Genomic DNA, 144179 nt, shown 5'->3' on the forward strand with positions numbered 1-144179 from the left:
TACGTTTATGGATTAAACGTACAGGTAACTTGACTAAGTAACTGAAGTATCAACGAGCTACCAGGCCGATGAGCTGGAATAGCTGTGTGATCAAACGACGCATGAAGTTCATGGGATCTTTATATTATTATTATCCGGAAAGCGGTCACTGTGAGTGGCAATTTACTTTTGCGTATTATTATAAAAGTTATTTTCTTATATTATGAGTATTGATATTAAATATCTCGTGTCTATACGATTTGCTCGTATAAGCTGTTTTGTTTGATAGATTTGATTATATGAATGTTGTTGTATTCGTTGTTTTGGAGATAAGTGTCTAATGTGCGGTCCGAAGAGACCAACTACCTATTGGGTGTCAATAGGCTACATGATCATTGGTGAGTCAGTCTAGAGTACTTGACTTTATGATTAAGAATTAATATATGTCTATGCATAACATATTATGAATTTGATACGAGAGTGAACTCGGCTACGGTGTAGTCTGGAAGTCCCCGTATCTAGTGGGCTGGGCCCACCAGTGGCTGGGCCACCAGTGAGTTGGACTCACACTTTATGATTTCGATACGAGTGAGAACTCGGCTACGGTGTAGTCTGGAAGTCCCCGTATCTAGTGAGTTGGACTCACACTTTTGAAATTAATAATGTTTGTTTATATCATAAAATTATATATGTATTAAGCGTGTGACGCTATATTTTGATAATACTATAAGTAACTTGCAAACTCACTCAGTATTTTCCCAAATACTGACCCCTCACTCTGATGTTTGCAGGTAGACAGAGTCGGATCAGACAAACCAGCTCCACTGTTCCGGAAGTCATTGGACTTGCACAAGTATGAGTTCTTAGAGCTGCAGTAGTCAGTAGTTGTTAGTATTAGATAGACGCTTTAACTTCAAATGATATTTTATATTGTAGACTCTGATATAATACTTTAATATCTATAAGTGTATTATTTAAAAAGAGTTCTTCCGAAAATGTTTTAATATATATATCATATATTATACTTTTAATTGCGAAAAATTATTAGTGGTTTTAGGCTTGCTACGGGTTTCGGAGCTACCACTCCCATTCCCTAGCGCCGGTCTCGGCTCAATAATTTGGGTCGTGACATGTGTGCTTTAGCCCGGGCTGAAATAATTATATATCCATATTATGTAATAATGAGCGAAGTCAGAACTCTGGCTCAGTGGGTGAAGCGTGCATTTCTTATGAAGAAGTTATAGGCTAAGTTGGGGTTTCAGTTCCGTCTAGATTAGGAAAAACAATTGAATTTCTTCCCCTGATCTGCTGTGTGTGGCATACGGGTGTTAGGTTAAGTTGGTTTGAGTGTGAACTTCTCGGGTTGTGTTATTGACTCTGATGATGTTGACACCATTGACGCCGGTGGTATTAGAGGCGTTTAAACCTTGCAGAGGTGTTTTTTTCCAGATTTTTTGGATCCATTGATTGCTTATTCTTTTGGTTTAATCCGTACAAAGTCATTCTTTCAATGAATCTGTATTGAGTTCAAAAGGCTCCTTCAATCTTTAAAGTTTTCAAGATTTTCCACATACGGAGCCAATTGATGAAGTCTGTCTTCTGGATCTTGATTAAACCTGCAAAATAGGGTAGATTTTCATCGTACGGTTGTCGAGTCAAATCTGCTCTGTTTTTTTCATTGCAGGTTGTCCGATTAACTCTCTAATGCTAAAGTCAGTAGTGAGATTTGAGAGAGTATTGAGTATTAAATATAATTACGTGTTTAGGCAATAACTCAAACTCAAACTCCTTATATAGTAGTAGTGAGGAAATATCTTGTAGAGTTTGAATAACAAGTGATTCCTATCAAGTATGTGTGTGATTGAAATGAAAATGATTCCTTATTCAAAAGAGAGTCCAATTTAGTAGTGTCTTTCTAAATGAGCTTATCTTTTCAAATAGAAGTATGCCTCCGAATAGGAAAGTAATTCCATACATCTGATCCTCTAAATATTATTCCATTTCCATGTAATCAGGTGTTTGGCCAGGCGTTTTAAACTCGATTCCGAATCTTTATCGGGTACTTTGAGATTCGGTCTTGCTGGGGATTCAAGCTAATACTCCTTCAGCCTTTAGGCACAACGAGGTCTCATGGATTCAGATTTATTGTTATTGGATTTTCGCCTTAGACGAATCCTAGAATTCACTCAAAATAGTAAATCCTATACGACTCGGTTCCATTATACTTATGCTGGAATACGGTTTTCAACCGGCAATTAAATTTTTATTTTCTAAATTAGCCGTAAACACTGGAATTACTAATATTCAAATCCGAAATTTCAGTACCGAAATGCCTTCACCATAGGGTTAGTCTCTATTAATAAAAATTTAGTAGGATAAATTTATTAGTCTATATAGACACAATGACATATACTAATCAGTGTTTTAAAAATCGGATTGGACCGGGGTCGAACCGAGATCCGACCGATGGTCTAATCTTAAATAGCAAAAAACCGGATTTTTTAATTGAACTGGGTTGGACCGGATCAAACCGAATTAAACTGATAAAAAATTCGTTGTTGAACCGGTGAACCAGAGGTTAAATCAGTAAAAAATTGGTAAACCCAATTTTTTTTATATTTTTTAAAAATTTATTAAACTGGGTGAATCGATCATTCAACTGGTTGAACTGGAAACAGACGGTCTCACCGGTTTGGCCATCGGTTCGATTTTTAAAATACTGACACTAATAAAAATATGGGAAATCTGATTTGCAAAGCCTTTGCGTGATGCCCAAGAGAAGATAGCTATCCCTGCGCTCACCCCCACGCACCAAATTCCCCACTCAAACTTCCTTTCTTTTTCATTCTTGTGACTATGGTATAAAATAATTATTTTTATTATTTAATGATGAATACGATCGTAGACTATATAGCTACTCTCACTTACTTAAGACTTGACCTAAATTTTATATTAATCTAAAATTATACTGATCGCCATTTAACAAAATTCGAATTCCAATGGACTTGAAACTTAAATTTCATGACAATAAAATTGATTTCATCTTTATAATTCCATCTATTGTCCTATAAATGAGACAAATAATTCAAAAACTATATAATTATTTTTAGCAGTGTAAAGTAAATCAAAAACATATTTTAAGCACCATTTATACCATATTTTCTTTTTGATTATACTTCAATTAGATTTGAGAAAAAAACTTTTATTTAAAAAATTAAACTAAAACTAGAACAAATGCTGAAACAATTGAAAGATTTACATAAATAAAAACACATTAAAAAATATACAAAACTTTAAGATTAAAGAAATTTTATACAAAAAAAAAGAAACAAAAAACAAGAATAAATATGAGTATACCAATGAAGAGACTACAACCGAAATCACAGCTAAAAATTCAAAATTTAGTTTAATTTTAGAGAGAATTTTTTTAGAGAGTATTTAATAGATCGTCTTTAGAATAAATTTTATATTTTGAAAAAAATAAGAATCTATATTTTTCAATTGGCATTTAGAAAGAATTAAAAAGATATTATTTTTGAAATGTGATTTTCTAAATCTCTAACCCTTTTTAATTCACAAAAAAAAAATCAAGATTATTATTTTTACTAACACGAATGAAAATGTATAGACAAATTTCTATAATTAATGCTTTAAAATAGATAAATACAACAGTTTAACTCCATGATACAACGATAAATTGCAAATTAATTTAAATAATTAATAATCTTTCCGTTAATTACACGACTACAAAATTTATAATAACACGTGACAAAATCGTCCTATAATAATCGGCCGAAAAAACTCCACTTTAATTTACACTCCGTAGTTTGACTAATCAAACCATTCCAAAGAGGAAGGGTAAACTTGGAATTTCTTAGTCAAGCTTGCCACCTTTGCCCCGAAAAACGAGTAGTAGTACAGCCACATAGTAACAAAGGATATTGAAATTACCAAACGCTCACCAAACTTCCCAATAATTACGAGACAAAAGACACGTCGATCATATAACGTCGACCAAGAAATCGTCGAGGTCAACGAAATCCTCGCCGCCAAACTGTCTTCCCGACACCGTGAAATCAGTTAGATTCAACGGCAAGTCAAGATCTTCTAACCCAAAACTGTAACCGAAACCGAATCCTAAACCATCAAACGGCGTTAACTCATCATAACGGAGAACAGACGTCGGAGAAGACGAGAAGGCGCGTGATGGCGAGTCACAAGACTCGGATGAATTATTACTACACGTTCTTTGAACGTCAGGAACTTTAACGGAGTTAGAGAAGTTGGTAACAGCGTTAACACCTTTTAATTTAACAGCAGCACGATCGTAAACAGTAGCAGCTTCTTCAGCAGTGTCAAAGGTGCCGAGCCAAACACGTTTTCCTACGGTCGGGTCACGAATCTCCGCTGCCCAACGTCCCCATGGTCTCTGACGGACACCCCGGAACTTTTTCCGGTCAGATTCCGGTGATCTTGGTCTTCTCTTGCGAGACACGTCTTTATCCTTAGAAGAAGTAGTTGTTAAAGTGATTTGGCTTACATGTTTCTTTACTGATCTGTTTCTTTTCTTTGGTTTCTCATCATCAGAGGAATCAGTAGCATAAGGGTCGCTGAACATGATTCGAACTACTCTGGATCTTGAAAAAGAACGAGTGGCTGGTTGTGAAGACATGGAAATGGATTTTAAGGTTTCTTGAACTTGGGAGAAGACTGTGTTAGGTTAAAAACAAGTGACAAAATTATATATAAAGAAAGAAAGAAAGAAAAAGGAGGAGACAAATAGACAAAAGAGGGGGAATTAATCAGCTTTAATAGAAGCAAAGTGTTAAGATTTTGGCGGGAAAGAAACAGAATTTTGTGTCAGGTGAGAAATAAAATGAAGGATCCAGGAAATGAGGGGAAGAGTGACAGTAGAGAGTGTATTTATAGAGAGATAAGTATATAATTCTTGGAAGTTTCAAAAAAAAAAAGTATATAATTCTTGGATTTTTTTCATCACTAGAAAAAGAATTTTTTTTTTTTATCACTTGTGAAAGAAATTAAATATATGATCTTATACATAAATTTGTTCATTCTATATAATTCTTGGTTTTTCATTTGGCAATCTAAAAAGTTGAGTTGAGTGGAGAAGGACTATAGCTGCTAAAAATGCTAAGTCACCCAAATCTTTGTTCCAACCACACACAAATGATTTTAAAAACATTTATTTAGGTTGCTTTCATAAACTTAATCATTAATATAATTTTAAATAAATTTTATGAAATTTAATTGCATACTACATTATTGAAAATTAACTACAATAAAAAAGCTTGGTGTAAAGACATTGAATGAAAGATTGTAAAATAAAATGTAATATTTAATTAATATAAATTAGATACTTTTTATATTTTAAATATAATATAGTGTTTGTTAATATTTATAAGAATTATTGATAACGGGACCAGTAATAAGGCAGTAAAACAGCCTCGTCAACAGGAAGTCTCACCCGGTCAAGCGAATACCGAGACAGGATACCCAATAACCTTTGTGACCGACCTAAAGAAAAAGAATAAAAGCTCGACCACCTCGGGACGAGATACCACGGTCACTATCAAGACGGAACACGGTATCAAGTCTCCTACCGAGCTAACGTCCTCCCTAACTAACTCTGAACAAAATCTGACGCATAGACGGTTCCGTGTACTGCAAATCTTACTCGATAAGCGAGATTCAACGTAAGCAAGCCACGTCAGATAACTGATTCTGTGGGGACCAAGAAGGAGCAATAATCCACTGCGGGACACACGTGCCAGGTGAAACTATATAAACCACCTTATGACTAACCCTAAAAGGTATCTTTTTCTCACTCTACACTCTTTTTTCTTCTTTTCTCTTCTTTCTTCTTCTTCAAGTAAATACTGACTTGATCGTCGGAGCGAATTACCGGTGACCTCCACCGGTTCTTCGTCTGACCTTCTGTGTTCTTCTTCTTTCAGGTTCATCTGACCGGTCCAGGCGTTGGTGATTTATCACTTGGCGCCGTCTGTGGGAAACGTTTAATATCCCATTTTCTCTTCTTTTGTCTGAGTTTGTGACATTGTTGCGCGATTCTGATTGAAAAACAATGGCTAATGACCCTGGCATTGAGAGGATAGACCCTCTGGAGACGGTCGCGGATACTACTCCGGTTGGGGGAAGTTCTGCCAGTGGTCGTACTTCCGTGATCACTGGTTTAACACCTCCGGCCAACACTCAGATGGGAGGGTCCAGGGCCTCTGGCAGCGGAGCTGGTTTTATGCCCGCGTATGGGATGGAGAACTATCCTAGGGTGAGCCCATTCACCTCCGATACTGGTCATACCACTCTATCCACCCCAGGGACCACCGTTCCACAGAGCTTCCTCCACAACACGTTACCTCCCACTCAACTCAGTTTTCCGGTAGACACTACACCGGTGCCAATCGGAACGGGAACGGTTTCTGGGCAAGATATACCCTCGGCGGTCTTACAAGCTCAAGAATATCTGGAATACATGGCTCGCCAGTTGCATCAGGCCCAGCAAATGCATCTTGCTGTCATGGCCCAGTATTACCCAGGATACAACGCCGCTACGACTCCAACCCCAGTGCATCCAAGCACAACACGGGTGACCGGAGGTCGGGGTATACCTGCTGAAGGTGCTACAGTTCTGGGAGCAGAAGGCCAGAACGCTCCTATTCCTCCAAGGGAGGGATTGCACGGAGAGGACCTACCACCGGATAGACCGCGTAATACAACCGGCTTGGGAAGAGAAGTGCCAGATCCGGTGGTGGAACCTCTGCAGGCTGCTAGGGCAGGAGTCCCGCCAGCCAGGAAGGAAGTAGCTGAAAGTGTACATAGCTCGGGCAACGACCACCCGGACAGGAAATCGATAGGTGCTGAAGTCACACGACTGGTCCAGGCTGAACTAGCCAAACAGAAGGGGAACAAAGCTATGTCGAGACCGGTTACCTTACTTGGCATAGGAAGCCCCCTCAGCCGAGCTATCCTCGACGAGCCATTCCCAGATAAGTTTAAATACCCCACTATAAAGCAGTATAATGGAAAAACTGATCCAATGACACATCTAAATTGTTTTCAGGTATCAATGAGTGTTCAGAACGTTTCTGATGCCTCCATCTGTAAGATCTTCCCGACCACCTTGGTTGATGCTGCGCAGAATTGGTATCAAAGTCTGGCGGATGGATCCATTGAAAGTTTCCAAGCTTTGGCTCTAGCTTTTAAAACGCACTTTGCTCCGAGCATACAGAGGAAGAAAAAGTCCTCCGACTTAAAGAAATGTTTTCAGAAACCGGGAGAAAGTCTGAAGGATTACATATCTCGTTTCAACTCGGAAGCGGTCCAAGTGGAAAATCTCATTGATGATACAACCATTGACGCCATGAAGGATAACACCACTATGGGATCGTTCCGGGACAGTCTTATAACTAACCCAGTGGAGACATACACTGAGCTTATGGATCGAGCATGGAATTATATGAATCTGGATGAGGAGCGACAGAGGCAGGCACCCAGCTCGGTACCAAATACCCAGAAGCACAACTCCCCAGGGGGGGGGGAGAAGCCAGGAGCGTTTTCGATCTAATTATGAACCAGGGGGAAGAGGGAGACCCCAGTTCCAGGGTGGCCCCGGCCGAAACAGTGGAGAAACTACAAACTTCAGACCGAGCTACAATATCGGAGGAGGTGAAGATAGTTACATCGACAACAGAGGGCAGGAGAGGCATTTTGTGCCGTTAAATACTCCCCGAGATCAGATCCTGATGTGGATAAAAGCTAATAATGAGTATATTTATTACCCACCCCGGATGACGAGAGAGGGAGATAAAATAAAGTGGTGTGATTTCCATGAGGGGCACGGGCATGAGACCAAAGATTGCGGTAATTTGAGAAGAGAGCTGGATCGAATGGTGTGCAGAGGAAGGTTGAAGGGTTTCGTAACCAATCCCCCGCAACAGCCACCGACGAGCCGACCTAACCCAGTCCGAAATGAGCCTAGTACATCTCGGGAGCCTGATCCCCAGGCCAAGAGGTCTCAAATAACCGGAGTGATTAATACGCTAGCAGGAGGAACTGTAAGCTCAGAGAGACGTTGGAAGAAAAAACAGAAAACGGTGATGTCGGTCATGGAGGGACCCCGGTGGCCCGAGGTATCGTTTTCTCTAGAGGATGGCAAGGGAGTAGAGTTCCCTCATGAGGATGCTCTGGTTATTTCGGCGGTTATCCAACTAAAATGGGTAAGACGACTTCTAGTAGACGATGGGAGTTCGGTGAATCTGCTAACTTTGGCAGCGTATTTACAATTGGGAGGCACCCGATCAGAGCTTAAACCTGTCAGTACACCTCTCCTCGGTTTAGGAGGAACACCTGTAAGCCCGGAAGGAATGATTGAGCTAGACTTAATACTCGGTGTCGAAATCCCACAAAAGGAGGGACGAGCTGGAATTTTGGCGGAACCAACAAGGCAGGTAAAAACTCTTTTTATGATTGTCGATATGCCACTAGCTTATAATGGTATACTGGGTAGACCTATGTTGTATAGTACAGGTGCTGCTACTTGTATTAGATATGTGATGATGAAAGTGCCGACTGAGAAGGGAGTAATCGCCATACGAGGCGACCAGAGGGTATCTAGAGAATGCTACATGACCACAATTCAGCCCGCCGTAGAATCAATGAATATCGAGACCCCAGAACTCACTTTGAAAGAAAAGAAGGGTCAAAAGCCACCCGAGCCTTTGGAAGCAGTCCAACTCCCCAATAGTGACATGACTGTACAAATGGGCATAAATTGGCCATCAGAGGGCCGAGCAGCTGTCATACAACAGATATGGGAATTTGCATCCGAGTTCTCTAATAAGCCGGAGGAGATCGGGGGGGGGGGGGGGGTAGATCCTCAAGTCATAACTCATAAGCTGAAAGTTGATCCCAATTGTAAGCCGGTGAAGCAAAAGAAGAGGGTTTTCTCTCTCGAAAAACAAATAGCGATCAAAGAAGAAGTCGACAAGCTGCTCAAAGCAAGTTTCATCAGAAAGGTTCACCACTCGGAGTGGCTCGCTAACGCGGTATTGATCAAAAAAGCAAATGGAAAATGGAGGCTTTGTATAGATTATACCGATCTTAACAATGCTTGCCCGAAGGACAGTTTCCCTCTACCAAGCATTGACCAGCTGGTAGATGCGACCTGCGGCTTTGCGGTTTTTGCGTTTTTAGATGCCTCCCAGGGTTACCATCAGGTGCCAATGGATGAAGAAGATGAGGAGAAAACATCTTTTGTCACAGACATGGGAACATTTTGTTACCAGAAAATGCCTTTTGGATTGAAAAATGCTGGAGCAACTTACCAGAGGTTAATGAATTACGTGTTCGATGACCAGTTGGGTCGGAATGTGGAGGTATACGTAGACGACATAGTAGTGAAATCCAGAAGCATTGAAGGCCACGCAAAAGACCTCGCAGAAACTTTTGCTAAGCTAAGGAAATACAACATAAAGCTCAACCCGGATAAATGTGTATTTGCTGTGAGATCGGGGAAGTTCTTGGGGCATGTAGTGTCCGAGAAAGGGATAGAAGCCAACCCGGTGAAAATCGAAGCAATCAAAGAGATGAAAGCACCTCGAACGGTGAAGGAAGTGCAGAAGTTAAATGGGTGTGTGACTGCACTCGGGCGTTTTATGAGCTGCTCGGCAAAACGGTGTTTACCATTTTTCAAAACATTGAAAAATACGAAGAACTTCCAATGGAATGACGAATGCGAAAAGGCGTTTGAAGAACTAAAAGTTTATCTTTGCACTCCGCCAGTACTTGGAAAGCCAGAACCAGGAGAGATCCTGTACTTATACCTTGCAGTGGCAGAAGAGACGGTAGCGGCAGTCCTGGTCAAAGAAGAGTTGGGTCTCCAAACACCAATATACTATACTAGCAAGGTCTTGAAGGGACCCGAGGTACGATATGCAAAAATCGAGAAGTTTGCTTTGGCGCTCAGATCGGCAGCATTAAAGCTAAGGAGGTATTTCGAGGCACACGTAATAGTAGTACGAACCAACCAGCCATTGAAGAAAGCATTACACCGACCAGAAACCTCCGGCAGAATGGCTTCGTGGTCGGTTCAGATGAGTGGCTTTGACATCCGGTATGAAGCTAGGCCAGCCCTGAAAGCACAAGTTCTGGCAGATTTTGTGGCTGAAACAACTACTCACGATCAACCGGCAGAAATAGACACAGAATAGATAAGTTGGATCCTAGAGGTGGATGGGGCATCCAATTTAGAAGGAGCGGGAGCCGGTATAGTCTTAAAAGGACCTATGGGCGCTGAATTGAGGAGCTCAGTGAAATTCAGTTTCAAAGCGTCCAACAATGCGGCGGAATACGAGGCACTCTTGGCCGGACTCCGGTTGGCCAACATAGTCAAAGCAGAGCAAGTACTAATTAAGAGTGACTCACAGTTAGTGGTAAAGCAAATTTTAGGAACTTTCGAAGCAAAAGATCCTGAAATGAGGAGGTACGTGGATAGAGCAAAGTATTTTCTTGACCGAATATCCGATCGTGGGGGAAAATGGGAGTTTGAGCAAGTACCCCGGTCTCAGAATGAAGAGGCTGATCGGTTGGCTAAGTCAGCTGCCCGAGGAGAGAGGCTAGCTGGGGTGCATTTTTCCACACTCGCCCAATCGAGTATAGATTACCCCGAGACAATTTTCCTTACCCAACCGTTGGACGAATGGATGACTGGCATTGCTCGGTATCTAACAGAAGGGAGTCTCCCAGAGGATAAGAGGGCGGCCTACAAGATCCTATGTCAAGCACCGCACTATGCCTTTTTAGAAGGGACCCTCTACAGAAAATCTTTCCTCCGACCTTGGTCTCGATGTTTAACTGCCGAAGAAGGAGAATATGTCTTGAAAGAAGTACACGAGGGCATATGCGGTTCCCATATCGCACCACGGTCACTAGTCAAAAAGGTAGTCCTGCAAGGATATTACTGGCCATTGATGCTTAAGCAAGCTGAAGATCTGGTGAAAAAATGTGAAAGATGTCAACAACACCAGAATTTAAGGCACACCCCGGCCACCGAGCAATCACCGATCATCATTCCTTGGCCTTTCTCCACCTGGGGAATTGATATCCTGGGTCCTTTCCCGCCAGCGACTCGGAAGAGGAAATTCCTCATCGTGGCAATTGACCATTTTACTAAGTGGGTCGAGGCAGAAGCAGTAAGCGACATTACATCTGCTCGGGTTAGAGAGTTCTTTTGGAAAGAAATAGTCTGTCGATTTGGGCTCCCACGAGTTCTGATAGCTGACAATGGGAAGCAGTTCGACTGCAAGAAGTTCAAGGCTTTCTGTGCCAAGTCAGAAATCGATCTCCGGTTCACTTCAGTGACACACCCACAAAGCAATGGTATGACCGAAGTAACAAATCCGACCATTTTAAAAGGACTGAAGACAAGGCTAGACGCCAGGAAGAAGAAATGGGTGGAGGAGCTGCAGAACGTACTATGGGCTTACCGAACAACACCACGAGAGGGAACCGGTGAAACTCCTTTCTCTCTAACATACGGATGCGAAGCCATGGTGCCAGTAGAGCTCGGTATGCCTACTTTAAGAGTTCAGTTTTTCAATGAAGCAACAAATGAGGAAGAACAAAGGCTGAGCCTGGATTTACTCCAAGAAAGAAGGGAGAAGGCCTCTGCTTATATAGAAGCATATAAACAAAGAATGGCGAGATACCATAACAACAGAGTCAAGCCCCAGGTTTTTCAGTTGGGCGACCTTGTGCGTAGAAGAGCTGATATCGGAAAAGGAAACGCTGGGGTAGGCAAATTAGAAGCAAATTGGGAAGGGCCATACCGAGTTGTTCGGGTCGGCAAAGGGGGAGCATATCACTTGGCCTCTATGTCTGGTAAGACTATACCACGAACATGGAACTCGCAAGTGCTAAGGAAATACTACCAGTAGCAGGAAGTTAGAAGCAGTTTTTTGGGCGCTCTATGTTTACCTTTATTTAAGCATTTTTCGTTGTTGTAAGTTGAGGTTCAGGGGTTTTTTCACTTATGTTTGGGTTAGGCTTTTGTAAAACTCAAACATAAGTTTTTCCCCTTATATATAAAAAGAAAAGTTTAAAAGACGTGTGTACTAAGAAAGGCCTCGGCCGTCCTAAGAAAGGCCTCGGCCGTCCTAAGAAAGGCCTCGGCCGTCCTAAGAAAGGCCTCGGCCGTCCTAAGAAAGGCCTCGGCCGTCCTAAGAAAGGCCTCGGCCGTCCAAAGAAAGGCCTCGGCCGTCCTAAGAAAGGCCTCGGCCGTCCTACGACAGCACATCTAGAAAGCAGATTTTTTAACCATTTTCAGAACTACCTTTTTCAATTTTATTTAGGTGACCAAGCAATAAGTGAAAAACACACAAGATACTATATACCGAGATAAACTATTAAAAGGAGGAAACACTTTTTTTTCCCCTTTTTACAAAAGCTACTTAGGAGAAGCAACACTTAGACAAAACATGATTTCAGAAAAATGATAGCTCGGTAAAAAGGAAACTCATATTAAAAAAAAAAAAAAAAAAAAACATCAAAACATGGGGAATACAAGAAAGTAAGAATGCTAAAAATACACATTCACAAAAACAATTGTACCGGGATATCAATCCCATTTAGGTTCCCAACTTAGGATAAAAACAAAACATTCCAAACTTGCAAAAAGAAAAAAAAAAAAAACTTTTACATATTATCCTCGGGAGTTACAATATAGTCTTCCTCGTCTTCTTCCGGGGGGAGAGTGGGAACCATGGCAATAAGCTCGGTCACCTCCAACTCAAACGGCGCCAAATCCACCCCCTCTCCACCAAGCCCTCGAGCGGCATCAGCTACTTTCTTCTCCGCAGCCCGGAGGATCTGACGAAGATCATCATATAACTTCTCTTCTTTCTCCACCAACTTAGCACGCCACTCCTCATCACGACTCGCCAGCTGGGCTTTCAAAGTATCATCGTTCAGCTTCACTTGGCTCTGAAGATGCTGCAAATCCTTCTTCTGCTGATCAACGACAACGGAATTCCGTTTCGTCAGATCAGCCAGCTGGACCTCAAAGTTCTCCTTTGCAGCATCTCGGTCGCGAGATATGGTCGTCACCTCAGCAGTTAAGCTCTTCACTTCATCAGCCCGGGATGCCAATTCTTTTTCCAGCTCCTCAGCCCGGATAGCTCGTTCTTTCGCCAAATCTTTCTCTAGCTCCAGCTCCTTTCTCGCTTCCGAGAGACGATCTTTTTCTATCTGCAATTGGCCACAAACTGCCTCCCAATCATCATATAGCTTCCCATACGACTCGGATGCCAAGTTACCCATCTGAGCAGCCTAAAATAAAAATAAAACAATAAACTCATGTATAAAAGAAAGGCAAAAAAAAAAAAAAAAAAAGAGCAAAAATACCTTCAAACCAAAAGAGGAGATCATAGCACCATATTGCCTAGGAGAAACCTGCTGGTACTGAGCTCGATCATCCGGGAACATTGTAACCCGGGCCACCTCAGAGGCAACCGGAAGAGTATCTAGAGTCATCGGGAGATGATTTTTCATACAGCATAAAGACATCCAGTCAAAAAACTTTGAAGGGGTGATAACTGGCATCCCGGAAGAGCTAGATGTCTCACCACCAGCACAGTCCCTCTTACGCTTACCCGTCTGACCGGTAGCAACCGTAGTCAAATCCAACTCGATCACCTCTAACATCTTTCTAATCGGAGCTTGGAGGGGCTGGTTCGCCTCGTCAGAATGGGATACTCGATCAGGCAAGTTGCGCTGCTCGGGAGGAACAAAATCCCGACCCTGGGGATCGTCATTAGAAACGAAAACCGGGCTACGTAAAGCCCCGGTTGCCGGTGGCACGTCCTCCACAGCGACGCCCCCCTGAGGCATTGAGCCGCGACCCGGAAGGGTCACGTTATCACCTCTCGCATCTGCTCTCCCCACAACCGAAGCTCCGACTTTCTTTTTCCTCGGCAGTCTCTTTTTCAACTTAGCTGGATCAATTTCCACTGCAAAACATCAAAATACCATCTCGGTCAAAATACGAATACAAAATAAAAATAGATAAAACATAAAAAAAAACAACAAAAAAAAAAAAAACAAAACAAAACAAAATTAAAATACCGTTAGCAGCAACGGTTTTTCCATCTTTAGCCCAAAATTTAAAGGGAATTTTTGGGAAGAGGTGGTTAGCATGTGGAATCCCCTTAGCCAAGTTAGATTGGTGAAGGACATCTATGCTAGCATATTCCAAATCTCCCGGGGTAAAGAAAGACTTATCTAACGCCTGCGGCTTATTAACCCATAGTTTGCAAGACTCAAAATTTCTCTGATCCGACCTCCTAATTCGGAAAAAATCTTCCCGCCAGTCCTTTAAAGAGTCCTGCATCCCCAGCACCACTTTCTCTATAAAACCGCTCCGAGCCGGGCGAAACCGGAAGTGAGCAAAGTGCTGATTATCCACCAGGGTCATGCTGTAGAGACATGCAAACAGCCGAATGCTCGGCACGATACTATGGGCTTTGCAACGAACCAAGAAGCAAGTAAAGTGCCTCAGTGCATTAGGGTGCAACTGAGCAAGCGGTACCCGGTACGTCTGACTCAGCTGCTCGTACAAAGGGTCTAACGGGAAACGGATTCCCGATTGCAGGTGTTCGGTGAACAGGGTGATGGTGTCGGAGGCCGTCGTCACATTAGCTAATTCTCCCTCAGGCACTAAAGACAAGGTATACGGCTCTTCTATACCGAACAAACCTTTGATCTTGGCCAGATAAGTTTCGGTGCACCTAGAAGGAACTAACGTCTCCTCCTCCTCCTTTTTCTTACCAACCTTGGCACCCTCAACCTCCCGGGCTGGTTGAGAGGTCCCCGCTACGGTCTCCACAGGACCCACCATAGGTTCCCCTAGTCCCGGCCCAGTTCTCGATTTCCTATTTCGGACTAAAACCACAGAGTCCTCCGGATCAGTAGAAGCCGCGTCGCGATCACCACCTCTCCGAAGGCGCTTCAGAGGTCTATCCACTCTCTCAAGAGAGGAGTTGAGATCTAGATCCTCAGATTCACTTGAGCAGTTATCAGTATACCCTTGGCCTTCACGTTCATCGTGTTCGTCCGACATACCTAAAGGAGGTAAGGACCTAAAATAAAAACGACCACCGAGATGTCACTAACAGATCCTAGAAAGAAATTTTCGTCTTAAGAAGATCAAAAACGAAAAAGAAAAAGAAAAACTGAGTTCTCCCTAAAATGACGAACACGAAGAACACGAAGAACGCGAAGCATTCCAAAACCCAGATTTCCCAAAACCAATAAGCAAAACGGTTACACAAACCTAAAAAACTTAAGTCTCACCCTACAAAACCACTACGAAGCAAACAAATAAACTAAACACACTAAACAGACTGCCACATTTACAACAATACCGAAAACAATTAAACATGCCATAAAAAAGAAAAAAGGAAAGAAAAAGAGGAAAGAAGAAGAAACTTACTTGTGATAAGAAGCTGCAAATCCTCAAAAAATAATATAGCCCAACAGACACGATCACCGTTAATAAAGAAACACAAACACAGGGGAAGCAATTGAAAACAAGAAGAAACAGATGCGCCGAAAAGGTGAAGAATTCTGAAAAAGAATTAAATGTTTCTCAAAGGATCAATATAAGGAGGAAAGTCGAAGAGATGTGGCAGTTAGAAGGCAAATTAAACACAGATATAGAAGGTAACTGAAAAAGGAGGGAAACCGAAGAGTTTTATGCCAAAACATAGAATTTCAAAAATAAGTAAAAACAGGTGGCAGCCATCTAAACAAGGGTTTACATCGGGATACGCTAAATCAAACACGTCCACAACAGCTGTCAAAACAGAACAAACAGAACCAGAAAAGTACAGGCGAGACAACGTGCCGACTGACACATGGTAGGAGAACACGTTACCGGACAAGGAGAGGCCTCATCATTAGAAAAATCTGGAACCAACCCGGCAAACGAAACCTCCAGATCTCGGGCATAAATACCCGACATACTAAAGGGGGGGGGACTAGTGATAACGGGACCAGTAATAAGGCAGTAAAACAGCCTCGTCAACAGGAAGTCTCACCCGGTCAAGCGAATACCGAGACAGGATACCCAATAACCTTTGTGACCGACCTAAAGAAAAAGAATAAAAGCTCGACCACCTCGGGACGAGATACCACGGTCACTATCAAGACGGAACACGGTATCAAGTCTCCTACCGAGCTAACGTCCTCCCTAACTAACTCTGAACAAAATCTGACGCATAGACGGTTCCGTGTACTGCAAATCTTACTCGATAAGCGAGATTCAACGTAAGCAAGCCACGTCAGATAACTGATTCTGTGGGGACCAAGAAGGAGCAATAATCCACTGCGGGACACACGTGCCAGGTGAAACTATATAAACCACCTTATGACTAACCCTAAAAGGTATCTTTTTCTCACTCTACACTCTTTTTTCTTCTTTTCTCTTCTTTCTTCTTCTTCAAGTAAATACTGACTTGATCGTCGGAGCGAATTACCGGTGACCTCCACCGGTTCTTCGTCTGACCTTCTGTGTTCTTCTTCTTTCAGGTTCATCTGACCGGTCCAGGCGTTGGTGATTTATCAATTATGTTCAAAATATTTCAATAGATAAAATGGGGTAATAGTTACCCATGGCACATAACTTTTAGGTTTACGATTACTAAATCTTATGATATTTAAAAACAATCACTAAATTTTCTGATTTTTGTGGCGGCGCTCGCTAAACCTTCCAAGTCCGATTTTTGTGGCGGCGCTCGCTAAACCTTCCAAGTCCAAAAATCGCCATTTTTTGTAAAATGATGACCTGACAACAATATTTAAATGTCAGATCCAATAAAAATATATCCCAATATTAGGTGTCAGCTGACACCTCATCACAAACCAAAAAAAATTCAAAATACCCCAAAATTTAATTAGAAAATTAGAAAAACTCAACCCAATCAAACCAAATTCAACCCAATTAAATTTAATTAAACCACTTCATCCCTAACTACCGCCCACCGTTTTCTGGCCATCACTCTCCAGCCACCACCACCCTCCCGCTGCCGCCTCCACGGTTGGAATCTTTTCCGGCTGGCCATCTTCTTCTCCAAGAACAGACCCAGGTGGTCTGTTCTTGAATGAAGAACAGACCCAGGTGGTCTGGTGGTGGGCGGCGGCGGCTGGAGAGCGGTGGCCGGAAAACGGTGGGCGGTGGTTAGGGGTGAAGTGGTTTGCTTAGGTTTAATTGGATTAGATTTGGTTTGGTCGGGTTAGCTTTTTCTAATTTTTTAACTGAATTTTGGGGTATCTTGGGTATTTTTTTGGTTTGTGATGAGGTGTCAGCTGACACTTGACATTGGGACAAATTTTTGTTTGGTCTGATATTTAAAAATTACCGCCACGTATTTAAAAAAAATCGGCAATTTTTGGGCTCAGGGGGTTTAGTGAGCGCCGCCATAAATATCAAGGGGTTTAATAATTATTTTTAAATATTAGGGTGTTTAGTGATCACAGATCCAAAAATCAAGAACTATGAGTGATTATTAGCCGATAAACTGAGAATTTGAATTTAAGCGCTTTCAAAACTAGAGAGGGTTTTATAGGCCGGGCTTAATTCCATAAAAAACCCCCAACTTGTACTTTTTCTTCGTTTATACCCTGAACTTGTAAAAACACCATTTGTACCCAATTTTGAGTTTTTATGTTTCATCCCTACCCAAAAGCATTAAATTGTACTCTTTTTATTTGGAAAAGAGTTTAAAACGTACTTTTTTCTATTTTAAAAAATACAAATAAATCCTTAAACTTAAAAATTAATCAAATACATCCAAATAATTAATTAATTTCTTTAATTTTATAAAATAATAAAGAAATTAAAAAAAATTAAAAAAATTCGGAAATACTTTTGAAAAAAATTAAAAAAAATTATTATTATTTTTAATTTTTTGAAGAAGATGGTATTTTTGTACTATTAATAACATTAATATCTAATTTGTATATAAGTTAAAAATGAAGGATTATTTTAAATTTCTTTTCAAATAAAAAGAGTGCAATTTAATGCTTTTGGGTAGAGATGAAACATAAAAACTCAAAATTGGGTACAAATGGTATTTTTATAAAATCAGGATATAAACAAAAAAAAATGCTAGGTGAGAATTTTTTAAGGAATTAAGCCTATAGGTCTCACTTTTCTGTCTAATGTTTGTTTTTCTAAAAACTATTTTAATCTTCTTTTACACTAAAAACTCTCTTAACCTAGAATTTGGTTGTTTCAGGGAGGGGGCCTGATAGTCGGGACATTACCTCTTATCCCCTTAAATTTTACTTAAATTACTTTTTTGAATTTTTTTAATAAAATTTCTCTGTATTTACAATTGTTTCGGTGTATTGTATGCTTTATTTTGTGGAAGTATGTGTGGTTTTGTGGTTCAATAAACATTTTATTTTTGCATCAATTCGAATTTTTATATTGCTGATTTATACTAAAAATGATATTTTAGTAATATTTAGCTCTAACATTTGTGTAACTTTAAAAAAAAAACAATTGGTCTTAGTTAAGTTTTTATACATGTTATAGCATAGACGTATTGTATTTTTTCTTTTTCAGAGATATAGAAAATAGAACTATATTTCTACTATATGGTGTATATCTAAGTATACAACTATTTACAAATTTTATACGTCATTCCACGCCGCTTATGTTGTATGCATCGCAAATAGTTCTATTATCATTCATAACTTTTTTTTTTATAAATTTCACATTTTCTATAATTTTTCTCATCTTTATTCATAATTTTTTTAAAAAATTGTCTTTCATGGAATTCGAAGCCAAAACCTATAGAGTTTTAAATCTTCTTTTTAACCAATTGAGCTAGAAGTTCATTGGTATAGACATCTTGTTAGATCATTAATTTATTATTATAACTGCTGTTGTCTTTTTGAGTTAATATAAACATATTTGGTTTTTGTTTTAAAAGACCTTATGGATGCAAAAAGCCAAAGACTTTGTTCATTGCTGTATAGATATAATTGTTAGGTACAGATCATCTGCAAAGAAATTTCCATATGATGTTGATTTTTTCTTTGGTTCTCCTCCTATTCCACTTACAACCTTTTTCCATTTGGACAAATGATCAAACCACGTCCTGTACTGGGTTAATAAACCTAATAGATCAAATTTATATCATTTTCAACAGTTAAACCCATTACATGATATTTTCTTGTACAAACCAGTCTAATCTCTTACATTTCAAAAGTAGCAAATGATTTTTTTTTTCCTGACTTAAGAGGCAATTTTTCTCTTCAACTTATAAGTAATGGCAATTAACACATAAATTAACTTTGTGGACAAATTAGTTACGGACTTGTTGATTATGGGCAATTAATCCCATTTTGATAATTTGCCCCTCAACTTATAAGCTAATTGTTCCCTAAATTGGTAATTTGCCCCCTCAACTTGTAAGCTAATTGTTCCCTAAATTGGTAATTTATCCCCCTCAATTTGTAAACTAATTTGTCCAAATGGAAATAATTATTATCAAATTCGTGACTAATTTGCCCGCAAAATTAATTTTTTTGTTAATTACCCTTTACTTACAAGTTAAGAGGGCAAATTGTCACTTAAGTTATTTTTTTAAGAATTAAATAAATATATTTACACAGCCTAAAAACAAGTTTAATGGACTAATTCGGATTTTAGGCCTAAAAATATGTAATAGGACGAACCGCCCCGTCGATATCTTTGCTCATAGAAGAAAAAAGGATTGATTATTTGTATTTAATTTATTGTTTAACCAATGGAGGCCGGTTCAAGTGGTAAGCGGCTTGATATCGCTTTAGTAAGGTATCGGGTTCGAGTCTTGTGAATGTAGAAAATCTCCACTGGTAGACTCATCCGCCATGCCAGATGCGTGACGCAGATCATATCCGAATTAGTCAGGACGAAACTTTAAAAACCGGATGACTAATAAAAAAAATTATTGTTTAGCCAGTATGGATTGGTCAAAATTTGGAATCTAAATGATGCCAAAACAAATAACGAGAACCGTCTAGACAAAGAACCTATTTTTGAACCCATAATTAACTAGAAAAATACTTTGCCAAAGTAACCTACACTTGAAGAGACAATGTTAATGAAAGAGTTATGGTGGACACGACAAGTTGAAGCTACTGGATGAGCTTGAAAAGCATGAAGTATACATCAGGCTAACACAACGACCATCTTGCATGAAGCAGTGTCCATATTGGTCGAAAAAGTTGCATCATTTTCTAAAGGGTTACAAGGTTCTCAACTTTACATTATTCCCAAGGGAGAGCGTAACTAGTCAATTGTTGAATATATGTGGCTAGGTTCTCAGCACAATGTAGTGAGAGATGAGCCCGTGATTTTGAAAGATTAGGCTTTTTGTGAGCTTTCTGATCAAGATAGTTTTGAATACATGGTAGTCGAAATTAGGTCTAACTTTATTAGGCCATGGAAAGAGCAAGAGATGAAGTTTCATTGGAAAATTTTATCGCGCCTCCCTTATCTTACACTGGCTAATCTTGTTAGGATATTAAAACTTTTTAACTAAACAGTCGGAAAGTACATAGCTCGATTCATGAATCTAGGGACTCGATGTATGACACTAATCTTTAAATTTGGTTGTGTTCTCATAGTTGTTGTGAAAGGAATGAGTTTTGTAATGATAGAACAAGGGTACAAATTCAGGGACCTTATTGATTTTACTTTGCTCAAGAAAGAAAACGTAAAGGCGAGCAGCCTCCGTTAGTACTTATTACTATGATCATCTAAACGTTATAAATGTAAAGAATGATGGTGAAGACGACTACTCAGATGAGGAAGTGTATCCAATCTAAACTCATAGCGTTACTTTTTTCAAATTTCAAACTCAAAATATGGGGTTATTAGCAAAAATGATACTAAACCTTTGGGTCTTGTATTAAAATAGTACCAAACCTTTAATTTGTATTTTTTTGGTATCCAACTTTCTATGATTTGTTTCAGATTGATTTTTCTTACAAATTCCGGCCAATTTTAATGGCGTGGCAACCAAAGCAATATTTTTATTATTTTAAAATTCATCCAGTTTTTGTCTTGATGATTTCAATATTTTTAAATGATATACAATCTTAATGTATATGGCATCAGATGTGACAAAAATAAATAAAAAATTGAAAGTTTTGATTTTTTGTGAATTTTTTTTCAAAAGTTTGGTTTTTTTTTTTCATTTGGTCTAAATAAATAAATACTAATTCAAAGATTTTCCACAAATGTTTATTAGCTTTTGTAAAAATGACATGACGTTACGGTTGCATGAGATAAACACTCCGCATAAACATATAAATATCTCGCTGCACACTACATCCAAAATAAAAATATGAAGCAATATATTAATAAAATACAAATAAATTCTCAAGCCAAATGAGAAAAAGGTTGTGGTGGTATTTTTTTTATTTTAAAAGAATGTAATGTGAAATATATTTATCATTTGAGTTAACACATCTGGTTCCGCAGTGGTATTTGAATCATATATAATGAATCACAAAATGGATACGAGCTCTAAAGCACCTGTACACAATAGAAAATAAAGGTCATAAGGAACTCCAGTGAGTGTCACTGAGAGTTCACTCTTATGCTCAAGTAAGATTTTAGTGAGGGAAGAAGAAGAAGAAGAGAATGAAGAAGTTGTGTTATGAAAAAAAAAAGCAATTTCTTTTAGGGTTCGCACATAAGATTGTTTTTATAGTGGAACCCGTGCAAATCTTTTGTTGCGTTGTCCTCTTTTCCTTATGAGCTTTTTGAGCTTTCATCAACTGGTGTGTATTTATATTCAAGATTTCTTCTATTTCTCCCATAGTGGCCAAGTAGCACTGGCGAGATACTTTCTGGTTACCTTTGATAGTGATAACCCCCTTGTCTGTTGGTATTTACACCATCAAGTAACAAATGCAAGTCGCCGCATATGTACTATAAAACATAAGTCTACCAAGCATGCCATTATAGGCCAAAGGCATATCAACTATCATGAATAGAGATTTTACCTTCTATGTTGGCTCCGCCAAAATTCTCTCTTGGCCATCTTTCTAGGTATCTGGACCCCAACTCCATATCTAGCTTGACCATGCCCTCCGGAAAAACGGGTGCTCCTCCCAAACCGAGCCAAGGAACATTGACTGGTTTCAACTCAGCTTTCGTGTCACGACCCGATCCTCGGCGTCGAGACCGGCGCTAGGGAATGAGAGTGGTTGCTCCGAAACCTGTAGCAAGCCTTAAAAATACATTAAAAATCACTTAAAAAATTTCGCGGAATTCAAATCATTTTCGAATATTTTAAAATCGCAGTTTAAAACGTTCTATTAAAAATTACTATTTAAAACATGCACATAATTTTCTCTTTAATTATTGCATTTTAGCTTCAAAACCATTTCATTATGGTTTATCATGCATCTCATTATGCATACCACCTTACTATGGTAATAACTGCATTTCACTATGCAGGCCATTTCATTATGGACTTAACCGCATTTCATTATGCAGACCATTTCATTATGGATTTAACTGCATTTCATTATGCAGATGCGTTCGTCGCATTTTATACTCGTGCAGTCGCTCGGACTTCGCACAGCATTCACATATTATATAATATCAGAGTTTAAGCGTTATAAAATATAAAGCATAAATAAGTCCAACGACTACTAAGGTATCACCGTTCATTATTCTAGCTACTGCAACTCTAGACTCATAAAGGAAAGTCATTCTCACTTTATTCAAGTCAGGGATTTCCGGAACAAGAAATTGGAAATCCACACGTCAAACTACTCGCCTGTAAAAATTATAAATTCAACGGGGTCAGTTATAAAAAAACTGAGTGAATGCGTACAACATGTACTAATAAACATTAATATGAAAGCAATGCATTCCAGATTACCGATTCATATGAAACCCTAAACCATGATTCATGTTTTTATATGCTTTCAAAAACAGGAAACATAAATATTCCACATCATTTCACCACATTACGGGTTAACCTTTTCATGGCCGTATTTATTCATTTCTTTTTGTACTCTAGCCCGTCAAATCTGATCATTCATCTTTTACGTATGTGAAGGTCTTTAGACTCTTTCACCATACAACAGATTTCGGCAGTACATATATACCGTCACCATTTCACTTTTTTAAAAGGTTCAACTTCTCAGATCTCGGTTTCTCTTTACTGCCTTTGGTCGTCTATATTCCGTTGCCTCTGAAGATCTGTTCACACAGAGTCTAGGCCGTCGCCTGACTTTCCAGGCCGTCGCCAGGATTCACACAGCACATTCACATGCAACCCATTCTAAATGCAATACCGGTGATCACACAGCACTATTGCCGCCCAATAGTAAGCATGTTTCAATGAATCTAAATCGGTTTCAAAACTATGTATAATAGTTCATGCGATTTAAATTCAAAATAAAATAAAGCATTTGTAAATCATGTAAAGCAGTTCACAATATTTTTAATACTAGTATTTAGCAGTATAAGTTGTAAACACACTCACAGTACTCGCTTATTCCAAATATAAAAATATTACCCGTCGAAATATTAAAACCTTCGCTCGCCGGTTTCCGCGACAAAACTCGCTGGATCTAATTTAGAGATTAAACATTAATAAATGTATTAACTCTAAATTCTAGGATAAACTCTAGACCGACTCAACCAAATAAACCACATAATCACAAACCAAATTTGATTCCGACTATCTCTTTCCGCGTCATCGTATTTCTATACGATACACCACATAGTTTATTTATTTCAATAAATAAACATACAATTATAATTCCATTATAATTCTAACACACATTCAATTCACATAATTTTATAAAAATTCATTTTTAGAAAATCTCAACAAACATATCACAATTCAAAAATATCCAAAAATATTTTTGACCCGGGGCTCGGCCCCCCTTATTTTTTGCCAAAATCATTTCGGCACTAACTGCTGCCAACTGAGTTTAGGACTGAGCCAACATGCTCTATCCCCTCTACTCACATTCCGGTTACCGTATTCCGGTGGTTTTGGCCAGAAAACTCAAAAACGCTAAAAACGCTTAAGAATCCATTTTAAGCCATTTTAACACCGAAATTCACCAAAATCAATTTTAAATACATTTTTAATTTTCATCTTGTAAAAACAACAGCCCATAATTTTTAAAATAATATTTTCCATTATTTTAACCATTAAAACCGAAATAACAATTAATAATCAAAACCAATTATTAATCCATCATAACACTTCACAAAAATCATTTAAACTCCACAAATAATTATCAAACATATTTCATAAATTTTTCATAAATAATTTCTGCCCAGAAATTAAAAATGACATAAATACCCTTTTTCAACAATTTTAACCGAATAAACAATTATCAAAATTAAACCCGATTATTAAACCGCTAAAAATTCACCATTAACATTTAATTAACATCAAACACAAATATAACTCATCCATAAATAAAATTATTTCCAGAAATTAAGAATCCATTTATTTATTCTTTTTAAGCGATTTTTAAGCTTTAAAACTATTAAAAATCGAAACCCAACTAATTAAATTAACACCCGAAATGTTTAACATTTTTAATCCACAAAAATCACTCTTTAAAGAACATTATAACCTCATCATATAGATCAGCCCAGAAATTAAAATAAATAATTTAATTTTACGTAAAAATTTATTTAAAACCGAAACCCACATAAACAACAATTAAAACCAATTAATTAACCATCACAACACCATTTTTAACCCTCCTAAGCATGTTTCTAGAACTCAACTAACATCAGCAACTAAAAGTAAAGATTTGAGATTGAGATTTCACCTTGATTCAACATGCAATTAGAGATTATCAATCTCCACGATATTCCCGTCAATTTTCGTTAACAAATTTTTGAGAGAAAATGAAAGTATAAATTTTTGTGTTTTGATCTTGAATGGTTCGGCACCCACACTCAAATGAAGAAGATGATTAAAGACTTGGGCATCAAGCTTGTCTTAAGAAAATATCTAGATACTTATTTAATGTTCAATTATTTACAAGTTTGCCATTATGGCATTCTTGTAAATAATTCGAACTCTAGGGGCAAAATAATTTCAACTTTCTCAAATATTCAAAAACATTAAAACATAACATATGGGCTGGATTAAAATATTTTTGGGCCCTTAAAAATATTTAAAATAATTATTTTGACGGTTTTTAGTGAAAAATTGAAAAATTCACTTTTAACACGTAAAATTGCCAAAAATCAAATTTAAGGCAAAACACATACCAAATCACATTTTCAACCATATAAATTCATCACGTGAATTTATTCACAATTTTCGAGGTCCTAATTAAATAAAATTGGACACACACGAAAATCAACACCAATAATTTTACGGGGCATTACATTTCGACCCTCTGACCTCTAAGAAAATAGAATAATTCAACAAGTTAACCTAACTGCCATCATCTACTAACAATCTTTTCACCCACTTGGTCTGCACAATAGCCGATATGACTAAGGCATCCTCATGAGAGAAATCAATGCCCCTAGAATCTTCCGGACTGAAAAGTTATGTTTGGCCATGGCGCTCCTGCCAAAACCGACATAACCAACTTTTGTTTCTTCCTTCTCCTCCTATTTAACTCTGATTTCGGGGTGCCTCCTGAGATAGTATTGATTACTCCTGAGACTTATGTTTTCTGGGCTGGTAGGGCATTGTCTAGACTACCGCCGGGTTCCGATCTTACCGAGTTATGCTTGGAATCTCTTCCACTTGGAGTATTCCCTAATGCTACAAAATGTTTCAACCTTCCTTAGCATACTAACTTATCAATCTCGCTTCTCAAACGCCCACATTCTTTAGTCTCATGACCATGGTCATCGTGAAATTCGCAAAACTTAGACCGATCTCCTTCTTTTTAACAACCTCGGAGGATAACAAATCTCCTCGTTACGTTGTTTTTTATCCATAATAATATTTGCTCCCTCGTGGCGTTGAGCGGAACATATTGTCTAGCCACGCCTCCTCGGTCCACATAGCCTTCAGTACCTCCCCCGGTACTGAAACTCGGTTTAACCCCGTACCCGAACTTGATTAATAATCGATATTGTAGCTTGGTTTGGCTCCTCAATATCCCGAGGAGTCATTCATCGGCCTATAATGATCCTGGTTTCTGCAAGACCCTGGTGAGTTATGTTGTTTATTAATAGTTGGAGCACTAGGCATATTGGCCTTCCTCTGCCTCTCTTCGTCGAGGTTGATATAATTCCAAACTCGGGTCATCAACTCTATGTCAGTGTAAACTGGATTAGTGATCAGACTATCTAGGAATGATTGCATAGTCGTGTTATCCTTCATAGCATCGATGAAAGTATCATCATTCAGATCCTCTAGCATGATTGCTTCTCCGTTAAATCGGGCTATAAAGGCTTTCAAACTCCCCCTGCTTCGGAAAACACTTTTTCAAATTGCTAGATCTCTTCTTCCTCTGAATGCTCGGTGCAAAATGAGTTTTGAAAACTATTGCGAGTTGTTGAAAACTGTTTATACCACTTTTGAGCGGAATCCTTCAAGGTGGCTGGGAAAACTTTGCACACTATTGCACCCGAGACACTCTGCACGCCCATGGAAACCTAAAAATGAGTCAGATGTGTCATTTGGTCAGCTTTACCATTATACAAATCTATAGGTGGATATTTGAACTTATCTGGAAAGGGCTCATCCCAAATAGCTTCAGATAAAGGACCGTCAATCCTGCATGGTCCATACGGCCTAGAGGCCCCGTTGTTCCCCTTCAACCTATCAAGCTTTTCCCTGACTTGTCGGGTAATGCCCTCTGTAATACCCCGTATTTTATAAGATACGTGTAAGCTTTTATTAGCCGGGAATACGTAAATTAAATTTAAGCGCAAATTTAATTTATAAGTATTCCTAAAAATATATTGTAATAATAGAAGTTTAAAATTTAAATCAGGGATTTAAATTTTAATAAAAGAATATGAACGGGACTAATCGAATAAGAAATACGACTGGAGTCGTAAGATAAACATATATTGGTAATTAATATATCAATATACCACTCTAATTGAAGAGTTTAATATTTCGGATAAAACCCCGAAATTAAAATGTCGAAACTCAGAAGTCTCGACGTGTTATTAATGAATATAAGTTAAAATAAATATATATATATATATATATATATATTAATAAAAAAATAATAATAAGGATGAGCGGTGAGAAGTGGAGGCCAAGTTTGAAAAAGGGCAATTTAAATCCTTAAACTTTTACTTCAATTAGTTTTTAATTATTAACTAATTAAGTATAATTCGTTAGTCCAAATTAAAATAAAATAATTTATAAGTCCCGAGCGAATAATTTTGGTATCATTATTCGCGAAATAATTTGACGAAGCTATCGTCAAAGTTTCATAGAATTTGGACGTAGAAAGTTTAATTAAGTGGGACTGATTTGGACCTAATAAATCTTCAGAGATTTATTAAGAATAAAATATAAGTCGGATAAGAATAAAAATTATATTTTTATTCTTGTTATATTTTATTTGATTTTTGGGTTAATTTTCACGAAATTCGAAAGTCGTATCCGTTTGAGGTACGGACGACTAGTTTAGAAGTTGGTTTAAAGTGCATGATTGAGCTAGTACCAAACAGCACTTTATCCATTTCCTATATATATGACCATTTGGTTTTAAAATCAGAGGCAGAGCTTCATTCTTTCAAATTGAAAGAATAGGTTGAGCTGCTTCCTCTGAAGCAGTGGCGGAAAATTAGGGTTCCGTCCGATTCTCGTCCGTTTCTCGATTCTAACTCCGTTTCTTCGACGATTACTCAAGTAATCGAGCTGTCCAGCAGTCAGACCAGGACTCCAGGGAGTCTGTCACACATACGGCGGGGCTAAGTAGTAACTTAGCAGTACTGTGAGTTTACGTGTTTACTTTTGAATATCATTATTCAACTGTTTTAAATCCATAAATCGCAGTAGTATAAACTAACCAAGAAAGGTCCATTGGAACGAGCTACCTATTGGGCAGCAATAGGGTTGCGTGATCACCAACACCGATTTCTAGATATACTTCTGTCGAGGTATAGAGGTATGTCTGTCGTGTAAGTCATTGGGAAAGTAGATGCCCTGACTTCACGGGTAAACCCTGAGACGACAGTAATACAGTTACGGTCGCGGGTAAAACCGCGATGGCAGTTTCATGATTACGGTCCAGGTACCAGAGATACAGAATTGGACGGCAGTGACTCGGGTCACGGTCTTTATTCTGTTGTCTATAAGCTCGTGATAAGAGTGTGTCTATAAGGAAAATTGTGGACTAGGGTTTCATATGGATCAACGTATTGGTAATATTTTTTATATATAACTGTTTTATATATATTATGCGATTTTGGTATTTACCTGTAAACTGTTTACTCACTCAGAAATATTTATATTTCTGACCCCGTTGTTGTTATCCCATTTTTCAGGAAACGAGCTTTGTGGTCAGTCGAGCTTCCACATCTCTTCTTCAGGAAAGCTCTTCTTTGGTAATGTACATAGGATTTTGTACTCTTAGTATGCTGCAATAGTATAAGTGTAATGTGCCAGCAGCCGTGCCACTAGTCCTTTGTTTAGTTACTCTGATAGGATCTAGTGCACGCGTGTATACCTTCTGGGTGGCTGCTTAGTGGCATATTGTATCTAGTTACCGAGTCGGCCTCGTGGGTTTTTGTGAGGGTCAAAAACAGTATGTTTTATATTCGCCGGCTATGTGTAACCGGTCCGCTGTGTATTTTAATATGTTTAATACCACCGTTGCGAGACGCAAAGGTGTCCGCATTATTTTATTAAACAAATTAACGGTGGCGTGTGGTCTGGAACAGGGATGCCTATGTGTTAAGGCAAGCGAAAGATAAGTCCCTGGTTTCCAGTAATCACCACGCCAGGTTTTCAGAAGGAAGCGAGGGTTGAGATAACGAGGTTATCCAACCAGTACTTCTAAAACCAGATTTTGCCTAGATGTGTGTTTTCAGAAATGTGTTTGGTTAAAAGAGAAAAGTTTTAACGGTATTTTCTGAAAACGGATCGTACGCGAGGTGCGATCTTTTAATAATATTTGCGAAAAATTTCTAGAGGTTCTAGGCTTGCTACGGGTTTCGGAACAACCATTCCCATTCCCTAGCGCCGGTCGTGACTTGGATTAGGGTGGAATTCGGGTCGTGACAAAGTTGGTATCAGAGCAACGTTTTATGTACTCGACTATCCGAAGTACTGTTGCTGATACTATTAAGTGAGTTGTGTTAAGAATTAAGGGAATCTTAGTAGACTATTGCAGCAATATAGGATTCGAGTCATGTCTTGATCAGTTTTCAGTTGTTGAAAACATTCAGCTATAAGTAGCAACCAGTACACTTGTGTAGTCTGTATATGTGATGTTTGATCAGGAACATATGAGATGTTCTTGTGTTTATAACACGTTGTTAATGAGGGAACATGTGAGATGTTCCTGTGTTCGAGACGCACTATTAGAGTAGTACGCAATGGTCAGATCAATTGATCAATATTTAAAGAAGTTGATTTTGTTCGAATACAGAACAAGGCGAGGATTCTAGAAGAATCATTTGTTCGAGAAAATGGTTAGATTTTCTCTGAACTATATGTGTGATTGCTATGTGTTTTATTTTATATGTGTTTATAAGGTGTTATCTGTTATATGAAAATGTATTTTTCTATAACTGTTATATCGGCTACTTGCGTTATGGCTACATGTGATTCGGCATGTTTGGGCCTAGTCGAGCTCAGCTACATGTTGCGCCTGATCCACATGGTTGTCGATCAGCAGTTGTGCCTAGAGGCTGAGGATTTTGCTTCAGTTGATGAGATGAATACGGACGATGATGTTATCGAATTAGAGAATCTAGAGAGATCAATGGGAGACATAGATGTTATTGACGACAGTATTGATTCAGTGTCCGAATCTACTGTTATATCAGCCTATATAGGGTTTAGGCTGGGGAGGATTTAGAAAAGATAAACCATCTAAGGATAGTTCAACAAAGGATGAGTTATTTCCCAAGTCAAAGGTGGGAGAATGTGTATGCTAATGAGGAGCAAGAGGAACAAAGTTTGAATAGATTGAAACGCTATGTGAGAATGTTCATGAGGAAAGTAAAGGAAAACTTATACGCCGATGCGGACGAGGAAAAAGGTCTGATGATTCGAGAGGCACTACCGCCTCAACAATCATCCTCAGGTATCAGTTAGATATGTGTCTTACGTTTAAGTAAGTACATTTATGTGTTTTAGTATGAGATACTAAAACTAGAAAACATAATGTAAAGAGATAAAGCATATCCTTAAACAAAACACACATACTAATGAACAATAACTGTTAATAAACAGCATAATGATGAATAATAACATAAAAGGTAAATGTTGAATACAGAACAATAAATCCTAATGTGAGGATTAGGAAAACCTTGAAATGGCACAGAGAAGTAGTTTGAAAGAAACTTATTAAAGTTTTGTTTTACAGTTGAACATATAATTGTGCTCAGATGCATTAAAGGTGCATGTTGCAAAAATCACTATAGAAGAAGCATACCTGAATTTTATATATATCATATATATACATAAAATGATTTTGATTAGGGCATGCATCATATATATTGATATATCAGTATATCAATAAAAAGTGAATTGAAATAGCAACTCCTTGGGGATGAGAGATGTCATCACCCTGAAGCACAATTGTATGAAAAAGTTTTGAACCGTGAATTTGAGAATTCACAATTTGTTTGAAAAGTGAGATTTAAAAAGGCCTGCAGGCAGGACAAATTATAATTGTCTCAGATGAGATAAATTATATTTGTCTACCAAATTGATTTGAAATTGTTGAGCGTCAGTGTACGCGAGACAAAACTGTATTTGTTCAAACGAAAACTCTGTGATAGTGACAAGGTAGATGAAAAAAAAAAAAGGGGATAAAGAATAACAGTTTTTGTTATAAAGACAAATAAGAAAGACCTAGATTCTAATGTTTCATTCCGAGACATTAGAGATTAATGAAAGTACAGGAAGAGTAGAGTGAGTGAGAATCTATATTCTTACTCAGGTGTAGACTGGCATAAGTCTAGTGATGAACTTTTATAGTAAATAAAAGTTCGAGGGTAGACAATAGAAGATTGTCACGATTAAGATAAGAGAGTAGGATCTAATTAAACACAACTCGATTAGTTTGACTTCAAGTAACTATATGTGAACAAAGTCATACGCATGTGTTTAATTAAAAAGGATATGAGATTGTTCTTACAGACAGAGCAGATGTCAGTAAAGGACATGTCTCTTGAATCCATACGAGTGGTTAGATAAAACTAAAAATTCATAAGTCTGAGAAGAGTAAACCTCAGCACTTAAACAATAAACCACAACGAAAAGTCTAAAAGAAAGATAGTAAAGGAAGTGTGAGTATTCTCAGAACCGAGTAGATATACTACTAGTTCTGACATGAATAAAGAGGACCAATGAATCTGTTAACGACTAATGAAGTTGTTAAGTCATGCTGACAGAGATTCATTAATGACAATGATTAACAAATCATCAAACGAATAAATAATATACTTAAAAAGTATATCAAACCTTAAACCAACACTAGATAAAGATGTTATCAAGGTGCAAATGAGATGGAGATAATGAATTGACGGAGCTAGTTTCAACTATTGTCTGGAAACTGACGGGGTACAGTAAAACTCTAATAACTTATGATCGAACCGTTAGATCGGTTTGATATTGGGATATGACAATCCCAAGACGGTTATCTAAGTTTTAACCGTTGCGATCATCGAACGGAGAGGTAAACAATGCTCGATGATGAAGATATTGTCGTGGAACTTGCACGAAATTTTGGCGGTAAGCCAAAAGTGCAAGTGACAATGATGAGAAGTGTAAACTTTAATTAACTTGGAATTATCAACATAAGCTCCATATATGTATGTAAATGAATTTGAAAAATGTGATGAGACAGTAATTTCAAAAGATGAAAATGCCGAGAACCGAGCCTTGTGACTGTGAAGTCTAGGCTGGCTGGTGACGGAATATACATGTGATGTACATGTATTTTGAATGTCGGGCCAAAAATACGTAAAGTATGGCCGACTAAAAGTGGAAAATGTTTAATGAACATTTTGTTTTCAAAGTGAAATGTTTTGAAAACGGAGCTGAAGTTGATAATTAGTTAATTAAATATGATAGTAACAGCTATAGTACAGTTATGACAACTGTTAGCTGTGAACAAGGAAGCTAGAGGTATGTGGAAAAGAGGTTAATAAGTCTAGTTAACCTTGGAAATACCGGGAACTAGTGATAGGAGTATAGTTTTACGGTGACGATGAAGTAAGTTGGACGGTGTTTCATGGTGAGATAATTAGGTTATAACCTACACCTACACCTAGATGACCACATCATTAGTGTGAGAGTAACCCAGTATTCAATCTGTAACAGGAAGTTATTATAGATTGATAAGGAGTTAAGAGAACATTCTATGCAAGACATAGAATCATAAGAGAGATAAAGGATATTCTATACAAGATATAGAATCATAAGGAATGTGAAAGACGAGTAGTCTGTTTAAAGAACAAGAGTTCAGACAGAGAAAGAGGGTAAGGTTAGAGATTAAAATACTTAACCAACATTACCCTAAAACGAGTAAAAGATAGGAACAATTTATAATAAGATTAAAAATCTTAATTATAAAAGGTACAATAAAATGTACAACCAATAATAAATAATGAACTAGAAAGTTCAAAAGAGTAAAGAGAAAGTGAATTCTAAGGTGATATCATAAGACTTAATAATAAGTTGATATCCCAGAAGTGAGTTCAAAGTTTGTACTGTCTGTAAAGAAGTACAACGAAAAGGAAAAGTAATAAGATGTATTAAAAATACAAGTTTGGCTAGTAGCCAACTTCAAGGACGATTTCGGAAACCGAAAAGAGGTCGGATTAAGTTCGACTCTTCACAGAAGTTGTAGATTGGATGTCAAAATATGGGAATTTGAAATAATATTTAGAAAAGACTGGTTTAAATGCTTGGTTCATTGGCTTCAATAACAGCCATGACATCAGTTTTGCAGTCTTTCAAAATTAGCTCAAAGAGACAACTTTGAGGTCAATTTCCGATACCTTCGAGAAAGAATCTCAACTCGAAGTCTAAACGGAAGTTGTAGAACTCATTTCCGAATATAAGAATACCAAATTTATTTGGTAAACGGACGCTTCATGATAAGCGATCCGGTAGCCAAAGTAGGCCCAAAAAAAAAGAAGTAACATAAGGGAATAATTCGAGGTTAATAAATACCAAGATTTCTGAAAACAGAAGTCAAAGTGATAGGTTGAGAACCTAAAAATGAAAATATAGAGAGGTAAGATAATTGTGATTGAGAGATATAAGATGCAGTTAGAGGAGAACTGCAAGATGCTAATATAAGCATTTATATACTAGTAAGGGAAAGTATACGGTCTAAAAGGACCAGTAAAGCAGAAGTAGAAAAAAATTGATAGACGAAATGTAGTAAGTTGACAATAGTGCACAGCTGTGCAATTGTGTCACAGACAACAGCAATAATGTTTATGCTGTAGAAAGCATAGAACAAGGAAATAGAAAAAGTATTGTTGTCTGTATAAACAAAAGAAAAAGTGCATGTAAATTCGAGGACGAATTTATATAAGGGGGAGAGAATGTAATACCCCGTATTTTATAAGATACGTGTAAGCTTTTATTAGCCGGGAATACGTAAATTAAATTTAAGCGCAAATTTAATTTATAAGTATTCCTAAAAATATATTGTAATAATAGAAGTTTAAAATTTAAATCAGGGATTTAAATTTTAATAAAAGAATATGAACGGGACTAATCGAATAAGAAATACGACTGGAGTCGTAAGATAAACATATATTGGTAATTAATATATCAATATACCACTCTAATTGAAGAGTTTAATATTTCGGATAAAACCCCGAAATTAAAATGTCGAAACTCAGAAGTCTCGACGTGTTATTAATGAATATAAGTTAAAATAAATATATATATATATATATATATATATATATATTAATAAAAAAATAATAATAAGGATGAGCGGTGAGAAGTGGAGGCCAAGTTTGAAAAAGGGCAATTTAAATCCTTAAACTTTTACTTCAATTAGTTTTTAATTATTAACTAATTAAGTATAATTCGTTAGTCCAAATTAAAATAAAATAATTTATAAGTCCCGAGCGAATAATTTTGGTATCATTATTCGCGAAATAATTTGACGAAGCTATCGTCAAAGTTTCATAGAATTTGGACGTAGAAAGTTTAATTAAGTGGGACTGATTTGGACCTAATAAATCTTCAGAGATTTATTAAGAATAAAATATAAGTCGGATAAGAATAAAAATTATATTTTTATTCTTGTTATATTTTATTTGATTTTTGGGTTAATTTTCACGAAATTCGAAAGTCGTATCCGTTTGAGGTACGGACGACTAGTTTAGAAGTTGGTTTAAAGTGCATGATTGAGCTAGTACCAAACAGCACTTTATCCATTTCCTATATATATGACCATTTGGTTTTAAAATCAGAGGCAGAGCTTCATTCTTTCAAATTGAAAGAATAGGTTGAGCTGCTTCCTCTGAAGCAGTGGCGGAAAATTAGGGTTCCGTCCGATTCTCGTCCGTTTCTCGATTCTAACTCCGTTTCTTCGACGATTACTCAAGTAATCGAGCTGTCCAGCAGTCAGACCAGGACTCCAGGGAGTCTGTCACACATACGGCGGGGCTAAGTAGTAACTTAGCAGTACTGTGAGTTTACGTGTTTACTTTTGAATATCATTATTCAACTGTTTTAAATCCATAAATCGCAGTAGTATAAACTAACCAAGAAAGGTCCATTGGAACGAGCTACCTATTGGGCAGCAATAGGGTTGCGTGATCACCAACACCGATTTCTAGATATACTTCTGTCGAGGTATAGAGGTATGTCTGTCGTGTAAGTCATTGGGAAAGTAGATGCCCTGACTTCACGGGTAAACCCTGAGACGACAGTAATACAGTTACGGTCGCGGGTAAAACCGCGATGGCAGTTTCATGATTACGGTCCAGGTACCAGAGATACAGAATTGGACGGCAGTGACTCGGGTCACGGTCTTTATTCTGTTGTCTATAAGCTCGTGATAAGAGTGTGTCTATAAGGAAAATTGTGGACTAGGGTTTCATATGGATCAACGTATTGGTAATATTTTTTATATATAACTGTTTTATATATATTATGCGATTTTGGTATTTACCTGTAAACTGTTTACTCACTCAGAAATATTTATATTTCTGACCCCGTTGTTGTTATCCCATTTTTCAGGAAACGAGCTTTGTGGTCAGTCGAGCTTCCACATCTCTTCTTCAGGAAAGCTCTTCTTTGGTAATGTACATAGGATTTTGTACTCTTAGTATGCTGCAATAGTATAAGTGTAATGTGCCAGCAGCCGTGCCACTAGTCCTTTGTTTAGTTACTCTGATAGGATCTAGTGCACGCGTGTATACCTTCTGGGTGGCTGCTTAGTGGCATATTGTATCTAGTTACCGAGTCGGCCTCGTGGGTTTTTGTGAGGGTCAAAAACAGTATGTTTTATATTCGCCGGCTATGTGTAACCGGTCCGCTGTGTATTTTAATATGTTTAATACCACCGTTGCGAGACGCAAAGGTGTCCGCATTATTTTATTAAACATATTAACGGTGGCGTGTGGTCTGGAACAGGGATGCCTATGTGTTAAGGCAAGCGAAAGATAAGTCCCTGGTTTCCAGTAATCACCACGCCAGGTTTTCAGAAGGAAGCGAGGGTTGAGATAACGAGGTTATCCAACCAGTACTTCTAAAACCAGATTTTGCCTAGATGTGTGTTTTCAGAAATGTGTTTGGTTAAAAGAGAAAAGTTTTAACGGTATTTTCTGAAAACGGATCGTACGCGAGGTGCGATCTTTTAATAATATTTGCGAAAAATTTCTAGAGGTTCTAGGCTTGCTACGGGTTTCGGAACAACCATTCCCATTCCCTAGCGCCGGTCGTGACTTGGATTAGGGTGGAATTCGGGTCGTGACACCCTCGTTCAGAGTTTTCTTCCATTTAGAATCCACTCCCGAGCTATGCACACTCTCTACAGACTTCGTGGTCGTGGTCCTAGGTGACACTTCATCTCTTTGCCCCGCAGCTAGTTGATATACTACCGCATCTGGAAAATCCTTAGTTGGATCGGTCACATTATCTCCTTGATTCACAGGCCAAGCTACTCCATCTCTAAAGGGGAGTGGATCTATTTTCACCTCCCTCCTTCTGAACATCCCATTGACTAGATGTATGCCTTGTCCCCTGATTAGCCGGTGGAGCGAAACCGGGCTACGACGAAGTACGAGCTGCTGGGTAATATAGAGCAATCAAAACTTTTTGAACTTGCTGAGCGGACTACATTTGTCTCATCAATTAGTCCATGTATTCCTGAAACTGCAAAACCTCTGGGGGAACAACTATTGAATGTGTGGAACCCGGGATATTGATTACTGTGACGGAATCAATCGAAAAAAACGAGATTTGCAGGTGGTAACGTTTTATGCAAGAAACGTTGTGGGGTGATCAGGGTTTGAGGGGTATGCAACAAAGTAGAGTGAATTTCAAGGCAACCAGAAAAAGGCCCGAGGTAACTATACATGCCATAGAGAGGTATGCACAGACGGGTACTTCCTGTAGCAAAAGTGCTACGCACATGGGTATTTAAAGGCGGTGTAATACCAGATCCCCCGAGCAGCCTAGTGGTCAAGTGCTCACTGCCAGCTACTCCGTCCACGCCGGTGGTCCTAACATCGGAACTTATCACTTCTATCCTTTCAATCACACTATCTTCCTCCATCTGGGAAAACATTGAACACCTTCCTTGGAAACAAAATGAACAGATTCCAAACAATAAAATAGTAACAGAATGAGAAAAGAAGTTTCTCACAGACGAATCACAAAACAGATCCTGGTTTCTAATAGAAAACAGAGGTCAGAAGGAACTCGGTGGGGGTCACCGGGAGTTCGCTTTGAAGTTCAAGTAAGATTTTAGTGAGGGAAGAAGAAAAAGAAAAGAATTAAGAAGTTGTGTTATGAAAAAAGAAAGAGTAACTACCTGTAGGGTTTGTATGTAAGGTTTTTTTGTAGTGGAACCCGTGCAAACCTTTGGTTGTGTTATCCTCTTTTCCTTCTTTTAATCCCCATTCTATGTTATGCTTACATGGCATGCTCTTCCACATTTAGCGCGATCTGTTAGGTGCGCCTAGCGTATGGAATATTTTTCTGTACTTGACGAAGAATCCTCTATGGTCCTCAAAAATCAGTTAGACGTGAGTGCAATTCGGGATGCAGATCCGAGCTGTAATAGGTGGTTCCTTCAATTACTTTTTTTACGAACGGTACGAGGTATGACCTTGTGGCGCTAGTTTATCGAGATGCGATTTCGATCAACATAGCTCCGGAGACTCCTACTCAACCGATCTATTTATCAAATAATGGTCCAAGGTATGACTTTGTTCTTGGCAACTCGGTACCCCCCTAGCTGCTAGGTTAGTAAATTGTTAGACTTAACAATACTTATTTTTGGTGAGGTTTTTTCATCCCTTTACGGTGTTATCATTATGTTATCATTCTGAATAAAATTTTCTTTTCTCTAACTAGAAAATTATTGTCTAACGGTGGTGAAAATACTCTCTGCTCTCTATATTTTTGTCCTTCCTTTCTAAAATCTCAAATAATTTATTTTCAACCACTAAACTGTTCAAAATGTCTAACCGGTGGAGGGGAAGTGGCCGACCCCTAGTTCCACCTTGTGAACATGTGTAATTATGATGACTCAAATAGTCAGATCAAAACAATCCTTACTATTAAAATTTTCAAATCGAATTTAATTTCTTATTCAAATCGAATTAAAAGTGAATCAAGGGATACCCAAACACATGAACAAGTGTAATAATGAGCGATTCCAAATGGTCACAATCAAAACAAAGTCAGATTTAATTCACCCCTTGAAGAATATTATAACCCAAGAAAGCAAAGGACATGCATGCATTGTTTGTAAACAAATACACATCAAATAGAAAAAATACACATCAAATAGCTATATAAATCAAAGAAATCCCATTGACTCATAGTGTTAGTTAGGTATTGGCTTAGAAAAGAAGCAAAGGCATGACAATGAAGTTTAGCTATGGACGGACTCTAAATATAGCATATATGTTCGACAATTATTTATAATATAAATTCAAATTTTTAATTAATATCATTAACATATAATTTGATCTACTTTTATAAAATTATATTACAATATCACTTTATTATTTTTATTTATAAAAAAATCTGACTCAAAAATTAGAATAAAATTTAGTCTTTAATAAGATTATAATTTTTTAAGAACATAGGATTTATAGTGAATTTAAAATTAGAAGAATGTTACATATAGACTCTTGGCGAGAATGTCAAAACGAATTGACTTTTTATATCTATGTCGATTTAGCACTATGTTGATACAAGTAGAGTTAACATGACCTTTAATTAGTCGTACTAAAATCTTAGCTCTGGAACGACACAAGTTTAAGGGGGTGTGGGTTCGAACCCTCTCATGGACAAAAGAAGACGAAGATGAAGATATTGAAGAATATTTGGAGGAAGGTTCGAAGCGTCAGAAGCAAGCGGCTGCGGCATCGTCCGCCATGTTTGGCGAGCTCAGAATAGCGATGTATTCAACGTAAACGATGTGGATGGCGTGAATGGCATTTAAATTTGTAAATAGTAGAATATCTATAGTTTGTTTGTAATAGTGTAGTTCTATCTCTGTTAAAAAAAATACAGATAACACAACTAATATGACAAGGCTAACACAATTCGTCTAACTTGTGAAAATATTTATAACATATAAAATATGTTTGTAACTCTAAATTAATCAATATATACAAATTTTAATTTTTTTATTAATATATTTACTTAATTTTATATAACAATTTATTCTTATATTTTAGGGTTAATGTTATAAAAATTCACCAATTTTACACGCTTTTTCAATTTAATCACGTTTTTTAAAAATTTATCAAAAAGATACACCAACTTTTTTTTTTCAAATTCATACACGATGTTGACGTGTCATTCATTCATTGGTTAAAAATGACCTTCATCTCAGCAAATTACGCCAATGAATGAGTGTCATCTCAGCACCGTGTATGAATTTGGAAAAAATAAAAGTTGGTGTATTTTTATGACAAAATTTAAAAGGTATGATTAAATTGAGAAAACATGTAAAGTTTATGATTTTTTATGACATTTTCCCTATATTTTATAATACAAAAATAAATTATTAAAAAGTTATAACCTTGATATTTTTATTATTATTTTAAATACTATAGTTTATAAATGAATTAGGTGCGTTTGTAAGTCAACCCGTGATATGGTCTATTTATTTTATGTTATAAACGGGATGACATATTTTTGATACAAACTTGTTAAAACTCAATTCAAATTCAGTTATTTTATGTGTGTGACAAATTGGATTACAGTGTCATAATTCATTTTGACAGCTCTAACTGTCGGAAAATCAGAAATAGACTAGAGATTGAGCCCAAGGTGAAACAAAATCATAATTCCGCCACTCTACAGAATGTAAGCAATCGTTATATAACTACTCAATAAAAGAGCAGATCGATCATATATTAATTGAGAGAGTGAGATTAGCAATCAATCACTAGAGTGGTTGCTTAATAAGTAGAGAAAATTAGGGGAAACACTCTATTTTTCAAAATAATAGTAACTTTTACATTAACATGCATGGAAAATATAGAGAAAATACCTCATCTTTTTGACACTTTTTTTCTTTAATATCTTTTTTTATTACAATAGTACTATTTATTTCTTATTTTTTTACTCTAAATATTTTATTTTTACTTTAACATGTTTAGATTTCTTTTCTTCTTCCCTCTCTCTCTCTCTCTCTCTCTCTCTCTCTCTCTCTCTCTCTCATCTCCATTTTTTTTTCTTCAACGATCCGTCGCCGTTCCTTCAGCGGTCCGCCTTTTTTCCGTCTTCGCTCCACCTTCGATTTATCATTCTTCCATATTTAATTTTGGCAATTTTTTCTTAACTCGTGGTGATTATTACGACTTATTTTAATTCTCAGATATAAAAAAATTGTTTTTGAATTTTTTTCAATTTAAGATCTAAAAATCTGCATTAAAAACGATTTTATGATAAAAAAAATAATTTTATGATGAAAAATAATTTTCTGCAAAAAACAGCGCCTGATTATCATATCGGTATCAATATGACGTTATCATATTAGTATCATAACATTGCAGAGAAAAACGATTTTCTGTCAAGAAAAGTACTTGACTATCTTTTCGGTATCATTAACGTTAGCATGTCTGTATGATAATTATTGATGGAGTCTGCCTTCTGAACCGGTGAGTGAACCTGCAAAACAGGGTAGAAGTTAATCGGACGGTGGTTGTCCGATTAACTCTCCGATGCTAAAGTCAGTCTAGAGCTTTGAGCAGCGTTTTGAGTATATGAATGTAATTGTGATTCTAGGCATACCTCGTGCTCCTTTTATAGTAGTCGAATATACCTAGTAGAGTTGTATTAGGCAAGTGAATAGATCTCCGAGTTCTGACGCTGATTTGGCGATGGCGTCGGCTTCGGTGTTTTCCTCTCTCGGGATTTGAATGATTTCCCATTGTCCTCCTTGTGTTTCCAGCTGTTGAAGCTGTGTTTTGACTTGACTCAGGTATTCGATCATCCCTGTTTCTTTGGCTTGATATTCTCCCTTGACCTGATTTACCACCAGCTGGGAGTCGCTATAGATCTTTAGGATTTCCGTTCTTATTTCTAATGCGAGGCCGAGGCCTGCGATTAGGGCTTCATACTCAGCTACATTGTTGCTGGCGGCGAATTGGATGTTTACTCCATATTCGATCTTGATTTTTTCGGGTCCTTTGAGGATGGCTCCTGCTCCAGCTCCTTTTTCATTCGATGCTCCATCTACGTGGAGTTCCCATACCAAGGCTGGTTTGGGTTGGCCAGTCTCGGTTGGAGTTATTTCTGCTACGAAGTCCGCCAAAGCTTGTGCTTTCAGAGTCGGGCGAGGTTCGTATCTTATGTCGTGTTCGCTGAGTTGGATGGACCAGTGGACTAATCTTCCAGAGGTTTCTGGTCGTTGGATCGCCTTTCGCAATGGTTGATTTGTTCTTACCACAACGTTGTGACTTTGGAAGTAGTATCTCAACTTTTTAGCTGTGGTCAATACGGCAAGTGCCATTTTTTCGATCTCGGGGTATCGTGTCTCCGCGCCCTTCAGGACTCGACTAATGTAGTAAATTGGCTTCATCTCGTTATCTTCTTCCCTTACCAGCACTGTCCCGATGGTCTCGTGCGTGGTGCTGATGTATAGGTATAGTGTCTCCCCTTTCAGCGGTCTGCTTAGCAATGGAGGGGTGACGAGGAACTTCTTTATTTCTTCAAAGGCGTTCTCGCAGTCTTCATTCCATTCAAATTTTTGTGTTCCTTTGAGGGCTTTGAAGAAAGGCAAGCATCTTTTTGCTGAGCAAGACATGAATCTACCGAGTGCTGTGATTCGCCCGTTGAGTTTTTGAACTTCATTTATGCTTCTTGGTGCCTTCATGTCCATAATTGCTTTGATCTTCTCGGGGTTCGCCTCTATTCCTCTTTGAGATATCATGAATCCCAGGAATTTCCCGCCTTGTACGCCGAACGTGCATTTGTCGGGGTTCAGCTTCATTCCAAACTTATTCAGTATGTTGAATGTTTCTTCAAGATCTTTTGCATGGGTTTCTTCCTTCTCGCTCTTGATGATTAGGTCGTCTACATACACCTGGACTCGCTTTCCTATCTCGTCTTTGAACATGAAATTCATAAGTCTTTGGTATGTTGCTCCAGCATTTTTCAAGCCGAAAGGCATTGCCGTGTAGCAGTAAGTTCCTCCCTCCGTGATGAATGAAGTTTTTTCCTGGTCTTGCTCCTTCATCTGGATTTGGTGGTAGCCTTGAGCTGCGTCGGCTAGGCTATACATCGCGTGTCCAGCAGTAGAGTCCACGAGTTGATCGATATCTGGTAGAGGGTAGCTATCTTTAGGACACGCTTTGTTTAGGTCGGTGTAATCCACACACATTCTGTTTTTCCCGTTGGCTTTCTTTACGATAACTACGTTAGCTACCCATTCGGGGTAGTGGACTTCTCGTATGAATCCTGCTTTCTCCAGTTTTTCTACTTCTTCAGCGATTATTTTCTGTTTTTCTTCCGAGAACTTTCTTTTCTTTTGCTTCACTGGGTTCGCCGCTTCTGTTACATTTAGATCATGAGTAATGACTTGGGGGTCTATTCCGACTATTTCCGAGGCGTTTGCAGCGAAGGTTTTGACGTTGTTTTTCAGCATGGCCGTGATTTCGCTTTCGATCTTTGGGTTCATGTTTGCGCCGAGATTTACTCTTTTCTCCTTGTCGAGTTGGAGTTTCTTTGTTTCGCCTTCGGGTGCTGTTTCTTTTTCTTCGATGTCGTGATTAAGGATTTCTTCTATTGCCATTGCTTCGCCTGATTCTTTTATTGCTTGTTCGTAGCACTTTTTCGCCTCGGCTCGGTTTCCTTGTATCGTGATAATTCCTTGCTTCGTCGGTATCTTCATGGTTAGCGCCTTTATGCTCGTCACGGCGGCTGAGTCGTGGAGGAAAGGTCTCCCCAGTATCGCGTTGTACGGCAGGTCGATTTCTACGACGCTAAACCGTGTAGGTAATTCCTCGCTTTTCCTTGTCCTTCCTAGCTTGACATCGAGTGTAATTGTTCCGTTGGGCTTAATTGGTAAGCCCCCAAATCCTACCACAGGCGTGGCATTTCGTTTTAGTTCCGCTAGGTCTCCTCCTAGGCTTTCGTAGGCCTTTTTTGTTATTAGGTTTATTGCGCTTCCTTCATCGATCAGGATTCTCTCAACGTTCCAGTGTTCGATGATCATGGCCACTACCAGAGCTTCGTTGTGCTCTTCAGCTATTCTCCCGAAGTCCTCTCCGTCAAAAGTCACTGGAGGAGGAGTTGAGAGTTCTGTTGCTTTTCGTTTTCTCTGTGTCGTTTGATCCTTCAGGTTTACTCTTTCAGAAGTCATCTTCTTCAATGAGATTTGTTTTTGAGTTCAGAAAAGCTCCTTCTTTTGAAGTTTAGTTAAGCTTTTCCCACAGACGGTGCCAATTGATGGAGTCTGCCTTCTGAACCGGTGAGTGAACCTGCAAAACAGGGTAGAAGTTAATCGGACGGTGGTTGTCCGATTAACTCTCCGATGCTAAAGTCAGTCTAGAGCTTTGAGCAGCGTTTTGAGTATATGAATGTAATTGTGATTCTAGGCATACCTCGTGCTCCTTTTATAGTAGTCGAATATACCTAGTAGAGTTGTATTAGGCAAGTGAATCCTACTTTGTAGGGATTCGGCCGTATCGTAGAGATTCTCCTGATTTGTCGGGATCTACCTTAATCTGATAAGAGTCCTATTTAGGAACGTCTTCCTAAATAGTCTTATCTTCCTAAAGTAGAGCCTATCCTTCCATATGTAGTGTTTGTGTCCAAATAGGACAAGATTTCCATATTTAGTCGTTTACCCGAATCCCGGACCTGACGCGCTCTTGGCGGATCATGTGGGATTCGGTCTTTATTAGCGTGTTACCGAATCTTAGAGATTCGGCATCTCCTTCATACCTTTTCGGTCTTCAGGGGGAGTCCGGCGTCACCTGAGAGTGGATCTCCTGCAACTCGGCTCCATTACACTTATAGTAGGATTCGGTATCCATCAATTATCATACTAATATCATAGCATTATACGATTATGATTATAGTGTATAGAGTGATACAGTTATGATAATAGATAAATAACGTTATGATAACACTATGATAAATTTGATGATAATAATATGATAACGTTATAATAAAATGTTATGATATAGTGATGATAAATTTATCATTAACAGTATCATAAAATATTATCATAACATTTCACGACGTACTTTACTATAACAGTATATTATCATAATATTATTATAACGTTTATAAAAACATGTTATGATAATAGTATGATAATGATTAAAAATAATAGTATGATAAATTACGAAAAATAATTTTTACAAAAAAATTATGATGCCGAATGATAATGTCACTGACTGTTATATAATAACAGAGAAAAATTATAATTATTTTAAGGTCTAATCACTTAAAAGCCCTCCACCTTTAAACTTTTTTCAATTGCACCCTAACGTTGAAAAACTCTCTCAAAACCCTCCCACCTTTAAATTTCATTCCAATTGCACCCTGACGTAGGAAAATTCTCTCAAATTCCCCCCACGTTTAGATTTTTTTTCAATTGTACCATAAATTAAAAAAATTTATAGTTTTGATTTTAAAAAGTTATTGGATATAATTTTAGGAAGAATGATTTTTTACATTATTAATAATATTGGTGTTTAATTAGAATATAGATTAAAAATGAAAATTTTTTTTAATTTTTTTTTTTCATGTGAAAAGATGTCAATTTAATACTTTGGGGTACAATTGAAAAGGAATCTAAAGGTGGAGGGGTTCTGAGAGGATTTTCCAACGTCAGGGTACAATTGAATAAAAGTTTAAAGGTGGGGGGCTTTTGAGTGATTAAATCTTATTTTAATACTCAGAGTAAAAATTTAAATCTAAAAAAAATATGAAATATTTTTTGTAATTTTTTTTTTATTGAGATAAAAAATGTAAATATGTAAATCTCCCTAAAAAGTAAGGGATGAGAGTTAAATAACAGCTTTCATCTATACTTCTATACTATATATAAAAGCACAGATGGGGGGGGGGGGGGGGGACAGGCAAAATTACTGAATAACCCTTTTAAATTTATTGTTAAATAAATATTTTATGGTCATTAACTAATTAGTGACTTAATTAATCACTAAAGATGATATTATAATTAAAATTTAATTCTAATTACACAAAAAAAATAGCTAAAACATCTCCAAATTAGTAGGCTAGAAGTTGAGGTGTAGGCGGAGCTTAAGAAATTTAAGTCCCATGTTATTGTAATCTGCATGTGCTTCAAAAACTTGAGGAGAAACGGAAAACCAATTTACTATATCTATTTTGTGTTTAGTTGGTATTCTAATTGGTGGGGGATTATCAATTGTAGGTATTTAATTTGAGATGTAGCTTTTCATCAAATAAAAAAGATGAGATTTAGCTTGTGATAGGAAAAAAAAAAGAACTACAACGTTGGTCAATATACTATATTATTTAAATTCTATTTTATCATTTTTATAGACGCATAATTATAAAATTTAGTTAATTGTTTACAGATAACCAACCATTCATGTTTTAGATTTTAACTGAGTAAAAGAGGTTTTTTTGACAAATACCGAAAAATGATAAAATATTCTCAAAAATACTACCTCAAAGTTTGTTTTTAAAAATATAATTTGTACTTTCTTTTTGCAAAAATGACTTTTGTTATTTTTAAAAATATTTTTTTTAATCTCAGAAATACGATTTTGGTTAACCAGCTGTATACTAACAGGTTACCAACGGTATACTATAAAATAATTTATATTTAATATACACAATTCAAGTTTACTAAAAAATTATTAACGATGTACTAGAAAATAATTAACTATAAGTTTATCAGCGTTTTACTCACGGTTCACTAATGGTATTCTAAAAACAATTTTTTATAAAGTATAGTTTGTTTAAAATACACAATTCAAATTTACCAACGGTTACCCCAACGTCTACTAACAGTGTACTAAAAATCAAGTTATTGGTGTACCATTAGTAGACCAACGGTTAACTAGAAAAAAAAAATTCAACAATAGTTTACTAACGATTTTGTTAATGATATATTTAAAATAAAGTTATTACAAGTTAACCAACGGTTTATCCAATATTAACCATAGATTACCCTACACCCAAAACATTACATACATCAAGAGATATTATTATAAACATTTCTACAAACACCAAGAGTGCAGGCTGTGCAACACCAAAAAATCACATCTGCTCATTTCTAATTTTCAAAATCAATGTTATACAAACAGCCCCACAAACGGTCCCATTATTGGTTAGCCATTAGTAAACTATTGGTTAACCAACAACAAAACCTGATCATAAAATTACAAATAAAAAACTACTGTTGATCTAATTTCCGATTTTGATTTGTTCATCATGGCGGCAGCAGGTTTTCCATCTCCGATCGTTTCTCCTTCAAGACTCACGGTAGCTTGAAAATTTTCTGAACCATTGGTTAGCTAACTCTTAGCTGTTATAAACCCAAATGGCATCGCACATAAGCTCTTAAGCTAGTGTTTGCGCTAAAATTTAAAATATGGCCCGAAGGCCATAAAGCCCATAAGCTACGTGGAGAAATTAATTCTAAGAGATTTGACGTGGAGAAATTAATTCTAAGAGATTTGACGTGGAGAATTTAATTTCAAGATTTGACTTTTCCAAGAGATTTCTAAGAGATTTGACTTTTCCAAGAGATTTCTAAGAGATTTGACTTTTCCAAGATATTTCCAAGAGATTCGACTGTAAAACTTAATTTCCAAGAGATTCGACTGTAAAAGTTAATTTCCAAGAGATTCGACTGTAAAAGTTAATTTCCAAGAGATTCGACTACAGAAGTTAAATTCCAAGAGATTTGACGGTCGGAAGTTAATTCCAAGAGATTTCACTGTCAGAAGTTAATTACAAGAGATTTGATTCCAAGAGATTTCTCAAAGGTTTTGTTTCTGACTTGGAGGAAAAGAGAATTTCAGAATCAAAAGGCCGGAAGCCCGTTAGAAGAAGAAGCCCAGAAGCTCAATTGGCCAAGGTCCAGGAAGTCACATGCTTTTTGTAAAGCGATGTTTCAGGAGCAGTTTGTAGAAGTGGGAAGCGTTGTGAAGACGTGGGCAGTTAAAGAGGCAGTTATCACCAGGCAGTTTCTACAGACGCTATAAAAGGGAGAAGAAGATGACGATTTGAAGCCCCAGCCAAATTCAACAAAAACTCAATACTCTCAGGAGATTATCACAACCAAAAGCTTTTATTTTATGAAATCATTTGTAAACACTTTACAGCTTTCGCAATTTCAATCTTTTGTTTTTAACATTATTTCAGCAGTAGTTTCATTTACAGTGTTGAATTCTAAATTTTAATTGCAGAAGTTTGTTCTTATTTTTAAAGTTCTTCAAGAGTTTTTCTTTACGAACCGTTTAGATTTTTTACGTCCTTTGAAAATCAGTCACAATCGCTTGGTCAATTTTTAATTTTCAATTTGAGGTCCAACCTCTGGCACGCCCGCACACACTTCAAAGGCACCAACCGTTTTCTTAAAAAACAGGGAAACAATTTGGCACGCCCAGTGGGACTATCAAAAGATGGCTCCAAGGACTCGCAGTATTTTAGGGAAAGATGTATCCGACTCTCAGGAGGAGGAAAGCGCGCCTGCAACAGCAGGGCCAGGAGGAAAAGTTCACACAGTGGTTGAACAGTTTGAGAAGTCACTTGCGCCTCCAAATAATGAAAATCAAGAGGCGCCACAAAATGTCATTCCTGTAGTAGGACCTGTTACTGCAGAAGAAAAAGGAAAGGAGAAAATGGTTGAGGATTCTCCTGAAAGCATCATGGCTCACATGATGGATTATTTCAAAAGAATGGAAGTAAGACAGGAGAAATTTGAAGAAGAATCTAGGAAACAAGCCAGGAGAATTGATGAGTACTCCACAGAAAGCAAGGCACAATACAAGATCATGATTGATACTGTGGAAAAAATGCAGAAGAGTTGGGCTCAGAAGGAGGATTCTGAAAAGAAGAGTTTAAAACAAGTCGAAGGGGGGCATGTATCTGGAAATCATGTTCAGGAGGTAGCAGAATCAAGTAAGGCATCTCAACCTTTTCCTATTGTTAACCTTTTTTCTGAGGAAAGGTACGTTCCTCCTCATCGTAAAAATGAGGTGATAGGCACCCCTCTCAAGGGAGCTTGCCATCAAGGAACGAAACCACAATATTTCGGGCATACTAATGTTAATACACAACCTAATGTGTATGATGAAGGTTTTAACCATATGGGAAATAACTGTGGTGGAATCCCAAGAGGAAATGCTACTCCAGTGCCTGTGTTTCAACCTCCTGTGATTCAAAACCAGGTGGATATTGATGCTGTGAGAGAAATGGTTCAAGAACTCTATGGCCCCGGCTTAAGGCAAGTGGGAAGGCCAGAGTTTCACAAGCCATACCCTGAAGCAATTGACAGAGATAACCCATATCCCAGAGGTTATAGAGTTCCTGACTTTTCTTTGTTCTCAGGAGATGAAGGCCAATCAACTTTGGAACATGTGGCAAGGTTTACCATACAATGCGGAGAGTTAGCAAATGTTTTTAATTTTGCAAATCTTAAACTGAGATTATTTCCTAATTCACTGACTGGAGCGGCATTCACTTGGTATGCCACCCTTCCTAGAAATTCCATTTTTGCTTGGCAGGAGATGGAAAGGCAGTTTCACACTCAATTCTTCCGGGCAGAACCTGAGATCTCAATTGCTGAAATTTCAAGAATAACTCAGAGGGCCGGAGAACCTGCAGATTTGTTCATATCTAGGTTTAAGAAGCTGAGGAGTCGCTGCAAAGTGTACTTGCCGGAGACTGAGTTTGTGAAGCTGGCACAGAGGGGTCTGGACATAGAGTTGAGAAAGAAGTTCCAAGGGATGGAGTTTCGTGATTTTTTCGAACTTGCTGCAAAAGTCACAGAATATGAAGATCTCTTGAGAGAGGAGAACCACAGGAGGAAAACTTCCATGGGTACATATTTCCAGGAGATGAGCCATGATATTGCTGTAGCAGATTTGAACTCCTCAGGATCTTGCATCTGCCCAATGTTAGTGAAAAAAGTACCTGACACGTGGAAAAAGCCACATGCCTCAAGTGCACAGCCGCAATATACGTTTGATGTTTCAAAGACTGGAGAGATTTTTGATTTTCTGGTGAAAGAAAAATTCATCTCTTTCCCAGAAGCTTACAAGGCACCTTCAAAGGAGGAACTCAAAGGGAAAGAATACTGTAAGTATCACGATTCATGGAATCATGCTACTAATGTTTGTTGGAGTTTCAGGAATGTCGTCCAGGACAGGATTAACAAGGGAATTTTGAAGTTTCCTGAAAAGAAAGAGGCAATGTTGATTGATGATGATCCATTTCCACCTGTGGTGTCTGTAAATGCTACTTCTTTTGATCTTAGGAAACTCCTAGATCTTAAGAGGAGAATCAAAGAGATGGAGAATGCTATAGAAGAAAAGGAGAGGAATCTTGCAGTTCAAAGGAGATGGATTCCAAAAGTTCAGCCTAGAATACAGAAGAACAGGTTTGAACATGTGAAATTCCAGGAGCGGATGAAAAGAGAAGTCATAAATGCAAGAGATCAGTGGTCCACCAACAGAGGAGATGCAAGAAACCAGTGGTCCACCAACAGAGGAGATATAAGAAACCAATGGTCCTCCAACAAGAAACATGCTCCTCCTTATGTATATCAGAGAGGGGAAAGGAATCTGAACTTTCAAAGAATTCAGCCGCGTTTTGTACGCCCACGTACCGTTCCTACAAGTTTTCAATGGCACAGGGTGGAACACAAGAAGTTTCCTCAAAGGCTCACTAGAACACAAAAAAGAAGATTCCAAAGACAAAGAGCATCAGAAAGAAGAGGAACACCCGTGGTCTCGAGTTTACCTACAAAGAAGAAGTTTGGACGTAAAGCCCTGGAGGATGCAGAAGTTGATGAAGACTTAGATGATCTCTTGACACCTTCTAGTCCAGAAACCAACAAGAATAAAGAGTTATTTGTAGGTGAAATTCCTATTCCTCTTAACTGTGGTACTTCATCACTAACTCTGCCCTTTATCTTTCTGTCTAAGAACGAAGCAGGAGAGGAAGATTTGATTGATGTCAAACGATCTGTGGGGGCAAACAAAGAAGAAGATAATTGCCAGGATACTGGATTAACTATTCAGGTTAATGGTCCATATTTACCTAAGAAGGTGATTTTGGAGAAGCCGTCTCCTCAAATGTCAAAGCATATCAAACCTTTGTATGTAAAGGTTCACATGGAGGGTAAGCCAATCCAAAGGGTTTTGGTGGACAATGGGTCGGCTGTGAACATTTTACCGGCACGGATGCTCAGATCCGTTGGAAGAACAGAAGAAGATCTTATAGAAACAGAAGTTATGGTTACTGGGTTTACAGGAGAAAGTACGAGAACTTTGGGTGTTCTACCCATGGAGACTCGTGTTGGTAACAAATCTTCCCTTACCGCTTTCTTTGTTGTCCATACGTCTGCTCTTTATAATGCTTTATTAGGGAGAGACTGGATTCATGCGAATTCATGTGTACCGTCATCCCTCCATCAATTTCTAATTTTGTGGAATGAAGATGATGTAGAGATTGTATGGGCAGATAGCCAACCATTTGGAGCCAATGCAGATGTTGTTGATGCACGCTTTTATGATAGTGAATTTGGCCCAATTAAATTTGCTGGAAAGAAAAAGAATGGCGATCCCTAATATGCTTATATGGGAAGTGAAGACATGGTTGTCACTAAGAAAGTTTCACAGGCGATCTTTGTTCCTAACACCATCATGCCTTATTACTGGCCGATGGAACCAATCATAGAAGAATTTGATGATTAAGTACAGTACAGAAGAATTGGCAGCAGCTGCAGCAGCCATATGGAAAGGGTATGTGCAGCAAATGGTGGATAGGGTGGGATTTGAAAATATAATTGAAGTAAATGAAGGAGAATTACTGTATGAAAAAGAACCTGAAGATGATGGTGAAGAAATTCAGCTAGAGGATTTGGAGACAGCGCACCCAGCTTCAGACGATGTGAAAATGGAGGTGCAAGATCCCCTGGAAGAGGTAAATTTAGGTTCCATTGAAAATCCCAGAATAACTTTCATTAGTAGTTTGTTGAGTAAAGATTTGAAAGAACAGGTGAAAGAAGTTCTGTTGGAATTTAAAGATTGTTTCGCATGGAGTTATGAGGAGATGCCTGGCTTGAGTAGAGATCTGGTGGAACATCGCCTACCGATCAAACCTGAATTCAAGCCGCATCGTCAACCACCCAGGAGAATGTCAAAAGAGGTGGAGCTAAAAGTCAAAGAAGAAATTGAAAAGTTGACTAAGGCCAATTTTATCAGAACAGTGAGATATACTGATTGGCTGGCAAATGTAGTACCTGTGGTAAAGAAAAATGGTAAGCTTAGAATTTGCATTGATTTTCGAAATTTAAATGCTGCTACACCTAAAGATATGTATGTTATGCCTATAGCCGATTGTTTAATTGATGCAACGGCTGATCATGAATTGTTATCATTTATGGATGGATATTCTGGGTATAACCAAATTTTTATCGCAGAGAATGATACCTGGAAGACAGCATTTAGATGTCCAGGTGCAATTGGAACCTTTGAGTGGGTGGTCATGCCCTTCGGCTTGAAAAATGCCGGAGCTACCTACCAAAGAGCAATGAATGCCATCTTTCATGATATGATTGGCAGGAACTTGGAGGTATACATTGATGATATCGTTGTGAAATCTAAAAGAGCTAAAGATCATGTGGCTCATTTGAGAAATGCTTTTCAAAGGATGAGAACACATAATTTAAAGCTAAATCCTCTCAAATGTGCTTTTGGAGTGCAGGCTGGAAACTTTTTAGGATTTTTGGTTCACCAACGTGGAGTGGAGATTGATAAAAATAAAACCAAAGCAATCCTAGAAGTTCAGCCGCCTCGTAATAAAAAGGAATTACAGAGGTTCCTTGGTCAGGTAAATTATTTAAGAAGATTTATTTCTAATTTAGCTGGAAAGACCAAAGAATTTTCTAACCTTTTGAGATTAAAAAATGCTACTGAGTTTATATGGGAAAAACAACATGAACAAGCTTTTGAAAAAATTAAAGAATATCTGTCAAAACCTCCTGTGTTAATGCCTCCTAAGGAAGGTATTCCTTTGAAATTATATATTTCAGCCGCTACAGAATCTATTGGTTGTTTACTGGCACAAAACAATCAATCAGGTCATGAGCAGGCTGTTTACTATTTAAGTAGGTCTCTAGTACCTACAGAGGTTAGATATTCTCCCATAGAAAAACTTTGTCTAGCATTATATTTCTCTTGTGTAAAATTGAGGCATTATCTAGTACGGTCAAGAGTTTACATAATTTCTCAGACGGATATTGTAAAATACATGTTGAATAAGCCAGTGTTAAGTGGTAGGATAGGTAAGTGGTTGCTTGCTTTATGTGAATTTACACTAATCTATTGCCCTCAGAAATCTATGAAGGGACAGGCACTGGCAGATTTTATAGCCGATCATCCCACAAGTGAAACTTTGCGAGAAGGAGACCTAGAGGTTTACGCAGTGGAAGAAAGTGTATGGGAATTCAAGTTTGATGGTTCATCAACGGAAAGATCGGCTGGAGCAGGAATCATTATCACATCTCCTACAGGCGCCAAGACGGCTTTATCCTTTAAGCTGGACTTTGAGTGTACCAACAACCAGGCGGAATACGAGGCTCTTGTGATTGGTTTGGAGATTCTACAAACGCTTAGAGCCAAAAATGTGATCATAATGGGTGATTCTCAACTTGTTTTGAAGCAATTATCAGGGGAGTATAATTGCAATAGTTTATCTCTAGCACCTTACTATACTGCCTCAATTCAGTTGCTTAATTGCTTTGATGAGGTATCTTTTGTGCATGTTCCCAGGGAATCTAACTGGGAAGCTGATGAACTAGCTCAAATTGCTTCTGGTCTAAGAATGTCAGGAGAATTAACCCACAAGTTTTTAGCGGTTGAGAAAAGACGTCATCCATCAATTCAAGAAAGAGGAATCCAAATAGAGATTTTTGATATTGGAGTCACCACGGCAGTTGATTGGCGTTATGACATCAGAAGATATTTGGAGAATCCTGGAATGAGAATGCCGCACAGGGTGAGAGTGCAGGCCACCAATTATGTCTTGATGGAAGATGAGCTATACAGAAAAGGGTTTGACGGCGTCTTGCTAAGATGTCTTTCTCACCCAGAATCTCTTGAAGTGATGAGGCAGGTCCATGAAGGAGTATGTGGAGCGCACCAAGCTGGAACTAAGATGAGGTGGCTGGTCAGGAGATATGGTTATTTCTGGCCATCAATCCTGAAAGATTGTATCAAGTATGCCAAAGGATGTCGACAATGCCAGAAGTATAATAACATCCAAAGAGTTCCAGCGGATGATTTACATTCCCTCGTCAAACCTTGGCCATTCAGAGGTTGGGCCATTGATCTCATAGGAAAGATTTATCCTACTTCTTCCAAAGGGCATAGTTTCATTGTGTTAGCCACAGATTTTTTCACAAAATGGGTGGTGGCTAAACCTTTGAAAAATACTGGTCAAGAGGATATAATTAAATTCATTAAGGAAGAAATTATTCACCAGTTTGGGATTCCTCAGTCAATTACCTCTGACCAAGGTACTATGTTCACAGGGCAAGAGATGAAAGATTTTGCAGAAGATTATGGTATCATGCTGTTAAAATCCACGCCACATTATGCACAAGCCAATGGACAAGCAGAAGCATCAAATCAAGTGATAATTAAGATCTTGGAGAAAATGTTAGCAGATAATCCAAGAAGCTGGCATAAAGTTTTGTCAGAGAGTTTGTGGGCCTATAGAAGTTCTAAAAGAGAAGCTACTAGAGTAAGCCCTTTTGCCTTGGTATATGGCCATGATGCGGTATTACCTATGGAAATCGTCATTCCTTCGTTAAGAGTGGCTGAGCAAAATGGTTTGACATCTGATGAATATTCTGTGGCTATGTTGATGGAGTTGGAAGCAGTGGATGAAGAGAGGTTACAGGCTCTCAATAGAATGATTGTGCAAAAGAAGAAAATTGCAAGAGCCTATAACAAAAGGGTAAAAAAGAAGAGTTTCATTGAAGGAGAGTTAGTGTGGAAGCTGATCTTGCCACCTGGAAGCAAAGACAGAGAGTTTGGAAAGTGGTCGCCCAATTGGGAAGGACCATTTAAAATACATCGTGTTTTGGATGGTAATGCTTATTGGTTGGCAAGTTTGTCAGGAGAACCCCACAAGAGATTTATAAACGGGAAATATTTGCAAAAGTATTTCCCAACTATATGGGAAAGGGGAAGGAATGAGTAATTCAGCCAAATGAATGGCTCACTTGTGTTTTCTGTTTAGTGTTTTTTCTTTTCCTGTATTGTTTTGTAAATATCGTATTGTACTGTAAGCAGTGATTTCCCTAATGAACAGTTGGCCAGTTGGCTACTTTCTACTTTTCTAAGTAACATCTCCTGAAAGTTTTCTTAACTGCTGTTTGGCTACTTAGGCTAAAGTTCAAAAGAAATTCAAACACAACAAAACGGCCACATAATGCAAATGCATGGCTGTAAGTGACACATGTGCATTGTTCGTGAAACAAGCCCTGATATGGACATCACATCACTACACAAGTATATGGCAAAAGCCATCTTCATATCAGGGATATAAACACATAGTGTAATGCAAATGCATGGCTGTACCTGTAAGTGAATCTTGGTGTGGAACACACAAACAAACAAATGGCGGCAAAACCATCTTCACACCAAGACATTTGAAGTTTATAAAGTACCTGTATGGCGTCTCTGTAATGCAATGCATGCACAAGTGAAAATATGTAAAAGTGTACGTGTCACAACAGACAAATACTGGCCAAAGGCCGTGTATGAAAATTGTTCTCATCTAAAAAGAAAAGTCAGGAGAAATCTTGTTGGTTTAGCAGAAGTCATAATGTCTAAAATAAAGCTATCCTAAAAACAGTTCATAATAATAAAAAAAATCTTCAAGGAACTGTTGATAGGGAGGCAGAGAGTGAATCGGAGAGAAAATGCTGCAGCTTACTCCACTTGGAAAGGCAATCTATTTTGTCCTGGCGAGCCTTGGCACAATTCTTGACCCAGGCGGCCATATCATGCCTTTTCTCTCGAATGATAACATGCAAAGGTTGGAACTGAGAAACAATCTCCTGATACTTAGTAGTCAGAGGCTTGCATGCCTCTAAGAGATCCAGTTGCTTGGTTTTCAAAACTTCAATGGCATCCTCCAGTTTTTGAATTTCCTCTTCAAAGGCTTCACCCTTAGCTTCAATATCCCGAATCTGCTGGGCCACTTCTCGCTTATTGGATCCCAAAGACAAATACAAAGCATTGTTTGCCTTAGAGGAATCTAACTTTGGAAGGTCACTGCATTCAACCTCCACACTAGACCTCCACATATTCAGCGACTCCAGAATCTCAGTCTCTACCTCAGAAGTGATGATGGAATCTGGAACACGACGTAAGATGCTGAAAGAGGAAACCAGATCTTCCTTCTGAGAATCCGTGATGGCAGAAATGTGTTGGCCCATAACTCGCTTGACCACAGAAAGGGCATTATGGACATCAGCTGGAGAAGGAACCGAGGAAGTATTAACCTCTGGGGCAACCATTTCGTCCAAGAAGCTCAAATCCACTAAGTCTTCGTCTTCATTCAAGATCGAAGAGAGCTTCTTGATTTGTGACATGGTTTCCTGAAAAGTTGGAGTGAAAATGGGTCAGTTCAATAGAAATGGAAAATAATATTGATTCTTGATTGAAAGCCACGCGCTTACCTCAGATTCACTAGAAGATGTAGTGGCACCTGAAGAAGTGGAAACGGCACCTGAGGAGATCGGAGCTGATGAATTGATATTTTGTTGTTCTTCAATTGTTTCAACAACTCTATTGTCTTCAGCATCAACTCCTGTGTCAACACCATTGACATCTTCTTCTTCATTATCAGATGCAGCATGAGAAGATGGAGAATGTGGTGTGTCTTCATCGTCTAAGATCACAGTGTCAGGGTCAAGCATAGGACCACCAGATTTCCTAACTGGTTTCACCACTCTCCCAGAACGCCTAAGCCGTTTCGTCTGTGAAGAAGATGCACCAGAAGATTTGGCAGATTCACCAGAAGATTCTCTAGAGGATTTGGCGGAATCTGATGAATCATTTCTCCTTCTTTTGGCCTTTTCCTTAGGAGTGCCAGAGGAGGTAGACTTCTTAGGAGTTTTGGCGGCTGCAAAGATAAAAATCAGACATGGAAGCAAATGATGAAGTGCAGAATTGAGATTATTACCTGCACGCATGGACTGGATCAATTGGAACCACTCTGTCCACCAAGAAGCGAAGTCATGAGAAGTGGACAAATTCTCCACTAAAGGACAGCGATAGTGAACATGCAAATTCGAGAGTTTCTCCACAACACTGCTAGTCCACTCAGTCAGAGTAGCATAAAGAGCCAAGAAAGGATGAATCTGGCCAGGACCAATCCCAAATTGTCTACTCCAGAGACTGCTCATATATACTTTCCACACAAGATGCTGGCTAGAAGAACGAGTGGAAAAAGCCTGGGATCCACCCACAAACAATACTCTAGAAGTGGTGAAAGCACAAAGAAGCTTTCTCTTAACCAAGAGAAGGGCACTGGGGTAACCAGAAAAGATAGCCATCCAGAGAGGCATATGAAAAGGGAGATCAAAAACAGAGAAAGCAGATGCCTCTCTAGTGGTTAAAGCTCCCAAAAAGTCAAAAACTGCACCTTCCTCTAAACAACACTTAGCCTCCAGAAGATCCATAATGGAAATACGAAGAGGACCTGGTACTTTGCCCCTAACCTCAGGGAAGTAAGAGAAGATCCACAGTTGTAGCAACCACATATGACCTCCCAACCTGGCTAAGGGCTTGTTGGTAACACACTGTTGGAGAGCCTGATAAAAAGCACCCAGAAATACAAACCCTAGAGCCACAAAAGTCCCAGTGGCCAACTTACTCGCCAACCTCAGAGATTCCTTGGTGGGAGCACCAGAAGGGGTACACAGAATAAACTTACAGATGAGAACCCATAGAAATTCTGTATGTTCCTCCAAAGAAGGGGTCTCCATTCCTCTGCACCACTTCTCAATGCATGCCTTGTAGCTGTGATAGTCTGGACAAGAGAACAGTTGTTTTTGGTCTACCTCAAATAAACAGGGAGCATCGAAACCAATAACTGGAAGTCCAGTAAGCATAAATACATCCTTCAGAGTAACAGACATGGGACCACAAGGGAAAAGGAAAGAATTGGCAGAAGGACTCCAGTATCGAAGAAACGACCTACACATACCAGCATGGAAGTCAAAAGATTGTTCACTCATTTTTATCAATTGAAGTAACCCAAGCCTTTCCCAATCTTTTTCAAAATAAAGTCGCAAGCGGGCTATCCACAATGTCCATCCGGTCGTTAGCCGCGGCCATGACTTGTTCCCAAGTAAAGAGTCTGTAGTGTCTTTAGCTTCAAAATCCAGTAGTAATGAGTCCGTCTTCTGAAGTGGGAATGGAGGATCTTCTGGAACATTTTTGTTGCCAATCCCTCGTATAATAAGGCCGTTCTTGGAAGTAGGTACCAAGGAAGTATCCCTGTAGTAGTGTTTGGTCAAAACCAACATAAACTTATGATGCAGAATTCAAGAAGATTTAGTGCACAGACTTACTTGAAGAGGATGTAAGGAGGGAAAGGTGCAAGAAGAGAGGGATCTAGAATCTGTGAGTAAAAATTCTGAAAGAAACAAATTTTGGTCAGACTCCAAATATAACTTCCAAAAGAAAAGGGTCACAGGATATACCTTCTCAATATTTTGTTTTCCATTGGTCAGTGCGGCAAGTAGAGGAGAAATTGGAATGGCTACAGCCCGAGATCCTGTAAGTACAAAGTTTAATATCTAGAATGTAAAATATGCAAATATCCAAAATTGGCTAATTTGAGCAAGTAGTTGGTTGTTATTAGTCTCTAAATGTTAGCCAATTACATACCCATTTTGAGTTGTAAAATAGTTGAAAAAGAACTGAATAAACTTGTGCAAGCTAGATAATGAGTTTAGGCCTAACGGCCTTAGATTACATTTAGCATGTCTATCCAAAGGTTTTGTGATGTATACAGGCTAAAAATTCTAGCCGAACTCACAAAATGAAAAAAGAAAATTTGCACAACATTCAAATATCTTAAACTATTTACAAAGACATGCATATTTAAACATTCCAACCAACCAATTCACAAAACAAACATAATAAGTAAAATTGAAATTTACTTACCTACACCTATGGAAGGAGTGAAATTGGTTTTCATGGTAAAAGAGGTAAAAGCTGGTTTATTTGCCGCAAACTCAGAAAAATTGGTGTTGTTGGAAGCAAGAGAACCTGTTGAATTGATGGCAAACACTTTAGCAAACTACAAATGAGACATAATATTTCTCAAAGACATTGAAGTTTAGTTTTACCTGAAGACTGAAACAGGTCTTTGTGCAAAAGTTTATTTGCTAGAGGAGCACAGGGCAACTCTGTAGAAATCGCAGAATTCGGAATAGAAGCCGAATTGAGTCCAAAAGGAGTAGCTACTTGTATCAGACAAAAAGAGACAATGGACTTGTCAGGTGCCAGAGGAGATTTTTAAAATCGATACACTATATCAAAACCTATGGCATTATTGGTAAGGAATTTAGAAAATAAATCCTAATTTCTAAATTACAACCAATAAACAAAATTTAAAATCACCTCAACAAAATTTTATTTTATTTTTCCTTTATGAAACAAAATTAATTAGTTAAACAGAAAATTAGTTAATTTATATAAAAAAAAAAAAGAAGGGAAAAGAAAACCCACCTGCAGAAGGATGGCTGCTGGCCGGATTGAGCTGCTGTTGCGAAGGGGCAGCACCGCTGCTGCTGGCCGGATTGAGCTGCTGTTGGGAAGGGGCAGCACCGCTGCTGCTGGCCGGATTGAGCTGCTGTTGGGAAGGGGCAGCACCGCTGCTGCTGGCCGGATTGAGCTGCTGCAGAAAAGGAACAGCGCCACTGCTGCTGGCCACCACGCCGAGCTGCTGCTGGAAAAGAAGATCGCCGCTGCTGGCTACTGGATGGAGCTGCTGGCGGAGATGGACGACGCCGCCGCTGCTGGCCACCGGATTAAACTGCTGCTGCTGGAAAGGAAGGTCGCGGCTGCTGGCCACCGAGTCGAGCTGCTGGCGGAGAGGGATGACGCTGCCGTTGCCTGATTTCACCGCCACTGAAACGCCTGGGATTGGAGCTGAACACGCACCTGCTGCCGTGGGAGAGGGGGAGCTGCCGACTGCCGTGATTGTCTTGGCGGTGGTTGTTTCCTTTCCTTCTCCAATTATTGACATCTTTTGGGGTTTAGTATTTTTTAGATTGGGAGAAAAATTGATTTGAGCTTTGGAATTAGGGTTTTGCTCTAATTTTTTTGGGGAAGAATCTTGTTCAACTTCTGAAATTTCTCCACCTTTTGCTTTTTGTGAATTTAATTCCATTGTTTCTAATGGATTTTCACACCTCCAAAAAGCTTTATCAATTTCAGAAAATAAAACCTTAGGCCTAACCATATGAAATCTAAAAAATTTCAAATTTAGCTACAAGGATATATATATATAAATGGCTTTATTTCTAAAAAGCCAATTATATAGGGGGCATTGTTTGCGCTAAAATTTAAAATATGGCCCGAAGGCCATAAAGCCCATAAGCTACGTGGAGAAATTAATTCTAAGAGATTTGACGTGGAGAAATTAATTCTAAGAGATTTGACGTGGAGGATTTAATTTCAAGATTTGACTTTTCCAAGAGATTTCTAAGAGATTTGACTTTTCCAAGAGATTTCTAAGAGATTTGACTTTTCCAAGATATTTCCAAGAGATTCGACTGTAAAAGTTAATTTCCAAGAGATTCGACTGTAAAAGTTAATTTCCAAGAGATTCGACTGTAAAAGTTAATTTCCAAGAGATTCGACTACAGAAGTTAAATTCCAAGAGATTTGACGGTCGGAAGTTAATTCCAAGAGATTTCACTGTCAGAAGTTAATTACAAGAGATTTGATTCCAAGAGATTTCTCAAAGGTTTTGTTTCTGACTTGGAGGAAAAGAGAATTTCAGAATCAAAAGGCCGGAAGCCCGTTAGAAGAAGAAGCCCAGAAGCTCAATTGGCCAAGGTCCAGGAAGTCACATGCTTTTTGTAAAGCGATGTTTCAGGAGCAGTTTGTAGAAGTGGGAAGCGTTGTGAAGACGTGGGCAGTTAAAGAGGCAGTTATCACCAGGCAGTTTCTACAGACGCTATAAAAGGGAGAAGAAGATGACGATTTGAAGCCCCAGCCAAATTCAACAAAAACTCAATACTCTCAGGAGATTATCACAACCAAAAGCTTTTATTTTATGAAATCATTTGTAAACACTTTACAGCTTTCGCAATTTCAATCTTTTGTTTTTAACATTATTTCAGCAGTAGTTTCATTTACAGTGTTGAATTCTAAATTTTAATTGCAGAAGTTTGTTCTTATTTTTAAAGTTCTTCAAGAGTTTTTCTTTACGAACCGTTTAGATTTTTTACGTCCTTTGAAAATCAGTCACAATCGCTTGGTCAATTTTTAATTTTCAATTTGAGGTCCAACCTCTGGCACGCCCGCACACACTTCAAAGGCACCAACCGTTTTCTTAAAAAACAGGGAAACAGCTAGTAACACAGTTGCAGATACAGGTAACAACCTGATGACAAATAACATGTAATTATAATTATGAGATCTGAATTAAAATAAAATAAAAAATCTAGTAATTAGCAACACCACAAATTAATTGATCAATAATAAGAGATTGCAGCAAACTATATTACTCCAACACAAAATCTAGATCTAAAAAATGAATATCATCAAATCATTGAAAACTGAATTGAGAGCTTATATAAAGAAGGAAGCGGTAATAACGAGACCGATCGTAAGCATAGAGACAGCTAGGGTTGGATACGTATTCACTGGAACTGCACTCGTGATCGGTATTGAAGCCTGAAAAATACATAATTCAACTAACTAATCAATTGTATGAACAAATTAAAAATTGAATAATAATTAAATACAGTAAAATTAAAGGAATTTCTAATTGGACTCCTCCTCTTCCCTCTCACCAGATAATAATGGCGTTAGTGACGGTGGTGGCATTAATGCTTCTCCCTCTCTGCCACCTCCGATGTTTTTGACTCCTCCTCCTCCACCGCCAATTGGTCCAATTATAGTCGGAGCACCACCGCTATCGTATGGAGGAGCGGTTCGTCGCTGTCGTCTAAAGCGGCCATTGTTGAAGCGGTTCGTCGCTGTCGTCTGGAGCGGCCATTGTTGGAGCGGTTCGGCGTTTGCTCCTGCCTTCAGTTGCCATTTTATTTGATAAGAAATAGAATTAGGGATAAGAAATAGCAGAGATTGTATTTATCAAGAATCAAAAGAATAAAACTGGAAAAAAAGAAGTGCAAATGGTATTTGTCAAGAATGAAACTTATGATCGTATAAATGGGATTAAATTTGCTAACTACTGTGTTTTGTCTAAATAAGTCATTGTTTACAGATAACCAACCATTCATGTTTTAGATTTTAATTGAGAGAGTTATTAAACAAATTTTCTATGGTACAAAAACTTATATGTTTCCACAATCTCTCAACTTATATGTTTCCACAAGTTGAGATATTGAGATATATTTAGAAAAGTTGCCAGCAACACCATACTAGCCCTAGGGATATCATAATTTTGGTACGAGTGAACTACAAAAATTAAATTGTCCAAATTCTTTTTGGTTAATTTAAAATAAACAAACAATGCTAAGGGATACAAAATTTTGATAATTTTTCTAACCAAAAAGTAATCAGTTAATATTTAGGATAAAAAGAAAGATGAATAGATATCAATATATACATATAATTGTTAAAGATATATTATAATTAGAACCTTTAGATATGTAATTTATTTATTTAATTTTAAACATGGATTTTAATCAGAAGAACAAAAATACAACAAAATAAAAATGTTAGAGGTTTAATTATAAGAAAATTATATATAATTTAACTTTAAGAGAAATTCTAACTAATTTTACCATTATTTATATTTTAAGATATGTTAATATAATTATAACAAACTAAAATTTGACTTGAGTGAAACAAACAAAACTAACTAATTTTTTTTAATAATCTATTATTTTATTTACGTTGCTTCATGTTTTTATTTACATTGCTCCATATTTTTGCTAAGAACATATGTCTATTCACGTGAAATGGTTACATCGTCTACAAGTTATAACACTAGATTCGATGGAGTGTATGTTGTTGGCACTTAATCAATTTTTTTTAAATAAATAATTATTATTTTATAATTAAGTTCAAAAAGTTTAATACACTTTAAATATTAGTAGAATAAAATTAATAATATATTTTGATTTCTAATAAAAATTACAATTAACTTCATATTGATTATAAATAAATAAATTTAATATAACAAGTCACGTTACGAGCCACGTGCGTAGCACGTAATGCGAAACTAGTCCATTAAATGTTTCAATAATTTCAACTTGTCATAATATAACAAACAGTGAATATTCAGAAAAACGTTTTGCCAATGTTTAAAGCAAGATTTGACAAAAAAATGTTTAAAGCAAGATTTCTAATCAATTATTTTGGTTTTTTTTTTGCCAAATCAATTATTTTGGTGAAAAGACAAGAAATTGTTCCCAATAATTTTTATTCTACATTGAAACCTGGGCCACTAAATTTGCATGATTAAACAACATAATCATGCAATTCAATAGACTCTATTTTGGATCAACTGAATTGACTAAAACCATTTGGATCGATCGAATTAATTAATTAATTTAATCAATTCGATTTTAATCAATGAAAATACAAAAACAAAATCGAAACTTATTTATAACTAAGTGCTTGAAATTAGTCAAAAACCAAAACTGATAAATAAAATTAATCAAACTGAACCAAAATATGTTAGTTTGATAGGTTATTTCAGTTTAACAAACTAAAACTTTTATGTTTCTCAAAACTGAACTGATTTTATGGAAATTGAAATATTTCTAACCAAAATGACCATCAATTCAATTAGTTTTCCAATTCGATTCAATTGTGCACACCCCTAGTTATGGTCGAGAGTTCTAATCATGGCATCGACACAAATCCTTCTGAATCTATAACATGCGATCAACAGCATAATAACGGAAATATAGCGAAAGGAGCGAAAAGAAAAGAGAAGGTAGAGCAATTCAGTTGACAACAATCAAGGGAACATTATATTACAGTTTGATATATCTCAGTAAGTTCCAAATTTACAGACAAATAAGATCGGATTTAGTCTGCAATAACAAGAGCAAAAAGGTAAAGGCCAATTTTGAATACTTGCATTATTTACCTAACATATATGAGGCAGCAATATCTTTCAATTTTGGTGAAAGAAACGTTTCTAATTAACCCATGCCATACTTCTGTGTCCAGCTTCGAGCAGTGGTCTCATATTTGGCCCTGTCGCTCTTGTACATATGAGCTATTTCAGGCACAAGAGGATCATCCGGGTTTGGATCAGTCAACAGAGAGCATATAGACAAGAGAACCTGCTCAATATAAACACATCAAGTTTGATTTGTCAATACAGCAGAGTTGTATGATATGTTTACAAGATAGAAAAAAAATTGTCAATATTTAACCATCATCAAAAGATCTTCCTCTCGTATAAGGTAAAATCAATTTAATTTCACAAATACCATAATTAAATTAATTTTCAAATAAACATGAACAAAAAATGTAAATATCCCCTAATGTTTATGTCGTGAAATAAGTTCATTTTGAATTTTGTTATCACAAATACACCCTCAAAGCTTTAAAAAACTTCAATCATACCCCTCCTGAAAAACGGAACGTTAAACACCGTTTCACAAGAGGGGATAATTGAGCCATTTCTAAACTTTGACGGTGTAATTAAGATAAGATTTAGAGGAGCTTACTTGTTTTCAGATGTAAACATTAAGGTTAAGAGCATATTTGCATCTTTTCCCATAAGTACAAGAATTAAGAAGTTTACGAAGACCATAAACTGAAGTACTTGCATGCAAGCAAGAGTGGGCCCTTGCAAAATTCATTTTCAAGGCATCAATTGATCTTTTAATACATAATAACTGTATGGGTTTTAGGCACCATATGGTGGATTCAAGTAATGCGTCACTGATGAGTTGAAGTAAAGAAAGGTGAACGTTTGAATACTTTCAGAACTAGCAGTATTAGTTTTAGAATATCCTAACATATCAATAACAAACCCAAAAGTTTCAAAAGCAAAGCCATGAAACTGAGTCGATAGTTACAGGATAGGCCGACCTAAACAATAGAAACTCTGCTCATCATCCATGAACCCGCGTTAATAATGATTGATGCATTTTGGTATGTATAAATTTATAATGATTCAATGAACCTTGCTAGAACCATATGAAGTACATTTGTCATTCAATCAGTTGATTCATTGTAGTAAAATTCAAATATTGCAACCATAAGCACTTCTCCTTTATAACTACCATCTCAAAGTAACAACAGAGAGTTGAATATCATATATTGCCAATTTAATATAATAATTTATAAAGTAAATCGCAAACCAATTTCAGTGTGTAGTGCTCATATATGGAACACTGAAGAAAACTACTTCCCACATAAGTAAGAGCATCTCTAATAAGAATTTCAGGACCTGGGCATTATTACTGCATGACCCCCCATCTCTATACCCATCTACCTAGAGAATACACCTTAAAAACAAGATAAAATCACGTGTTCTAACTTCAAACTAAAATCCTGAATAATTGTTCAGAGTTATTTAGAGAATTATCATCCAATATATAGTTATTAAATGCATAAGGCGACCCGAGGCGACTTGGGGTCCTATAGCCTGAGGCGCGAGGCGATGCATAGCCTTTTGGACAAAAAGGTGACGGCCGACTGCAAATATATATATATATATATATATATATAATTAAAAACCCTATGTATTTAAAAAAGTTCAAATATAATTTAAAAACTTAAATGTACCATAATCAAATAATTCAATTCTAAATTAAAAAACTACTAATCATCAATCAATACTGTTGTTAAATGTTATTTTTATAGACTTAAATTAGGTTAAAACATAATTAGTGGCTGCTGGCAGCAGCCTTTTAAAAGTTTAAGATAAGTAAAACCAAAATTTATTAGGTCAAAATATGAAAAGGCTGCTGCCAGCAGCCTTTGAATAAATTTAACAAAGTAAAACCTAAACTAATTAGGTTAGAATATAAAAAGTTGGCTGGCCGCAGCTATATTAAAAGACTTAAGCTTGTAATGAAACTCTAGAAGACCCCACACAACTAAAACACTATTGAATTTAAAAAAGAATAGAAATAAGGCCAAAAGTCGCGCCTCTGTGACGTCACCTGCCTTTTCAGGTGTTGAGGCGGCTAGGCCATCGCCCGAGTCGCCTCACGCCTAAGGAGCGCCTTGCATACTTGCCTAAACCATAGACGGATTTCAATTCAATTTCAGTTTCCAGATAGAAATTCTGGACTCAAATGCTTACGGCAAAGCAAACTAGTGCAGACTCTGTTCATGTTTTTTTTAAAGAGATAGATATCAGTGAATCAGATGTTCGATTATTAGGATTTTAATTCAGCCGTAACAACAGACGGCAGAGGTCGTGGTCGAACCTGCAACCTCCGGATATGCAGTAGTGAGAGCCTAGGCATCCAGGCTAAGCCTAAGGAGCGCCAGTTCATGGACTTTTGCCAGTTCATGGATTTTGGTATTCATAGTTTTGAGTTTGATATCAATGAGGGTCTGATAAATGCTTCTGTTAAGAAAAGTACTATGATGAAATTTGTTTGAAAGAAAATCAAGCGTGTAGCTCGCAAATTTTCCAACTGCAAGCGCAACTGCTTGACAAACAACGCTTGGACATCGAAAGAGAAAAGAAACAAAGACCACAGTGAAATCAAACCTTGGAGAGAGTTAGTGCAGGGCTCCACTGTTCCTTGAGAATATCCAGACAAATGCTTCCATTGCTATTAATATTTGGGTGAAAGACTTTTGTCCTAAAAGCAACCTGAAATTTTATGCAATCAAGCCATGTCAAATATATATCCAAATTTTATACGAAAAAAGATAAGATACACATATACAAAGCCTAAATTGTTTTTCAAGAATAGATTCTAAACTTCTAATGATAGATTTTCAAAGTTTCAGAAGCTTTTCTGATAATACAAACAAAACGCCAAACATAGTACTGGACTAGTTTCTCTACAATAGAGCACAAAGTAAATCAAAAAAGGGAATATAATGTGCATACAAGACTGTCAAAACATAATTGACACAAGAAAATAATCATCCGACAATGCGAACATGTAAATCATTCAATTAAAGCTAACAAACAAACTCATACATAGAGAAACTTATCAATAATAGGCAGACCCAGTAAGTTCATGGAAATGAACCCAACTGGGTATTGGAGTAATTGACATAATATAGCACCAACCTAGTAAATTAACGCAATTAATCAACGAAGCGAGCTAGACAAGAATCAATAGTATTATTATACCTTGGGTGGCTTAAAGGGATAATCAGGAGGAAAATGAATGGAAACTAAAAAGACACCGCCTGCATAAGGGCTATCAGAAGGACCCATAATTGTCGCTTGCCAATGGAACATATCCTCACCAACAGGACCTGTTGATTACAAATTTTATTAGTTTTTTTTTTCAAGAATTGAGCACTCAAAAACTGAAAGAAAAGAGAAATACCAGCACTGCAAGAAGTAGGAGGATCTCTCTGCAAATCTTTGAGCTCCTTCAGGATGCGCTTTGATGCCATTTCTGAATAATTTCACAGAAGATTAATTTGTTGGGACGAAGCAAGAGACGGAAGAAGGAGAAAAAGGTGAAGTGCTGCTTTTAGAATTTTCTATTTTGTATTTGATTTAGCGTTGGATTGACGTCCTGCTTTTTTACTTTTGGTTAAAGGTATAAACACACCCTTTAAAATTTTCAGCAAGAGTATATAATTTTTTTCAGTTATTATTTTCCTATTTGGACCTCGATGTTTTTCAATGTTGCAAAAAATAATTTAATTTTTTTTTGAAAAGAACGCTTAGCCTCTTTTAATTTATTTCTTGAAAAAATTAGGATAAATATTTTATTTTTAAAAATAGTTTGATTTCCTACCTCAATAAAAAAAAGATAAAAAATACCTCACTTTTTATTGTTTTTTTTTTAAATTATTTTCCAAATATCTGTTTTTGACAAAGTATTTACACTACTTTAATCCATCTTTTCCTTATTTACACTACCTAATAAGCTAACTTATTTACTAAAAATATTCACTATATAAAGAAGTCTTATCTAATTTTAAGTTAAACTTTCACATAGCCACTCTTTTTTCTCTATCTTCTCTTTTATCTCTTTCAAAATTCTCTTTTTTTTTCTTCTGCTTCTTTTTCGTTTGATTTTCAGTTTATCTCCTTCGCTTACTTTTTCGTTCGTCTTTTCAGTTTGATTTTCCGTTCGCGCTTCCATTCGTCTACTTCTGATAAATTTCTCGTCGTTTCCGATTATTTTTTCATTCGTCTTTTCCGTTCGCGCTAGTCCGTTCGTCTCTTCCATTCACCTTATGGATTTCTCGACTTGTTTTTAGATTTGTGTAATTTTTTAGATTTTTTATAATAATTTAAATATTTTGTAAATAAATTATTGTACATCTATAATTTTTGTTTATAAAATTGTTCTATTGTTCATATAATTATTTATTTTGTCTTTCTCTTATTCATAGATTTTTTTATTGCTACTGATTTTGTAAAAAACAAATTAATTTATGGGGCATTTGTAGTAATTGTATAATATCTTTACGTTTTAGTGTATTTTTGGTGTATTTATAGTGTACTTCTGCCGTTTTTTAGTATATCTATGGTATATTTACAGTGTTTATTGTGCATTTGCAGTGTTTATGGTGTATTTGCAGTGTTTCATGGTATAGACCACAAAAAACACTACAAAATGTCATAAATACACTATTAATACACTATACACACACACACACACACACTATATATATATATATATATATATATATATATATATATATATATATATATATATATATATATATATATAGGTCTAATGTCTTAAAAAAATCCCGACCTTTGAGCCCTTTTTCAATCATACCCTGACGTTGAAAATTTATCAATTTTATCCTATTTTGCATTTTTGTGTTTCAATTGTACCCTGAAAAATTAAATTAACGTCTTTTGCGTTTGAAAATTTGTTTAAAACATTCTTCATGTCTCGCATATATTAATTGTATATTTTTAAAATTTATTTAAATTTAGTTAAATTAATTAAGAATTTAAATTAGTGTTAATTTGATTATGGTTTTTAGTTAGTTTTTAAAAATAAAGGACTTATTTGTACTTTTTTGAATAAAAAAGAATTTAATTTCATGTTTAGACTTAATTAATTGAATGATTTCATCATTTAAGTAAAAAAATTAACAAAAATTAAAATATTGGGGTACAATTGAAAACGGAAAATTTAAAAGTGGGTAAAACTGACAAATTTTCAACGTCGGGGTGGAATTGAAAAAAAGTTTAAAAATGAGGGGTTTTTGAGTGATTAGGCTATATATATATACACTAATCTTACACTATAAAAACACTATATATACACTATTGTTGCACTATAAAAAAATCCAGAAAAAAAACTATAAAAAAATTAAATTATTAAAAAATGAAAAATAAGATTGTGTAATCGGTGAGTTCGGTCAACCGAGTCGAAAACCGAAATTGGAAACCGAAAAAGGTATTTGTGAAATAAAAAAAACAAAGATATTTCATAAATTGAAAAAGTCAGAAAAAAAAATCAAAACTTGACAGGTAAAAATATAAATAAGTTATCAAAACATGTATTTCAGGAATTACTATTTTTTTTACTCTGACACATTTTTATATTATAATTATACTAACCTCTATTATTATTTTACTCTAATCATATTTTTTTTTACTCTCAAATGACAACTGTCAATTTTTTTCTCTTTATTCTCTCACTCTCTCTCTCACTTTTTCTTCTTTTTGTTCTTCTTCTTATCTGTTTGGCTTTTTGCCGCCATTTTTTTCTTTTTCTTATTTCTTCTTCTTTTTCATTTCTTCTCTTCTTCTTCGTCGTTCCTTCACCGGTTACCGTCGCTGCCATCATTCAACCGTCGCTCCGTCGTTCTTTTCAGATTTGATTTTAGTGATTTTTTTATTCGTGGTGATTAATACGATTTATGTTAACTTTCATATCTAAATAAATTACTCTTTGATTTTTTCAATTTCAGATCTAAAAATCTGCATGAAAAACCATTATACGATGAAAAAAATAATTTTCTACATAAAAAAAAAATTTCTACAGAAAAAGAAGTATTTGATTATCATATGAGTATCACTGCATTATCATAACACTGCAAAAAAATAGTTTTTTTTTTTATAAAAAAACAACTCTGATTATCATATGGGTATCACTATTTTATCATGTTGTTATCATAACGATGCAGAAAAAATAAATTATGCATAAAAACGTATTAGATTATCATATTTTTACCATAACAAATGTCGTTATGATAACATTATCATATGATTCGGAGATTATAATGTCATGATAATATCTATGATAATGATATGATAAAATAGTGTCTGATTATCATGTCAGTATCAATATTTGCAGTATGATAACTAAATGATAATGAAGTATGATAAGATAATGATAATTGTATGATAACCTGCGTAAAAAATAAATTATATAATGATTATAACCAGATGATAACGGAGTAAAATCATAAATATTTTAATACCCAAAGTAAAAACATAAATCTGAAAAAAATATGAGATATTTTCTGTAACTTTTCCGTGTTGAGATATAAAGTACAAATATTTTTATTTTTGGAATAAATACCTAAATTTTTCTTATTTCTTTGCCACTTATCACATCACATTTTTAGTTATTTATATGGTTTCTTTGAGCGTGTGAATTTATTTGCACTATTTAAAGGCATTGAAGGTCCAAATGGCGGAAAATAAATTTAGGTGTTTTATAAGTTATATGTTTAGTTTATTTATATGTTTTTAAAGGTTGAAAGATTGTTTTTTCTTTTACCTTATATCTTTACTTTTGTATTTAGGTGTTTTATTAGTTATTTTATATTTTAAGCAATTTTATTTTATTTTATAATTTTTAAAAAAATTTAAATTTTATTATGTGACATTTTATAATAATTAATCAATTTTTTAAAATAATTATTTTAGTATTATTTATATTTAATATCAAAAATTATATGAAAAAAGTAAAATATAAAGAGATAATTTTATTTATCATAAATATAGTTTTTAATCAATTTTTAAAATAAAACATACCATCAACTATAAGTACTGAAGAAACTTGGTATTTTTTCTACTTTTGAACTTTGACTCTTATTATTTTAAAAAATACAACTTAAATCATGGATTTTAACATAATTTATAATATAAATTATAAAATATGGCGAAATTAATCATCAATATTTATGTTTGAGTTAAAATTACCTACCATTCCAGAATTTTTGGCCTTTTATCACGATCGTCTAACTTTCAAATGTGGCTTGTAAATCTCTTGAACTTCGATTTTAGAAGCCAGTAAATCCCTTCGTTCCATCTTTTTACTCACACCATTAACATTTGTTGATGTGGGAGTTAAAAAAAAAGAAGACAAGCTCTACATCATCTACATCATCTAATACATCTATCTATACTATATATAAAAGTACGGATGGGGGGGGGGGACAGGCAAATTTACGAAATAACCCTTTTTTATTTATATTAAATAATGGTTTTATTGTTATTAACAAATTAATTATTTAATTAATTGCTAAACAATTATTATAATTAGAATTTTAGTTAAAATAAAATTGTATTATAACTAAGGAGTTGAGTATAGAAAAAATAGCTAAGCTAATTTTTTTTAAATTATTAGAAATATCAATCTTTTGATTTGACTACACTAGCAACGCAATTAATATTGTCCAAATTTTTGTTAGTTATGTGTAAAACTATAAAGAAAATTAATTTGATTTTTTAAATTTTATTTTAAAATAATAATACATGAATTGACGAGTCACGTTACGAGACACGTGCGTAACACACAACGCGAGACAAGTCTAAATAAAAATATAATTAAAGAGATAGTAGAATAGCAAATAGCAATGTTAGAGTCCTATGTATAATAAACATACAAGGCTGTAGATTTTAATTGGGGGTATTTTAACTGTTTATTGAATAAGGATTGTCCTATCTAAAAGTTAGCTAATTTAAACTACTTTAAATTCAATTAAAATACTTTTCTATTTTATAGATTTGTCTCACGACTTCATTATTCTCAAACTATCTCCAATTTCTCCCTTTCTTTCCCTAATTCCATGGTATTTCAATAAGGTATTTTATTACCATTTTAAACTCATTTTACTAAACTACAACTATTAGTATAATATACATTGTTAATCCAATAAAAATTTCTAGCTTATTTAACATTAGAGTTAGACACCTGAGATCAGTGGTGCTCGAAATAACAAATATAATGCACTCTTACAAAAATATTTTAAAAAAATTTTGGTGATATTTTAATGATATAAGGAAACTACAAAATCTAAATTTATGCATATTAGATTATTCTATTTATTTCCTTTAAAAACTCTAATTAATTTAATATTAATTATAAATAAAATAAATAGTTATAATTATAACGAATTTACTTCATATAAATTGACAAGTCACGTTACGAGCCACGTGCGTAGCATGTAATGCAAAACTAGTCATTAATAAATAGTCTAAAAATCCAAAACACGCAAAATGCCCCTCATCCAAAAAAAACTAAAACTAATAGCCTACAATAGCTGCCACCCCTAACCCCCAGCCATAGCCATCCTCCTCCACTCCATCCATCTCCGCCAGAACTCTGAGTTTGTCTTTCTCAGAGTTGCAATACTCTAAAATTGAGGTATTTTAAATATAAGCGGTGTTTTTATTGTAAAAGATTAAAATGAGAAAAATAAGAAATTGAGCGGAAAATATAATAAAAGAGGATCCGAGTAGGTCGACATTCAAATTTTAATAACAAAATTTCAATAATAATATTTCATAAGAGAAATGAAATTTAATTTAAAAAGAAGTAATTTGAAAAATTGGCTAAAGGTACACTTTAGTTCAAAATTGGTAAATGAGTGTTTAATTCCCGGAAAATAGAAATTAAATAGACAATTGACGGGAATTAGTATTCATAAAAATAATACCGATAAAATGGTAACAGATAATTATCAAAATGAAATTTGGACGAAAAAAATTGGAAAAAGTGCAATTTAGCTCAAATTGTAATTTGAGCGTTTTTTGCCAAAATTGCCAAAATAAATCATCAGAAATGGAATTGTGAGAGTGAAAAAAAAATACCAAATTTATCGGACTTAAATTATTTAGCGTTCGACAGACTAAATTGGACGAAAGAATAGTTAGGAATTAAAGCGTGAGGAGGTGGCAACCTTAAGGATCAAAGAGGAATTTTGTCATAAATATAAAAGGATTTTTATTTGAGTTTTAAACCCAGAAATTCATTTGATCTCAGCTCCTAAAATTTGTAACCCTCCTCTCATCAAGAACACCACATGCAAAACTCTTCAATCAAGCATAACTTTCTTGTTTTTGATCCGTTTTGAACGATTCTTATGGCCACGGAACGAGGAGGACGAGATCTACACATTTTAATAATGAAATTTAAATTATACATATTTAAAATGATTAAATACATTATCGATTTTAAATAAAACCGCCGATGCTTAAAAGCTAAAGTGGATATTTAATAAAATATCAAACTTAAAAGAAATTGATTGAGATGAATTAAGTTGAACTAAAGTAATAGCTTAGGTATATGGTTATCAGTTATACGTTTATTAAATTTAAACGTATTCGAATTTTGATTGTGAAATAGGTATCGGCGAGCTACTGATTGACGGTTTTGGCTAAGGGGTTCGACCAAGACAAGAAAATCGTTAAAGATTGGATAGCTTGGCATGAGTACATTTTACTCATTTATATTATTGGATACGTGAAATGTTTGAATTAGATGTGATTGTATTGATGTGTTTGTATATATGAAAAACGTTTTAAAAAGCGATGCTTGTTTTGATAATATGTTTAAGTCAGTTGGCACTCTTTCATTTGGAAGGAATTCCTTCCTCCTTCAAGATCATTGACGTGCTGGAGAGTCATTCATGATAAGTTGCCAACTGATGACAATTTGAAAAAGAAGGGATTGAATTTTCCATCTCGTTGTCATTTTTGCACTGCACCGGAGGAGACATCCAACCACTTGTTCTTGACCTGCAATTTTACTGTTCAAATTTGGCAGGCGATTGCTGAGATCTTTGGCAGAAGTTTGCCCATAACTAGTTCAGTGGTCGACCTGTTTGTTGATTCCATGGCCGCAGACTTCAGTTCCCAAGTCAAAACTCTTTGGAATGCTGCAATCGTAAGCAGCATATGGGTGATCTGGAGAACTCATAATGCCGTTACTTTTGATGATGAGTTGCCTAATATTCATGTGGTTCTTCGGCAGATTTGGAATTTAATTAAAGAGACAAGTTTCTTCCTCATAGGTACCATGTCTAACTCTTTGAATGATCTCCGTATTTTGAATATTTTTCATATTAAAGGAATTCCTAGAAGAGCTCCTAGATTAATTTCAGTTTGCTGGTTTCCTCCACCAATGGATTGGATAAAAGTTAATACCGACAGATCCGCTCTTGGTTCTCCGGGAGCTGCCGGAGGAGGGGGTATTTTCAGAACTTCAAGGGGTTTTCCGAGGGGTTGTTTTGCGTTCAGTATTGGTGTTTCATTTGCTTGCATGGCTGAGCTTATGGCAGCGATGAAGGCAATTAAGTTGGCTTGGAACAAGGGATGGCACCAACTTTGGTTAGAATGTGACTCTTCTTATGTGGTTAAGTTGTTAACTTCAAAATCGAACCTTGTCCCCTGGTCGGTTAAAAAGAAATGGTTGCAATGTCTACAATACATCTCTCAAATGAATTTTCGGGTTTCTCACTTGTTCAGAGAAGGAAATATGGCAGCAGAAAGCTTAGCAAAGCATGGAGTTTCAGCGAGCTCGTTCCTTTGGTGGGATTCAGCTCCTGCTTTTTGTAATTCAGTCATCTCTAGCGATTTTAGTAGGATGACTTCTTATCGTTTTTGTTAGCTGTTTCAGCTTTGTATTTTAGAACTAGTTGTATTTCTTTTCTATTTTATTTGATTCTTTAGTTTCAGAAGCATGATGCTTTCGCTAAGTGTCCAACCCAAATTTATGAGTCGCGACCGGCGCTAGGGAATGGGAGTGGTAGCTCCGAAACCCGTAGCAAGCCTAAAATCCTGTGTAAATTTTTCGCAAATCAAATCATTTTTCATATATCAAAATACATGTGACCCCATTTTACAAAAATATCAGAGTTAAAATGCGCTAGACAAATACATAGAAAAAAAAACATCTAGACTACTGCGGACCGCTAGAATGAAAACCTTCTTTCACTTCTTGTGCAAATGACTTTCGAGAATTAAAACTTCGGAAGCTTGAGTTTCCAAATAATATCATGCTATCCCTGAAAAATGAGAGGAGCAACGGGGTCAGTATAAAACTGAGTGAGTTCACCAAATCACACGCAATATCACATAAAGGGTTAAAACCGTTGAAAACCCCCTTTGTATATAGAAAATACTCTTTTGAAATCATATTGCATACCTTGTTTCCTTTCCTTCATATCTCTTTGTTTATTTCATAAACTTATAGTTTATACGTATTTGACATCTTCGATTTCTTATTATGGTTTTGATATTTTTCTTCTCTCGTTTTGTTTCATTAGTTTTCGACCGAATCTTAAATCTTAGTTTATATCATCATGATTCTAAGTCGAACTAAATCATTGGCAAGTCTCTTGTGACTTGATCCTTATGGTTGGGTCCCGAGATAGTTCAACCGAGTTACCCATAACCATATGGTACAGTCCCGAGATAATTCAACCGAGTTACTTGTACCATTTCTCAATCCCAAACAATCGATAGGAGTCCCGAGATAATTCAACCGAGTTACTCCTTAGACACGGGTCCCGAGATAGTTCAACCGAGTTACCTTCGTGTCTGCATTCGGACTCTGCACCCTGCAGGTCTTTTGAACTTAACTGTCGATTCATATAATTCCTATTGTCACTCAATAGGAGTGTTTGTTCCGTATTACTTCGCGATCTTGTTTCGTACAATTTCTCGATGTATATTTACTTTTTATTTCGTATGAGTCCCGAGGACTATTATCGAGAATGGATGAGATACAGGTCCCGTGATAGTTCTATCGAGTTCAACCTCGTATCTCGATTTCTTATTATTGGATATACCATAGTACATTTTCTTATTACATAAGTTAGTCGTTTTGATATTTCATCTTTGGTTTTCTTGATCCTTTATGGACCATGACATGCACAAAACAATCTACAACATACATTTATAACACACGCACATATGGGTATTTGTTATGATAAATAGTACGTATAGGAACGTACTAAGTTTCTTTATAAATATTTGCATAATAGTACATATAGGAATGTACTATATTCTTTTTATTTATATTTGGTTCGATTCACATTTTATTACTTTACCCATCCCCGATGTTTAAACATATATACTCTTTTCATTTACTTGTATTATTATTAAAATAGCGCAATACAATAAAACATCATTTTCAAAACATACATATATATGCATTTTAAAAACATACATTTAAACATAAAAATATTCATATAGCTTTCGTATTAAAATACGTAGCTTTACGAATATTAGCGAGTAATTTAAAGTGTACTCACCACTTGCTATCCAAACTCTTCAAATAAGAATGACGATATCTCGATCCGTTTTTTTTCTCTCAAGCCTCGTCGATAGTCGCTCGTCCGATCTATGCAAATATAATAATAGCAAGAATTAATAAAATTCTAGCTATTTTTAACTTATCCAAAATTATGTTTCTAGCCAACTTCGGCTATCGAAACCGCTTACTTAAAATAGTCTGACCCCTAAACAAAATTGACATTCTTAAAGTTTAGAATGTCGCCTACAACTTTTGTTCAGGTCTCGGAATGAAATTCGCACCCGAAGGTGTCGGAATCAAGCCTGGAATTTTATACGTTGGGCTGTCCAAAACAGCAGAGCAGATTACACACCAAAATGTTCGGCCTTATATGAGCGGTTTAGAGGCAGATTTAGAGAAAACGTAAAACTAGACAATTATAGTTAACATCTTAAAGTTTTCGTACCAACAAACGGAACTTGATTTCGAGTTATATAGCCCAAGATATAGCCTCTGCAACATGGCTGTTTTGCAGAACAGTTTTCTGCAAAAACGCCTAACTAGTTTCCGTTGAACTAATACCTACTAACACTACTAAACGAAAGCCAATCCGGGACATGGGAGGGGCTGGACAGAGCCTACCCAGGGCTTAAGGTCCACAACATACAAACACAATCCTCAAACTCACCATCAATTCATTCAACAATTCAATCATCAAACTATCACATGAATTCACCTAGAATTTCCGCAAAACCTAGGCCATTTATTAACCAATTTTCACCATTCAAAACTCATTTTATTCGGCCAAGACCTACCTTCAACATATCAGCCTCAAGTAATCACAAATCATCCATCAAAACACTTAATTCATAGCTAATAGTCAACATAGATACTCAAACAATAATTCCATCAAACTTTAACAAAAAAACGAAATATTAGACCTGAAACCCTAACTATAATTTGAGTTTATTACCTTAAATTAAAGCCATAGATCTGTAGATAATCGTTTCCTCGTTCCGTGGCCGCAAGAATCGCATCAATCGGACCAAAATTGAGTGAGTTATGGGGTTTAGAAGATTTGTTGAATTTGGGTAAGGGAGTTACAGATTCTTCCTTTCCTTTGCTGCAAATTGTTCTTTGAATGAATGAATATCCATCCTTAAATGTTGATATTAAGTGGGTAAAATATCTATTTAGGTCCTTGAAGTTGCCACCTCTTTTCTCTACACTTATAGCTTATCTTTCGTACAATTTAGTCCACAAATCCTTTAATCATTCGACTCTCGATGAATTCCGTATTATTTATTTTCCAAATAAATAATATTAGTATCACATCTTATAATATCACTTTTCAACAATTTATTTTGGCAATTTTTGCCAAAAACGCTCAAATTTCCATTTTGAACTAATTTGCACTTTTTCGTCCAATTTTCATTTTAATGACTATCGATAACAACTTTATCGATATTATTTTCTTATCTTGAGAAGATAGAGTAAAACACAACTTCCTCCGGAAGTTTGTGGTTAAAAGTCCACTTTAGTCCTTAAAGCGGCTAATTTGCACTTTAACCCTTATTCTTAACTAATTATCAAACTATCTACTAAAACGTTTTCGTATACTTACGAAACTATGACGATCGTTTACTAATAATATTTCACGGACCTTGGCGCGAATATTATTAGTTCTAACTTTCCAAGTCATTTTATTTTATTCCCTTTCCCCGATTAAATTCAATTTATCGCATAATAATTTTCCAGGTAAATTCTTATTTTACGATAATTCCAATAGACCTGCTTCGGTCTAAGTCCTTATTATCCAGTCTTAATCTGATATTCTCGTTCTTAGTCTGTACGATTAGACCTCATGACACTTTACATAATACCTTAATAATTTGGGTTATTACAATCTTCCCCCCTTATAAAAATTCGTCCTCGAATTTTCATAATCTTCTTATATCACTTAACCTATCCTTAATCAAACCTTATCATTCGCTTCCTTCCACACTTCCGCTGCGATACTCTGATTAATTATTCACCAACTGTTGACTTTACAGTTAGGTTTATACACTCATTCATCCAATACTGTTTTTTTAGGTGAAAGTGTCTCGATATATTTATCGAGTAACTTCTTATGCTAACCATCATAACCATCTTATTACTACTTGATTCATAATTATTATGAATCAATTCTTTTTATTCGACCTTTTTGAACAACATATGTTTGTTCGTAGGGTTCATATCCCCTTGATGTAACTAACTTCTATGTTCGATTTCCTCGTCCTAGAGGTAAACATGCTTCGAGTTTAAACGTGGCCGCTATCACTTTACATGTTTGTAAAGTAGCGTCGTTGTTCTTGTATTTAATATACAAGACCGCCTTAGAGATTTGCAATTCAAATCTCGATACATTGTGATTCGCATTACACTACTCGTCGTTCTATATACTTGTCGTGATACATACGTATGTTTTCATATAGGCCTAACAAGATGATCAGTCTTGTTCTATGCCTCTATATACAGAGTCACTGTCTGAGCTTACTTACGTTGAAAAACTCATCCGTTTAAAATCACAATACTTTTCATTTCTCAAATCATGTCATAATTATGCGCCGGTGTGATGACTTCTCTCATCACAAGAGTTGCAATGACACTCCTCTTTTCATTTCCAGACAAGCATAATGTATATGATGCATGACCTATTAATGAATGCAATATGGATGTAGTGATGCAATTCTATTCGTGTCAATGTGATGTTTTTATGATTCGTGTCCGGGCACAATTATGTCTTTTCAAAACATTTCATTTTGATCAAATACTTTTATTTTCATAAAACGGGGTTTACGTAAGTTGCTCTCGACATAAGACTCTGCACTATCTATTAATTATCTTTCTATCGTTCGCAACTATTTACATTCTTTACACATGTAAAGATGTAACTCTTTTCGCCTGATTCTGACGTCGTTCGAAAGACACGTCCTAAACGTTCGTGTTTACACTAGGCTAGCTCAAAAGGTCTGATCACTTTCGAGCTTCTAGTGTTTTGACTTCATGATGTTTATCTCGATATATGGTTGTGTCTAACTAGAAGTCGTCGCGACAAACTTCGTCTTTTAGGAAAAAGATTGTTTCGTGTTTCCCGTGGTATCAAACTACTCGGGATGTGGGCATTCCTTCACGTGGTAACCTTGTTGTCCACATCGAAGACATATGTATGTCCTAGCTTGACAGCTAGTCGAGCATCTCCTATCGCATAACGAGTGTATGAAACTTGCATAGTTTGAACTTCCTTGTTCCGATGACAAACTAATAGTGCTAGCCCTTTTGGCTGCCTTCCCTTATCTATCTTTCCTATAAATCCGACTATGTCGCCTTTCTTAAGTCTTGAGAGCATTCCGCCCAGCATAGGCTTAGCAAACTTTCATCATTGAATCATAAGAAACTATTTCTATTCATAACAATCGATTACAATATATAAATTTTATGCATCGTATAAATTATCACAGGCTTACATACCTGTGAGCATATCACTCTCCTGAGTGATCGCGCTGCAAACATACATATCTTATTTGTTACATTACATCACTCGTATAATATCCAATCCAACCAATTTATAATTCAATCATTGTCCATAACGATATTCATACATCATATGAGTCTCGAGAGTATATAACTCTTCATAGACTATAGATACTCGAAAGCATATTGCTTACTCGAGTAAACACACACATATTTTGTGCTCGCACACATCTAACTCGATTCCTAATAGTACATATGGGAGAGGACGCTTTTGTAAAACTTTTGAAAAATCGATGAAAACGTTGATAACGTTCAAAAGACATGACTGGAAATCACTATAATCCGCAGTAGTTCTTAGCTTAACCTAGTGACATCATAACTAGGAACTACAGACATCAATCGTATACAGGCAATGGCCTATGAATCTAAACCATTGCTCTGATACCACCTTTGTCACGACCCAAATTTATGAGTCGCGACCGGCGCTAGGGAATGGGAGTGGTAGCTCCGAAACCCGTAGCAAGCCTAAAATCCTGTGTAAATTTTTCGCAAATCAAATCATTTTTCATATATCAAAATACATGTGACCCCATTTTACAAAAATATCAGAGTTAAAATGCGCTAGACAAATACATAGAAAAAAAAACATCTAAACTACTGCGGACCGCTAGAATGAAAACCTTCTTTCACTTCTTTTGCAAATGACTTCCGAGAATTAAAACTTCGGAAGCTTGAGTTTCCAAATAATATCATGCTATCCCTGAAAAATGAGAGGAGCAACGGGGTCAGTATAAAACTGAGTGAGTTCACCAAATCACACACAATATCACATAAAGGGTTAAAACCGTTGAAAACCCCCTTTGTATATAGAAAATACTCTTTTGAAATCATATTGCATACCTTGTTTCCTTTCCTTCATATCTCTTTGTTTATTTCATAAACTTATAGTTTATACGTATTTGACATCTTCGATTTCTTATTATGGTTTTGATATTTTTCTTCTCTCGTTTTGTTTCATTAGTTTTCGACCGAATCTTAAATCTTAGTTTATATCATCATGATTCTAAGTCGAACTAAATCATTGGCAAGTCTCTTGTGACTTGATCCTTATGGTTGGGTCCCGAGATAGTTCAACCGAGTTACCCATAACCATATGGTACAGTCCCGAGATAATTCAACCGAGTTACTTGTACCATTTCTCAATCCCAAACAATCGATAGGAGTCCCGAGATAATTCAACCGAGTTACTCCTTAGACACGGGTCCCGAGATAGTTCAACCGAGTTACCTTCGTGTCTGCATTCGGACTCTGCACCCTGCAGGTCTTTTGAACTTAACTGTCGATTCATATAATTCCTATTCTCACTCAATAGGAGTGTTTGTTCCGTATTACTTCGCGATCTTGTTTCGTACAATTTCTCGATGTATATTTACTTTTTATTTCGTATGAGTCCCGAGGACTATTATCGAGAATGGATGAGATACAGGTCCCGTGATAGTTCTATCGAGTTCAACCTCGTATCTCGATTTCTTATTATTGGATATACCATAGTACATTTTCTTATTACATAAGTTAGTCGTTTTGATATTTCATCTTTGGTTTTCTTGATCCTTTATGGACCATGACATGCACAAAACAATCTACAACATACATTTATAACACACGCACATATGGGTATTTGTTATGATAAATAGTACGTATAGGAACGTACTAAGTTTCTTTATAAATATTTGCATAATAGTACATATAGGAATGTACTATATTCTTTTTATTTATATTTGGTTCGATTCACATTTTATTACTTTACCCATCCCCGATGTTTAAACATATATACTCTTTTCATTTACTTGTATTATTATTAAAATAGCGCAATACAATAAAACATCATTTTCAAAACATACATATATATGCATTTTAAGAACATACATTTAAACATAAAAATATTCATATAGCTTTCGTATTAAAATACGTAGCTTTACGAATATTAGCGAGTAATTTAAAGTGTACTCACCACTTGCTATCCAAACTCTTCAAATAAGAATGACGATATCTCGATCCGTTTTTTTTTTCTCAAGCCTCGTCGATAGTCGCTCGTCCGATCTATGCAAATATAATAATAGCAAGAATTAATAAAATTCTAGCTATTTTTAACTTATCCAAAATTATGTTTCTAGCCAACTTCGGCTACCGAAACCGCTTACTTAAAATAGTCTGACCCCTAAACAAAATTGACATTCTTAAATTTTAGAACGTCGCCTACAACTTTTGTTCAGGTCTCGGAATGAAATTCGCACCCGAAGGTGTCGGAATCAAGCCTGGAATTTTATACGTTGGGCTGTCCAAAACAGCAGAGCAGATTACACACCAAAATGTTCGGCCTTATATGAGCGGTTTAGAGGCAGATTTAGAGAAAACTTAAAACTAGACAATTATAGTTAACATCTCAAAGTTTTCGTACCAACAAACGGAACTTGATTTCGAGTTATATAGCCCAAGATATAGCCTCTGCAACATGGCTGTTTTGCAGAACAGTTTTCTGCAAAAACGCCTAACTAGTTTCCGTTGAACTAATACCTACTAACACTACTAAACGAAAGCCAATCCGGGGCATGGGAGGGGCTGGACAGAGCCTACCCAGGGCTTAAGGTCCACAACATACAAACACAATCCTCAAACTCACCATCAATTCATTCAACAATTCAATCATCAAACTATCACATGAATTCACCTAGAATTTCCGCAAAACCTAGGCCATTTATTAACCAATTTTCACCATTCAAAACTCATTTTATTCGGCCAAGACCTACCTTCAACATATCAGCCTCAATTAATCACAAATCATCCATCAAAACACTTAATTCATAGCTAATAGTCATCATAGATACTCAAACAATAATTCCATCAAACTTTAACAAAAAAACGAAATATTAGACCTGAAACCCTAACTATAATTTGAGTTTATTACCTCAAATTGAAGCCATAGAGCTGTAGATAATCGTTTCCTCGTTCCGTGGCCGCAAGAATCGCATCAATCGGACCAAAATTGAGTGAGTTATGGGGTTTAGAAGATTTGTTGAATTTGGGTAAGGGAGTTACGGATTCTTCCTTTCCTTTGCTGCAAATTGTTCTTTGAATGAATGAATATCCATCCTTAAATGTTGATATTAAGTGGGTAAAATATCTATTTAGGTCCTTGAAGTTGCCACCTCTTTTCTCTACACTTATAGCTTATCTTTCGTACAATTTAGTCCACAAATCCTTTAATCATTCGACTCTCGATGAATTCCGTATTATTTATTTTCCAAATAAATAATATTAGTATCACATCTTATAATATCACTTTTCAACAATTTATTTTGGCAATTTTTGCCAAAAATGCTCAAATTTCCATTTTGAACTAATTTGCACTTTTTCGTCCAATTTTCATTTTAATGACTATCGATAACAACTTTATCGATATTATTTTCTTATCTTGAGAAGATAGAGTAAAACACAACTTCCTCCGGAAGTTTGTGGTTAAAAGTCCACTTTAGTCCTTAAAGCGGCTAATTTGCACTTTAACCCTTATTCTTAACTAATCATCAAACTATCTACTAAAACGTTTTCGTATACTTACGAAACTATGACGATCGTTTACTAATAATATTTCACGGACCTTGGCGCGAATATTTTTAGTTCTAACTTTCCAAGTCATTTTATTTTATTCCCTTTCCCCGATTAAATTCAATTTATCGCATAATAATTTTCCAGGTAAATTCTTATTTTACGATAATTCCAATAGACCTGCTTCGGTCTAAGTCCTTATTATCCAGTCTTAATCTGATATTCTCGTTCTTAGTCTGTACGATTAGACCTCATGACACTTTACATAATACCTTAATAATTTGGGTTATTACAATCTTCCCCCCTTATAAAAATTCGTCCTCGAATTTTCATAATCTTCTTATATCACTTAACCAATCCTTAATCAAACCTTATCATTCGCTTCCTTCCACACTTCCACTGCGATACTCTGATTAATTATTCACCAACTGTTGACTTTACAGTTAGGTTTATACAGTCATTCATCCAATACTGTTTTTTTTTAGGTGAAAGTGTCTCGATATATTTATCGAGTAACTTCTTATGCTAACCATCATAACCATCTTATTACTACTTGATTCATAATTATTATGAATCAATTCTTTTTATTCGACCTTTTTGAACAACATATGTTTGTTCGTAGGGTTCTTATCCCCTTGATGTAACTAACTTCTATGTTCGATTTCCTCGTCCTAGAGGTAAACATGCTTCGAGTTTAAACGTGGCCGCTATCACTTTACATGTTTGTAAAGTAGCGTCGTTGTTCTTGTATTTAATATACAAGACCGCCTTAGAGATTTGCAATTCAAATCTCGATACATTGTGATTCGCATTACACTACTCGTCGTTCTATATACTTGTCGTGATACATACGTATGTTTTCATATAGGCCTAACAAGATGATCAGTCTTGTTCTATGCCTCTATATACAGAGTCACTGTCTGAGCTTACTTACGTTGAAAAACTCATCCGTTTAAAATCACAATACTTTTCATTTCTCAAATCATGTCATAATTATGCGCCGGTGTGATGACTTCTCTCATCACAAGAGTTGCAATGACACTCCTCTTTTCATTTCCAGACAAGCATAATGTATATGATGCATGACCTATTAATGAATGCAATATGGATGTAGTGATGCAATTCCACCTATTAATGAATGCAATATGGATGTAGACAAGCATAATGTATATGATGCATGACCTATTAATTCTTATTTATTTCTTTTATCATTGAATATTCTACATGACATACATACTATTGGTTTGTTGTACGAGTTACATAGCGCAATTGTTGTGTTGTATAGTTTTTCGTCAAAAAAATATATTAGTTTCCTTATAAAAGAGCAGGGGGTTTACATGCCGAAATTGAAACTAACATTAGATGTGATAAAAGGCCCGAAAGCTAGGAATGATGGGCGATTTTAAACTTCCATATTTCCACAAATTGAAATATTAACCTATATTTTGTTGAAAAACTTAATAATATAAAAATCAAAATATATATTGTTTTGGTGTCTCAATTTACCAAACAATAAAAATTGGCTAAATTTTTAAATTTGTGTTGTAATTAAAAAACATGTTAAATTTCATAATTAATTTTACAATTAATCTATTATTGTTTTTTTTCAATTATAATAAAATTTAAAAAATTCAAATTCAAATAATATATTCTATTATTAGATAATAGCTTCTTTTTTATCATCAAATTTTGATGCATTGTGCTTGCTTTCTAACTCTTTAATACCTGACAACAAATTATAAAACTGCAATTTAAATTGGTAAATTGTGAGCTGTAATCCCAACCCCCATTCTCTCCATAAAAATTTGCTTCTTCTCTTTAAAGAACTTCTTTTTTTATCTTCATCTTTTAAAGAACATGAAAAGGTGATTATCCGGTTTCGATCAAAAATCACCTCCTCTCTATCCATAAATACTAAATAGTTTATAATTTTAACTTTTATTTTAATAAAATCTCTCCGCTATATAGTTTTTTTGATATGGATTTTGTCGTTTTCTTAAATGACTTATTTATGATTTTATATTTATATTTATTTTCTGGTTTGTTTTCTTAGATATCACAAGAATCTCTAGTGATTGTTCAGACTTTATGGTCAATTTTTTGTGGATCTCCCATTAAAAAAAACAACTGAAAATACTTAATTTTAACGGATCTAGCTGTTTGAAGGTTTAATCGAAAGTGTTTCATAATGAAAATCCTAGCACACAACGGGACTTTGTTATTGTTTGTAGTTCAAGATGGTAATCTTAGCGAGACTCACGGTTTGAGTCTTCTCATTTTCAATTAATTTTTTATTTATTTTCTTTGTTGTTTTTTAAATTTTTAATAAATTAGAGTTTGAAAGATTATATTGTTAAATCTTGTCATATGACTTTTTTGATTGTACTTTAATTTTGATTTAATAGTTTTTAATTTTTGAGAGAAAAATGCAAATTGGTGGGTTATGCATGACTCGTGCCATTTGAATTAACATTTTCAGTACATGAACAAATTAATTTTAAAAGTTAAATATACAACATAGATATAATAAATCAAATTTTATTTAGAAAATTTATGCACGATTGTAAAAGATATTTTTGTTTAATGGTGGTCCAGCACTAGAAATTATAAATTTAAAAATTTATAGTTCATAAACTGTCTAAGAGGTACCAATGAGCTGTAATTCAAATGATATAAAAGTTGGACAGTAAACTGTCAAGGTTGTGAGTTCAATTCCTCCCACAAGCGCTTCCCCTCTCCAATTATAAAAAAATAAAACTCTCTAAAAGATAACTGAATCTACGAACCAATAACGCCAATAATGTCTTTTTTGCTCCTTGGAATAATTTTTCAATTGAACCAATTTAGTGTAATACTCTGTAATTTTAAGTAAATAAAATATGCCTAGAGGTCAAATTTGAATAATTAAAATATTAAAAATAATATTTTGAGGTTTGAAAATTAAGAAAAATATTCACGTCAAACCAATTTTAATTGTCAAAGGATGAAAGTCAAGTTTGACCATTTTAGGTTATTAATTAAATCACGGAAAGTAATTTAATGAACCGGTAGTACGTAAAATTAATTTAAGTGTAAATTTAATTTATAAGTGTTCTTATATGTATATAGTAATTATATAATTTTAAAATTTAAATTTGTGAATTTAAATTTTAATAATCGAATTTGAACAAGAGTAATAAAGTTTGAAAAATTAAAATATAATAATTTATGAGATCCGAGTGAACATTTTTAATGTCGAAATTTGCAAAATAGTTTTAAAAACCAATCGTCAAATATTTATGAAATTTGGACGTAGTTTTTATTTCAAGTGAGATTGATTTGGACCTAATAAATCTTCAAACATTTATTAAAAATAAAATATAAATCCCATGCGAATAAAAATTATATTTCTATTCGTTTTATATTTTATTATATTTTTGGGTAAAGTTTCATGGAATTTAAAATTAACTTCTGTATCAACTACGAACTATTAATAAAAAAAATTGGATTAAGATACAAATTTGAGCTAAGATCATGGCACTTTAGCCATTATTATATATACATATTCATTTTTTTGGGAATATATATATATATATATATATATATATATATATATATATATGTGTGTGTGTGTGTGTGTGTGTGTGTGTGTGTGTGTGTGTGTGTGTTCATTTCAATTGAAATGAACAACATATTCATTTCCTCTGTTTTGTTTCATGCGCAATAGAGGGAAAATTAGGGTTTGATCTATTTTGATCTGTTTCTCGATTCCGACAACAATTTTTTTAATCCGCAAGTATACGAGATAATAATCGTTAATTTTAATACGAATATTGTTAATTTTAATTATATTTGAGTTTTTAACATTAATCGTAAAGAATTCGAATCGATTTCACGTTTCGATTGCAGAATTTGATTGTTTTGGATGCGTTTTAGTGTTCAGAGCGGAAAAATTGGATCGAAGCATGTCAGATAGCACCAGAGATAGTCCCCGTGGATGTGCAAGACGCACAACCCAGACCGTACGAATGCACAAATGCACAGCCCACATTGTGCGAACGCACAGTAACGCCGACTTGTCGGCACTTGGACGGTTCAACCTAGTTTCAAATAATGCACCTGATTTTGATGCTAATTGTTTGAAACTTGGACTAGGACGTTTTAAAGAGTGAAATGAATAGGTAAAGTAAAAGGTGTTACGACGTTTTAATTATACTATACATTAAAAATTGATTAATGATAAAAAGGAACGATAAGTCTATACTCAGAGTGATATTAAAATTTGAACGAGATTAGTTTATATGTTTTATTTATAAGAACAATAAAGAAAACAAAAGGGTACAATAATCAGTTTTACCGTAAAATTAAATGTGATAATCAAATAGCGAGGTCAGAGAAACTTTATAAATTATAATCAAATTGTAACTATTCTAATCGAATCACAAGTTAGATGATAATATTTTATATTAGAGAAAATATTTTTTCTCTTGAAGTGGAGAAAATAGGACAAAAGATTTTTTTTTTTAAATCGCCTTTTGAAGTCAGAATCAAAATATAAACTTAAAAATAAAAAAATAAAGACAACAAAATGAAGCAAACATAAAGCATTCTTTAAAAAAAAATTGTTGAATTGTTTTTTTTTCTAACATGTTCTTGTTAGGTAAATATATAAAGTTTTTATTTATCTATTACATATTTTAAAGTATCTCTCTCCATTTACTTATATTATTTAAAGTGCCTTAGGTAGGGGCACGACGTGCCCCAAGGTGGCGCGACGCGCCAAGCAAAAATTGTCTTGGGCGCGATGTGCACCTTTCATTTGAAGGGCGGCACGTCGTTCCAAGGGGGAGCACGTCTCCTTGATAGCTAAGATGTGCCGAGGCCGACACAATATACCCCGACTCGATAATGACTCTTGAACTCCAAAAATGTAAAAAGTTCGGATACTAAACATGTCGATTGTGACTAGAATTTCAAAAGAAGTTAGAATGCAAATGATGTTTGGTTTGTTTACAAAATCTAAAGACCTAAGTAAGATATAAATCAAAGTATGACAAGAAAAGAAGGAAGTGTAGTAGCGTAATCGATTAAAGAGTTAATGGTATAGGGTATAACGGAAACGAAAGGAAGGAAGTAAGAAAAAAAGATGTTATATCGGTTTAAGAAGTTTGACCTAAAATTTATGTCTAGAGTTTGTGATCAGATATCGAACAAATATTTACATCGTATTGTAATGGTGGAATCGACGAGCTACCAGACCGACGAGCTGGAGTAGCTAGGGGATTGAACGACGTATAGAACTTGCGTGCTTTGGACAACGGTCACTGTGAGCTTACATTTTACTTTTGTGTATTATTACGAATAGCTATTTTATGATATAATACATAGAAGTATTAAACTACATCATATATATATATTATTTTATTGCTATATATATATATGAATTTTGTTTATAGTATTATCGAATATATAGTTTGTGAAAACTAGTATATGATCAGGGGGAACGAGCTACCTATCGGGCGTCAATAGACTGTGTGATCTCGATAGTCTGTAGAGTACTCTTCTTGTTTGATTAGATACAAGGTTGAACTCGGTAGAACTATCTCGAGACCTGTATCTAGAGTTAACTCGGTGGAACTATCCCAGAACTCATCTCGCTCGATCGTTTGGTTATATGAAATAATACTAGTTTAACTTGGTTGAACTATCCCGGGACTGTACCACTTGGTATAGGTTAAACCAAGTTGAACTATCTTGGGACCTTACCGAAAGGATTTGAGAAACATGATTCGCTCGTTAGTATTAGGAACGCTACCCTAGTCTAGGTTGGTTTTGAGATTAGGGTTTCGATCGAATCAAATGCTTGGAATATATTATATGTTCATATATATGATTTGTTGTGAATGTGATGTCACTTTTGTGTAATACTATTAGTAACGTGTAATCTCACTCAGCATAGTCTGACCCGTTGATATTTACCCATTTCAGGTGATTAGTGGTCGGATCAGACAAATGTTCTCTTTTGTGCCGGAAATCCTTTTGCTTGTACATAGTATAACTTACCTTAGAGCTGGAGTAGTATATGGTGACTAATCGTGGCCTAGTATAGCAAGGTATTTATGTGTCACATGTTTGTTTTGTACTTGCTACTTTGTATACGTCGTTTTTTAGAATATGCTGTATCGTATGATCGATTGATGTTGTTTATGTTAACAACTTTTGAATAGATCGACAATTGGGCTAGTACATATAGAAGTTACGAAAGTTGAATGCCCACTATGATTGTATTGTATTTGTATCAATGATGTGATTAGATATGGTTCAATGTCGTACTTGCAAACGTGTCTTCGTTGTTATATGTTTGCATGATTGTATAGTTCATGTTTTCGCAAAAAGATTAGAGTGGTTCTAGGCTTGCTACGGGTTTCGGAGCTACTACTCACAATCCCTAGCGCCAGTCTCGACTCGAATTTGGTCGTGACAAATATCTTATCATTTCAACTTTTTTCATTTATATCTTAAACTTTCAAAATCATATATTTTATCTAATTTTTTAATTTTCAATTTCAATTGTATCCATTTTTTCATATTGGGATTTTTACACTTAAAAAATATTTAAATAATGTGATTCATATTTATCACATAGTCTCAATTTTTAATACCTTTTAAAATAGGCAAAATACTGAAAACTCCCCCACCTTTGAATTTTTTTTCAATTCCACCACCACCTAGAAGAATTTTCAATTGCACCCTATTTAGGGTTTTCATTTTTATCTGCACCCCAAAATAAAAATAAATAGACAATTTAATTAATTTAAGGATATAATTATTAAAACCAACTAAATAGAGGAATACAAATAAATTCTTCATCTTTAAAAATGTTCAAACAAATCTTGATAATTAAATATATTTTTTTTAAATAAAGTAAATTTAAAAAAAATTAAAAATTAAAAATTAAAAACAAACCACCACAGGTGGTCTGTTCCGGACCGGTGGTCTAGTCTTCTACAGACCACCGGTGGTGGTCCGTTTTTAAAACAGACCACCGGACTGGTGGTCTGTTAATAAAGGAATAGACCACCACCGGTGGTCTGTTAAGAAAGAAACAAACCACCAGCGGTGGTCTGCCTTTCTACAGACCACCGGTGGTGGTCTTTTTTTTAGAATTTTTTAATATAATTTTTTTGAATTTTTAATTTTTTTCGTTTTGTGTGAACGAATTTCTTTTATGATTTTTAACCTTTGTAAAAAAATATTATTTGTTAAATTTTAACTAATAAAAAAATATACGGACCATCGATCATCGAATAATTAATAAAAATTAAAATTAAAAATAATTATTATTTGTTAAATTTTAAGGTTTAAATTTTTTTTTCCGGAAAAAGGATTACAGTTTTAATTTTAAAAAATATTAATAATTAATATAAACTAAAGAAATGTAAAATCATTAATTGTTGATTTTTTTAGGAAGAAGGCCTTTTTATAATATTAATAACATTAACATCTAATTAGTATATAGGCTTAAAATGAAGGATTAATTTAAACATTTTTCTAAATAAAAAGAGGTCATTTTAGTCAATTGGGGTACAGGCGAAAACTGAAAATCCTAAATAGGGTGTAATTGAAAATTCTCCTACGTGGTGTTGCAATTGAAAAGAAAGTCAAAGGTGGTGGTGGGGGGGTGTTTAAGTATTTTTGCTTTTAAAATACTAAAGGTCAATAGATTGGCAGCACCAGGTGGTTCTGTTCCGGCTCCATAACTCCAGTATATCTCCGGTTTCTACATGAGTTGTAGGTAGATAAATGATATATTTAAATCTTTTTTAGAGTAAAAATATTTCATTTAAAAATGGATACAATTGAAATTAAAAATTGAAAAATTGACTAAAATTGACGATTGTAAAAGTTTGAAAACTAAAAAAGTTTATATGGTATTTTTGAATAATTAAGCCTTTGAATTTACAGTATATTTGGACCCTACCATATAAAATTTCCGAATCTGCAATGTGGAAGAGAGAGAAAAATAGGACAAAAGAAAAAAAATGTATTTTTTTTAAATCGCCTTTTAAAGTCGGAATCAAAACATAAACTTAAAAAGCCTAATCGCTAAAAAAAACCCGACCTTTATTCTTTTTTTCAATTCCACCCTGACGTGTAAAAGTTGTCAATTTTACCTACTTTTGAATTTGCCGTTTCCAATTGTAACATGAAGCATCAAATTAACATATTTTCACTTGGATAACATTCAAAATAAGTTCTTCATATTTAAGATATATCCTAAATATACACTAATATTAAAAATAGTACAAAAAACCTATCTTCCTCACAAAATTCTCTATATATTTTTAATTAATTTAACATATAAATAATTAATTTTTTAATTAAAAAAATTGTCAAATTTATCCTGACGTTACGTATCTGGCAGTGCCGCTCAAAATCAGCTCGTTTTCAAAATCGATTTGTCTTTCCCACGGGAAAGACGAACCAGATTTGGTTCATCCAGATCTGATCAAACCAGATCTAAATCAGAGATCTGGTTCAGAATCGTCTTCCATGGCTAGAAGATGAGCTCGTCTTCCAGCCATGAAAGACGAAGGTCACTCATATATCTTCCATGGCTGGAAGACGAAGCGAGCTCTGCTCGTCTTCTAGCCATGGAAGACGAGCAGCTCTCCGGAGGCGACTAGAAAGACGGGTCGGAAAGTTGGTTTTTAATTTATTTTTGAAATTAATTAAAAACTTGAATTAGATTTAATTTGTTATATGGTTTTTTTGTCAGTTTGTAAAGTTGAAGGCTTTGTTTTTATTTTTTTGAATGAAAAAAAAATATAATTTCATCCCTAGATTAGTTATTTGGATGATTTCAGTAAAAACAAATTCAAAAATTGTCAAATTGGGGTATAATTGATAACGGAAAAATCAAAAGTGTGTAAAATTGATAACTTTTCAACATCGGAGTGGAATTGAAAAAAAAATCTAAAGGTCAGGGTTTGAGTGATTAGGCCAACTTAAAAATAGGAAAATACAGACAACAAAATGAAACAAACGTAAATCATTTTTTTAAATTTTTTTTGTTGAAATGTTGTTTTCCTAATATAAGCTAGGTAAATATGTAAAGTTTTTATTTATCTATTATATATTTTAAAGTAGCTCTTTCCATTTAATTATTCAAAATTAGAGAGTGACATTGCCGTCCCCATTATAATAAAATAAATTTCTTCTATGACTATATTGACTCATATACGGTATAACATACACTCAGTCAAGATGGTTACCAAAAGTATTAATAGAATGGTTAATTATTTCAAATCTTCTGCCATGTTTCCCCATGGAATAGTAATGAAATTGACGTGTTTTTCTTCTTTCTAGACGAAAAGTTGAAGGCAAAATCTAATATGTAAGTCCCTGCATTATTATATTTTACTGAATTGGATTCCATGCACTACAATTTGTCCACAATGAGTGTTTATATTTTTCATTTTATAAATTTTAGATATTTCAGCTATAAAAAAAATCTAATGATATCAAGTCAGACGAAAACAGATCTATTGAGAAATTTAAGAAGTATTTGATAATCCAATTTATTACTTAAATTTTTTTTTTGATGAATAATGTATTACTTAAATTAATATATAAATATTTAATTATTTTAAATTGTTTTGATAATTAAAAAAATTCAACTTAACTTATACATAAAATTATTTAAAATAATAAATCAAAAATTTCAATTTATTTTTTTACTGAAAATATTAAATTATTAAATATTAATTTTTTTCATTGAATAAACTTTATACTTTTATTATTTCCAATTATTACTCACGAATAAAAATATTTTATCTCACTATATTAATATTTTATTTTATTTTTTTGAATATCACAATGAGTGTATTATACTTAAATCATCATTTAAAATTGCAAAGTACTATACTTTTCATTATAAATATTTTATTTTCTATCTTTATTTTTATTTTTATAGTATATATGTCATTTATTTAATATTTTTTCTTTTTTTTAATATTTTTGGACTTATGTTCTTAAGACACAATATTAATTATCAGATTTAAATGATTTTTCAGAATTTTAAAAACTAATATTTTAATTTAAAAGTTAATTTTCAAATTAAAGAGGAGCATCATTATAATATTTAAAGATTAATTATCAACACATGCAACTAAAATTATGATTTTTATTTATGATATATATAGTATTTATAATGTTTTTTATATATTAATTTATTTATATTTTAAAAATTTACATAATATATAATTTAGTTTTAAAATAATTAATCTTTAAAGGTTTAATATGAAAATATAATAATTTTAATAATATTCTGTAATTGCAGACTTGCAGTTATCAAACAGATTTATTTAATTCAACATTTAAAAAATTCAGCAATTATTATTTTCACCACTTAATTTTCAATTTTATCAAATGTCATCTTACTTTTATTATATAAAAGTAAAAGCGTAAGAACCCAATTCAAAAACATTGTAAAAAAGATAAAATTATTCCACTCATCATTAACGGCGCTTGGAGTACGCGACTGCATATCCGTAACGTATGGATCAAATATATATATATATATATAAATTTAAAAGTATAGAAACTCGTTCTTGATAAATAAAAGTTGAAAAATTCAATTTATGAAAGTGTGATAGTGCAGGAGGGATCCAAACATATATTTTGCCAAAGTGGAATTGTATAGCATCATACCTTGATTTCGTGTCAAAAGCAAAATATGTTTTGTTTGACTGATTCCAAGTAGAAACCTACTATAATATCTGCATCATTTTCTTTTGTTTCTCATACAAAAATTAGTTTCTTTCTAGGTGTTGAATTTCGATTTCTGAATTTTCATCATCTACCTTGTAGAAACTTTTTAACTGGAAACCTATTACTGAACCACAATTAATGTCTCCAGCCTTTGTTTTCTCTATTATTTTTCTTATTTTTGCAATCACACTTCCATATTTAGTGAATGCTCAAACAGACAGGGGTATTGTAGCCTTAGGTTCAACCCTTTCATCCAACGACAACTCCACATGGACCTCCCCGTCCGGTGATTTTGCGTTCGGATTCCGGCCATTTCCGGGTCAAGAAGATCAGCTCCTTGTTGCTATATGGTTTGCCAAGATTCCGGATGAAACTATAGTTTGGTCTGCACCTTCACAACCTGTGCCCAGAGGATCAAAAGTTGAGCTGACATCGGAAGGATTGCTTGTACTCCAAGCACCAGGAACCTCGGAGTTATGGAGTACTTCGAACAGGAATAACTCAAAGCCGCTGCAGGGCGCTATGCTCGATACAGGGAACTTTGTGATCGTGGCGGATGATTCAAGTTACATATGGGAGAGTTTCAGGAATCCAACCAACACTATCTTGCCTACCCAAGTACTGAACGTTGGAGACAAGCTTTCTTCAACTCTCCTAGAGAAGAATTTCGCCAAAGGAAAATTTGAGCTTCTTCTTAAACCTGACGAATTGGTAATTCAACAGATCGAGGCTGTCACTGGCTTTTCGTATGGATCATATGTAAATTTTCCTGACGTAATGCAATTACTTTTCAATGAGTCGGGTGATATATTTACCAAGGGACCGAACAATACAATGATCCAGCGCATTATTAAAGGAAGCTTTCCGACAAGTAGGAATTTCTACTTCAGGACAACACTTGATTTTGATGGGACTTTGACACAGTATATTCATCCGAGGAATCCGAATGGGAACGAAAGCTGGTCAGTAGCATCCGTGACTCCTTCGAACATCTGTTTCGGCGATATATTTTACATGGGCAGTGGCCCTTGTGGGTACAATAGCTTTTGTGAAGCTGGTGCTCATGGAAAACCTAAGTGTGGATGTCCCCCTGGTTTTACTATCTTGGATCCGAACAACCCCTACAGTGGCTGCATCATCCAAGCTGGTGGAAACCATCAGGATTACTGTAACCAAGACCAAGCCACCTTGGAAAAATATTATGACTTCTTTTATATGGATGGGGCTGATTGGCCTGTAGCAGATTACGAACAACTGAGTCCGATGTCGTCGGAACATGAATGCAGGAGCAATTGCATGCGTGATTGTAACTGTGCAGTCGCTATATTCCAGGACCCCAAGTTCGATGATGGTATTGGGAATTGCTGGAAGAAGAAACTTCCCCTTTCAAATGGCAGGTTAGACCGAGGTGCTATCGACAGAAGAGCTCTTTTCAAGGTAGTGAAGCAAAATACTTCTTCACAGCAGCCGAATCCTAAATCGAACAAAAAAGATGAAGATCAAATCATATTGATTCTTGCAATCCTGCTGGGTACCTCTGCGTTTTTCAATTTCTTTTCGGTAGCTGCAATCTGTGTCTCTATCTACTTCTTCTTTAAAAGAAAAGTTTTCGGTACTTCAGATGACAGAGATCTAGAAACCAATTTGCGTTCTTACACATACAGGGATCTTGAAAAGGCTACCAACAACTTCAAAGAAGAACTCGGTAGGGGTGCTTTTGGCACCGTTTACAAAGGATTGTTACCGTCGAGCTCAAGCAACTATATTGCTGTCAAGAAATTGGACAAAATGGTTGAAGAAGGGCAAAAGGAATTTCTAAGTGAAGTGAACAGCATAGGTCAAACTCATCACAAGAATCTTGTCCGATTACTTGGTTATTGTGATGAAGGTGACTGCCGACTTCTTGTCTATGAATTCATGCAAAATGGCTCTTTATCAAGCTTCTTGTTTGGATCTTTAAGGCTCAACTGGCAACAACGAGTGCAGGTCGCGTTAGGGATTGCACGAGGGCTAATGTATTTACACGAAGAATGCAGCAAGCAAATCATTCACTGTGACATAAAGCCTCAAAACATACTATTGGATGACTCCTTCACGGCCAAGATTTCTGATTTCGGACTTGCCAAACTTCTTATAAACAATCAGTCACGAACGCTCACTTGCATCAGGGGAACTAAAGGCTATGTCGCTCCAGAGTGGTTCCGGAATACTCCTGTCACAGCGAAGGTAGATGTTTACAGTTTTGGAGTGATGCTGTTAGAAATCATTTGCTGTAGAAAATGTGTGGAATTCGAGTTGGAGAAAGAAGCAATACTATCCGAGTGGGCTTATGAATGTTACCGTAAACGAAAAGTGGAGACGCTGGTCGAAAATGACGATGAGGCAATAAGCGATCTCAAGAGGTTGGAGAAGTTGGTGATGGTGGCAATATGGTGTGTGCAGGAGGAGCCATTGCTAAGACCTTCCATGAGAACAGTTTCCTTAATGCTAGAAGGGATTCTTGAGGTTCCTGTGCCTCCATGCCCTTTCCCTCACAATTCCCTTTCTTTTGAATCCTTAAATCAAATATCTGTCAGCAAAAATCAAAAGATTGTTCAGAAATGTGTTACGGACTTGCCGGAAGTTGAAGAGTAGCAGATTCAGAGAGCCATAGTACTTCTCTATGTATAGAATAAAAAGCTAAAAATATTATGAGCATAATGTATAGTTCCTTTGAGATATCCTAATTTTCAAAATCCCAAAATTTCAGTGAGCAGAATCATATGCTAATCAAATTATGGATGAGCTATATATCATTATCCATTAGTTATTAAAAAGAGTACAATTTAATAGAAAGTTACCAAACAAAAGATATCTTTAAGATATATCTGCAGAACAAAACACTCATAGTTAGATTTAAACTTCTATAAAAAGTAGTGCAAAAATATCAGAGAAACAATAAAAATGCCTCACATCTTTTTCTTTTTTTTTGTCTATGGTGAGATTCTCTTAGAATGAGAATGTGATGACATAATTTAATATAATAAACAGGAATTGGCTACACTAATTATGAGTCTTATTCTTAATTAGAATATAATATCGAATAGACCAATAAAATACTAATAGTAAAGTTATCATAATGTAATAAAAAAAATACTTGGCAAATAACTTGAACCATGAAGTTATTGATTAAGGGTCAACAATTCATTCACAATGTTGAATTAAATTTTACAGCAGATCAAGAGACATCCACCTAATGGAAACTAAAAAAAAATCAACACTACAAATCTGAAAAAGAAAATGAAGAACAATACACTAAAATAATCTGGATAAATTCACACTATAAGAAGCAGCACATGCACACAAGGTCTGGAGCAATGCTTTTAAAAACCTTAGGAGGCATATGCACAATATGGAAATGTTCAATCTTGATCTTGAATTCACACACCAACTTCTTTCAGACAATCACGGAGTCTGAACATTGGAGTCTTTAGATTTGTTTTCTTCAGAAGATGGACGGTTCTCCGAGTCGGATTGCCGTATTTCTTCGATCATTCGAACAACTTCATCCATGTTTGGTCGCATGTCCGGTACCTTTGCTACACAGGCCATCCCGATTTGCAACATCTGAACCATTTCTTCTTCAATATTTTGGTATCTCATAAGCTCTACATCAAACACCTCAGCTGTCCACTCTTCTCTTACGACTGACTGGACCCACCTAGGAAGATCAACCATGTCGTCGCGTGATGGTGATTGAATTGGAGCTTTTCCCGTCAGCATTTCAAGCAAGATAACACCAAAGCTGTAGACATCTGATTTATGAGTGTGCTTACGAGTTTCAATAACTTCAGGAGCTCGATAGCCTGCACTCCTAGAGGGAGTTGCAGGAACATTCATAAGAGGGGAAAGACCGAAATCTGAGATGCACCCATCATGATCTTGGCTGAGGAGGACATTTGAGGCCTTAATGTTCCCATGAGTGAATTTTGGACCACCTGCCGAATGCAGGTGAGCAATTCCCCGTGCTGTTCCAAGAGCAATTTTTACTCTATTCTCCCAATCTAATGGAGTTCTTCCTGCTTGTCTATTTCCTGCCATCAGAATACACCACTATTAGAATACTAGCAAACTATGTTGCGCGAGACTGAAACACGGAAATGTAAAATGGTAACAGAAAACGGCAAAAGCATATTTTTCACAAGTATAGGGTATAAACATAGAGTTTCGGAGTTTTAAAAGTATTTCTCAAAAAGGAAACGAATAGCCAAAACACACGACTCGGCTAATTTTTGTGAAATAAAACAATCATAGTTTGTTATTACTAGGCTTATAGCATACCATGCAAAAGTGTGGATAAACTGCCTCCTTGAATATAATCATATACTAGAAGCTTCTCATCCTTGGAGTAATAATAAGCACGGAGTGGTACAACATTTCGGTGCTGCCCAACCCTTCCTACCATCTCCATCTGTTGTTCAAATTCCCTCTTTCCAACAATAACCTCCTTCAGTCTCTTAACTACTACTGTGGTTGCTTCCTCCAAGACAGCCTTATAGGCTGTGCCATAACTACCCTTTCCCAGCACTTCAGCAGAAGCCCTTAATAAATCCTCGAGATCGAAATTATAAGAGCAACCTTCAAAGAAAACTAGCTTGTTTTTCTCGGGTTCTTGCACCCCACTTCCAAACTCCTCTTTTGGCTTCTCACCCCTCCCGCCACTGACAGCCTTCCCTTTCAACATGCCAGTGCCACCATTATCTTTCTTCTTCAAACAGCAGCACACGATAATTAAAACAACAACAAACACCACTGCAAATCCTCCACCTGCAATTGCAATGATGGCTCCCAACGCCAGCTTTGCTTTTGAGCCTTGTTTATGAGGAGTTTCTGGTGGGGGAGAGAGAGCAGGAGAAGGAGAAGGTGGAGAGAGGATGGGAGAGCAAGGAGTAAGGGGCAATCCACATAAGAGAGAGTTTCCAATGAAGGATGAATTGGGAAACTTTTGAAGGAATAACGAAATGGAGCCATTAAGATTATTGTAACTTAAATTTAGATGCTTAAGCCTGGTTTGGTTAAGTTCAGGGATGGCCCCAGAAAGAGTGTTGTTTTGCAGGCTTAAACCAGTGAGTTGCGTCAAATTTGCAAAGGTTTGAGGAATGCTACCAGAGAAAGAATTAAATGAGAGATCTAATACATTGAGTTGTGAGGAAAAGGGGGCAGGAATTGTGCCGGAAAAGTTATTATGTTGAAGGTAGAGATATTGGAGTGATGGAAGAGATGTAATGTCAGAGGGAAGATCGCTATAGAGAAGATTCGACCGTAGACTAAGAACTCTAAGGGCATCAAGTTTACCAAGTGTGTTGGCTGGGATTGGACCAACAAGCCCCACTCCAGGAAGTCGGAGTTTAACCACACGAGTGCGATTTGAATTGCAAGTGACGCCCACCCAAGTGTTGCAGACTGAGGAAGCAGGACTCCAGTTGAGGAGCCGTTCGTGGGGCACAGCAGCAGAAAAGCTAAGAAGTGCCTGCTGATCAGCATTCAAATCAGCGATAGCGAGAGGAAAAAGGATGAACAGGAAAAAGGAGAAACGAAAAGTTGACGCCAGAAAGAACTTCATAGGGAGTTTATGTGCACTGGATATATGAAGATTTGATGCCTGCAGGCCTTGCTTTTTTCCTGATTCAGAACAGAGACAATAAAACAGAATTAAGAAGCCAGCAAATACTTGGATAAAATTGAGTAACAAACAAAAAATACTTGGCGAGCTAGATTGAAACACCATAAAAGTCATAGTTCCAAATTTTACTATTGCAGATAATGAAGTAACAATTCAAATGTCAAAGTTTGAACTTCAGTCTCCATCACAGAATTCTCATGGCAGTAACACTAGTAGAGCCAAAAACACTTAAAATATGAAAGGTACAATAACAATATTTAATTGCTGAAAGTGGTGAAAATATATTTTCTAAAGAAAGGTTAAACACACTTAAAAAAAGTAATCATACACTAAAAGCAAGAGAAAAAGACATTATAAATCAAATAAAGCAATCAAAAGCATAATACTTTTGGCATCAAATTCTCTTGCTCCTTCCATTAAATTACTTTTTTTTTATCTTTTCCATTTAATGGAAGCTAAAGGGGAAATAAAAAGATTCAATATCTAAAGATCAAAAGAAAAAGGATAAACTAATTGTCTTTAAACAACATAAAGGAAAAAAAGAAGATGACAAAGAATCCAATGTATATAACTTTGGTCACAAAAGATTACACATAAAGCAAATCACACTTACATGAAAATCAACCAGAACCTAATTCTTGTTAAAAAGTTAATAAAAACTCAATTAATAAAATTTCCAAAGCAGTTGAGAAATGGAAGAACACAAAAGAAGCTACATTGACTGAAATTAAAAAGTAAAGAGCTATCAAATTGTTTGAAAAACAGAATTACCATGAATCATGAAAGTTTGAACAGAGCAAGATTGACAAAGAGACACCATTAGTGCTAAAAATGCAACCATAAGAGAAAAAAATTAATTTAAACTACATAAACAGAAGCAAAAAAAAAAAAGCTGGAGTAGTTGAACAACTAAAGGCAAATTTAGCAACAGAAAAGCAAAAAACAAATAAAGCAGAAATCATACCCACCACCTAAAAAGTCTGAATGACATTATTGAGATCTAAAAACCCCATTTCAAGTAAAAGAAATAATCTTTTGCACAATTCAAATAATTTGCCCCCTAAAGAATTTACTTAACTTTAATTAGGAATTAAAAATACCAAGTTTATATCTTTACCAAAATGAGACAGATCTATAACAATGTATGTTAATCTAAAACAAAAGCAGACAAGAAGATAAAAGAATGCTAAAACATTAAAACCCCATAATAAAAAATAGTAAGTTACTAGTAAGTAACCTGGAAGCTGGCAGCTTTCTGTTATACCCACTTGTTTTAGCTTATTAAGCTCCATCAAAAGCTGCTACACAAAAACATAAGCTCACAAATGAAATGGGTAATCTTGAAAGTTCAGATCTTGAACTAAAGATTTATAATCAGCTGAACTGTGTAATCTTTAAGATTAAGAGCATTGGAATTTACGAACTTTGAGGAGTATATTCCTCGTAGTAAGAGAAGAAGAAGCAGCATTATAGAGCAGCATTCAAGAGTTGAGAGAAGCAGAAATTAGTTTTTGTTGGGTTTAAGGTGACGTTTATTTACTATTGAAGGTACAAAAATGAAGAGATAATTTAAAATTTGGTTAATTGTGTTAAAAAGATTAATAATTTGGAGAGTAAATTTGAGAAGTGGGGAGAAAGTTGGAGTGAGTGAGAGAGGAAGTGCGAGAAATGTGAATAGAAAGGTACCTTGACCAGCTCATTCTAACACACCTACTGTTGACTTATACTATTTTAGTACTACATTTTAACGCTTGCAATATATATTTCATATTATTGGTGTACAAAAACCGACCGAAATTGAAAAATCAAACCGAATCGGTATGTTCAATTTCATTTGGTTTAATATGATGAATAAAATTCAGATTTTCGTTCGGTTCTAACTTTAAAATAATTTCAGCTAAGTTTTAATATAAATTGAACTGAATGTAATCAAAATCAAAAAATTGACCGAACTGATTGATTCAACTTAAAAATTTGTACTCCCACAAAATTTTGGTTCAGTTTGATATTAAAAAATAAAAAAGTTTTGGTTCGTTTCAGTTTGATTTAAACCGAATAAATATCCTTTATTCTATACAACTTGCCAAATTTCTAATTTGAATAAAGAATCAATTTGATATTAATTGATTTTATTTAAATTTTGAACTATTTAAATTCAGTGTTTTTATAATTTTCTTTTAGTATTTTAGAGAAAAAAAATTGTGGCAGAATTTTAATAAAAAAAATCATGAATAGTTTGTGCAAATTATTTAGTTTTCTATACATTAGAAAAATACAAAAATAAAATAAGTTAAAAATAGCATTAGAAATAATTTATAGTAATTGATGGAGTCTGCCTTCTGAACCTGTGAGTGAACCTGCAAAACAGGGTAGAAGCTAACCGGACGGTGGTTGTCCGATTAACTCTCCGATGCTAAAGTCAGTCTAGAGCTTTGAGCAGCGTTTTGAGTATGTGAATGTAATTGTGATTCTAGGCATACCTCGTGCTCCTTTTATAGTAGTCGAATATACCTAGTAGAGTTGTATTAGGCAGGTGAATCCTACTTTGTAGGGATTCGGCCGTATCGTAGAGATTCTCCTGATTCGTCGGGATCTACCTTAATCTGATAAGAGTCCTATTTAGGAACGTCTTCCCAAATAGTCTTATCTTCCTAAAGTAGAGCTTATCCTTCCATATGTAGTGTTTGTGTCCTAATAGGACAAGATTTCCATATTTAGTCGTTTACCCGAATCCCGGACCTGACGCGCTCTCGGCGGATCATGTGGGATTCGGTCTTTATTAGCGTGTTACCGAATCTTAGAGATTCGGCATCTCCTTCATACCTTTTCGGTCTTCAGGGGGAGTCCGGCGTCACCTGAGAGTAGATCTCCTGCAACTCGGCTCCATTATACTTACAGTAGGATTCGGTATCCATCATTAGCCCCCCCGCAAGTGAGCTGAAGTAGTTTGGCATTTATGCCTTAGTGGATTTTGGCTCTTGGGGAGCTGAGTTCTTTTATACGGGCGAGTCGTTTTGTATTCCAGGCGAGTCGTTTCATATGTTTGTGGGCGACGTTTCATCTTTAGTAAGATTCTGCGTTGCCACGTGTTGTCCATCAGTAGAGGGTTATGACTGGATGAAGGACAAGTGTCTTCGTGCGTTATTAGTTGGTCTTTATGGGATCTCGTCTTTTCGGTTTCTTTGGTTTAGGCTATATAATTATTCATTTTCTTCAATTTTCTTTCTTCTTTAACCTTTGCTTTCTTTGCAACTGCTTAAACCTTCGATTTCTTCAAGCTTTCTGTGGGTTTTCTTCTTCTGCTGTCAAGATTCCTCGTTTTCAAGTTGCTCCTTATCTTTCTTTTGATCCTGCGTATTTGCTTGCGAGGTATTTTACCTTTTCTCTAATTTAATTTCTTGGTAGTTTTTCAGTTTTCATTTTATTCCTTCTGTTCTTCTTGTTCTTCGTCTTGTTCTTCTTCTTTTCCTTTCTTTTGATCTTTTAGAGTTTTAATTTCATCATCATTCCGTGTTTCCCCCCATTTTAAAAATTTTAAAATGTCAGAAGTAACTGAGGGGGCGAAGGGTGCTCGTGACGAGCTAGAATATACCCGGAGCTCCTTGTCAAGAGAGCAGATACTCGGTTATTCCGAGGAATTTAGCTTTCCCGAGTCGTATGTTATTCTGAGACCGGCAAAATCGTATCGGGCGAATCGTAGCACCGATTCGCCTTCCAAGATAGTAATTTTTCATGAACAGCTTTTAGCGGGTCTTAGGTTTCCCTTAGAGTCTTTAATCGTAGAGGTCTGTCATAATTTAGGTGTTCCTTTGGGTCAACTGCATCCGAATGCGATTCGCCTTCTTTGTTCTTTTATGGAATCGTGTAGGGTTCGGATGCAGGAGCCTTCGCTTGCTCTTTTTAATTATTTTTATGTTTTCTCCCGCCGAAAGGGTGAGGAATTTATTTTTGCTGGTGGTCGACCGAATCGGTCTCTTTTTAGTCTTCCTTCTTCTTTGAAGGGTTGGACCCCTAAGTTTTTCTTGGTTCAGCACTCTTCTTTCTCTTCTTTTTCGCGGAGTTTTACTTCTAGTAAGGTTTCGCTTACTAATGTACCTGATCTGGATGATGGGGAGAAGGACTTCGCCCTGTCTTTGCTGTCGGATTGTCGGTTTGACAAGCCCAAGTACAGCGTTCTTTTAGAACAGTATTTGAGTCGCCGTGAGATACTTTTGGCGGGTCTTCCTTTAGAAGGTATTTTTCTAATCTTTTGTTGTTATGTTTTTGTTTTGTAGGATGTCGACTTCTCTTGAACATTTGCTTGACAATTTTCATGTCGATATGACTGTAGATATGGGCGAGGTCACCAGTGGCGTTCCTAATCCGTCTTCGGTCGCCGTACCGGATCCAACGCCTAATCCGGTGGATCTTGGTCTTGCTTCCGGCGATCAAGTTCCTGCTGCGACTTCTGAGTCGCCTTTGCTTCCTTCGAAGGAATCAGCTCCTTCTCTGAAGGGGTTGCCTACTGGCGGTCAGAAGCGTCCTGCTGAGGACCAGGCTGGGGCTTCTGCCAAGCGTCCCAAGAAGAAGAAATCTTCTGGGGTGTCTTTCGAGGAGGCACCTCGGTTTGCTGCTTGGGCGGACGCGCAAAATCCGCCTCGTCTTTCAAACGTCGCCATTCTTCATGCTTGCATGGAGAATATTATGATAAAGGAGGACATTGAGTCCATTGATCGCGAACATGGCGATAATTTGGCTGAGTTCGCCTGTCTCGGCGGTTTTTCGGTATGCTTCTTTCTTTTTTATATTATGATTTGCTTCTTCTTTTTTCTTTTGTTTTTCTTATTTGTTGTTTTCTTTCGCAGGTGGTCCAGTCCATCGCTGTTTTGGAGCGCCGCCGAAGGGATGCGGTGGATCAATTGAAGAAGCTCCAGAAAGATTCCGAATCCTGGCTCTCCGAGAAACAAAAGATGGAGGAGGAGGCTGGCGAGACGACTGGTCTGATCCAACAGCTGAGGTCCTCCGTATCTACCAAGACTCGGGAGATTTCCGCTTTAGAGGCTCGGGTTCGAACTTTGTCCGAGGAAGTCGAGTCTCTACAGTCTTCTTCAGGTGCTCTCACTAAGGAGAGGGATGATCTGAAGAAAGAAGAGGGGCGTCTCCGCCGGCGATTGGGTGACTCTGGGAGCTTTTATTCCCAAGTCATGACTCAATACCGGTTGGCGATCGGGGCAAAGCTGCGGGAGCAGAATCCTGGCGTCGATCTTTCTGGAGTCAATCAGTTGGATCCTGCTTCTTTGGCGAAGGAGGTGAAGGCGAAGCTTGATAAGCAGAAGCAAGACGCTTTGAATAAGGCTTAGTTTTTATTTTCTCCTTTTTGTATTTTTTGCTTTTTAGTATTTTTTGCTTTCGCCTTTTTTTGTATTGGATCGTGGGCGGATCCTTTGTAATTTTGCTTCTGTTAATATAATGATCTTTTGACCATTGCTTTTCTTTAGCTGTAGAGTTAATCTAAACTCGTTTGTTATTTTGAGAAGTTAATCTAAACTTCTGCTGGTGTGATTTATTTGTAGGTCCGAATGGATCCTTTTATTTATTTGACTCGGACGAGTCTAAATTATTTTTAACTAAGATTCAAACGACTCTTGTTAAATTGTATGTATTAGGTCTCGAGCGAGCCTATAAGGTTTGTTTCGCCAAATCGCCTTTTATTTCAAAAATGGAAATAAGTACAAGCCATGAATTTATTGATAATACTTTCTCAGGTGTTCTACTTTCCAATATCTGGGTACCATGGACCCAGTTATTGTCTTTAGTCTATATGCGCCTTTGCCAGTAGCTTCTTCTATGATGAAGGGGCCTTCCCAATTAGCTTGCATTTTCTTTACTCCTGCGTTTCCTCTGCCAACTTCCGCGTTTCGTAAGACCAGATCGCCTGTTTGAAATTCTCTAAAATTCATTCTTTTGTTATGGTATTTTGCGGCTTGCTTCTTGTATGTAGCGGCTCGGGCTACCGCTTCATCCCTTCTCTCCTCTAGTAGGTCTAGACATAGTCTTGTTCTAGCCTCATTGGTTTCTTCTTCTAGATAGTTTACTCTGATACTGGGTATGCCAATTTCTACTGGAATTACTGCTTCAGTGCCGTAGGCGAGCCTGAAAGGTGTTTCGCCAGTTCCTTTTCTAGGAGTTGTTCTGTATGCCCATAGAACGCTGTATAATTCTTCTACCCAGTTCTCCTTGTACTGAGAAAGTCTCTTTTTTATTCCTTGTGCTATGGTTCGGTTGGTGACTTCTGTCATTCCGTTTGTCTGGGGGTGCGCCACCGAAGTAAATTTCAAATTGATCATTAGTCCTTTGCAAAATGCCTTGAACCGCTTGCAATTGAATTGTTTGCCGTTGTCTGCTATTACAGTGTGGGGTATGCCGAATCGGCATATTACTTCGTTCTTGAAGAATTCCTCTACTTTGGCTGCGGTGATGGTTGCGACAGGTGCTACCTCTACCCATTTTGTGAAGTGCTCTATTGCGACGATTAGGAATTTCGCTTGATGTTTTCCCGTTTCGAACGGTCCAACTATGTCAATCCCCCAAGTGGCGAACGGCCATGGGCTTTCCATTGATCCTTGAGGCACTGCCGGTACACGACTGATGTTGTCGTGTCTTTGGCATTTATCGCATTTCTTGACTAATGCTTTTGCGTCTTCTTTGATGGTCGGCCAGTAGTATCCCTGGAGTATTGTTTTTCTTGCTATGGTAACTGCTCCTTCGTGCGCGCCGCATATTCCTTCGTGGATTTCCTTTAAGATGGATTCTCCTGTCTGAGGCGAGACACACCTAGACCATGGATGAGTTAATGAGGTTCGGTAAAGAACTCCATTGTGAAAAGAGTAGTTGGCAGATTTTCTGATGGTGCGAATGGCTTCGACTTTGTCTGTTGGTAATTCGCCGCGGTCTAGATATTTGATCAGTGGAGTCATCCAGGAGTCGACCTCCTCGATTGCCATGACTTCTGTTTTTCTGGTGCTTGGTGATTCGAGAATTTCCTTTAGCTGCATTTTAGTGAATAGATCTCCGAGTTCTGACGCTGATTTGGCGATGGCGTCGGCTTCGGTGTTTTCCTCTCTCGGGATTTGAATGATTTCCCATTGTCCTCCTTGTGCTTCCAGCTGTTGAAGCTGTGTTTTGACTTGACTCAGGTATTCGATCATCCCTGTTTCTTTGGCTTGATATTCTCCCTTGACCTGATTTACCACCAGCTGGGAGTCGCTATAGATTTTTAGGATTTCCGTTCTTATTTCTAATGCGAGGCCGAGGCCTGCAATTAGGGCTTCATACTCAGCTACATTGTTGCTGGCGGCGAATTGGATGTTTACTCCATATTCGATCTTGATTTTTTCGGGTCCTTTGAGGATGGCTCCTGCTCCAGCTCCTTTTTCATTCGATGCTCCATCTACGTGGAGTTCCCATACCAAGGCTGGTTTGGGTTGGCCAGTCTCGGTTGGAGTTATTTCTGCTACGAAGTCCGCCAAAGCTTGTGCTTTCAGAGTTGGGCGAGGTTCGTATCTTATGTCGTGTTCGCTGAGTTGGATGGACCAGTGGACTAATCTTCCGGAGGTTTCTGGTCGTTGGATCGCCTTTCGCAATGGTTGATTTGTCCTTACCACAACGTTGTGACTTTGGAAGTAGTATCTCAGCTTTTTAGCTGTGGTCAGTACGGCAAGTGCCATTTTTTCGATCTCGGGGTATCGTGTCTCCGCGCCCTTCAGGACTCGACTAATGTAGTAGATTGGCTTCATCTCGTTATCTTCTTCCCTTACCAGCACTGTCCCGATGGTCTCGTGCGTGGTGCTGATGTATAGGTATAGCGTCTCCCCTTTCAGCGGTCTGCTTAGCAATGGAGGGGTGACGAGGAACTTCTTTATTTCTTCAAAGGCGTTCTCGCAGTCTTCATTCCATTCAAATTTTTGTGTTCCTTTGAGGGCTTTGAAGAAAGGCAAGCATCTTTTTGCTGAGCAAGACATGAATCTACCGAGTGCTGTGATTCGCCCGTTGAGTTTTTGAACTTCATTTATGCTTCTTGGTGCCTTCATGTCCATAATTGCTTTGATCTTCTCGGGGTTCGCCTCTATTCCTCTTTGAGATATCATGAATCCCAGGAATTTCCCGCCTTGTACGCCGAACGTGCATTTGTCGGGGTTCAGCTTCATTCCAAACTTATTCAGTATGTTGAATGTTTCTTCAAGATCTTTTGCATGGGTTTCTTCCTTCTCGCTCTTGATGATTAGGTCGTCTACATACACCTGGACTCGCCTTCCTATCTCGTCTTTGAACATGAAATTCATAAGTCTTTGGTATGTTGCTCCAGCATTTTTCAAGCCAAAAGGCATTGCCGTGTAGCAGTAGGTTCCTCCCTCCGTGATGAATGAAGTTTTTTCCTGGTCTTGCTCCTTCATCTGGATTTGGTGGTAGCCTTGAGCTGCGTCGGCTAGGCTATACATCGCGTGTCCAGCAGTAGAGTCCACGAGTTGATCGATATCTGGGAGAGGGTAGCTATCTTTAGGACACGCTTTGTTTAGATCGGTGTAATCCACACACATTCTGTTTTTCCCGTTGGCTTTCTTTACGATAACTACGTTAGCTACCCATTCGGGGTAGTGGACTTCTCGTATGAATCCTGCTTTCTCCAGTTTTTCTACTTCTTCAGCGATTATTTTTTTTTCTTCCGAGAACTTCCTTTTCTTTTGCTTCACTGGGTTCGCCGCTTCTGCTACATTTAGATCATGAGTAATGACTTGGGGGTCTATTCCGACTATTTCTGATGCGTTTGCAGCGAAGGTTTTGACGTTGTTTTTCAGCATGGCCGTGATTTCGCTTTCGATCTTTGGGTTCATGTTTGCGCCGAGATTTACTCTTTTCTCCTTGTCGAGTTGGAGTTTCTTTGTTTCGCCTTCGGGTGCTGTTTCTTTTTCTTCGATGTCGTGATTAAGGATTTCTTCTATTGCCATTGCTTCGCCTGATTCTTTTATTGCTTGCTCGTAGCACTTTTTCGCCTCGGCTCTGTTTCCTTGTATCGTGATAATTCCTTGTTTCGTCGGTATCTTCATGGTTAGCGCCTTTATGCTCGTCACGGCGGCTGAGTCGTGGAGGAAAGGTCTCCCCAGTATCGCGTTGTACGGCAGGTCGATTTCTACGACGCTAAACCGTGTAGGTAATTCCTCGCTTTTCCTTGTCCTTCCTAGCTTGACATCGAGTGTAATTGTTCCGTTGGGCTTAATTGGCAAGCCCCCAAATCCTACCACAGGCGTGGCATTTCTTTTGAGTTCCGTTAGGTCTCCTCCTAGGCTTTCGTAGGCCTTTTTTGTTATTAGGTTTATTGCGCTTCCTTCATCGATCAGGATTCTCTCAACGTTCCAGTGTTCGATGATCATGGCCACCACCAGAGCTTCGTTGTGCTCTTCAGCTATTCTCCCGAAGTCCTCTCCGTCAAAAGTCACTGGAGGAGGAGTTGAGAGTTCTGTTGCTTTTCGTTTTCTCTGTGTCGTTTGATCCTTCAGGTTTACTCTTTCAGAAGTCATCTTCTTCAATGAGATTTGTATTTGAGTTCAGAAAAGCTCCTTCTTTTGAAGTTTAGTTAAGCTTTTCCCACAGACGGCGCCAATTGATGGAGTCTGCCTTCTGAACCTGTGAGTGAACCTGCAAAACAGGGTAGAAGCTAACCGGACGGTGGTTGTCCGATTAACTCTCCGATGCTAAAGTCAGTCTAGAGCTTTGAGCAGCGTTTTGAGTATGTGAATGTAATTGTGATTCTAGGCATACCTCGTGCTCCTTTTATAGTAGTCGAATATACCTAGTAGAGTTGTATTAGGCAGGTGAATCCTACTTTGTAGGGATTCGGCCGTATCGTTGAGATTCTCCTGATTCGTCGGGATCTACCTTAATCTGATAAGAGTCCTATTTAGGAACGTCTTCCCAAATAGTCTTATCTTCCTAAAGTAGAGCTTATCCTTCCATATGTAGTGTTTGTGTCCTAATAGGACAAGATTTCCATATTTAGTCGTTTACCCGAATCCCGGACCTGACGCGCTCTCGGCGGATCATGTGGGATTCGGTCTTTATTAGCGTGTTACCGAATCTTAGAGATTCGGCATCTCCTTCATACCTTTTCGGTCTTCAGGGGGAGTCCGGCGTCACCTGAGAGTAGATCTCCTGCAACTCGGCTCCATTATACTTACAGTAGGATTCGGTATCCATCAGTAATAATGTAAGAGTTCATAAAAAATTCTTTTAATTTGTATTTTATTATTTACCCTTTAATGACGTGAATACTAAGAATTAGTTAATAGTAATGATGTAGTGGAAAAATTATTGCATGCAACCGTTGCGCCAGCCATCAGTGCAACAAACTAATAGTGCGTTAGAGCATCTCCATTGCATGTTGTATTTTTTATGCTATTTTTAGCACAAAATAAGATAAAATGCTATATATATTACATATTATTGAAATTCACTCCATTGCAAAATGCTAAACTAAATGCTAAATTTATAATTTTATAAGTGATTATCATTATTAATGGCAAATCTGTAAATAATTTAGATATAAACAAATTTGGCATATGCTAAACTTTCTAACAAATTTGGCAAAAAATTTAGTATATGCTAAATTTAGCACATGAAATAGAAGTGCAATGAAGATGTGTTTTTTATATTAAATGCTAAATTATAGCATTGTGAGGTATTTTAGCACTAGAGTGGAGATGCTCTTAGTCATGTGGAAAAGTTGACGATAAAAAAATTAAGCAATAATTAAAAGATATCATATCACAAGTGCTCATTGATTTGTTGTAAATATAACATGGCACAATCAATGCATGAGATAGACACTCGATATAAAGATCCAAATTTAGTTAAGAGGAGATAAAAGGATCTTTGTAGATATAATAATAGTAAAAAGGCTTAACCTATTATTAGGTATCTAATGTATACGTTTTTTAATGAGAAAAAATCACAACTGTCCAACGATGGAGAAATTCTTAGGTGAACCTAGTTCACCACGTAGGATTATGAACCATCCATTTATCGTGTGACACGTGTAAACAATAAATGTATTAACCAATCAATAAATATCACATTAATTGCCTATATTTTTATGTGAATTAATGCGATATTTATTGATTGGTTATTATATTTATTATTGCCACGTGTCATACGATAAATGGATGGTTCATAAACCTACGTGGCAAACTAGGTTCATGCAAGTATTTCTCCGAACGATGCCAACTTGATCTGACATTTACGGTTTGACCATTCCATGTTGATTAACTACAGGTTGATCTTCTTTCTTTCAAAATTATACTTCTTAGATTAATAAATACTGTTACATGTAAACAAACTCATTCTTTCACTTTCACCGCTCAATCTCAACGATTTTTCTAAATCCTCCATCACTGGCATCAACTCGTCGTTTTAGATTCACACTCATCTCCAATTCAGCTCTCTTTATAAGATTACCACGTCCCCGAATGGAGAGTTGATTCATGCGTGGACTAAAAGCGCTATATCAAGCGATCCAGCGTCGACGCCTTATGGCCGAGAAGATCGAGATTTGAAGCTTTGAGAATCAAAGGCGTAGTATCATAAGGAAAAAAGATAGATCGCAGTTTCATCTTCACAGAGTGCGTTTCTAGCTAAGGTTTGAGATTCAAATTTTTGAGAAATTGATTTAGCTTTTGAGAGAAAATGAGCTGATTGACGGCAGAGGTATAGATGAGGCAGATGTGTTGATAAACGGCAGAGGTGTGGATAGCGAGCTGGTTGGACAGCGGAGATGGAGAGGAATTGACAAATGACAGAGGTGTTGATGATCGTTTTTTCTTGTTGGGGTGGATTCTCTGTTATTCTTACTTTGCTGCTTGATTTTGGTGGCAGTAAGAAGAAGATTATTGAAATCTGAATTTGGAAGAGGAGGAACATGAAGAGGTTTGAGATCAAAGTCAATAGTTTTTTAAATAATTTTACTAGCTTTTGTGCTTGTTTCTAAGGAAAAAAGGATTCAAAGGATTTTACAATAAAAAATGATGATGGTTTATCAACTTACTTTCTTCAAACTATTGATTTTTGTTTTGGCAACGGGTCAATCTGGTTATTAACATGTTTGGTAGATAACTATTTCTCATATATTCTTATTGTAGCATTAAATAATATCAAATGAAAAGCATAAATATATTTTCTATCAAATATTATGCAAATATATGATTTTAGGGACACAATAAAGGATACAGAGTAGGTAATTCATCTTGGAATATTTTCAATTTATACCAATATAAATTTACAATCGAATTACTAGTAGTAAACTATAGGTTTACTATCGATATACAAAAAAAATTCATTATTAATTTACAATCAGTCTACTAATAGTCAACTATCGATAAAAAAATTCATTATTAGTTTACAATCGTTTACTAATAGTTAACCATCGGTTTACTATCGATATACAGAAAAAATGTAATTACTAGTTGGCCTAATTACTTAAAAAACCTCCACCTTATAACATTTTTTCGTTTATACCCTCACCTAGAAAAAAGTTCATTTATACCCTTTTTTTGTTTTTTCGTTTTCAACTGTACCCCAAAACATTAAATTGACCTTTTTTTATTTAGAAAAAAATATAAAGTAGTCCTTCATTTTTTAACATATATTCTAATTAGATTTTAATGTTATTAATAATACAAAAATACCTTCTACTTTAGAAAATTAAACTTATAATAATGATTTATTTTATATTAATTATCAATAATTTTTTCAAATTAAAAAACATAAAAATAAATGCCTTTTACTTTAAAAAAAATTACGTTAATTTTTTTTATTTTTATTTTTCCGGATCTCAGGCGAGGAGGAGGAGGAGGAAATCCTCCTCCTTGCCTGAGAAGAGGAGCTGCTGCTCCTCTCCTCAGGGAGGAGCAGCAGCTCCAGGCAAGAAGCAACAGCTCCAGGCGAGGAGCAGATCTGCTCCTCGGAAAAACAAGGAGAACCTGCTCCTCGTTTTTCCGATGAGTAGCGCATGACTACTCGTCGAAAAAACGAGGAGCAGCTGCTCCTCGTTTTTCCGAGGAGCAACAGCTCCTCGCCTGAATTTCAGGGGAGGAGCTGCTGCTCCTTCCTGAGAAGAGGAGCAGCAGCTCTTCTTCTCAGACGAGGAGGACCTCCTCCTCCTCGCCTGAAATCCGGAAAAACTAAAAAAATTATTTTTAGAAATTTTTTTATCAGATTTTGGTAGCGGATTTGTAAATCGAAAGAGTACAATAGTGGGCCGAAAGTTTTTTAAATAAAAATTTTTAAAATGATTAATTTTTAGGATTTATTTAAATATTTTTAAAGTTTAAAGATTTGTTTGTATTTTTTCAAATAGAAAAAAGTATAATATAATCCTTCTATTTAATTGTATTTAATATTTGCACCCTTTAATTAATTAAATTGTCAAAAAATTAAATTTTGGGGTACAGTTGAAACCGAAAAATCAAAAAAATGGTACAAATGAACTTTTTCTTATGTCAGGGTATAAACGAAAAAATGTTAAAATGTGGGAGTTCTTTAAGTAATTAGGCCTTACTAGTTTACAATTGGATCACTTTTAGATAATTAAAAAATAAGGTTACTATCAGTTTACTAATAATTTACTAATAGTTTACTATCGTTTACTAATAGTTTACTAATATTCAACTATCAGTTTACTATCGATAAACAAAAAAAGTTTATTATTAGTTAATCGGTTTACTAACTGGTAATTGTCGGTTTACTAATAGTCAACTATCGGTTTACAATCGATCTACAAAAAAAAGTTAATTATTAATTTATAATCGGTTTATTAATAATTAACTATATCGGTTTACTAATAGTCAACTATTGATACTATTGATATACAGAATAAAGAGTTCATTATTAGTTAACAATCGGTTTAGTAATAGTACTTAACTATTGGCATACTAACAATTTACTAATAGTTTATATCGGTTTACATTTGGTTACAAAAAAAAACAAGTTTACAATCAGTTATTTAAAAAATAAGTTTACAATCGGTCTCTTAGAAGCATTTATGAAAAAGAAAGTGAAATGTCGATATGTAAGACTTGACAAATTTCCGTACAAGGCAACTTTGACGTCTACCGCTATTTATCTTACAAATGCCATTTAGGTCCAATTTCATAGCACCAACTTTGGCTAAAGGTGATTTACTATTGACATTTTTTATTAAAGCAACATTCTTCACTACCATAAATATTCAGGTAGTTTCAGCGCAAAATGCTATTAAATGCTCAATAATACTGGGTGATAGAATAGTTTACAGGCAATCAACATGGTAATGTTATAGGTCAAAAGAATCCAAATAAACACATCCATGAAACATACTATTTTGTAATGTTCAACCAATTCAACAATAAACATTGAAGAATAAAAAAGACCACATTCAATAGGAAAAGAAGAAGAGATATACATAAAAAGAGCCTTTAGAGCAGCAAATTAACAAAATTATATCAAAAGCTACCTCAAAATGCATAGTATTGTTTTTATTTGAGCGACAACATAATAACTTTATTGTGTAATTTCTCCTGATTTGATCATTAAAAGATCACCAAATGGCAGACAGTTCAGTTGCATTTGAACTTGATACAACCAACACTAATGAATAGGTAGCAAGTAACTTCTAATTTCAAAATAAAATAAAATAATCATATTCCTTTTTTTTTATTGGAAAATTCAAGTGCCAATAAAACATATAGAAAGTAGTTGGTTAACTCTTATTTTCATGTATTCATAAAAAAAACTTTCATTTTCATGTGTCAGTTGCCACTACTAAAAAACAGCAAATTAGCGACGGAAATTTGCGACGGACAACATGTCCGTCGCTAATTTGCCATTTTTGCGACGGATTCCACGACGGACTAACAATCCGTCGCAATTTCCTCTAATTTCTTGGCGGGAGTGTGCCCGCCTTTTTTGCGATGGAAGTACCGTCGCTAAATGGTCGCTAAAATGGCGGGAGCTGATGGCGCCAATTATTTTTGGCCAAATTTTGCGACGGATTGTTAAATCCGTCGCTATATTGCCAAAATTAGCGACGGATACTTGTATCCGTCGCTAATGTGGAAAGGAAATGATACGCAGCGTTTTTGGTAACTTAATTAGCGACGGAAACTTAATTTCCGTCGCGAAATTAGTAACCAAAACGCTGCGTATCATTTATCTCGCAATTAGCGACGGAATTTCCCGTCCGTCGCTAATTGCCAGATAAATAAAACACAGCGCCTCTCCTCTTCCTCATCAGTTACCTTATTTCCTAAACCAAAAAACGCAGCCGTCCGACGCCGCCTCTCCTCTTCCTCTTCCCCTGCCGTCTGACGCCGCCCTCTTTCCCTGCCCTCTTCCCCTGCCGTCCGACGCCGCCCTCTTTCCCTGCCCTCTTCCCCTGCTTCTTCCTTTCTCTCCGGCCGGTGGTGCCGCTGCTCTCTAGATCGCCGCCTCTCCTCTCCGGTTTGTCGCCGCTCCTCTCTCCCATCATTTGGTTATTTTTCTAATTATTAGGTTTAGTTTACCATTTATTTTAATTTTTTTGAAAAAAATTACAGTGGCTTTCGTGGTTCCTCCGCCGCTGCCGCCTTGGTGCTTTTGTTGCCGCTGCCGTTCGTCGCCGGCCTCCTTCACCTCTGATTCCAGTTTCCAGTTAAAGGTTAGTACTGTTTTTCATTTTATTTTTAATTAATTGTTAATTTATATTAATAATTAGGTTAATATGTATAAGTTAGGTTAGTTGATTAATTAGGTTAATTGTTAAGTTAGGTTAGTTGATTAATTAGGTTAATTGTTAAGTTAGGTTAGTTGATTAATTAGGTTAATTGTTAAGTTAATTTATTAAATTAGGATTATATTATTATTTGGGTTAATTAATTAATTAGTTGTTTAATTAAATTATTAGATTAATAATTAGGTTAACTATTAGTTTATTAACTAATTAGATTAATTTTTTATTTAATTAGGTTAAATTGTTAAGTTGGTTAATTGTTTAATTCATTAAATGATTTAATTGCATAATTAGTTGATTAAAGTACATAATTGGTTAATTAGTTAAATTTATTGAATGTTTAAACGTGTAGTTAATTGAGTTAATTGTTTAATTGATTAATTAGTTGATTAAATTATAAGTTCATTTAGGTTAATTTAGTAGGTTTTTTAATTTATTTAAGATAAAATTGGTTAATTAATGTAATTTAGGTTAATTAACGTTATAAATGTAATTTTTGATGTAATTGGATTGTATTGTTGGATTGTGCTATGTAATTTGCTTGCAGGATTTCCCTGAAAAATGGGTGATGCTCATTTTTAAGGTAAGTTCTGCCAAATTTTTAGTAGAAATTTTTTTATTAATACGTGTTTTTATTTAATATGATAGGTTTGCATTCTCTGACAGTCGCTGATAGCCCTTGATAGCCCGCGCACCGTGGTACCGATTGATCCGGACGTTTCACCTTCTCTTTGCGGTTCTGCCCTTCAACAAGTAGGTTTTATCGCTCAATTAATTTGATTTATTTTAGTTGGAATAGATTTTATTTACGATAATCAACCTAAATAAACCTCGATTTTATTCCCACCGAATAAAATCGTAAACCTAGCCGTAGAGTTCCCGTCCCGTGTGTTCAAGAGATTGAACGACACGGGATTGTACAGTTTGTACAGTTCGCAAAACTTGTGCTTCCGTAACTCGATCACGAAAAACCATATATGTCTAGTAGCGGTAGAAAAATATTCGGTTGTTTTCCAGCGTTTGTGTAATACCCCGTAGAATTTTTAGCTTTTATTTTCGTGTGTGTCCGATTTTAATTAATTAGGACCTCGAAAATAGTGAATAAATTCACGTGATGAATTTATAAGGGTGAAAATGTGATTTGCTATGTGTTTGCCTTAAATGTGATTTTTGGCAATTTTACGTGTTAAAAGTGAATTTTGCGATTTTTCACTAAAAACCGTAAAAATAATTATTTTAAATATTTTTAAAGGCCCAAAAATATTTTAACTCAGCCCATATGATATGATTTAATGTTTTTGAATATTTGGTAAAGTTGAAATTATTTTGCCCCTAGAGTTCGAATTATTTACAAGAATGCCATAATGGCAAACTTGTAAATAATTGAAACATGATTTAATATCTAGATATTTTCTCTACTTAAACTTGGTGCCCAAGTTAATCCATCATCTTCTTCATTTTGTGGGTGCCGAATACTCCATAGCTCCCAACACAAAACCTTATACTTTTATTTTCTCTCAAAACTTTCTTCACGAAAATTGTCGGGAATATTGCGTAGATCGTGTATGTGTGTTTGCATGTTCGTTTGAGGTATAATTTCAAGCTCAAAACCTTACTTTTAGTTGCTGATGTTGGTTAAGTGTTAGAAACATGCATAGGATGGTTTATATGTGATGTTTGATGGTTGATTAACTAGTTTTAGTAATTGTTTATATGGGTTTCGGTTTTTAAATAATTTTTCCGTGAAAATTAAATTATTTATTTAAATTTCTGGGCTGATCTATATGTTGAGATTTATATATGCTTTAAAGTGTAATTTTTGTGGATTAAAAATGTTAATTAATTCGGGTGTTAATTTAAAGGTTTGAAATTCGATTTTTAATTGTTTTAAAGCTTAAAAATAGCTTAAAAATGGTAAATAAAGGGATTTTTAATTTCTGGAAATAATTTTATTTATGGATGAGTTATATTTGTGGTTGATGTTAATTAAATGGTTGATGGTGAATTTTTAGCGGTTTAATAATCGGGTTTAATTTTTAATAACTCTATTCGGCTAAAATTTGTGGAAAAAGGGTAAAACTGTCATTTTAAATTCTGGGCAGAAACTATTTATGAAAAAAATTTATGAAATATGTTTGATAATTATTTGTGGAGTTTAAATGATTTTTGTGTAGTGTTTTGGTGGTTTAATAATCGGTTTTGATTATTAATTGTTTAATCGGTTTTAAATTATTAAAACCATGAAAAAAATAATTTATTGTGATTTAGGGGCTGCTGTTTTTAAAATATTAAATTAAAATATGTATTGGTTGATTTTTGGGTGATTAAAATTGTGTAAAAATAATTTTTGAACGTTTTAACGGTTTTTAAAGCTCATCGGAGTTTGACCGGAATCCGGTGACCGGAATTTGGTGACCGGAGTGATCAAATCATAGTTGGGATTCTGAGTTTGAGATTCGATGATTTATTAAATTTGGTTGGATTTGGACTTGATTGTCAAAATTTAAAGTTTAGGGGTTAAAATGTAATTTTTGTAAAAATAAAGGACCAACCTGTAATTTAACCATATTTCCAGATTATTGATGTATATAATCTGATGTGAAATGATTTTGAGAATTGTAAAGAATTTTGATGATTTTTGAAAGAATTGGATATGTTTGCCGAAAACTAGAGTTTTTGGGTTAAATTGTACTTTTTCCAAAATTAAGGGGTTACACGGTATGATAGCCAAAGATTCCAGATTTTGTAAGTTAATAATCTGAGATAAAATGATTTTGTTGATTTTGAAATTTATCGATTTACGAAAGGACCTAAATGGTCAATTTTGAAAAGTTTGAATGAATAAAAATATGGACTTATTAAATAAGAAATAATTTGAAGACTAGAATTAATTAATTAAATTTAATTAAGATGGTATAGAGTTAATTCTAGAGTTAGGATTTTATTAATTAAGAGAATTAATATTTTGATCCTAACTAGATTCGACAAGTTGTCGAGCTACCGAGTCGGAGGACCAAGGGAATTAACGGAGTTGTTTAAAGGAGCATTGACGGAGTAATACCGTAGTTAAACGGTTTCTGTGAGTACATGTTTTTACATTTCGGTATTCGTAAAGTCTCCTATTTTAATATACTGTGTGATATATGTGTTGCGGTGTTATATGTTTACATGCCTTGTATGAATGTATGTTTTATGCATATACTATATGTATATATTATTTTGATATACAAAGGTACACACATAGTTTTTAAAATTGTTATGCAATTGCTTATGCTTGAATGTGTGTTACATCGGTTGGCTGTGCTATCGATGTCAGGATTGTGTGTGTGTGTGTTACATCGGTTGGCTTCGCTATCGATGTCAGGATTGTGTGTGTGTGTTACATCGGTTGGCTTCGCTATCGATGTCAGTTTATGTGTGTGTGTGTTACATCGGTTGGCTTCGCTATCGATGTCAGGTGAATATGGTTGATCGGTTGGCTGTGCTATCGGTCCCATAATATTTTGTGTGTGTGTGTTACATCGGTTGGCTTCGCTATCGATGTCAGGAATGTGTGTGTGTTACATCGGTTGGCTTCGCTATCGATGTCAGGAATGTGTGTGTGTGTTACATCGGTTGGCTTCGCTATCGATGTCAGTTTATGTGTGTGTGTTACATCGGTTGGCTTCGCTATCGATGTCAGTTTATGTGTGTGTGTTACATCGGTTGGCTTCGCTATCGATGTCAGGAATGTGTGTGTGTGTTACATCGGTTGGCTTCGCTATCGATGTCAGGTGAATATGGTTGATCGGTTGGCTGTGCTATCGGTCCCATAATATTTTGTGTGTGTGTGTTACATCGGTTGGCTTCGCTATCGATGTCAGGAATGTGTGTGTGTTACATCGGTTGGCTTCGCTATTGATGTCAGGAATGTGTGTGTGTGTTACATCGGTTGGCTTCGCTATCGATGTCAGTTTATGTGTGTGTGTTACATCGGTTGGCTTCGCTATCGATGTCAGTTTATGTGTGTGTGTTACATCGGTTGGCTTCGCTATCGATGTCAGGAATGTGTGTGTGTGTTACATCGGTTGGCTTCGCTATCGATGTCAGGTGAATAAGGTTGATCGGTTGGCTGTGCTATCGGTCCCTTAAGATTTATGTATGTTGTGGATATGGTTGATCGGTTGGCTGTGCTATCGGTCCCATAAGATTATGCATGTATGATGTGTTGATAAGTTTCGCCATCAATGTAGATGGACGAATTTAAGAAATGTGGTTTAATTTAAAGGTCAACGTATATGGTTGACATTCTTTGATATTGAAGTCTTGATTGAAATATGTTATGTGTGAGCTCAGGCTTCAATTGTTTTAAAGATGTTTTCAAAGGATTTCGAAAATACATAAAGTTATTTTAAATATAAAACGGTTTTTAACTTTATGAAATATTTATTTGTAACGGCATGAACTCACCAGTATATCTGACCCACGTTGTGGAATTATTTTTCAGGAAAGCTGGTCCGATTTTGATGAAGGCTTCCGAACGTTTATTTCTCGGAAGTCTACTTTGATAAAAGACTGTAAAGAAGGTTTTAAGTTCTAGTTGTCCGCAGTAGATTAGTATAGTCTTATTGTAATCAAATGTTTTAAAGCACATTTAAAACTCTGATGTTTTATCTCATCAGTTATTTAATAAATGTGTCATACGTCTCTTTTAAAGGCGAAAAATTTATAGTGTTTTTCAGGCTTGCTACGGGTTTCGGAGCAACCACTCCCATTCCCTAGCGCCGGTCTCGACTCGAGATTTCGGGTCGTGACAAGGTGGTATCAGAGCAGTTGGTCCAGTTACCTCTGCTAATATGGGAATTGAGTGCAGTTGGTCAGAGATACCACTGCTAGTCTGTGTAGATGTTGTGTTACCTAGGAGCAATATACAATGTCACTAGGCTAAGTTAGGAATTACTGCGGATTATAGGATTTCCAGTCATGTCTTTTAAACGTTTTCATCGGTTTTTCAAATGTTTTTCAAAACGTCTTGTCCTATGTGTGGTGTCAGGATATGTGTTAGATATGTGTGTTAGCACAATATATGTTTGTGGTTACTCGAGTAAGCATTACGCTTTCGAGTATATAGTCTGCGAGGAGTTGTATACTCTCGAGACTCATATTATCTATGAAATGTGTGTTTATTATGAGTATGATTGATTGATTGATGTGGTATGTTTATAGCGTAATCACTGAAAGGAGTGATATGCTTTCGAATGTGATAAAGTCTGCGTAGAGAGATATACTCACGAGACTTGCGTTATGTGCTTTAGCCGAGAATTCCTAAATGAGTTGATTATCATTAGGATATGGCTTATATGTATGATATATGATGACATGTGAATTGTGAATTGTTTACTTGAGTAATTATATGTTTTGAGTGTTGCTTAGTCTATGTAGAGTAGTACACTCTCGAGGCTTATGGTATGTGTTATGATGGAGTAGATCATAAACGAATTGGGTTTTCTTTGAACCTATTTTTTTATGTATAGGTGATGGCTATGATTTGATTATGTGCATGTTATGTGATTGATTGTTATGTGCATGCAATGGAATAGTGTGTACGAAACGTATAGAACACGTGAATTATAGCCATATATGACATAGACGAATGAAATTTTTATTAGAGCTTAATTCGTAAAGTAAGAACGAGACGCGACTACGTATGCGATAAAGACTTTGCGAACATGATACGTATATCATGATATTAAGAACACGTTTAGATTTCTTTGTGTTTTAGAATGGCCGAGCAAAGAAATACGCGAGCGCGTGCAGGCGCACGGTGACTAAACGAGACTTTAGGAAAAGCCTTAGATAATAAACGTGAACTAGTTCAACCGGCGAATAGAGCCGTGGAGAAGGTAGAGGTCGAGAAGGACCTGGAGTATATGAAGTTGGGAATGCGCAGGCACCGGGAATGCCGCAACAACAAAATTTTGATATAAATCATTTGGTAACAAAAGTTACTGATTTTTGGAGTTGTGTGTTAATAATGGGGCAGTGGATGCAACACCAGCATCAACGAGAAGAGATAAATGTTGATAGAGATATGGTGTTAGCATACGTAAAACTGAGCCCAAAATATTTTGATGGATCAAGTGATGCGTTAGACTTTTTGGAAGAAGTCGAGCAAGCTGCTCGTAGACTTCAAGCTAACGAAAGACAGACAATGTTGTTAATAGAGATGTCGATGAAAGGTCCAACTAAGGATTAGTTTCGACAAGTAATTGGACCAATAATGGGTCATATAACATGGGCAGAGTTTGTGACCCGATATAAGGATTTCTTCTTACAGTTTGCGGTAATGGAAGGTAATCGAGACAAATTGTTATCGTTAACTCGAGATAACAGATCTGTACAAGAATATGTTACCGAGTTTAATCGATTGAGCAGATTTGCTCCAGACTTGATAACAGATCGAGTCGGAGTAAACCCCATGTTTGTGAAGGGATTATGACCTCAGTTTATAGGACTGTTGAGTCAGAGAGACAGGAATTTTGTGCAAGTTGTCGACGGTGTAAGACAACTGGAAAGCACATTAATCCAATTTGGTAAAATTCCTGACCCCTCACAATTGAACAAAGTTAGAGATGAATGTTTTGGTTATGGAAACCAAACTTCAAGGCAAATAAGAGAAGTGACGATAAAAATCTTTTGGAATAAATGATTTCGCAGAGTCCTATGTCTATAGAAACTTACGATGGCGCCATTTTTATAAAAACGAATGTGTTTAATGAAAAAGAAATGTTTTATGAATACATGATTGTGCCCGGAGACGATTTATGCCGGCATTGCATTGGCACGAATAGAATTGCATCACTACATTCATATTATGTTCACTATTAGGACATGCATCATGTACATTATGTATGTTGAAAAAAAAAAGAGTAATGTCATTGCAACTCTTGGTGATGAGAGAAGTCATCACACCGGTGCACAATTATGGTATGATTTTATCAGTGGAAAAACAAAGTGATTTTTAAACAGATAAGTTTCTAACGTAAGTACGCTGAGACATTGGCTCTGCAATGTAAAGAAAGGAATAGGACAAGGAAAATATACCTTGTAAGGCCTAAATAAGGAGATATGTTTATAGAGTAATGAACAACATGGTATGAAACATTCTGAGACTTAAATGGAAAAGTCTTCAAAGAAGTATTGATGATGTGGAAAAGAAAATGTTGGAGTATAAGTGATATTATAATTCGAGGACGAATTATTTTAAGGAGGGATGAATGTAATACCCCGTAGAATTTTTAGCTTTTATTTTCGTGTGTGTCCGATTTTAATTAATTAGGACCTCGAAAATAGTGAATAAATTCACGTGATGAATTTATAAGGGTGAAAATGTGATTTGCTATGTGTTTGCCTTAAATGTGATTTTTGGCAATTTTACGTGTTAAAAGTGAATTTTGCGATTTTTCACTAAAAACCGTAAAAATAATTATTTTAAATATTTTTAAAGGCCCAAAAATATTTTAACTCAGCCCATATGATATGATTTAATGTTTTTGAATATTTGGTAAAGTTGAAATTATTTTGCCCCTAGAGTTCGAATTATTTACAAGAATGCCATAATGGCAAACTTGTAAATAATTGAAACATGATTTAATATCTAGATATTTTCTCTACTTAAACTTGGTGCCCAAGTTAATCCATCATCTTCTTCATTTTGTGGGTGCCGAATACTCCATAGCTCCCAACACAAAACCTTATACTTTTATTTTCTCTCAAAACTTTCTTCACGAAAATTGTCGGGAATATTGCGTAGATCGTGTATGTGTGTTTGCATGTTCGTTTGAGGTATAATTTCAAGCTCAAAACCTTACTTTTAGTTGCTGATGTTGGTTAAGTGTTAGAAACATGCATAGGATGGTTTATATGTGATGTTTGATGGTTGATTAACTAGTTTTAGTAATTGTTTATATGGGTTTCGGTTTTTAAATAATTTTTCCGTGAAAATTAAATTATTTATTTAAATTTCTGGGCTGATCTATATGTTGAGATTTATATATGCTTTAAAGTGTAATTTTTGTGGATTAAAAATGTTAATTAATTCGGGTGTTAATTTAAAGGTTTGAAATTCGATTTTTAATTGTTTTAAAGCTTAAAAATAGCTTAAAAATGGTAAATAAAGGGATTTTTAATTTCTGGAAATAATTTTATTTATGGATGAGTTATATTTGTGGTTGATGTTAATTAAATGGTTGATGGTGAATTTTTAGCGGTTTAATAATCGGGTTTAATTTTTAATAACTCTATTCGGCTAAAATTTGTGGAAAAAGGGTAAAACTGTCATTTTAAATTCTGGGCAGAAACTATTTATGAAAAAAATTTATGAAATATGTTTGATAATTATTTGTGGAGTTTAAATGATTTTTGTGTAGTGTTTTGGTGGTTTAATAATCGGTTTTGATTATTAATTGTTTAATCGGTTTTAAATTATTAAAACCATGAAAAAAATAATTTATTGTGATTTAGGGGCTGCTGTTTTTAAAATATTAAATTAAAATATGTATTGGTTGATTTTTGGGTGATTAAAATTGTGTAAAAATAATTTTTGAACGTTTTAACGGTTTTTAAAGCTCATCGGAGTTTGACCGGAATCCGGTGACCGGAATTTGGTGACCGGAGTGATCAAATCATAGTTGGGATTCTGAGTTTGAGATTCGATGATTTATTAAATTTGGTTGGATTTGGACTTGATTGTCAAAATTTAAAGTTTAGGGGTTAAAATGTAATTTTTGTAAAAATAAAGGACCAACCTGTAATTTAACCATATTTCCAGATTATTGATGTATATAATCTGATGTGAAATGATTTTGAGAATTGTAAAGAATTTTGATGATTTTTGAAAGAATTGGATATGTTTGCCGAAAACTAGAGTTTTTGGGTTAAATTGTACTTTTTCCAAAATTAAGGGGTTACACGGTATGATAGCCAAAGATTCCAGATTTTGTAAGTTAATAATCTGAGATAAAATGATTTTGTTGATTTTGAAATTTATCGATTTACGAAAGGACCTAAATGGTCAATTTTGAAAAGTTTGAATGAATAAAAATATGGACTTATTAAATAAGAAATAATTTGAAGACTAGAATTAATTAATTAAATTTAATTAAGATGGTATAGAGTTAATTCTAGAGTTAGGATTTTATTAATTAAGAGAATTAATATTTTGATCCTAACTAGATTCGACAAGTTGTCGAGCTACCGAGTCGGAGGACCAAGGGAATTAACGGAGTTGTTTAAAGGAGCATTGACGGAGTAATACCGTAGTTAAACGGTTTCTGTGAGTACATGTTTTTACATTTCGGTATTCGTAAAGTCTCCTATTTTAATATACTGTGTGATATATGTGTTGCGGTGTTATATGTTTACATGCCTTGTATGAATGTATGTTTTATGCATATACTATATGTATATATTATTTTGATATACAAAGGTACACACATAGTTTTTAAAATTGTTATGCAATTGCTTATGCTTGAATGTGTGTTACATCGGTTGGCTGTGCTATCGATGTCAGGATTGTGTGTGTGTGTGTTACATCGGTTGGCTTCGCTATCGATGTCAGGATTGTGTGTGTGTGTTACATCGGTTGGCTTCGCTATCGATGTCAGTTTATGTGTGTGTGTGTTACATCGGTTGGCTTCGCTATCGATGTCAGGTGAATATGGTTGATCGGTTGGCTGTGCTATCGGTCCCATAATATTTTGTGTGTGTGTGTTACATCGGTTGGCTTCGCTATCGATGTCAGGAATGTGTGTGTGTTACATCGGTTGGCTTCGCTATCGATGTCAGGAATGTGTGTGTGTGTTACATCGGTTGGCTTCGCTATCGATGTCAGTTTATGTGTGTGTGTTACATCGGTTGGCTTCGCTATCGATGTCAGTTTATGTGTGTGTGTTACATCGGTTGGCTTCGCTATCGATGTCAGGAATGTGTGTGTGTGTTACATCGGTTGGCTTCGCTATCGATGTCAGGTGAATATGGTTGATCGGTTGGCTGTGCTATCGGTCCCATAATATTTTGTGTGTGTGTGTTACATCGGTTGGCTTCGCTATCGATGTCAGGAATGTGTGTGTGTTACATCGGTTGGCTTCGCTATTGATGTCAGGAATGTGTGTGTGTGTTACATCGGTTGGCTTCGCTATCGATGTCAGTTTATGTGTGTGTGTTACATCGGTTGGCTTCGCTATCGATGTCAGTTTATGTGTGTGTGTTACATCGGTTGGCTTCGCTATCGATGTCAGGAATGTGTGTGTGTGTTACATCGGTTGGCTTCGCTATCGATGTCAGGTGAATAAGGTTGATCGGTTGGCTGTGCTATCGGTCCCTTAAGATTTATGTATGTTGTGGATATGGTTGATCGGTTGGCTGTGCTATCGGTCCCATAAGATTATGCATGTATGATGTGTTGATAAGTTTCGCCATCAATGTAGATGGACGAATTTAAGAAATGTGGTTTAATTTAAAGGTCAACGTATATGGTTGACATTCTTTGATATTGAAGTCTTGATTGAAATATGTTATGTGTGAGCTCAGGCTTCAATTGTTTTAAAGATGTTTTCAAAGGATTTCGAAAATACATAAAGTTATTTTAAATATAAAACGGTTTTTAACTTTATGAAATATTTATTTGTAACGGCATGAACTCACCAGTATATCTGACCCACGTTGTGGAATTATTTTTCAGGAAAGCTGGTCCGATTTTGATGAAGGCTTCCGAACGTTTATTTCTCGGAAGTCTACTTTGATAAAAGACTGTAAAGAAGGTTTTAAGTTCTAGTTGTCCGCAGTAGATTAGTATAGTCTTATTGTAATCAAATGTTTTAAAGCACATTTAAAACTCTGATGTTTTATCTCATCAGTTATTTAATAAATGTGTCATACGTCTCTTTTAAAGGCGAAAAATTTATAGTGTTTTTCAGGCTTGCTACGGGTTTCGGAGCAACCACTCCCATTCCCTAGCGCCGGTCTCGACTCGAGATTTCGGGTCGTGACAGTTTGTTCTCCGGGTGGATGTTTAGTATATGTTTTGTAACGCTTATTCCTCGAGGAATATATAATTAGCGTTACAACGCATATACTAAATATCGCACTAAAGGAGAACGACGCCGGAAGGCTGCCGAATATTTTTCTCCGTTGCTAGGCATATATCGTGGCCGAGTTACGGGGCGCCTGTTTTGCGAATGGGATAGGGCCCTACCTTTTCAGCAGTCAATTACATTGACTTTGCTTATCTCGAGTGAAAACCCCACCTCTAATTATCCGCGCTACAGAAATGGAGACAGACCGCAGTTGGATGTACAGGAGCCACACAAACGGGCTGCTAACCACAGGGTATAAGGAGCATGTGAAGGAGTTTGTCCGGTTTGCATTACGGCATCCGGCTTGTATGAGTGGGGTACAGATAAAATGCCCCTGCCCTAAGAGAGGTTGTCGAAATACAAGCTATCGGGATGTCGATGAGGTGGAATTCCATCTATTGAAGAATGGGTTCGTGAAAGGTTACCAAGTATGGGTTTTTCATGGCGAAGGGAGCGTTTTGAACCCCCCTCCCCTTTCACAGTTACCAGAGCAGGATGTTGAGTTCGACTATGAAGATGAGGGGCCAGGTGAGTTCAGTTCCGCTCAAAGAATGATTCTTGATGCGGCCGGTCCAGAAATAACGTTTCCTGAAGATGAGCTCCCGAATGCTGAAGCTCAAAAATTTTATGATATGATGCGTGCGGCTGAAGAAGACATATGGCCTGGGAATAGCAGACATTCTCCATTTTCTGCATCTGCTAAAGTGATGGAGATCAAGTGTCGACATAAGGGTTCGGTAGCTTTAGTTGACGACGTATGCGGATTGATACAGGAGCTGCTCCCGGAGGACAACAAGATGCCAACGAATTTTGCTAAGATTAAGAAGCTGGTCAAAGGTTTGGGGTTGCCGGTTGAGGTTATTGATTGTTGTTTCTATAACTGTATGATTTATTGGGGGGAGGACGCAGATCTAACGCACTGCAAAGTTTGTAATTATGCGCGGTGGAAACCTGTGACCCAAGGAAAATCCACAAAAAGAAAGGCTAACGTGCCATATAGTAAAATGTTCTATTTTCCAATAACTCCGAGGCTACAGAGGTTGTACGCTTCGAAAGCCACTGCTCGGCATATGACCTGGCACGCAGACCACGAGATGGAGGGTGATAAGATGTGCCACCCGTCCGACTCTCCGGCTTGGAAACGTTTTAGTGAACTGCATTCTGAGTTTGCCGATGAAGGGAGAAATATCAGATTAGGCTTATGCTCCGATGGGTTTCAGCCATTTACCAATTTTGGGCAGCAGTATTCCTCGTGGCCGGTCATTTTGACGCCGTACAATCTCCCCCCAGGCATGTGCATGAAGGATGAGTTTATGTTTTTAACGGTTTTGGTACCGGGGCCTAGAAACCCGAAACACCTAATGGATATCTTCCTACAGCCGCTGATTGCAGAGTTGAACCAACTGTGGGAATGTGGAGTCCAGACATATGACGTTCATAAGCGTCAGAATTTTCAACTAAAAGCGGCTCTTATGTGGACAATAAATGACTTTCCCGCTTATTCTATGTTGTCTGGTTGGAGCACTGCTGGTAGAAAAGCATGCCCGTACTGCATGGAAAACACTGATGCATTCACACTGGATAAAAGCGGTAAACAATCGTGGTTTGATTGCCATCGCAAGTTTTTGCCTCCGTATCACCAATTCCGTCGAAATGTTACTGATTTCCGTAAGGGGAAACGAGAGGTCGGCAAAAGGTTTGCAGGGGTGAGAACTGGAGATGAACTGTTAGCAGAGATTGATCGACTGGGGTTTAAGAAGGCATTTGAGCCTGGTGCAAAAGTTACTAATGCATTACTGTCAAAAGATCATGGGTGGAATAAAAAAAGTATCTTTTGGGATTTGCCTTATTGGAGAACGAATGTAATACGTCACAATCTCGATGTCATGCACATTGAGAAAAATGTCTTCGATAACATTTTTAATACCGTTCTCAATATCCCCGGGAAAACAAAAGACCATGCAAAATCTCGTGAAGAGTTGAACGACATCTGTGATCGGCCAGGGTTAGCTAAAGATCCGGCAACTGGGCGATTTCCAAAGGCAATGTATGCTTTGGATAGGGATTCAAAACGAGTTTTGCTTGAGTGGATTCAGAAAATAAAGTTTCCAGACGGGTACGCGTCAAACTTGTCTAGATGTGTTGATCTAAAGGGGTTGAAAATGCATGGAATGAAAAGTCATGACTGCCATGTTTTTATGCAACGACTTCTGCCAATCGCCCTTCGGGAGCTATTTCCGAAAAACGTGTGGGAGCCTCTAACAGAGTTAAGTATCTTCTTCAGGGAGTTAACTTCCACGTCACTGTCACAGGAAGATCTAAACCGTATGGAAACTGAGATCCCAAAAATCCTGTGTAAGTTGGAACGTATATTTCCACCCAGCTTTTTTGACTCTATGGAGCATCTCCCCGTGCATCTTCCGTATGAAGCTATGATGGCAGGACCGGTTCAGTATCGCTGGATGTATCCATTTGAAAGGTAATCAATTAGTCATGGTTTTTTCTCGAATCCATCTGTTCAATAAATATATGATTATAGAAAATGCTTACGAATATTAATATCCGGTTACAGATATTTGAGGAAATTGAAAAAAAAGGTCACTAATAAAGGCAGGGTGGAAGGGAGCATTAGTAGTGGATATCTGCAAGAAGAAATCGCTAAATTTGCATCCTATTATTTTGCCGAAGGTGATCCGATGTTACCCGTGCGTTTGGGAAGAAATGAAACTTGCGATATGGATATCGATGACGATGCCGACAGACTGGGAATTTTTAAACCTAAGGGAAAGCCGTTGCGTGGTAGCGGTAGGAGATATCTTGAAGACGATGAGATCATCGCTGCTCGGACCTATGTTCTTCTGAATTGTTCCGAAATCGAAGAGCATCGAAAGTAAGCATTTAAATATAGTGTAATATTTCACATATTTGCTAGAATTTGATGTAGTTTGGGCCTCTACCATTTAAAGGGTTTTTGTAGCCGGGTTGCGCGAAAGGAACAGTGGCATAAGTGAAACAGAAATTGAAAGAGTGCTAGAAAGTGATTTCGCCTCTTGGTTCGAACAATATGTACGTATCTTATAACAATGGACTTTCATTTTTATAATAAGGTTTATAAATTTTACAAATTTCTAACTCCCCACAGGTGAAAGATCCAACTGTCTGTACAAATCTGTTTATTCTGAGTCTCGCAAAGGGACCGTGTAGAAAGGTCACCACATATAAGGGATACTATGTAAACGGCTTCAAATTTCTTACTCAGGAATATGGGCAGGATCAACTTACAATGAATAGCGGTGTCTGCGTAAGGGGAACAGAATATGTTGAGGGTGAAAATGACTTTTATGGAGTGTTAACGGACATAATTGAGTTAGAGTATCCAGCTCTACCAATGAAGCAGACCGTCATTTTTAAATGCGAATGGTTCGACCCTACGGATACAGGCACAGACACTACCAATCGATACAACTTGGTAGATGTTAATCACAGACGCAGGTATAATAAATACGAGCCGTTCATCTTGGCAGAACAGGCTGACCAAGTTCATTACCTTCCATATCCAAGCAGAAGACGGGACAAAGTAAATTGGTGGGCAGTTTGCAAAATTAAGGCACGATCAGAACTTGACATGCCCGATGCGATTATCCCGGCCTTTCAAGACGACATTGAAGAAAATCCCCTTATAGTTGAAACGGACGACAATCCCACAAATTTAGTTGACCTGAATGACGTGGCAGACGAAGATGCGTTGCAAATCCCTCCTGTTGAAGATGAAGAAGAAGAATATCCGTCATCCTCACCAGACGAAGATGAAGAACAACTCGACTGACGTTTTGGATATTTTTTGCAGTTTTAGTTGTATTCATTTATTATTGTACTAATAACAATTTATTTTTTTATAATGTATTTTTCTATAATGTTTTGTTATAATGTATTTTTTAACAATGTATTAAATTGTTATATATGGAACGAAATGTATTTTAATGTCTGCAGGTATGAGAGGGCAGGGTGGTTCAGGTGATCCGACTAGAGGTCGGGGACGTCGGGGTAACCCAGCTAGAGGTCGTGGTCGGGGTAACCCGGCTGTGCGTGCCCCTATTGAGGACATCCCTGTTCAGGGTCAGCAGCAGGAGGTGGAGGCGGCACCCCCTGTTCAGGCCCGACAGCCAGGAGAGCCGCCTGCAGAGCTGGATGACCAGGGGAGGGCACTGTGTTTCCCAGACGCCAGCAGGTAAGAATGTAAATTTTTAGTTTAATTTTTTTTTATCGTTTTACTATAGAAAGTAAAAGTTTGCTGTAACCTCGCAGGGAGAGGCTGTTGCACTCTGGACCAATCTCCCGGTCTATGCGGGAGATCTTTAGAAAGTGCTGGTTCGAGAATGGGCGAGCCTGGAGGTTTCTGACTGCAGAGCAGACAGATTTCTATTGGGAGGAATTTAAGGTAATAAATTGTTAATTTTAAAGTTTGAATGTAGACTAACGCAAAATTACTAACTCAAACTTGGCGTTTATGTTTTGCAGAAGGAATACTGGTGGGATACGGCGGATTACAGCGACGACGTCATCAAAAGTGTATTCATGGCGCATGCTGCAAACCGATATAAGGACGTTATTCATAGGATGAGAGAGAAGGACGAAAAACATACCTCGATCAGCCAAGATATCTGGGATTCCTGGAAGGCCGCCTGGGCGTCAGAAGACGAGAAGAAGAAGTCCGATGTAGCTCGCGCTAATAGGATGAGCGAGCCTGCTGGAGCTGGTTCCGGACCAGTACGCCATACAGGGGGATCCCGTTCCGCCATCCGACATATGGATGTGTTGGTTTGTTTCTAGAATTCTTTTTTATTTACAACTATCTTTTATTTTCAGATTTTCTGATGAACTAACAAATTGTTTATTTTTCTTTTAGGCTGAAGAGCTCGGCCGCAAGCCTACCGCAACGGAGCTGTATACTCGGATGCACTCCACGAAAGCTGATAAGGGTGTCATGGTAGACAAGAGGGCCCAGAACATGAGTGTAAGTCATGAACCTATATAATTTTAGTAGTTGTTTTACTTTACTCGAGTGTTAGATTAAATTAGTGTGAAATGTGTTTTAATGTAAATTGTAAATACTAGATTAGGTGTGTTAACAGCCGGTGGGTTGTATATGAAATGTATATGTTTGCAGGATGTCCCTGAAAAATGGGTGTTAATCAAATTATAGAGGAAATGCTGCCGAATTTTCGTTAGAAATTATACTTACATTTCATATGTTATACGTTTTTAACCGTTATGTGATATGTTTTTCTATCTTTTTGTAGGATGCAATTGCTCAGAGACTTGCTGCTGCATCGCAGCCGCCGACCGATGGGGGTTCTTCTAGCACAGCGGAAGTCGACGAGACCCAGCTGTTTCTGGATATCGAGGGCGTTAACAAGAAGCGTCGTGTTTACGGGTTGGGTTCAGCGACTAGTGCGTACGTGGATACGACGACGTCTAGTAGGGCGAGGACCAGGTCCACACAGTCACAGCGAACTGAGGAGGAGATCGAGCGGCGTGTGCGGGCGGGGATCCAGGACGGACTGCGCCAGATTACCACTGAGGTGGAGGATCTCCGTGCGCAGCAGGCGAGAGCCAATGAGAGGATGGCCGAGATTATTCAGGCTGAGATGGCGAAGATGATGCAGACTCTTCCTCCGCAGTATCGCCCACCTCCACCCCCAGGTCCTTCAGACGATGACAACACTCCGACTTTATAGTGTCATGTTTGCGTTTCTGACATTTTGTATTTTGTCACTTTATACATTTTCTATTTTTTTGCTTTATACATTTTGTTGCGTTATGTAAAATATAATATGTTTTTATGTGAAAGCGTTCTTTTCCTGAAATTAAGTTTTATTAAGAATTGTAAATAGTAGATTTTACTGGTTATAATCGTCGTTAATAAAACAGGGAAACGGACGAGAAAACGGAAATTTTCCGTCGCAGAGTTTGTAATTTGCGACGGATCCAAGCCGTCGCAAATGAATGAGATTTGCGACGGAATTGCTCCGTCGCAGAGTTTATAATTTGCGACGGATCCAATCCGTCGCAAATGAATGTGATTTGCGACGGATTTGATCCGTCGCAAATGAATGTGATTTGCGACGGCTTGGATCCGTCGCAAACTTAATTATCCGTCGCCAAATTCGTCTCCCTTTTCATTTTTTGGGAGACGAAATTGGCGACGGTTTGTTGAATATGGCGACGGGTGTTCCGTCGCCATTTTTGCGACCCCTTGGTCGCTAAAAATTTAGCGACCAGACAATTTGCGACAGACAGATTCCGTCGCAAATCCGTCGCAAAGTGATATTTGCGACGGATTTTGCATAGTTTGCGACGGAATAGTCCGTCGCAAATTGCCTGCTGTACAGTAGTGTGCAATTAAGTTGATAAAATAACAGCTACATCTATCTAATACCATATCCTTTCAACTCTTCACTTTGCCAATTCCATATTATGTGTCATTTAAATTTCTTTCGAAAATATCCACAAAATTCTTCTTCCTCATTTCTCCGCAATGTTTTATGCTTGCAAATGAGGTCCTACACCTTGCCTCAAAACGGAACAAAAGCTTCTGATTTTGAAACTTAACTTTTATAAAGCCTTTGATTTCATTGATTGGAACTATCTTTTGTCAGTTATGGGTATGATGAAGTTTCATGCTTTCTGGATTGATAGGATATGTCAAAATGTCTTTCCATCGCTAGCACTTCTATTCTAGTTAATGGTAGTCCTACATATTATTTTCCTCTTTAGAGGGATGTGAGGCAAGGCGAACCAATATCCGCGTTCCTTTTTATGATAGCTATGGAAGGTCTTAATGTTATTATGCAGAAAGCTACTTCTTTGTCTTCGATTGATGGGTTTTCATATTTTTCTACACAATGATTTGGAGAAGTTGAAAAACTTAACCCGTATACTCTATTGTATTGAGCTTATATCAGGCTTATAAATAAACTTCCATAAAAGTTCTCTAATGAGTATCAATGTTAGGCAAGCAAACTTTTATTTAGCTTCTCAAATTGTTGGGTGCAAAACTGATTATCTACCGCAAAAATACCTTGGGCTACCTCTCATCATTCGAAAATCCGGGTTATGGATTCATGTAATTCAACAGTTCAAGTCTAAATTAGCTTTATGGAAAGGTACCCTCTTATCTTCTAAAGGTCGCTTAATTATTTTATAGTATGTTCTTCATGGTATCCCCATTTATTTCATGTCTATATTTAGCATGCCTTTGGGAGTTCAAAACACTCTCGAATCTTATATGAAATGCTTCCTTTGGTAAGGCGACATTTCAAATAGAGTACTTTGTAAAGTATCGTTAGATACCATTTTCCGTGACTACAGCCATGGTGGCTTAGATTTATTCAGTTTTCAAGTTCGGGACCAAAGTTTATTGTTCAAATGAATTTGAAAACTTCATTCGGACAACCATAATTCACTAAGGGTGAATGTTGTTTCTTCTTGTCCTAATATCTCTGATTGGAATACTTTGATTTCTAATGACACAAAAAGTTTATCAACTGTTTGAAAATGAATTCATAATCTTCGAATTTTGGATAAAACGGCTTGAACATTTTTGTGTATAACATTTCTTTTAACGTCAATAACAATGGGGCTGTTTTTGTTTTTGGCACGATAGATGGTTTAATGATTCAGTAATCTCGCCTGCATCCCCCCTTGATCTTTCTAATTAGAAATATGCTTTAGTTCAACAAGTTATTGCTGAAGGTTGGATTTGGCAACGCGGACTCTATATTTCAGAAGAAAAAAAAAGTCTGATTGCTTCAGGCTACCATTGAATAGACCAGGTTACCTTCAGCAGCTGATTGCATTTGCTGGTCTGGTAGCAGCAGCAGGCAATACACGACCAACTCCTTCTCGAAGTTACCTCGTCATCCTCGTGCAGCTAACAAGCCATTTGGTAGCATTTGGAAGTCTATGTCCTCTCCATGGATTTTATTCTTCATCTGAAGAACTCTTCATGGTCGTATAACTTCTCGTTCTTTCTTTGCAAATAGAAGGATCATTATTGCTACTTAAACAGGTTGTGATTTTTGTTCAGAATCTGGAAATTACGACCACATTTTATTACAATGTTCATTTGCGAGGTTTGTTTGGTGTTTGATTTTCTTAAAATTTGGTTTGATATGTTTGTTGCCTCATTATATTAAAGATTTCTTTTGCTAATGGAAAGCTCTCTTGCCCAAATGTTCTTATCATCGTCTTTGGTACTCCATTTGGAACTTAGTCGTGTTGAATTTATGGAAATGCAAAAACAAAAGGATTTTTCAATATAAGGGGACTACTCCGAAAGACATTGTATTCGAGTGTTTCGTGAAGGCGGATTTCTTTTATAAGTGTTATTTTCCTTCATTTCCTTACTCAAGTTTAGATTTTTACCGAAATCCGGATTCTTTTCTTATAGTGTGACATAAGTTCTGAGTTTGGTTTTTTGCCACTCCTTGTGGCTGTTTAATACAATCTTCTTTCATCAATTTTTTTTATTAATAAACAATATTAAGAAAATTATTTATATAAATTGAAAACTAATAAACTTATCTATTAATAAATTTTTTAGTTAAATAAATATTGTATTCAAATTAAAAATTTAATAAGAATTATTTGTTGATAATAAATTTTATAAATAAAATAAATATTTTATTAAATTTGAAATCCATAAAAATACTCATTTGATATATATTTTTATTCAAGTTAAAAAAAATAATTGCAATTATCTATTAATAATAATTTCTAAAAATTAATTACGTGTTTTATCTAAATTGAGAGTTCGTGAGAATATTTATTTGGTCCTATTTATTATATAAATATATAGACTATTATTTATTTTATTAAGATTTCAAAATACTGTTATACATAAAAATGTTCTTACATAATATTCATTTCTTCAATTAATTTATTTGGTGACTTTAATATGATTTTAATAGAATATTTATTCATGCACATGCATACAGCTTCAAATTGTATTCCACTAAAGCCTTTTATAATTACATTTTTGTCTATGGAATGTTTGGAGTGTTAAAATGTCACATCTAAAATTTCAAAGTAAAGTCAATGGCATGTTCTAATATAATTATGAAGTTGGCTCTTGTTAAATAAAAAGTTCAAATTTTACATTATGACTATGACCTTACAACAAAGTTTCTCTTCCAAAATCACTTTTTCTTTTTCTTTTATATAAATAGATTCCTAATAGTGGTCCTCTAATATAATTATTAAACACTAAAGTTAATTATTCATTTAATTGGTACAAATTAAAAAATGGGACCAAGTAATTTAAAGAAAATTGGACATACAAGCTTAAATGTTAAAGCAATTAAATTAAGAGAAATACAAATCAATTGGTTAACTTTCGATTCCAAAATATGATAATGAAAAACTTTCATACTCTAAATAGCAGGAAGCAATCATCTCTTTATCTACTTTTTGACAAACATGAACTGTTTTCTCAAAAAAAAAAAAAAAAGACAAACATGAACTGAGAGTTATCATCATTGTATCTTAGTAAATTTGGAAAATCCAAAAGGAATTCATTTTCAAAAATGTTGACCTCTATTTTGTTTAATTTAGATTACCAATACGATTTTTGAAGGAAAAATGTCTTAAAAAATGAAATATCTATTTTTACGATTATTTAAATTATATTTTTATTTTATAAATTAAAATAATTAATTTTGCCTAACTCTCCACCTTTCGCTTTTAATTATACTATAAAATATTAAATTAATTTCTTTTTCACTTGAAAAAAATTTAAATAAATCCCCCATGTTTAGCAAATACTATTTTAGTGTTATAAATGGCACTAAAAAAAATTTCCACATAATATAAAAAATTATAGTAAAAGTAATATCAATGATATTTTTATATAATATAAATGAATTACCAATAATATTGTTAACTTTAATAATTAAAAAAATTTCTAAAACACTATTTAATAATTTTCTAATCACCAAAGATTTTCTAATTAGACCCAATTAAAACTAATTAACACTAATTCAAAATTTTAATTAATTCAATTACACCTAATAAATTATTAGATATATAATTAATTTTAAATTTTATTAAAAAATTAAATAAATCATATTCATCCCAAAATTTTATATTCATTGCGACTTTTGAGTCGCCTTCTTCCTCCGGCCCTGCCACCGCCCTCCAAACAATTGTTTGTCTTCCTCAAGATGAACCCGATTTGGGTTCATCTTAAGGAGGACGAACCCAGTTTGTCCTCACAAACGGCTGGTCGGAGGACACCGACGGGGTACGATGAGGGCTTATTTAATACCATTTTATATATTAAGGGTTTATTTATATTTTAAGACAAATGTGAAGGACATTTTTTAAATTTTTTAAAGTGAAAAAGGTCAATTTCAAACATTGGATACAATTGAAAATGAAAGATGGAGATTTGGACAAAATTGGTGATTTTACAAGATAATGATATAATTGAAATAATCATAAAGGTTGGTGTTCTTTTTAAAATATTTTGCCATTTTAAAAATAATTTTATAATTTTTAACACACTCCACATACAAATGGTCATTTAACTGAATCGAACTCTAAACTATTGTGAATCAACAATAATGCATACATAAAAAAATATTATATTAACTATCAACATTTTTTTGGTGGGATTTTTTTTTTATAATCAAAATTATTCATTAAGAAATAATGGAAGCAGTTACAAATGTAAGATATTCGGAAAAGTACGAGAACTTATCCCGATAACCTGACGGGGAACCGATATTATGCGCTAATAAATGTGCAACCCGATACGCAGATCGCTTTACAAGAACAAAAGTTAAACTAGTAAACTACTTCGCCAACGTAATACAATCATCAACCAGAATATCATCCACTAATTGCTCGGGATTTCTAATATTTTGAATAACCTCCAAAGCATCTAATTCGATAATGAGAATTCTCCACCCCTTCAATCAATTGAGCACCTCTATGATCCCAATTAGATCGACAATCCTTGCATCAAATGCCCCCGGAAACACAAATCGCTTGCTTGTACAACAACCCCACTAGCGTTGCATACAAAACAACTAACAATGGCTCTCCCCTCTGACTTAAATATGGCAGCATCAATGTTCTCCTTGAAGAAACCGGTAGTTGGAGGTCTCCACACTGCCGCACTGTCATCTTCTCCAATCTTCTTGTGACCGATTGTCTTCGCCGGACTTCTTGCATTCTGCCAAATCAATAACTACTGGCTTGTTGCATTAACTAGGGACACAACACAACTCCTCTTATTTTCCCAAACCGGACTATTCCACATAAGATATAACCGCCAACAAATCATTGCAGCCATCTCACTCTCCTCCTTTTTCTAAATTTTCCAGCTATGCCCGACACCACCTAACCCCATCCAGCTCCTAACCAACGTAAAGCTTGGAGACAGACCAAAATGTCACGACCGAACTCCACCCTGATCCAAGTCATGACTAGCGCTAGAGAATGAGAGTGGTTGTTTCGAAACCCGTACCAAGTCTAAAACCTCTAGAAATTTTTTGCAAATATTATTGAAAGATTGCATCTCACGTACTGATCCGTTTTGAGAAAATATCGTTAAAACTTTTCTCTTTAACACAAACGCATTTCTGAAATATACATATAAGAGAAATCTGATTTTCAAAAGTACTGGTTGGATAACCGTGTTATCTCAACCCTCGCTTCCTTCTGAAAACCTGGCGTGGTGATCATTGGAAACCAGAGACTTAAGTCTCGCCTGCCTTAACGCATAAGCAGCCCCGTTTCAGACCACATGCCACTATTAATATATTTAATAAAATAATGCGGACACCTCTGCGTCTCGCAACTGTGGTATTAAACATATTAAAATACACAAGGAACCGGTTACACGTAGCCGGCGTATATAAAACATATTGTTTTTGACCCTCCTAAAAACACACGAGGCAGACTCAGTAACTATAGACAATATGCCACTACGCAGCCACCCAAAAGGTATACATATACGTGCACTAGGTCCTATCAATGTATATAGACAGATGACTAGAGGCTCGGCTGCTGGCATTTCAAACTTATACTATTGCAGCATACTAAGAGTACAAAACTAATGCATAATACCAAAAGAAGAGCTCCCTTGAAGTAGGAATGTGAAAGCTCGACCTCAAAACTCGTTGCCTGAAAATTGGAAAACAACAACGGGGTCAGAAATATAAATATTTTTGAGTGAGTAGACAGTTTACAGATAAATACCAAAATCGCATAATATATATAAAAAAGTTATATATATAAAATAGGCTTAAATGCACCAAAAATCACCAACTTTCGCGTGTTTTTAGTATTTAACATAATCTTTTTATTTTGGCAAAAAAAGTACATAAACTTTCAAAATTTTGCAATTGAAGACACATACACCATTTTGGATATAAATCGGTACCGTTTTACATTAAAACAAATTTGGATGTAAAATAACACTATTTTTCAAAGGAAAACTCGCATGGTCATAATTGCAAAAAATTGGAAAGTTCATGTTAAATATGCCAAAATTAAAAGATTATGTTAAATACCAAAAACAGGCGAAAGTTGGTGATTTTTGATGCATTTAAGCCTATAAAATATTACCAATACGTCGATTCATATGAAACCCTAGTCCACAATTGTCCTAACAGACACACTCATCTCACGAGCTTATAGACAACAGAATAAAGACCGTGAACTGAATCATTGTCGTCTAATTTTATATCTCTGGTACCTGAATCGTAATCAGAAACTGCCATCTCGGTTTTACCTGCGACCGTAACCGTATTACTGCCGTCTCAGGGTTTACCCGTTAAGTCAGGGCATTCACTTTTCCAAAGACTTAACTCGACAGACGTACCTCTATACCTCGACAGAAGTACATCTAGAATCGGTATCAGTGATCACACAACCCTATTGCCGCCCGATAGGTAGCTCGTTCTAATGGATCTCTCTTGGCTAGTTTATACTACTGCAATTATAGATTTAAAATAGTTGAATACTGATATTTAAAAGTAAACATGTAAACTCATAGTACTGCTAAGTTACTACTTAGTCTCGTCGTATGTGTGACAGACTCCCCTGAGTCCAGATCTGGCTGTTGGACAGCTAGTCGGATCAAACACACAAAAAAATATCAATACTTATTTCTGGTATAAACATCTAGGTCCGGGAACCTAGTTCCAGACAAAGCATGAAATCACATAACCACATAGCATTTATGGTCTCTTTATTTTTAAAATCATTTAAACCATTTTCACCACGAGAAAACGTTTAAACTTCGATCTAGAAGTCGTTTTAGGTATAGCAATAACTAATTAAAATCATTTAATAGTATCGACTTGATTGTCAAAACAATTCACAGTCGTATACTAATTATTTAGCAAAGCCGATTGCTAAATCTTTTAAACAGGTTAAACGTCGACTTTAACTTTTTTAAAGTCCTTTTTAAACGTTTAACTTTACTTTTAAAATCTCGTTTTAAAAGTACTTAGGTTTGGGTTTAAAAAATTTCTGTAAAATGTTTTAGGTTCTGTCAGAAAAAATCTCGGGTTAGTAGACGAGAACCCCTCACAATCGCCTCCCCCCCGAAAGTCCGACAAAGTCCCCACGTACGCCCCCTTTCGAGTCATTATGCATCTACAAGGAACTAGCTGTATGGGCGTACCGCCGGCTTGTGCGGACGCACGCCTACTGTGCGGGCGCACCGCACACGCAGTCTCGAGAAAATCAATTCCCGGGTCGTTCAGACGTGCTATTTTTGTCCAAAACGTCACAAACTTCCTATTTCAATGTTCTATATACGTACACACAATTTAAACGTAATTCTGACGTATAAATCAATCGTTCGATTTGGTAATCGTTTATAAATGAATATATATTCGAAATATATCAAAATAAACGTTTAATACGGGTTTATCACCTACTTGAGTAATCATCGAAGAAACGGAGTTAGAATCGAGAAACGATCGAGTTCGATCCGAACCCTAAGCCTCATTGTTCTTCAGAGCTCAGCAACTCTCTTTATTCTTTCATTTTGAAAGAAATGAGGTCCGTATCTCGATTTTAAAATGAGTTTGTTATATATATAAGTTTGGCAAAATTACTTTTTAGTACTGCTCAATTATGCACTTTAAATCAAATTCTTAATTAGCCGTTCGTAGTTTAAACGGAAACGACTTTCGAATTTCGTGAAACTTTACTCAAAAATCTAATAAAATATAAAAAGGATAAAAATATAATTTTTATTCTTATCCGACTTCTATTTTATTTTTAATAAATTATTTTTAATTTATTAGGTCCATGTTGACCGCTCTTGATAAAATTTCTACTTACAAATTTTATCAAATTTTCACGATAACCTTTTTAAAATATTCCGCGAATATTGACATAAAAAATATTCACTCGGGACTTATGAATTATTCTGCACCCAATTCATATGTTTATATTATCTCCGTTAACTATATAAATATTTAAATTTAAATTTGAAATCCTATTGCCACAATATATTTTAAGGACACTTGTAAATTAAATTTATCTTTAAATAATAGACACGTGGTAATATTTTCTCCTTAAAAATACGGGATGTTATGCAAAACCTCTCAAGCCACTTCACACCCATAGAAAATGTGCGCTGCCGTCTTTCGGAGTTGTTACACACCTTACATTGGGCGTTAACAAAAACCCGTTTACGCGCTAGAGGATCACTGAAGGCAAACGCATTATCAACACCTGATATCAACGTTTTTTTTATCCGGATTGACTTTTAATTTTTCATTATTGAATTTAATATAGAAAATCTATAGCACAAAAAAAAACCTGATATTGTTCAATATTAGAGTTAACAAATTTAATTTTGGACCTATTTGATTATGCATTCCAGTCAAGCCACATTTTTATCAATATTAACATTTTTCTCCAATTATTGATTCAAAAACTTTAGAGGGATGACATTCTTATTTATATCTTGTAATTCTGTTTTGTACTAACAATTTGTAGATATATGATATATACTGTATTAATTTACATTATTTGATTCTTATAAATTAAAAGAAATAAGTAAATTAATGAATGGCACAGAAGCTAGCTAGCTGGACCTGTACTTTGCAAAGTGAGGACAAAGGTTTGGAGAGACTTAAATATAGAGATGGATCCAACGACCACACCCTTTTTTATTTATTATCCAACTAACTCACTCCTACCAAATAAATTCTATTGCTCTTCTTTTTGTATGCATGCAATTTGGGATATTGTAATAATTAGTAGCTAACCACTAAATTATACTTCTAGTTTATTAACCAGTCAAACAAATTAAATCCTTTTCAATCACTATTTTAATGCTCAAACATTAATTCTTCTATTGTGATGCCTCAACTTACAACTTCATCATTGGCTATGTGGGGATTTAGTTTGGCGAAGGCATCTTCAAAAATAAATCCATTTTGTTGAGTGTGTTATTTGGTTCTTTTATTTTATATGAAATTATATGATTTCTAATTTGTGTGAGAATTTGAATTGTATATATATAAACAGGTAGGCATATACGTATTAGTTGTTAGTAAAAAAAAGGTTTTTTATATAAATACTATTTTTTTTCTCCAATATTTACTTTTATACCACCTCTTTTAAATTTTTACATTTTTATACCAACTCTTTTTTCTTTTATACTACTTTTTAAAAAAACTTTACTTTTTATATTAAAACTCATCTTTCAACATTTTCTTTCATCATTTTTAAATTTTTTTCACCATTATTTTCATGCACTTAATATTTATCACATATTTAAATTTTGAATTTTTTTTGTTTTCTTTTTATTTTGAATTTTTTTTACTGTTAATGTTTTTCGTCAGTTTTAATATCAACACAAAATCAACATATGTAATAAACTAACTAATTTAAAATTTTCAATCGTTTTTAATACTAATTTTTATATTTTCAACATTATTTCAATTTAATTTTAATTTTTTTATTTTATTTCACATATAACATGTGTTCTTTTTCGTTAGTGTTAAAATAAACTAAATATCAACATAATATCAACACAATATCAATATAAGATCAACATTGTAACATTACAATAATTTAACATCATTATTTTCTTCTTCACCAATACTAAAATCAACAAAATATCAACCGAAAATTAACACAATATCAACACTATAACATTATAATTTAACATTATTGTTTGTCTTATTCCCCGATGCTAACATATCATTATCTAGTCTCAATTTAATTTAATTTATTTATTTTAGTTTATTTCACAGACAATATTATCTTATTTGTCATGTTAAAATAAAAAAAATCAGTTGATATCAACATAAATTCAACATAAAATCAACAACACTGTTACATTGCAATAATTTAGCAATCAATCATCATCAACAAATCGTTCTGCAGAATAAAAACACGCAGAAATACAACAAAACACAAGAAAAATGCAGAAATAACAGAATTTTATTCCATAAAATTAAAAAATTATTTTACATAACATAAAATGAGTAGTAGATTCTTTAAAAATACTCTTTATACATGTTTGATGATGAAAAAACGGTAAAAAAAACAACATTTTAGATCTGAAAATGGTAATAAAAAAAATAAAAAAATTCAGATCTAAAATCAAAAAGATAAAAGAAAAATGGAGGCGAGACGAAGGCGAGAGGACGGAGGCGGAACGACGGAGACGGAGCGGCGAAACGGGGAAGGCGGAGGCGGAATGTGTGAAAGGTGAGTTGAGAGAGAAAGGAGAGAGAATTCTAAAGAGAGATAAAATAATTATAATTATTAGGGTTTGTGTTATTAGGGTTCTATTTATATGAATATTATAAAAATAATAAATTATTTTTTGTATGGTAGTTTTAAAATGTCAAACATGAATCAATATAAAAATAAATCAAATTTGAATGTTGGTTATTTGAATAAAAGGCCTAGAAAAAAGGGTTAGTTAAGCCTCTTATATGTGGCCATTAGATTAAGTAAACACTTAACGTTCAGAAAGGTACAACTAAATACCTAACCTTTATAAATCGTATCATATAAGTCCTCGTTCTTAATACCATTTTGACCTCCGTATATTTTTGCCAGCATGGACTCATAGCATGAATTGTCATCATGGACCCAATAATTTTTTTTGGATCAGTTAAGCCTCTAACTTTTGGCCATTGGGTCAAGTAGGCTTTTAACGTTTGAAAAGGTGCAACTAAATCCCAAATGTCAGGAAAATGGAAAATTTTTAATTTTCATAAAAGTATATAAAAATAAGAAATACCATGATATCAATTTTTAAAAAAAGCTCGCTTATATTTTTAGTATCTTTCGATTTCGACACCGTATAATTATGGATGTGTTGGACACACTCCTTTTTTTAATGTAAATAATATAAACTTCCAAATTAATAGTAGTATTATTTATTTAATTTATTTAAATTAAAAATATTTATTTAATATTTATTTAATTATATTATATATATCTCAATTAATTACTATAATATACTAAAAAATTTACTTAAATCATTAAGTAAATAAAACTAATTGAAATATTTTTTTATAAAATTAAATGAAATCATTTTATTTAAATAAATAAATTAAATGTTTAGTTTTTATATTTATTTGTAAACTGGCTATTATTTTTATAACTCTACCATTAAATAATTTTTTTTACTGTTAATTAAGAGCATATTATTATAATAGCTCAACAGCCCAAAACCCCCCCGACCTTTAAGCCACTTTTCAATCTTATTCCCACGTTGGAA

General features: G+C 35.8%; 8 protein-coding genes and 2 long non-coding RNA genes across 12 annotated transcripts; 4 read left to right on the forward strand and 6 right to left on the reverse strand.

The window, feature by feature from the left end:
- Positions 1-3676: 3676 nt before the first annotated feature.
- Positions 3677-4937, reverse strand: LOC126666776 (pathogenesis-related genes transcriptional activator PTI6-like). The gene has a single exon (XM_050359637.2). It carries the CDS (start codon positions 4649-4651, stop codon positions 3980-3982), a length of 672 nt encoding a protein of 223 aa, XP_050215594.1. The 5' UTR covers positions 4652-4937; the 3' UTR covers positions 3677-3979.
- A 45882-nt stretch (positions 4938-50819) lies between these two features.
- On the forward strand, positions 50820-54341 carry LOC126668593 (uncharacterized). The gene has a single exon (XM_050361782.1). The coding sequence runs from the start codon at positions 50820-50822 to the stop codon at positions 54339-54341; it is 3522 nt and encodes a 1173-aa protein (XP_050217739.1).
- A 679-nt stretch (positions 54342-55020) lies between these two features.
- On the reverse strand, positions 55021-59555 carry LOC126668594 (uncharacterized). The gene is made up of 8 exons (XM_050361783.1): positions 58892-59555; positions 58510-58623; positions 58325-58429; positions 57859-57932; positions 57727-57791; positions 56334-57652; positions 55828-56273; positions 55021-55746 (listed from the first exon to the last, which is right to left on the reverse strand). The coding sequence occupies exons 1-8, from the start codon at positions 59553-59555 to the stop codon at positions 55021-55023; spliced, it is 3513 nt and encodes a 1170-aa protein (XP_050217740.1).
- Positions 59556-63319: 3764 nt separating this feature from the next.
- LOC126669687 (ubiquitin-conjugating enzyme E2-17 kDa-like) lies at positions 63320-67023 on the reverse strand. Its single transcript, XM_050363219.1, has 4 exons — positions 66856-67023; positions 66654-66781; positions 66057-66161; positions 63320-63660 (listed from the first exon to the last, which is right to left on the reverse strand). Exons 1-4 carry the CDS (start codon positions 66923-66925, stop codon positions 63517-63519), a joined length of 447 nt encoding a protein of 148 aa, XP_050219176.1. The 5' UTR covers positions 66926-67023; the 3' UTR covers positions 63320-63516.
- A 7500-nt stretch (positions 67024-74523) lies between these two features.
- LOC126668595 (uncharacterized) lies at positions 74524-76830 on the reverse strand. The gene is made up of 2 exons (XR_008790144.1): positions 76001-76830; positions 74524-74749 (listed from the first exon to the last, which is right to left on the reverse strand). It is a non-coding gene; the product is annotated as an uncharacterized LOC126668595 (long non-coding RNA).
- Positions 76831-79572: 2742 nt separating this feature from the next.
- Positions 79573-82739, reverse strand: LOC130015065 (uncharacterized). The gene is made up of 3 exons (XR_008790089.1): positions 82463-82739; positions 81509-81597; positions 79573-80257 (listed from the first exon to the last, which is right to left on the reverse strand). It is a non-coding gene; the product is annotated as an uncharacterized LOC130015065 (long non-coding RNA).
- Positions 82740-93818: 11079 nt separating this feature from the next.
- LOC126667433 (G-type lectin S-receptor-like serine/threonine-protein kinase LECRK4) lies at positions 93819-96633 on the forward strand. The gene has a single exon (XM_050360406.2). The coding sequence runs from the start codon at positions 93991-93993 to the stop codon at positions 96484-96486; it is 2496 nt and encodes an 831-aa protein (XP_050216363.1). The 5' UTR covers positions 93819-93990; the 3' UTR covers positions 96487-96633.
- A 363-nt stretch (positions 96634-96996) lies between these two features.
- On the reverse strand, positions 96997-101208 carry LOC126667434 (probable inactive receptor kinase At5g58300). Of its 3 annotated transcripts, XM_050360407.2 has the most exons (4): positions 100939-101208; positions 100752-100812; positions 98173-99513; positions 96997-97925 (listed from the first exon to the last, which is right to left on the reverse strand). In XM_050360407.2, exons 1-4 carry the CDS (start codon positions 100993-100995, stop codon positions 97297-97299), a joined length of 2088 nt encoding a protein of 695 aa, XP_050216364.1. In that variant the 5' UTR covers positions 100996-101208; the 3' UTR covers positions 96997-97296. The 3 variants fall into 3 exon arrangements, with proteins under 3 accessions (XP_050216364.1, XP_050216365.1, XP_050216367.1); XM_050360408.2 differs by lacking the exons at positions 100752-100812; positions 100939-101208 and adding an exon at positions 100286-100372; XM_050360410.2 differs by lacking the exons at positions 100752-100812; positions 100939-101208 and adding an exon at positions 99644-99750.
- Positions 101209-115959: 14751 nt separating this feature from the next.
- LOC126666823 (uncharacterized) lies at positions 115960-132161 on the forward strand. Its single transcript, XM_056104855.1, has 6 exons — positions 115960-116039; positions 130391-130628; positions 130706-130838; positions 130919-131218; positions 131307-131414; positions 131701-132161. The coding sequence occupies exons 2-6, from the start codon at positions 130393-130395 to the stop codon at positions 132136-132138; spliced, it is 1215 nt and encodes a 404-aa protein (XP_055960830.1). The 5' UTR covers positions 115960-116039; positions 130391-130392; the 3' UTR covers positions 132139-132161.
- LOC130014586 (uncharacterized) lies at positions 126334-129424 on the forward strand. Its single transcript, XM_050359697.2, has 2 exons — positions 126334-128879; positions 128973-129424. The coding sequence occupies exons 1-2, from the start codon at positions 126595-126597 to the stop codon at positions 129292-129294; spliced, it is 2607 nt and encodes an 868-aa protein (XP_050215654.1). The 5' UTR covers positions 126334-126594; the 3' UTR covers positions 129295-129424.
- Positions 132162-144179: the final 12018 nt, after the last annotated feature.

Source organism: Mercurialis annua, linkage group LG2, assembly GCF_937616625.2.
Source record: "Mercurialis annua linkage group LG2, ddMerAnnu1.2, whole genome shotgun sequence".
NCBI classification, from domain to species: domain Eukaryota; kingdom Viridiplantae; phylum Streptophyta; class Magnoliopsida; order Malpighiales; family Euphorbiaceae; genus Mercurialis; species Mercurialis annua.

Coding starts and splice junctions, on each gene's coding strand:
- LOC126668593 (XM_050361782.1), top strand. CDS start 50,820: ATGATTAAGTACAGTACAGAAGAATTGGCAGCAGCTGCAGCAGCCATA.
- LOC126667433 (XM_050360406.2), top strand. CDS start 93,991: ATGTCTCCAGCCTTTGTTTTCTCTATTATTTTTCTTATTTTTGCAATC.
- LOC126668594 (XM_050361783.1), bottom strand. CDS start 59,555: ATGGAATTAAATTCACAAAAAGCAAAAGGTGGAGAAATTTCAGAAGTT. Junction 56,274..56,333: donor GATCCAGTCCATGCGTGCAG/GTAATAATCTCA, acceptor TTATCTTTGCAG/CCGCCAAAACTCCTAAGAAG. Junction 55,747..55,827: donor CATCTTCTAGTGAATCTGAG/GTAAGCGCGTGG, acceptor CCAACTTTTCAG/GAAACCATGTCACAAATCAA.
- LOC126666823 (XM_056104855.1), top strand. CDS start 130,393: ATGAGAGGGCAGGGTGGTTCAGGTGATCCGACTAGAGGTCGGGGACGT. Junction 130,629..130,705: donor TGTTTCCCAGACGCCAGCAG/GTAAGAATGTAA, acceptor GTAACCTCGCAG/GGAGAGGCTGTTGCACTCTG. Junction 131,415..131,700: donor AGAGGGCCCAGAACATGAGT/GTAAGTCATGAA, acceptor ATCTTTTTGTAG/GATGCAATTGCTCAGAGACT.
- LOC130014586 (XM_050359697.2), top strand. CDS start 126,595: ATGGAGACAGACCGCAGTTGGATGTACAGGAGCCACACAAACGGGCTG. Junction 128,880..128,972: donor TGGATGTATCCATTTGAAAG/GTAATCAATTAG, acceptor ATCCGGTTACAG/ATATTTGAGGAAATTGAAAA.
- LOC126666776 (XM_050359637.2), bottom strand. CDS start 4,651: ATGTCTTCACAACCAGCCACTCGTTCTTTTTCAAGATCCAGAGTAGTT.
- LOC126667434 (XM_050360407.2), bottom strand. CDS start 100,995: ATGCTGCTCTATAATGCTGCTTCTTCTTCTCTTACTACGAGGAATATA. Junction 99,514..100,751: donor AGAAAGCTGCCAGCTTCCAG/GTTACTTACTAG, acceptor GTTCTGAATCAG/GAAAAAAGCAAGGCCTGCAG. Junction 97,926..98,172: donor TTTATCCACACTTTTGCATG/GTATGCTATAAG, acceptor TTCTGATGGCAG/GAAATAGACAAGCAGGAAGA.
- LOC126669687 (XM_050363219.1), bottom strand. CDS start 66,925: ATGGCATCAAAGCGCATCCTGAAGGAGCTCAAAGATTTGCAGAGAGAT. Junction 66,782..66,855: donor TCCTACTTCTTGCAGTGCTG/GTATTTCTCTTT, acceptor TGTAATCAACAG/GTCCTGTTGGTGAGGATATG. Junction 63,661..66,056: donor CTGCACTAACTCTCTCCAAG/GTTTGATTTCAC, acceptor TATATTGAGCAG/GTTCTCTTGTCTATATGCTC.